The sequence below is a fragment of the Oratosquilla oratoria genome, chromosome 10, assembly GCF_046742065.1.
Source record: "Oratosquilla oratoria isolate Oo_2021 chromosome 10, ASM4674206v1, whole genome shotgun sequence".
Taxonomy (NCBI): Eukaryota; Metazoa; Arthropoda; class Malacostraca; order Stomatopoda; family Squillidae; genus Oratosquilla; species Oratosquilla oratoria.
Window position 1 is genome coordinate 25,624,152 of NC_134786.1, and position 144,179 is coordinate 25,768,330.

Below are 144,179 nucleotides of genomic sequence, written 5' to 3' on the forward strand. Positions count from 1 at the left end.
GTTAAGTCGTCTAGTAACCTACAAAAAATAAACAAAGAGGTATATTGTATTCTGTCAGATAACAATAATAGGTACGATGTCCTTCATCTTGACTTTGGCAAAGCGTTCGACAATGTCCCCCACCAGAGACTACAAAATAAAATCAAAGCCCATGGCATAGGAGGAAAAGTGTTAGAATGGATTAGAGCTTAGATCAGTGACAGACAACAGCGGGTCACCATATATGGTGTAAAATCCAAATGGGGGAGTATTTCTAGTGAAATTCTCCAGGGCTCGAGTTCCTTATTGTTCATATGTCCATAAATGACTTGGACAATGGGATTAATAGTGATGTTAGTAAGTTTGCGAACGACACTAGAATAGGACGCCTACTTAGGTCAGGAGACGACGCCGAGATTCTGCAGGATGATCACATGTTCGGTGAAATGACAAATGGATTTCAATATATCAAAGTGCAGCGTGTTAAACGTAGGGCTACACTGTTACAATCCCGAAAACAGATATGATTTAGATAACAGGTTTTTAGAGAAAACTGAGTGCGAGAGAGACTTGGGAGTTCTAGTAGGTAATTAACTTAAATCCAGGAAACGGTACATTAGCGCCAGGAATAAAGCTAACAGAGTACTAGGTTTCATTGCTAGGACTTACAAATAGAAGTGCAGAGGCAATTATCAAACTCTATCTAGCGTCAGTTAGACCAGATCCCCTACATCGGGTTCTTAACCTTTTTTCTGCAATTCCCCACTTTTTAGTGAGCCAACTCTCCATTTCCCACCACAGTATCGGTCTTTGATAAATTCGATTTTAACCCATGCAGTGTTTGTACGTAAATATACAGTGTGTCACTTTTACCCAAACATGACTTACAATACCTCATATATTGGTTGTTTTTGTTATTAAAACAGTCTGTAAATGGTTGTGGTTTGTAAAGTAAGTCAACATTTGGATGTAATGTGTTAAATTTTGAAGCACTATCGATTATTTGTGGGTGGAAACAAATTCACAAAATGTGACAAGAAGAAGACACCAGAAACAAACAAAAAGAAACAAAAACACATCGATTAAAAAAGAAAGAAAAAAAAAACAGTGGTTCTTCTGTCCAACCGGTCATTCCCCACTTGGCAACTCCGCCATTCCCTCCCAGTGGGGAATTCCCCACAGGTTAAGAACCACTGCCCCACATGCTGTGCAGTCCCGGGGCAATGTTCTCAGTGACGCCCCTCCCCCTCCCCCTTCTCATCTCCACCATTCCTTACTGCCAATTATAGCTATTGGATTGCGAAATAATTAAACAGATTTATATTTTTTGATCCAATGTCCCTATATTGCAGAAAGGATAAGGGAAATAATATTTCATATTCTGTTTATTCTAACACAAAATTAGTATCTTACAGTAACTCGGGGCTCCTTTGACCTTTTTTTTTTATTGTAATAATTTTCTCAGCCTTGTGGGCGCCATGCCCAGACTAGAATTGCCGCCCCCCTAAATGTGCCGCCGCAGGGCAAATGCATCCCCACCCCCCCCATGTGAGGTCCCTGAATTAGACCCATCCTTGACTATGCGGTACAGTTTTGGTCTCTGTCTTATAGAATAGACATCACTTCACTAGAATCAATAGAGGAGAATGGCCAATATGATAAATGGGGTCAGAAATTTACCTTACGAAGAGAGGTTTAGGTACCTTAACTTACACTCTTTGGAAAGACTCAGTGTGGGGTGATGTTAGTAAGTTAGTAAGGCTTTAACAAAGGTGACTCAAACAAGGTCACCATATTAAGACAACTCGCAGTAATGGATTTAAATTGTACAAATTTAGATTTAAAAAGGAAATAGGCAAGAATTGGTTTACTAATAGGGTGGTCAACGAATGGAATAGACTTAATAACTATGTATTGAGCGCCGAAACTATCGATTGTTTTAATTTAAGAAACGGTTATAGACAACTTTATGGATGGGGATGACAGGTGGTAATGGGCATGGAACTGCCCAGTGTAGGCCTTATGGTCTCTTGCTATCTTTTTAATTCATATGTTCTAAATTAGATGATTCATCGTCTGCAAATGGTCTAAGAGTCGAATATCCGCTTCTAAAGTCTACCTGTTCTCTTAATTGGTTCCCATTTAAAATCTTTCTTACTCTATTTGTATCTTGGAGAATACTTCATATAGATTTTATAACAAGTCAAGCTAATGGGCTGGTTAGTTACTAAGGTCTCTCTGGTTTCCTTTTCTGTGAAGTAAAATCATTGTATTGCACCATCATTCAAGAACGCTTTCCCGAGGTGTACAACTGAGCTAATTTATACTGATTTTTTTCTTGTGTCTTTCAGAAGATCTATCGATTCACCATTTTACCCAGGTGCTTTTCCTGGTTTCATACTCTTTAGTGCAAACACTACTTCTTTTTTTGTAATTTCTGGTACACTACTAACGCCTTCAGATAAATTTACTGACTCAAGTATGATAATTAAAGCAGAATATAAACGAAATTAAAGCCGAATTTGACAGGTGGATCACACGAGAGTAAATATTTTTATGTTAGTTGCAATCATGTAAATACAACCACAGGCACGTGTTTGTTCACAGAACACAAACACAAAGAAGTTCAACGTGGCAGAAAGGCACCATGCCAAATGCAGGTGCGCATTTCTGTGACGTCATAAGTGTCTGAAATCGGCCACCCGCATTATGACGTTATATTTGGGGCTGCCACCGATCCGAGTGGCGAGTGAGATCAGACACAAAACCAGTGGCGTGTAGAACCTTGCACATAATCAGAACAGAATTACATATCCATTTAGTGCTTTGGCGCACTTTACAGTGTTTGAGACATCCTTTACCTGTTCACTGTTATCAAGGTCCATGTAGAATGGTCAGCCAGCCGAGCGGGCTGAGCGCGGGCGAGGAGGGGTGATGACGTCATCCACGCCACACCTCCCCCCACTCACAGTACTGACTTGAACTTGACCACCCTTGGAGCCTGTTATCTCTTCCCCTCCCCCCTTTTTTTAACTGCATTACATATTACCTACATACATTACTAATTAAATGAACACTTGGGATATCAAAGGGTCTATTGTAAGCACAAATATATTCATAATTATTATGGCAAACAGTAGTCATAATACAAAGAAAAATTAAGTTCACACTATTCATAATGTTAACATAAACGTTCAATATTCGTTATTGAATATAAACCACTTAATCATAACATAAACAACAAAGGAAAACAGGAAATATGGTCCTAGTGAAAAAGTAAACTACATATCATTCATGTGGTCAGTTTCACTAGCTTTGTTTTGACCTTTGGATGACTTATATTTTTTTCTTATTTGTCTTAATTTGTCATCTAGGAAGTGCTAAGATGGGAGGGAGGGTGGAGGGGTGTGGAGTGTTTTCGGGGATGAAATGGGTGTGAATATTTTTGTGCCTTGTCCTTTTTGGCTACCCCCCTGGTAAGGGGGAAAAAGCCTTGGTATATGGTATGGTATGGTCTTAATTCTATTATTTAGATTCCTAATTCTAAAGTACACAGATATTTTGGCAAAATATTATATGACATCATGAGGTACATCAAGTCCAACATTTTCTAATTCACGAACAAGTGTTTTCAAGGACTTTTCCTTCCTTGAGACTGTCACCGTGTATTACTTTAAATGTTTCTCTCATAGTTGTTAATTTGGAAAAGAAGGTGTCAGCAGGAGTATACAATCCACCTCTGTTTACTTCATCAATCCATGTTTTAGCCATGGCGGTAGGCCTACAGTCACTTGCTTTGTGGCCTAAGTGAGGATATTTTGTGTTAAATTTTTCAATAATATAACCACCAATGTATTTGAGAGATTCTTCTTCTGTTAGTACGTGGATTGCTTTCTGTGGATTAGAAAATGAGATTACACAGTCTCTTAGGTTTTCATCAATGTTATCACTCATAATTTACATCTGGCCCAACATCCAAATCTTTGAAGTAGAGACTAGTAATGTACAGTTCTGAATCATGCCAACTGCCTCTCATCAAAACATGAAACTTCATTTTTTCTTTTCTCAAGTTTAGTTTTATTTGACAAACAGTCAAAATTTGCTGCAGTTGTGTTTGGTTTCTGAGCAAGAAGTGTAACGTCTTTTCCTAGGAGTAAGTGTTTGAGGCGATATTAAGTTACGGCATTTGGATGGTCGTATGTTCCTCGCATTTGCCGTATGCACCCGAATCAATGCTCCAGGCTGTCCTGATTTAGATTTCTAGTTAAAATATATTCAAGGTTGAAATACTTTTGCAGCATTCTGTACAGTCCTATTATTGACTGAGATTTATAGAGGCATTTTGACACGGTTTTTTTTTACTCTCATTGATCATCCTGTTGAAAACACTAACCTGATGATCAAAGTTCATTCCAAGTGCATTAAGTGATTGTTTTTCACCAAACTTGTGTGAGGAATTCAGCACATCAAACCATTCATCAACAAGACCTATGAAGTCAGCAGTTTCCTTCCAACATCTACTCTTCAACAGACCTCTCTCTCCAAGATATTTCAGTGAACTAGAACATGATTTTGACATCAACTGAACTGCATACATAACCTGCTGTCGCTGTAGGCCCTCTACATTTACATGCATTTTATTTAATTTGTAAGCTAAACCATATTCAGTTTTACTTGCTCTCATCATTTCACGAATACAAGAATCATTCACAAAGCTTCCATCCTGTAAGTAAAACCCTGAATCAAGAAAATTGTTCCTTATCAGCTTAATCAAATGTGGAACGTCTGCAAAGACAAAAGTATCCCGAACAGGGGCAGTTGGGTTTTTAAAGGAAAATTTGTTTGCCACAGGATCAATGACAAAATCTTTCCACAGCTTCAGATTACTCGATCCCAAGTCATGAAGAATTGCAACAACAGGGTATCCTGCACACTCAACCTCTTTTATTAAACTTATCAAAATTTCGTGCATGTCAGATATATCATAACCATAATAAATTGGCTGCTTCCATTTTGCTACAAGTCCACTTAGCATCACAACCTGAACCTTGTCATGAGGTTTGTAGAGTATATCCTTACCCTTATCATAACTCCATTCACTTGCGATGCTCATTTCATCTAGCGATATTACACATAATCTTTCTTGTGGACTAACAGAATCTGATTTAGTTTTCATAAGTGACAAAACAGAATGCAGAATGCCAGGTTCACAATCAAAATTCTTGGCTCGTTCATTTAATGTTGACTTACAAGGCAAAGGAATGCTCTTCTTAGTTCTCAGATATTCATAACATTTGGGCTCATGTTTCTCAGAGTTAATGCCGTTGATATGTCTTCATCTGGGCAGTGTCTAAATTCTTTTTTACTTATGATGGCATCAATTTGTGTTTTGCTGAAAATGGGTTTTAAAGTCTTTTCAATGATACAATGCACTTCACTCTCGTTTACTGATGGATCAGATGTATTTTTTCTTTTAAAGCAGCAATCTGTTTTTTTCATATCTTAATTATCATTTTCCAGCTGCTGAATTTTCTGAAGCAACAGTTCACTGACATTGCTGCCACTCACATCACTTGTGCCCTCTTCTTTTTCATATTGATAACTTTCATTTATTACATTGGCAGGATCAGCCAACACATCTTATAAGCTTGTTTCCCTATTACTTGTTGCCTCTGTAGATTTTCAGTTGCGCTAGCTGGCAGTGCATCACTGTTGTTCCCTCTCCCGATTCTTGATTCATATTCAGCTTCAGACAATATTTCGTGCACAGTTCTTTTGCATCCACGTTTTTCTACCCTGCCAGACCTCTCACTGCATCTTCCCGTTACACTTTTACCTGCCATTCATAAAATTAACATCAGCTTAACCCTTCCTATACCACTACTCCAATTTCAGCCCCAACTCGTTTTTACTAGTAAAAGCACGTTTTTCTGATAGAAATACATGGAAGAAAAGTCTTAGAATCAAGGCCAATTTAGATTGGCCTTGCTTAGATTCATTTCTACTTTCAGAAAATTATACCTTCATCAGTGAAAACGAGTTGGGTCTCAAACTGAAGTAGGCTTATACCTAAATAACACTGGTAATGCTTTTGCTTCACAGGTAGGCTATATAGCACTATAAGCAGGACAGAGGCATACAATAATCATTTAGAAAATTCATCAATTTAACTTACCTTGAGGTAAATTAAGGGATGGAACTGCGGTATCTGTCAGTGGCCTGTAACTCTTGGGTGCCTCAGTGCCTAAGAGACGATGCTTTAAATCATCCTTGTTGTCTGAACTTGTAAAATGCATGGAACATATCACTGCATTGTCTACATTGAACACATCACCTCGGGAACAAGCTTGAATCCACTGCTGTCTGCGATTTTTTTCCTTGGGAAACTTGAAATACTTAATGCCTAAACCTGCTGTTTTTCTTTTCGTGTTATTGCATCCAAACACTGAGCAATTGTTCGGCATGTTTAGTTGTTTACAGCACTGTGGAGAGTATGATGAACACTCCAGCTAGTCCAGTGTCCACAAGCGATATGTAAACAACAGGAAACCTCAGGCGTCAGTCCAAAGTGCCCAAACGTCCCGTAAAAAGTCAGCTGTCAGTGAGCACTGAGCTGGGGTGGCGCGGGAAGTGTGGCGTGGATGACGTCATCACCCCTCCTCGCCCGCGCTCGGCCCGCTCGGCTGGCTGACCAATCTACATGGAACTTGACTGTTATGAACCACTTCACAGCATTACTGCTGTTGTGGTGACGTGGTCTCAACTGCTTCCCTGGCCGGTCCAACCCGGGCTGATGACATCACCAACGCGAGCGGAGGCTTAGTATATCCACTCGCCAAGGCCCACAGCCAAAGGGAAGGCGGCCAATCAGAAGGCTAGACGTTCCAATGAGACCCGTCCGTGATCCCAGCACGGGGTTTAAAAGGACGGCCTCATTGCCAACTCACGACATACACCAACACAAACATGGACAAAACTCCACAAGCGGCGATAGAGCAGGAATGGCGCTCACTTACAAAGTTTGTCAAAAACGCTGTAAAAAAGCACATTCCTAGAACAAAGCACCGAAAGATTGCCACGTTCACCGCTTCTATGCGCACTAACAGACTACGCATTGCACTACAGAACAGATCTATTACAAGCACCCCTAGAGGCCCGTGTCGCCATCCTACGAGACATGCACTGGCTACAGAGTAGCCTGAGGAAGTCCCTCTACATCGATTCACATCGAGAGGAGGAGCAACTGATGGCCTCGCTCTCCGGCGCCTGTGAGACGGACCCTTCCAAGTTCTGGAGGACCCTCAAACGTGAGCTGGAGGAGTGCTCTGTGCCTCCACCCAAGGTCATCAACCATCTTAACCACTCTGCACACTCCCCCCAACACCAAGCTGACCTTCTGGCGTCAGCATGGAGTGAGGTCTTTAAACCCCATCCTGTGCAAGGACCACATTGCTTTAGTACCTTGCACAGTGTTAACTCCTTCATGAACAGCTGTAGTGACCTCATTCCCGACGAGACTGTTGATCTCTCTCAGTTAGATGAAGATGATCCCCTTATCTGCCCCATCGTTTTAGAGGAGGTAAAGGGGGTTATCTCGGCATTAAAACTAAAATCCCCTGGCCCCTCAGGCATCGATGCACACATACTGAAACGTATGCCAGACAACATAATCTCACACATGACGACACTATATAATAGCTCACTAGCCTCTGGGTACTTCCCACAACTATTCAAGGCCTCCCATACCATCCTCATTCCTAAACCCCAGAAACCCGCCTCTGCCCCCCTTTCATACCGGCCCATCTCCCTTCTGGAGTACTTTGGAAAGGTGTTTGAGCACGTCTTATGCCGCCGCCTGACCGTGTACCTAGAGACGGAGAATGTGCTGAGGGACTGCCAGTTTGGTTTTCGGCCGGGTTGTGGTGCAGACGACGTAATATCCATAATCACTCAATGGGTTCAAAGACCGCCAGACGGTCGCCCTGGTAAGGCCATTTTGGTTTGTAAGGATGTGGAGAAGGCATTCGATACTGTCTGGCATGAAGGCCTTAAGTACAAATTGTACCACAACTTCGACTTTGCCCTGCCGTTCACAAGGTTGCTCTGCAACTACCTGGACGACAGGTCAATAAGAATAAAGTGGCGGGGCTGTCTGTCCCAACCTTTTGTGCCGAAGGCTGGAGTACCGCAAGGGTCAGTCCTTGCCCCCACTCTGTACAATCTATATACGAATGACCTGCCAGAGCCAGCTTATCCTCGCAACCAGGCTCTAACTCTTTCGTATGCGGACGACACTAACCACATAAGCAGACACAAAACGCTGCAGGGAGCGTTACACGTAATGCAAAACATCCTAGACGGGGCACACGCGTGGGAGCAACAGTGGCGCATTAAGACCAACGCGTCGAAATGCAATGCTGTATACTTCTGCTGCAAACGAACCAACAGAACAATCACAAACACTCCTCTTAAAATAAACAACACAAACATTCCAGCGAAGGACCATACCCGTGTGCTGGGTAGCACACTTCATAGTGGCCTTACCTGGACCCCACACTTCCGCAAACAGGAAGCGAAGGCTAGGGCTGTGCTGGGTAAGCTCAGACGCTTCAAAACTGCAACACTGAGAACCAAACGTCGATTGTACCTAGCCCTCGTCAGACCGATTTTGTGCCAGTCCCCGGGACTAAGCCAGCTGACATGTGCCACTAATAACTACGACCATCAGAAGGTTCAGAATGCCGCTGTCCAGTTCATCACGGGCTCGCGATGGAGCGACTTCAGAACCACTGAGTCTCTACACCAAATTTCCAATATCCGTCCACTCAACCAACACAAACACAAACTTCACTCAAGACACCTAGAAAAACTGCACGCCAAACACAAACATCTGATAGAACATATTACACCTAGACCACACCGTACAGACTATCTGTCAGCTGCGCCCGTCCCACGTGCGGTGTACACGATAAGACGTGTATAACCGCACCTACAAGTAATACACCCCTTCACCAGCTTGACTGGTGATAGCCGCAATAATGTAATAATAATAATAATAACGGTAATAATGTGAATAATAATAATAATAATATCGCATGTAGCCCATTAACTGACAGGCTACTCAAACCCAACCTGGGGTAAAACAGGAATTCTCATGCCTTACCTGGGGCTAATCAGGAACGCCCTCTACACGCGGGAAGTGAAATCTACTCACTAACCGTAAAATTACACACACACACACCTCTCACGAACATAGCCGCATCCCACGCACAAACATATACTCTTCATTTTTCTTCGACTAAAATTCGTTTCCTTTCTCACTTTCTCTTATACTACATCTTCTCATTTCAGTTTACCTCCCACTAAAGATTTTTCCGTTTTTCCCCCTTTCTCTCCTACTACGTCTCCTACCATTTTCCAAACTTTCGTTGGTGATATAATCTGCTCTTCCTCCCGGCATTGACGTCGCCGTCCAAGTTCCTAGCCCAGTTCTCCTAAACCACGACAACAAATAAGCCCCTAATCGCTCGCAATTCGCCCGGTAGCAATAGCCCTCTTTTATACACTACTATCTTTTCATTTTCCTACAGACATTCTTCCCCTCCCACAAAATCCGATCCCGCGCAAGCGAGGTGGTCTTTCCTTGGAATCCAGAATCCAGAATCCAGAGCATAACCTCTGTATACTTCTGCTGCAAGCGAACCAACAGAACAATCACAAACACTCCTCTTAAAATAAACAACACAAACGTCCCAGTGAAAGACCATACTTGTGTGCTGGGTAGCACACTTCATAGTGGCCTTACCTGGACCCCACACTTCCGCAAACAGGGAGCGAAGGCTAGGGCTGTGCTGGGAAGGCTAAGACGCTTCAAAACTGCAACACTGACCACCAAACGTCGATTGTACCTAGCCCTCGTCAGACCGATTCTGTGCCAGTCCCCGGGACTAAGCCAGCTGACATGTCTCACTAATAACTACGACCATCAGAAGGTTCAGAATGCGGCTGTCAAGTTCATCACTAGTTCGCGATGGAGCGACTTCAGAACTGCTGAGTCTCTACACCGAATTTCCAACATCCGTCCACTCAACCAACACAAACACAAACTTCACACAAGACACCTAGAAAAACTGCACGACAGAGACAAACACCTGATACAACACATTACACCTAGACCACACCGCACAGACTATCTGTCAGCTGCGCCCGTCCTACGTGCGGTATACACGATAAGACGTGTATAACCGTACTTATCAATAATGCACCCCTTCACCAGCTTTGACTGGTGATAGCAATAATGATAATGATATTAATGGTAATAATAATAGTAATAATAATATTGCATGTAGCCCATTAATTGACAGGCTATAAGCATACACGTTGGAGGCATCAAGCCTTTATGTGTAGAATACACACAAATCCATACCGCAAATAAAACTAACACAAATATATGCACAATCAACTACATAAACTTTCTCTTCTACTGAAATTATTTTCATTTCCAACTTTCTCTCCTACTACATCTTCTCATTTCAGTTTACCTACCACTAAAATTATTTCCAATTTCTCTATCTTTCCCTAAGACTAAGCCTCCTACTCATTTTCTAACTTTGTTGGATGAGGATAAGAGGAATGAATATTGCATGTAACCTCACGGTTACACATCAATCGCAGTCTCCTGCCCATACCTCCAAAGCCACGACGCCGCGTAATAAATATCCCTAATCGCCCAGTGGCAAAAGCCCTCTTTTATACACTACTATCTTTTCATTTTTTTTTTACAGACATTCTTCCCCTCCCACAAAAACCGATCCCGCGCAAGCGGGTGGTCTTACCTAGCAAATCGCATAACCTCAAATCAACACAGCGCTCCTAGAGGTCGGACGTCTCTCCACTCCATCTCACTCAACAAGCGCCCAGCAATCTTCGCCGGCCGGTGGTGGCGAGGAGATATATCTCCTTTGCTGCTGCCGGTCTGCCACAGGCCGACCTCTTCGTTGACGTCGGCAGGCGGGTTTACACCAGGACAAATACATTTCCCAAGTCACGTAATTCTCTGTTTTCAGAGTAGTGCTTGGAAGAAAAGAGGCACACGCACACTTGCTCGCTGGCTTAGAAGAGGCCCAACCCAACTCTTATCTGATCGCCGGCTGGTCGACAGAGAGGGATTGGGGAGCCTCTTTGTCCAACCGGCCCGCACCCACGCGCTGGCCTCTTCGCAGACGCTGGCGAGCGGGTTTACACTTCTGACATTTACACACAATTCCCAGTCACGTAATTCTCTGCTTTCAGAGTTGTAATTGGAAGGAGAAAGATAATACAACACCCGCCCGCCTGTCCCCCCTCGCACCGCCACTGGATCAACTCTACAGACTCTCAAACCCAACCTGAGGAAAAGCAGGAAAAGCTCAGGCCTTACCTGGGGCTAAACAGGAACGCGCTCTACACGCGGGAAGTGATATCTACTCACTTCCCGTAAGATACATACACCTCTCACGAACATAGCCACGACCCACGCACAAACATCTACACTTACTTTTTCTTTGACTAAAATTTGCTTCTTTTCTTTCTCTTATACTACATCTTCTCATTTCAGTTTACCTCCTACTAAAGATTTTTACGCCTTTCTCTACTACTACGCCTCCTACCATTTTCTGAACTTTTAGTGATTGTAATCCCGGCGTCGGCGCCGCCGTCCGAGTTCCCTGTCCATTTCTCCCGAACCACGACCACCAACAGCCCCTGATCGCTCGCTTAATCGCCCGGTGTCAATAGCCCTCTTTTATACACTATCTTTCAATTTTCTTACAGACATTCTTCCCCTCCCACAAAAACCGATCCCGCGCAAGCGGATGGTCTTACCTTGCAAGTCGCATAACCTCACCAATCGCCGCAGCAACAGCTCGTCTCCAGCTCCAAGACTTTCCTCCTACTATACTTCTTCCATTATCTGATGACCCATAGGACGTGGCCGGCAAAACCAGCAGCGTTCCCACGTCTAAACCATCTCCAAAGAAAACGGGGGAGACACAGTTTTCTTTATATTTGCATGGATGACCGGTATAATTAAAGTGACTCAGCGACCCCACCCTCCCAACCCCACGGGGCAACGTCGCCTGACCTAAGATGCCACATCGTTTAACAAGTCTCTTCTTTTCTTTACATGTATAACGATTACTCATATCACCTCCCATTTAATGAAAAAATCAATATGCATTTAGAATATTCCATGTTGACATACTCGGGGTAGTGGACAGCTTCGGATATATGAATGTTTTGATTCAATACGTGACAACACGGCAGACAACACCTTGTGGGTCACAAGATGATGGAAATAGTATAGCATCGGTCGAGGAGCTCCAGATTTCAGACTCGCCATATTGTCACCTAATTCGGTGATTAAGAGATAAAGATTACTGTGTAGTCAGGAGTTTGATTTCTTCCTTGGGTGTCCATACCAGGACACTACACTGTCCGCAGGCCATTTTATTCAGAAGGAAACCCCCTTGTGCAGCGGCAGTTTACTATTTCACTACTATTCACTGCTGTTCTTGATGCCGTTAGACGGTTTTACATAAGAACATAAGAATGAAGGAGACTGCAAGAGACCATAAGCCCTACACTAGGCAGTTCCATGTCCATTACCCATCTTCTCCATCCATAAAGTTGTCTAACAGTTTTTTTTTTTTTAAATAACCGATAGTTTCAACGATCAATACATGGTTATTAAGTCTATTCCATTCGTTGACCACCCTATTAGAAAACTAATTCTTGCCTATTTCCTTCTTCAATCTAAATTTGTACAATTTAAATCCATTAATGCGAGTTGTCTTAATATGATGACCTTGTTTGAGTTACCCCACACTCTGCGTCTTTCTAGAGAGTGTAAGTTAAGGTGCCTAGACCTCTCTTCGTAAGGTAAATTTTTGCCCCCACTTATAATTTTGGCCATTCTGCTCTATACTGATTCTAGTGAATTGATGTCCATTCTATAAGACGAAGACCAAAACTGTACCGCATAGTCAAGGATGGGTCCAACTAACGCTAGAGTTTGATAATTACCTCTGCACTTCTATTTGTAACCGTCCTAGCAATGAAACATAATGCTCTGCTTGTTTTATTCCTAGCGCTGATGAACTGTTTCCCGGACTTAAGGTCAATACTCACTGGAACTCCCAAGTCCCTCTCGCACTCAGTTTTCTCTAAAAACGTGTTATTTAAAATATATCTGTTTTCGGGGTTGTAACAGTGTAGCCCTACGTTTAACGCGCTGCACTTTGATATATTAAATTACATTTGGCATTTCACCAACCATGAGAACAATTTGTTAAGGCCATCCTGCAAAATCTCGTCGTCTCCTGACTTAATTAGGCGTCTTATTTTAGTGTCATACGCAAATTTACTAACATCACTATTAATCCCATTGTCCAAGTCATTTATGTACATAATGAACAATAAGGGACCCAAAACCGAGCCCTGGAGAACTCCAATAGTAATACTCCATTTGGATTTTACATAATTTATGGTGACCCGCTGTTTTCTGTCACTGATCTAAGCTCTAATCCATTCTAACACTTTTCCTCCTATGCCATGGGCTTTGATTTTATTTAGTAGTCTCTGGTGGGGCACCTTGTCGAACGCTTTACTAAAGTCAAGGTAAATAACATCGTAACTATCATTGTTAACTGACGCCTTAGTGTGAAAAGATGATTAGTCACACATGACTTCCCTTGGAGAAACCATGCTGTGAGTTACGAATCAAATCATATCTCGATGCGATCTCTGATAGACTGCGTCTACACCAAGCGAAACGAATCGATTCAATTCATAAAGAATTAACACGATTCATGAATCGTGTTGATTCGCCACACTAGTTTCAATGTAACCGTTTACACCAGGCGACCAATTGACTCTATTCGCCTGGTGTAAACGGTTACATTGAAACTAGTGTGACGAATCAATACGATTCATGAATAGTGTTGATTCTTCATGAATTGAAGAGATTGGATTCACTTGGTGTAAACGCAGCTGAGTCAATTAACTATTATTGATTCAAGCATTTTGCCTATAACTGATGTTCCCTTTTTGAAAACAGGAACAACATTTGCCTGTCCCCAAGCAATAGACACAAAACAAGTGTCTACCGACTTGTTAATATATATTTGTTAACTGGTCGCACATTTCAAATTTACTCTCGGAAAAAAAAAAAAAAATCGTCTAGACCCGGGGATTTTGTAGCTTTAAGTCTTTCAATCTGTTTGACTACTTTTACCTTACTAATGTTAACATTAGTCTACTTTCTTCATCCCCACTGAAAATCGGATCGCAGTCAGGTACCTTATCTTACCTCTCTTTAGTAAACACAGAGAAAACAATTATTTGTTAAACGCCTCACTCGTTTTTTCCTCCGATTCTATCGTAACATTTTCGTCGTTTTTAATTGGACCTGTCGTTTCCTATTTTTTTTATTCTACATAGATGAAAGAAGCCCTTTGCGTTGGAGCTTGTCTGGCAACCTTAATTTCATAGTTACGTTTCGCTGTGTACACGTTCTTTTTAACCAGTCTTGCCATATTGTTTTATTTGGACCTAAGGTGTATTTCCCGTTTTTTATTCTTATGTAAAGCCCTCTTTTAATTCCGATCTCACATTTCAGCCTATCCATCATCCATTTGGGAGTATTACAGTTCTTCCGTATTGACTTGAGGGTAATAATTTTATCTTGTGCATTTAGCATTTAAGCTACTCAATTACTGTACATTTCATCCAAATCGCTGACCGGGCTGATGACCTCGCACTTGTAGGTAACCTGAACCAAGGTACGCATATTACCATCCGTGACCCGACACCTGACCGCTCTAATGACGTACGGACTGATCGTGTATCTTACATTGTCCAGCACCCTGGGTCGGTCTCGTGACCAAATGTCATACTTTCTCATCTCTTCAAAATTAGCTCTCCTGAAGTCCGGTACTAGAACGCTATTAGTATTACAATTCTTCCCAAATAATATTAAATCTTATTTCTTGATGATCGCTAGAGCCTAGACTATCTTTTACTTTCCATACTATCCTCTTCCTTGAGATGTTGATAATACAATTTATTGTATTTTTAACAAAAAGTGCTACTCCTCCCCCACTCCTGCCAACCCTGTCCTTATGAAAAAACATATATCCTTCTATCTCGATTTCCGGAGGGAAATGTCTATCAGCTATATTGATCCAGAATTCAGTAATATCAAATCTCTCTACGCATGCTTTACCTCGTAGCAAACCAATCTTATTTATTACGCTTCTGCTGTTTGTATAGTAAACTTTATGTTTATCCTCCCTCCACCTGATTAAGTGATTCTTTTCATAGTCCCTCTCTGAGCTGTTTCTATTGCTTAAACTATATTCCGATACCCCCCCCCCCCCCGATTCCCACGTAATCTACCCGAAAAAACTACAGGATACCTACTTTTCGCTCGTGGGATTCAGCAAGGAGCTGAAATCCTTTGGGTAACAAGTGCACCCCATCCCTTTTATACGATTCTTAACGTAAACGTGATCCCAGTTATTGACAAATGCCCATCCATTGGCTTTACAATGTTTTTTCAGCCTCTGTAAAAGGCTGATAAAGGTATACAAAAAGGTAGATAGAAAAGTAGGTGGCGAGAATTTAATTTTTACGAGTTAGATGTTTTGAAAACAATAGCCACGAAGGAGTTGCATAATCTCGCTCATCATCTAAAGTTTATCAACAACAGCTAGGGTATAGATTTTAATGCTGAGGTGACAATATGTTAACTAAGTCACTCCGCTTCGATGTTGGGATTGCTTGTGTAAGCAGTACTGCTTATGATGTAACAGTCTTTCTGATTGGAGAATGGTGGAGAATATTTTTATTGGTACATTGGCGAAAAGTCACGCCCTTAGGAGAAGGAACTTATTTGTAACAATTAAGATTATTGGATGAATTAAGTAATGACGTCGGAACAGAGATGGCTTAGTGAGTGGATTGGGAATCCCAGGTGGTAGTCCTCTGGTGTACCTAAGAAAATAACGTTGTAGAGAATTAGTGAAGAAGAAACGATGAAAATTTCTTTACCAGTTTGATTCACCCATCCAGAAACACTAATACCTTATTACGGAAGATATGGTGGAAAGTTGTAAGTGAAAGAAAGGGAAAACAATATAAGGGAACAGTAAACAGAACTAAACCATTAATTACATAAAGACGAAGGGAACGGAAATGAAAATGAGATGAACCGAGTGAATAACAAGCTCTGAAGTAATTACAAGACTGGTGCAAGCAGAAAACTACAAGACTTGAGTGCAAGAGAAGTCTACAAGTGTATGGGTACACCAATGACCGCAACCACAACCACGCGTATGCTGAATCCAAGGGACGACAAGACGAGGAACGAGGGGTCTACAACACTACGAGCAACTACTACGAGTGACCGAGGTACAGCGAGCTACGAGGAACGAGGGGACGAACCACTACGAGTGAACGAGAGGATGAGCCACTACAAGCAATAGTGAACAAGGACTGACAAGGGACGACGAGGTTGACATAAGTGGAGGCAGTCGATTCAAATCGACTTTAAAAACACTGAAGGTATGACTACTAACACTAATGTATTAAGGCACGAGGTTCATACCTCGTATATCAATATTCCCAAATTCACAGGTGATGAAAACACCTTGGGAATTAATATGATTCTTAGTTTGGTTAAAACATTAATTGTAAGCAAAAATATAACACATGAAAAAAGAAAAATAGAAATTTTAAAAGAGAATGTAGATCCTGATAAGGGTAGAGCTAGGCTTATAATAAATTTCCAGCAAATGGAAAATATCAACCAATATGAAGCTTATAAGAAGGCATTCATTAATCATGTCATGTCAAAGTGTGATCAGGATCCTATCAGGTCTTTGGTTAGAATGATAAAGTAAAAGCAAGTGAATTAGACACAGAATACTTAACAAGATTAGAGATGGCCAAAGGATATGAATTCTATCTTGAAAGATTCAGATTGGATAGAAAGATCTAGTGATAAAATGGAAATTTCTCAGGTAATCAAATTAATCACATTTGGCTTGCTAACAAACAGCTCAGATGAATTAACGGCAGAAAAGCTGTATAAAGATCTCAAGGCAACTATGAATTTAGGGGAGGTAGATTATCTTCTTCAAGGGTATAGTGAATCTAAAGCAATTAGTCCATATGTGATGACAGTGGGACAACAGAAACTAGGAACTCTAAAATTGATTATAGAAAAAGAGAATCTGAACATAGAGTTAGAAGCACTTCAAGGGATGCTAGAGTTATATGTTACAATTGTAATACTTGGGGGCATAAAGCACAAGACTGTTATTATGGAACTATTTGTAGAAATTGCAAATATGAGGGTCATGATGAATATCATTGTAGAAACCCACCTTTCTGTATGTATCATCAAAGGATAGGACATAGAACACATGAATGTAGAAATTTTTGTATGCACCCCAAAACAAGAGGAAAACCCCCAGACACAGAATAAAACAATACTACAGAACTCCCCATAGAAATACACATAGACAGTATTGTGTTAGGGATAAGAGTGATAGAAGGGTGAAAGAAAACTCCATCAAAGATAGTTATAAACTGACAATTACAATTATTACAATTGGAAGGACTTCTGTATGACCTCTCATTGCTGGTAGAGTGTTCAATAAACATATTCAAATACTTATTGATACGGGGTATGTAGATAATGTTATAACTAGTAGAGTTTTAAACCAATTGAAACCAGGAGTGAAAATGTTGGAAACAATCCATTATTCGTTGCAAGGAGTAACTGGAAATCAGTTAAAAACATTAGGTAAGGTTGAACTAGAAGTCATCTTATATACAAATGAACATTTCCACATTCTAGTGATAGTTGTAGAAGAATTTTTCCCCCAGAAGATTTATTGATAGGATTTGCAGTTATGAGAAGAGAGAACATGGCCCTGCTGACTTAGGGATCTTGGTGAAATCACAGTTAATCCCATTTTTAAATCAACCAGACTTAAGGCCAGTGACAGGAATCAAAGAATCCCTAGAAATAAATAGGAAAGATAACATTTATATTTTAGATATCAAGGCCGAGCGGTCCAGACCAACAGAAAGTAAAGTCACCTATAGTGAACCCAACTGAGATGTTCAAGAAATCCCAGAAATTACTAATTCATCAACTACAAATGAAGCATTGCAAGTTGTGGATGGTGTAATAAAGTCGACATTATTACACTCCAGGGCAATTAACAGGGTAGTGGGCAGTTGAAAGGAGTCACTGTAGACTGAAATTTTAACCATCCCAGAATCAATTAGATTAAGATTTGAAATTGGGCTCAGAGATTTATAAGTCAAATAAGAACATGGTAGAGATATTAGTGATTAGTACTTTGAATAAAGACATAGTCTTAAGAAAAGGTACACAAATAGGATGTTTCCAAGTGTTTACAAAACCCATTAAGATTTTAAATGAGAGTACCGAGGTGAAATTACCAATTTCATCAATCTGTTCAGTTCAGGAAGAAACAGAGTTGGGAAAGAAATACAAGAATCAAATAGAACCTACTAGTTGCCCCGAGTTGGATGAAAGCTTAGTTGCTTTGCTCTTGAAGCACAATAAAGCAGTTGCTTTGCCAGGGGACGCCTTAGGCAAAACAACCATTTTAAAACATCAGATCAAATTAAAACCAGGGACTCAACCAATCTATATACCTGCCTACAGAGTACCACATTCTGGACTAGCCATTGTAGATAAACTGATCACTGAAATATCATTGCAGGATATTATTGAACATAGTAAAAGTGAGTGGAACTTCCCTCTGATTCTGGTGCCAAAATGAGATGGTACCATATGTTCAGTTATTGATTAAAGGGAATGGAAAAACCATACCATACATGACCAATTACTATTACCAGTAATAGGGGACATTCTTAGAAGTTTGGGAACTGAGAATAGGTATTTTAGCACTATAGATATCAAATCTGCTTTTTGGCAAGTAGAGTTGCATGAAGACTCACAAGAATTCACAGCATTTTTTACTCCAACGGGATGCTACGAGTTCAGACAAATGCCATTTGGGTTATGTAATAGTCCATTAACTTACATGAGATTGATGAATACAGTTCTAGATGGCTTGTTAGGAAACACTGCCTGTGTATTTCTAGATATCTTAATAGTTCCCAAACAGCGGCTCAGCACTTTTAGAAATTAGATTTGATATTCTCAAGACTAGTTGAAGCAGAATTGAAAGTGAAACTTGAAAAATGTAAGTTTCTGTGGAACAGCATTATTTATTTGGGACATAAGATAGACAGGCATGGACTTAGTACAGTAAATTCCAAGGTTGAAGCAATAAAGAATTTTCCAGTTCCAAACAATGTACAAAAAGTTACAAGTTTCTTGGGATTGACAGGATATTATAGGAAATTTATCCAAAGTTATGCAGATATAGCTAATCTATTAAGTTCTTTGTTGAGGAAAGACTCAAAGTTCATGTGGGGACCTGCACAACAGCAAGCTTTTGACAAGTTGAAAAATAAACTTACGAGTTCTCTAGTTTTAATATTTCCAGACTATGATAAAGAGTTCATTCTTTGTACTGATGCATCTAATACAGGATTAGGAGGCATACTGATGCAAGAGAGAAATGGAACTTTGAAACCAATAGCTTACACATCTAGACTTTGCAATAGTGCAGAGAGAAACTACTCTATAACTGAAAGAGAAACTTTAGCAGATATATTCATTAGAAAGTTTTAGAGATAAGATACTAGAATATCCAATCAGAGTGTGGACTGATCATATAGCTATTCAGAACTTATTTAAGCATAAGAATCTTAGGGGCAGACTAGCAAGATGGTTTGCGGTTCTTCAGTGCTATAAGGTTAGGTTTGAATATATTCCAGGTAGAAAGAATGTTGCAACAGATGCACTTTCTAGAAACATCAGCCAACTAATGACAGGGTTAAATTTTGTTTGTAGTATAGATGAGTTAGTAACTTTAGATGAGGAAATGCTAATAAGAGAACTGAGGGATTATAAGACATGTGACTCATTAGCCCAGTATTTGATGAATTCAAGAGCAAATCCTCCAAAACTACCAAAAGGGTATAATATAGAGGAATTTCATTTGACTAATGGACTTTTGTATAGAAAAACAGTTGTATGTGGGAAAGATATTTCTAGAGGCGCAGTGAATCAGTTGGTAATACCACAAATTCTTTTACAAGAGGTATTGAAGTTACTTCATGATAGTGATTGTAGCTCACATCCAGGAAAGGATAAAACTTATAGACAAGCACAACTTAAATACTTTTGGGCAGGTATGAAGATATATATGATTATATTGAAAACTCTTTGAAATGTGGTAAGGTGAAAGGAAATACACCAAAATCTGTTCCTATGTTACCATATCCCATTCCACAGAAACCTTGGGAAAGAGTTCACATAGATACATTGGAGTTACCTATGTTTGAGAATGGATATAAATATGTATTTGTTGCCATTGATTATTTTTCAAGATTTTGTATTTTACAACCCTTTCCAAATAAGAAAGCTGAAACAATTTCTTCAGTAATCTATGATCAGATAATCTGTAATTTCACTACACCTAAGATCTTAGTTTCAGATAATGGTACTGAATTTAATAACAAAATCTTGGAAAACTTATGAAGATTATTTAAGATACAGAAGATCAATATCTTAGTGAATCATCCTCAGAGTAATGGAGTTGTAGGGAGGTTAAATAAGAAAATTATTAAATGTGTTAGAGGTATGATAAGTCCTCATAATATAACTTGGGATACTTGGATGCCTTGTGTTAAATGTACTCTGAACAACAAAATTAACATAGCAACAAATGAAACCCCTCATTTCATTATTTTGGGGGAGGACAAAATTCTTCCATATGAAATCTTGATTGCAGAGCAGAAACCTGTGTATAATATAGATGATTATATCTCAAATAGGATAAATACATTTCAAACTATACACCACAGAGTGAGGAAGCATATGCAAGAGTACACAAGAGATGAAAAAGCAACATTAACACAAAATAGCACATAGAATAGAATAAAAAAAAAAGGGAGATTTAGTCATGGTCAAACTACATTCACCCTGTAATAAACTTTCACTGAGGTACTCAGGTCCATATAGGGTAATTGATTTTGCAGGTGGAAATAAATACAAGATTTTACACTTAGAAACTAGGGAAGTATCCATTAATCACTTAGATATGAAGAAGGTTAGGATACAATATGATGAGGAGGATACTTGTGACACTCAGTGTATTAATTTTAAAGAAATTCTAAACCCAGAAAAGTATAAGGAGTAAGTTGATAAAATAATTTGTGAATTGATGATTATTCCAAATACATTTTACAGATGAAGATTGCAATAATTTTTTGTAATTTGTAAATGAATGACCTGGACTCGAACCGAATTCGCCCTGGAGCTTTGGTACATCAAGGTAACCTGATAATGGTAGACCATATCATTAAGTTAGTTCTGGATTATAAAAATATATCTGTAATTAAGGATAATGTTGACTCCCTGAGAGTGAATTTGAATTTATCAAAAGAGAACATTTCCAGTAAAAATGTTCAAAAGAAATTTGAAAGTAAGATAAATGAGATAGAACAAACTTGGTGTAATAGATTTAAACTTCAAAAGAAATGGTAGACAAAAGAGAAGTATCTTAGTGGTAGCTCTAGGAGCTCTTGCCGGATTAGGAATATCCAATTTTGCCTTCCTTGCCGACTTAAATATTTCTAGGAATAGATTGAATGAGAAAGTTGCAAAAACTGATCATTTACAAACAAGTGTAAAAAACATTGAGGAATTGATCTATGAAATTACAGATAATTTAGAGAATCTCAGTTTAAAACAATCTGAACAAGAGAATTCAATACTTCATTTCTTATTACTTAACTGAATGCATTTGAAATTAACTGAGATGCAATTTCAGTTGGAATCCTTTGTGCAAGATTTAGTTCTAGCAAATTCTGGTCAAGTCACATCCTCTCTTCTCCCAATACCTCAACTTATAATAATTAACTCACCAAAGGATTGGAATTTTAAATCTTTCTTTGAAGGTAATGTGGCATTTTATTACCCATTATTAACTGCATATTTAAATGTTTCCTCAGTGATAATAGAAATTCCTTCTTCTGAATTTAGATACAATTTATACAAGCTGATACCCTTCCGTATGAAGGTAAATAGTTCATTATATGAAGTGGATATTCCAGTTGTACATCCATTCAATTACATCCTTTCTATAGACAACCTAAAGGAGAGCACAATCTCTAATGACAAATTAAAGGATTATAAAATCATTAATAAGAATCTTTATCTTTGTCATTCTTCCCTTTTTGTATATCATGAAGCTTTGAAAAACTAATGTGAAGTTTTGCTTGTAAGGAATGTGTCTGTGATGAATAATTATCATTACAAGAAGATTGTGGTAGACCAGATTTCTCATAGTAACATAGGTTCCCATTACCTATTTTTCCCTGATAGGACAAGAATTTTGATTATTTGTCCAGGTTTAAGTCCTAAATTGGATTTGGTTGAGGTCTTATCTCAGTTTTTGACATCTATGAATTATATGCTGGCACATTTTCCACCATGGCTAATACCCTTAATACCATGCATTTGACTGGAGTCATATCTCTCAACCTTCAACATAACATTACCTGAAAACTCTCCCCTTTTGAAAATTAAGAGATCAATGTCAAGATCTCCCTCAAATGATTATTCTACCAATTATATCGTTATTCTTAGTCCTCTTTCCTTCAATAGTAATTGCTGCTCTGACTTCAGTTTTTATATTCAGGAGAATGTCAACATTCGATTCTGTTCAGCATATTTCTGCTTTTCTTTTTGGTGTTATTGACATTTATGCATTTTGGAGGTATTACCTATTTCTATGTTTATGTGTGGGATGTATTTTGATACCATCCATTTTGCCACTTTATGCAGAAATAGTTTAAATATTTAGCTTCTTGTATATGATAATTTTCCAAGTATATATATTAGTGAGCCCTGTAAGAGGGTAGTAGAAAATTGATCAGGACAACCAAGGGTAGCTGCCGAGCCCTGTAAGAGGCTGGTAGATAAAAATAGGCAAGTAGGTAGAGAGGTGGCGAGCATTTCATTTTTATGAGTTAGAAATTTTAAAAGCAATAGCCATGAAGGAGCTGCATAATCTCACTCACCATCTAAAGTTTATAAACAACAGCTAGGGTACAGATTTTAATGCCGAGGTGACAATATGATAACTAAGCCATTTTGCTTCGATGTTGAGATTGCTTGTGTAAGCAGTATTGCTTATGACGTACCATTCTTTCTGATTGGAGATCTGTGGAGAAAATTTTTATTTGTACATTGGAGAAAAGTCATGCCCTTAAGGGGAGGCACTTGTTTGTAACAATAAAGATTATTGGAAGAATTAAGTAGTGACGTCGGAACAGAGATAGCTTAGCGAGTGGATTGGGGATACCAGGTGGTAGTCCTCTGTTGTACCTAAGAAAACAACATTGTAGAGAATTAGTGAAGAAATGATGAAAATTTCTTTTAGTTTATCCGCCCTCCACCCGATTGATTCTTTTCATAGTCCCTCTCTGAGCTGTTTCTACTGCTTAAACTATATTCTGATACTCCCCCCCCCCCGACTCCCACGTAATCTACAAAAAAAATACAGGATGCCTACTTTTTGCTTGTGGAATTCAGCAAGGAGCCAAAATCCTTTGGGTAACAAGTGCACCCCCATCCCTTTTATATTATCATTAACATAAACGTGATGCCAGTTATTGACAAATGCCCATCCATTGGCTTTACAATGTATTCTCAGCCTCTGTAAAAGGCTGATTAAGGTATACAAAAAGGTAGATAGAAAGGTAGGTGGCGAGAATTTAATTTTTACGAGTTAGATGTTTTGAAAACAATAGCCACAAAGGAGTTGCATAATCTCGCTCACCATCTAAAGTTTATAAACAACAGCTAGGGTACAGATTTTAATGCTGAGGTGACAATGTGTTATCTAAGTCATTCCGCTTCGATGTTGAGATTGCTTGTGTAAGCAGTATTGCTTATGACATAACAGTCTTTCTGATTGGAGAATGGTGGAGAAAAATTTTATTGGCACATGGGAGAAAAGCCATGCCCTTAAGGGAAGGCACTTATTTGTAACAATCAAGATTACTGGATGAATTAAGAAGTGACATCAGAACAGAGATGGCTTAGTCAGTGGATTGGGAATCCCAGGTGGGAGTCCTCTGTTGTACCTAAGAAAATAACAGAGAATTAGTGAAGAAATTATGAAAATTTCTTTACCAGTTTGATTCACCCATCCAGAAACATTACTATCTTATAATGGAAGATATGGTGGAAACATAATTAAGTGAAGAAAGTTGTATGTGAAAGAAAAAATAGAAAACAATACAAGGGAACAGTAAACAGAATTAAATCATTGACATAAAGACAAAGGGAACTGAAAGTGAAGGGGTCAACAGTCTGCAATTTTATTTTAAAATCTTTTATTTTAAAATCTGCCTGTGGCCCTGATAACATAAGCAACATCCACCTAAAACACATTGGACCACAAGGTATACACGCACTCACAAACATTGCAAACTACAGCTATTCACACAACACTATACCCGACATCTGGAAGCATGGTAAAATAATCACCATTCCAAAACCGAACAAAGACCCAACAATCCCAACATCGCACCGCCCAATCACACTTCTCTGCACCCCCTCTAAAGTCATTGAACGCCTAATACTTAAACTTGTCACACCATATATTCCCCTTGCTGACTCACAACACGGTTTTAGGCCACTACACTCCACAAACACTCTTCTGACAAACCTCACACAAAGAATTTTAGATGGCATCAATTCAGATAGGCCCCACCACAGAACACTTCTTATAACATTGGACATTAGTAAAGCTTTTGATGCTATCCCCCGCCACAACCTAACAAATAAAATATATAACACAGACATGCACAATAACACCAAAAGATGGCTGGCCAATTATCTGGCAGGCAGGAATGCTCATGTGTCATATAATGGCCAATCATCGCACATCAGAAACATTAAGAACGGAGTACCACAGGGCTCAGTTCTATCCCCCACATTATTTAATCTATACATGCATGACTTACCCACGCCAGACACCTCAGAAATACAAATCTCTTCCTACGCAGACGACATAACAATCACATGCACACATCGTAACACAGACAAAGCTGCAGAAATAATCCAGCCTTACCTTGACACACTCAACACATGGTTCATCACAAACAGACTCAAAATAGCTCCAACCAAATCTACAGCAACACTTCTCACCAACTGGACAAAAGAACACAAATATATACCTCATCTCTACATCAACAACACTCTAATACCACACACAAACACACCGAAAATTCTTGGTGTAACATACGATACATCCATGTCTTTCAAACAACACCTCACAAACATAAAAAACAAATGCACACCTAGACTTAACGCACTTAAGTCAATCACTGGAACAACATTTGGACAAAACAAAGAAACTAATATAACAATATACAAACAATGCATACGCTCAGTGATGAATTATGCGAGTCCTGCATGGGCTCCTAATCTCAGTGAGACACACCACAACACCCTTCAAATCATACAAAACAAAGCCCTAAAAACAATTACAGGCTGCACAAATACATCACCTACAGACCATTTACACCATGAAACAAAAGTCCTCAAAGTCAAGGACCACCTCGACATGAGAGGCACACAAACACTTGCTGCAGCCACCACAAACACATCACACCCGCTACACTACATAGCAGAACACCCACACACACCAAGAAACATTAAAACTACACCCATAGACCTTTATTACTCACAGATACTCTCTTCTCTTCCTCCACAACCACCAAAAACCAGCCTCCGGAAACATATTCATAATCATATCACTCACCGCTCCATTAACACACTGAAAGACAACACACTGCTGCATGCCAGACCCCCTGATATCCACCCTTCTGAATCCTCTCTCCCACGTAAGGACAGAGTCCACTTGGCCAGACTGCGATGCGGTCACCACCCAGCACTTCTAAGCTACCAGAAGAGGCTGGACGACCGTGTTGTGAACAGCTGCCCAGGATGTAACACTTCACCCCATACCATACAACACATAATGGAAGACTGCATTATACACAATCATGCACGCAAACAACACAACATACACTCTATAAAGGATTTGTGGGAAAACCCAGTTTCGGCTGTGGCCTTCCTTGGGGAGACGGGACTGCTCGGACAGACAGTCTAGGGAACGACAACAACAACAACAACAGTCTGCAATTCATTGGCATAACCCTGGAATATCACATACCTCCAACTCTATGCCTTGGAAGGATTCCACATACAACAGGAACCACTCCCTTACTTCTAATCTTATCTAGTGCATCCTGGAACCTCACAATTCATCACTCTCTAACTTACCCATGTTATTCCCCCCAGCATTCAAGCAATGGGTTTCACACCTTCCCTGGCTATACACTTTTCAATCCTGTCTCTATCATCACCTATCCCTGCCCCAGGGACACACACTTGGGTCCTATGCTTCCTGTATTTGTCGCAGAAGGCCATATCTAAATATCTCACCTGGCTATCCCCTACAACCAAATTCTTACCTGTGGGCAGGCATCTAGTAACTACCCTACCCTTCTTCTCTTGCATCTTTGTTTATTCTTCTTGTAGACCCACAACAGCTTGAAAAGAGTTTCTGCATTCAAGTGGGCCTGGTGAGGGCTTTTTACCATCTGTGTTTTTTGTTTTTTCACAGTTTTCCTCCCAGGTTCAAAACATGGCTTGTTGTCAGTGTTTTGGGCCTTCGAGCAAAGAACTTGATTCTCCTCTATAAGGCCCTTAACAGTCTTCTCTAAGGCTTACAGATCTATTATGTAGAAATTGTACCTCTTCGGCGGTGATCACTGAGACACAACCACTTGCCATCTTAAGGGTCAAGTAACTAAAACTATAAATGCAGAACTGTAGAAAAATCTTTATAACACCTTTTCCAAACATTGCATTTTTCCCTACCTATTATCTGTTTCATTATAAATACATTGTATTTTTGCTTCCAACATTTCCCCCTAAAAAATGGCCCTACACATGAAGTTTATCAGAAGTGTGTTTGTGGAGTGTAGTGGTCTAAAACTGTGTTGTGACTCACCTATCCCTCAGAATATAGCAAACAAAATACAGGCACTAAACATTGAGATAAACAAAATACATGAACAAAAAACACAAAATTGGCAACCTTTTGTCGACACAATCTATGATAAAGTAGTAACTTCTGTCTGTTCATGAACTCCTGGGGTTTGGGAGATAGACCCCCATAACCATATATATTCTGATACCCGATCACTCCAGGTACTTGGATAACTATATTTCATTTCCAAAAAAATATTATTTTGGCTAGGGTTAAGGGTAAAAGGGATATGGTGGGGTAACACACCACTACTATAGTGTCCCCTTAACATGATTGGCATTTTGTGACAAAAATTACTATTATTAAACAAACCATTGTTGCCACAAACTATGATAGCCTTTGTAAAAAGCATGTAAATCTAAAATGATTGTATAATTTTTGCAAATGTTTAAATATTGGTTATATTTATTTTACTTATTTGTGGGCAGTAATATACACAAGTTCAAAGATAATGAAAAGTTAATTCAATTCTTCTCTTACGGCTGAATATATTTTATTTCCAAAGGGTGTATCCACCCTCAATTTTTTTTTTCCTCAGTTTAACATGTGTTACCATTTCCATTGAGTTATATTGATATGTGTAACTTTTCTCCACAAATTCTAACAAAATTAAAATGATCATCATTTACCCAAAGCAATACGCGGGTAATTTGGCTAGTCACAAAATAAACACCAGAAAACTGTACATGACACCTGACAGCATTCCACTATCCAACAGTAATACAGCACACTCTCATGCAGAAATAATCACAACAGTCAACTTACCCTCAATCTGACAAGCACACTCATAAATAATTTTCCACAGACAAGCCTTCTCTCCCCTCACCTTGATGATCAAGGCATCATTCAACATAAGAAAGACTTCCCAACAGACCCAAACTACACACCCTTCATAGAAAGCCAGATGAAACACATAATCCATAACTTTTTGCACTCATCTATCGGGTCCTGACAACATAAGTAACATCCACCTAAAGCACCTTGGACCATGTGACATACACACACTCACCAACATTACGAACTGCAACACTGCATTACAAACACAACACTATACCCAATATCTATGTCACACACAAATACTCTCTTCTCTTCCTACAAAACCACCAAATACCAGCCTCTGGAAACATATTCATAATCACATCACTCACTGCTCCATTAACACACTAATAGACAACACATTGCTGCATGCCAGACCCCTTGATATCCATCCCTCTGAATCCTCTCTCCCACAAAAGGACCGAGTCCACCTGGCCAGACTGTGATGTGGCCACCACCCAGCATTATGGAAGACTGCATTATACACAATCACGCATGTAAACAACACAACATACACTCCATAAAGGATTTGTGGGAAAACTGTTTGGCTGTGGCATTCCTTGGGGAGATGGGACTGCCTGGACAGACAGTCTAGGGAACAACAACATCTGGAAGCATGGGAAAAGCATCACCATCCCTAACTCAACAGTTCCAGCATTACACTTCTCTGCACCCTCTCCCAATTCATAGAATGCCTCATACTACAACTTGACACACCATATACCCTTGCTGATCATATTGGTTTCCAGCCTTGCAGAAAAAATAAAAAGATAAAAAAAGAAATTGAAAGCACTCACTGGACCTGCCATCATTAAAAGGAAGAGGTGATTTGACAGGAGTTTGCAGGTTTTAAAGGAAGTACTCTAGTTAAAATTGACAGGGAATTTCTCTTGGTTTGTTGAGATCATAGGAACAAATAAAAATTAAGAGGATGTCAAAATAAGTTTTCCATATAAATTAATCAATTCCTGGAACAGTTTATAATGTAGCCCAAGCTGGAAACAAGTTGACAACCTCCCACCCTCCAAACCCAACCAGTGTTGCAGGCTAGTGGACTAGCATTCATTCTTCAGCCTATGCCCAAGATTCCCCTTTTCCAAAAGTACAAATGAATTCATAAATCAACCATTGCCATTTCTCTTTAGGGTATGTGAAACAAATTAGTATAAGTGACCATTTATTGTGAGTTGTATTACAATAACTACAGCAGTAAATACAATTTCTTTATAAAACACAGCCAATGGATACAACATTCAAAATGGCTTTTGCTGAAAATATTATTTGAAAATCTAATCATTCTATCAGTTCACAAGTTTCACAACAATAAACCATCTTTTCTTCTTCACAATGTAAATGCTGAGGGTTTGACTCAACTTTTGCAGATATGTGGACACAGAGCTTTAATGAAGAGCACTAAACTCCTACATATTCAAGACATGACAACAAAACACACCAGTCTGTCAAAAGTAATAATTTACATCACAGCCAATGGAAAGCATACATATACAGATTCATTTGAAGAAATAACTGCCTGATTTTTATTGAGCAATTCTTCTGATGCATCAACTATATTATGCAACTTTTAAAAAGAAAATCACATGGGGAAGAAAACACTGTATCAGTAACATTTTCAATGTTTAATGTTGAAATGAGAAAATGATACTGCCTCTATCTCTTTTTCATTTCTGAATTCGGCCTTTGTAATGCGAGAACTTGGGCTGCCAGTATTACGCAACCAGTCTTTCCTATGGAGAGAGAAATAATATATTACATATATATACAAATATATATGTATGTATATATATATATCACACACACACACACACACAAAATGGAAGAAATAAAGGTAACACAAAAAGAAATAAGAGATCAAATAAAAAACCTAGATGTCAAGAAATCGCACGGACCAGACGGAATTGCAAATTGGATACTAAGAGTGTATAGATGAATTGACAGGCAAACTAAACAAGATAATAGACTCCTCACTCAAAGAAGGAAAGGTACTTCAAGATTGGAAAGATGAAACATAGTACCAATATACAAAGGAGGAAATAGGGAAGACCCTACAAATTTAGACCAGTATCCCTTACAAGCACAATAGCAAAAATATGTGAAAAAGTCATCAGAAATAGATGGACCAAACACTTGGAAGAAAATAAAATAATAAACCCTAAACAATTTTGCTTTAGAAGTGGAAGATCATTTACCACAAACCTAATTTGCTTTTACTCGAGATTGAGATAATACAAGAAAGAGATGGCTGGGTAGATTGCACCTTCTTGGATTTGCAGAAGGCGTTCGATAAGGTAACACATAAAAAATCAATAAGAAATTTTTAAATAATGGGAGGAATACAGGGTAAGCTACTAGAATGGATGAAGGACTTCTTAATTGGAAGAAAAATGAGAGTGGTACTTAAGAGACAAAAATTCGAACTGGGAAGATGTGAAAAGTGGAGTCCTGCAAGGCTCTGTATTGGCTCCTTTAATGTTTGTCATATATATAAATGATATGGATGAGGGAGTAAATCGTTACATGAACTTCTTTGCTGATGATGCCAAATTACTTTAGAGAGTAAAAACGGAAGAAGATTGTAGATCGCTACAAGAAGACCTAGACAAAATATGGGAATGGAGTCAGAAATGTGAGATGAGCTTCAACATTAAGAAATGTAGCATAATAGAATTTGGAAAAAGCAAAAATAGAGTATCAGGTCAATACAAAATTTTAAACAAAAAAGTAAAAAAAGTCAATTCACAAAGGGACCTGGAAGTAATCATCTCAAGTGACTTGACACCTGACAAACATGTCAATAAATTATTTGGAGAGACTTTTAACTTACTAAGATCAATGAAAGTGGCCTTCGACTACATAAACGAGGAGATGGTTAAAAAAATAGTGGTTACACTGATAAGACCTAAACTAGAATATGCCGCAACATTGTGGGCATCCAGCACAAAGAACATAAACATTTTTAGAAAGAATCCAAAGAGCAGCGACAAAAAAGGCACCTACACTGGCAAATCTGACATACGAACAAAGATTGGAGAAATTACATCTGTCAACACTGGAACAGAGAAGAGAAAGAGGTGATTTATTGACCATTTACAGAATTACGAAAGGGATAGAAATCTTCGATAGAAATGACTTATTAAAGTGGGTCATAAGAGAAACAAGAGGACATGAAAAGAAACTAAAGGAGGACACTTCAAGAAGAGCCCTGAAAAAGAATAGCTTCCCATATAGAGTGATTGATGCCTGGAACAAACTGAACAGAGAAACAGCGAATGCCAAAACTATACATGATTTTAAGAATAAACTGGATGCAGAGAGATATGAAAACAAGTCACTATGAGCATAACTCATCCCGTAAAATATATATATATACCATATATTGGTATATATATACATTTTACGGGACAAGAGCTATGCTCGTAGTGACCCATTTTCGTATCTCTCTGCATCCAGTTTATTCTTAAAATCATGTATAGCTTTGGCATTCACTGTTAAAAAAAATATATATATATATACACGATTTTAAGAATAAACTGGATGCAGAGAGATACGAAAACGGGTCACTATGAGCATAGCTCTTGTCCCGTAAAATACTAGGTAAATATACACACATACAAAAGACTAGAGAAAGGAAGAAGCAGAAACAGGACTGGTTTAACAAAAAGTGTGAGGTTGTGGAAAAGGCCAGGGATGTGGCTTGGGGAAAATGGAGCAATAAAACAAAAGAAGTTTACAAACAAGCTATGGATGACTATACAAGAATTTGCAGGGAAGAAAGTAATTTTGAAAGAGGCATGGTAGATAAATGCAAAGATGAACCAAAACTGTTTTACAGGTTCATAAATTGTAAATTAAGACACAGGGAATAAACCACTTAGTTAATAGTGGGTGGTGAGGTATCTGAAGAGGCCTCAGTTCAGGCAGAAATACTGAAAGTTTCCAATCCATCTTCACAAAAAGAATGTAATCTTTTGAGAGAAGTGAAGGGAGCAAAAAAACCAGGTTTAGCATATATAAATATAGAAGTGAGGGAAGTGCTCAATCTCTTGGGATCATAGGATGTGACTAAAGTTTAGGACCTGATGGAATCTCAAACTGGATAATTAATGAATGTAGAGAACAACTTGTGGACAAGATCCACAGTCTAATTACATGTTGATTGAGAGAAGGCATTGTGCCGCTTGATTGGAAAAGGGCAAATGTGGTGCCAATTCACAAAGGTGGAAACAAGGAGACACCACAAAATTATAGCCCAGTATCACCATGTGAAGGAAGATAATTAGGGAAAGGTAATTCCAGTGGGAGGCACTGAAAAAATGACAGTGATGAATGAGGAAACTGGAGGAAAAATAAAAGTTAAGGTGAAATTAGTTATTAAAATAATGAGAGTAGGTAAGGTATTTGGGTCAGATGTCATGTGGAATGTCTAATAAAAGGGAGGTACAGTGATGGTGAACTGACTGGTGAAGTTGTTTAATGTTTGTCTAAAAGAGGGTAGACTGCCAGAGGAATGGAGGAGTGCCTGTATAGTTCCACTTTACAAGGGAAAAGGTGACAGGGGACAAATTAGAGTGTATTAGTTTCAGAGGGATCAGTTTGCTGAGTGTTGTTGGGAAGGCTTATGGGAGGGTTTTGGTTGAGAGGATTAGGAGAGGAACAGAGGGAGTAATTGATGAGGAACAATGTGGGTTTAGGAAAGGTAGAGGTTGCTTGGATCAAATTTTAGTGGTAAGGCAGATATGTAAGAAAGCTTTAGGAAAAGGTAAGGATTTAGAAAAGGCTTATGACAGGGTAGACAGGAAGGCACTGTAAGAAGTAGTGCAGATATATGGGATAGGAAGAAACCTGTTACCCTCTTCAACACGAGTCAAATATTCATGTACCACTGGGTGTTCTAAGGCATGATGAAGAATTTTTCTGGATTTATTTAATATGACAGAAGACTGAGTGGAATTATAGGTATAGAATGAGTACAACAAAACCTATACAGAACTGAGGGAATTACAGAAAATTCAGAAATAAATAATGAGGCAATTTGAAAAACGAATATATCAAAGAAAAAAATGAAAATGAAAGGATGAAAAACAAAAATATCACCAATAACGAGACCTTAAAAAAAAGTGAATGAACAAATTAAATAGGTGACTGAGAAGACTGAATGAAACAGGAAAGGAAGACTTACAAAAAATTAGAAAAGAATAGTTGGAGGACCAATAAAACCAAGAAATAGCTTTCAAAGAAATAATCCAACAACAAATGCAGAATACCAAAGATACATTATTCAAGCATTTAAGAAGAAAGAAAATTGGGTTACAGATACAGTAGACAAAAAGAAGTGCATAGTAGTATAGGGCATAAAGGAAAAACTTGAGAGAAAAAGAAAAGGAATCAACAAGAAACCTTCTAGAAGCAGTACAAGATGAAGAACAAGAATTAGAAAAGGAAAATAGAAGTGCATAGAATGGGGCAATACTCAAAAGAAAAAAAATTTACCTCTAAGATCAAATTAAGGTCACAATTGGTAGCAGAAGTATTAGCAGAAGCAGGAAGGTTGGTAGTGAAAACAATAAGAAAATATATGGATAAAAAGATAGAGAAGGAAAAAAGTTAAAGGTGACATACCAACATAGACGGTCTAATCTCAGGAATAAACAAAATTATTATCTGTCAGAAGAAAATCTAGATATAATGGGAATTGTGGAGATGAAATTAAGGGGTCCACTACTACCAAATAGTATTGGACAAGGATTATATAATCACTGGATAAAAAAACTGGGAGGAAAAACAGGGTGGAGTCATGTTTTTGACTATGAAAAACTTAAATGTGACAAAGGTTACTGAGGGAGAAAATTGTGTTGAAATGATTATGATAAAAGTTGAAAACAGTGACATGAAAAGTAGAAAGTTTGTGGTGACATCTGTGCCCCAAAAATGGGCTTTTGGCAAGAGAGTGATTCTAAAATGTTAGAAGACACAAGGCATCCATTAAATGAGACACAGGACATAAATGTGTACTTATGGGTGATTTTAACTGCAAAGAAATATGTTGGGATAAGATGATAGTGAAAGGCGGAGAGGACCATTGGGGAAATATATTACTTGACTATAGAATATACAATGACACAATGGGTAACAGAAAATACTGGATATAGAAATAATGAAGAACTGTCAAATCTAGATCTAATATACTACGAGCCTGAAATTGCGGATAAAATTTAATACAAAACACCAATTGGGAAAAATGACCACATACTACTCGAGTTTTAACTAAAAGAGGAACTATGGAGAGAAATGAGAAACACAGAAAAAGAAGACTGACGTATAACAAAACAGCCTTTGGAAAAAATTAGAAACTTCAAAAAGCAAATTGAGAAAAAATCTACAATAGAGAGACAAGTGGAAGAGAAATGGATGATTTTGAAAAAAATCTACAATGAAGGAGTGGATAAATATGACCAAGACAAAAACAGGAAAAAGGTGTAGCGAGGTGAAAGATAGAAAAGATAAACGATGGAGAAAAGATAAAAACTTGGAAAGTGGCAAATATATATCAAAGGAATGAATATATAACAGTGAGCAGGGAGGAAAAAAGAAACTATGAGAAAGACATAATAGAAAAATATTGTAAGGACCAACCAAAATTATTCTATATGTAAACAGTAAATTATTCTATATGTAAACAGTAAACTAAAAAACCAACTGGAAATAGTAAAATTAGGATAAGGGGACAAAGAATACACAGAAGATATATAAATGATGCAAAACTGTTGGAATTGAATCACGACACACTAAACAGAAACTTCTTTTTTTAACATGTGAATATTACAGGAGACCTACCTGTCTTCTTAAATAAGTGGGATATATCAAACTGTTTCCGCCTTTTTATGCTATGCTCAGCTTTATTCTGTGACAAAGTCATTGAGGCGTGTGAAATTTGAACTTCAATTTTTTGTAGGGGTGCATGTTTTAGTGCTCCTATTTTGAATTTAGGCATGTTAGGGTGCAGTCGTGAAAATGTGCACCATAAAAGACAAGCCCTGCGACAAGACACTCTAGGAACTCCAGGCCACAGTACGGATAGACCCCACCTATGGCCACCTGCATGTCCTCCGGGTTCCTGTCAAAGCGCTTTGCCCTTCCCAGCTCCATCTTCCCATATTGGAAGCTCTGGGATGCCCTCTCCTCTGACAGGGAACTGGTGCTGTACGGCCAGCGCATCGTCGCCCCCACCGCCCTACGGAAGCTCACACTGGCCCGCCTCCATGACAGCCACCGCAGTGCGGAGGCCACCAAGCAACGAGCTAAGCAAACCATCTTCTGGCCTGGCATAGTGGAGGCCTACAAGCCCTGCCAAGTGCTGCACCATAGCCAGCAGCAAGAGCCCCTCTTGTGTGATGGCTGCCCCAGCTAGCCCTTCGAGTCCGTGTCTGCATACTTCTTTCATGTCGCAGGAAAGTCATTCCTGGTTATAGCAGGTAGGCTCTCAGGCTGGCCTGTCATCATGCCCTGTGGCCAGAACACAACATCTACCAGACATCCGGAAGTTCTACTGCTACTTCCTTGAGGTAAACATCTTCCTCTGCCTTTGCACCGACAGTGGCCCCCCCTTTTACCAGCACCGAATTCAACTGTTTTACGGAACGCTGGAGCATCCATCAAATGGTCACCTCCAGACCTGGGCATGATTATGATTACTAATCAAAAAATCATAATCCATGGCTGTGATTATGTAATCATAATAAAAAATCATAAAATTTGTGTACTTATAATCAAAATTTACTCTGCGGTGATAATCATAATTTTTTTCTTGATAATAATCATTGATTAAAATGTGATTATTGTGATTATTTATTTGTAATTTCCAGCAGTAACAAGATGTTTCACTCCCTTCTGAATATTGATCCAACAAACCTTGACCAGTTAGACTATCCAGTAAAGCTATTCAAACATGAACTTAATCTCATCAAGGAAATAACATATCTTGACACCATTTGAAGTAGCAACTCTAGTGTCAGGGAGAAAATGTAACTTCAAGTAAAGGAATTCCATGCATTCGTGGATTGAAAGCCGAGCTTGAACTGTCACAGATATACAAGTCAAACATAATCACTACTCTCAAAAGCTCTATCGAGAAAATATTGAAGATCTATGAAGACATGGAGATGTTTCATCTGGCTTCACTCCTAGATTCATGTTTAAGATGGACTGGTACCAGAAGTCAATTTCATGAAATCCCAACTGAAAACTAAAGTAAATGAAATCATATCTACTGGCAATAAAGAAAAGGATTCCCTTCAGAAATATAGGGAAGCCCCTAGAAAGAAGTGCAAGCAGTTCAGATTCATGACACCATCATCATTAATGAGCTCTTTCCATGCTTGTTGTGAAAGGATTGTGGTACTTGCCCAGGTGACTGAGGCCCCTCCTGGGTGTAGGTGCCACCTGCATAGCGCTGGTGGCCAGGGATGTTTGCTGCTGTTTGGCCCCCCAACTCTTGGGGTTGGGGGCCAAACAAAATCCCAAAACCCAAGAAAGACCCAACAATCTCAACATCACACTTCTCTGCACTCCTCCAAAGTCATTGAATGCCTCATACTTCAACTCATCACATCATATATTCCACTTGCTGAATCACAACACGGTTTCAGGCCACTACACTCCAGAAACATTTTTCTAATAAACCTCATGCAAATAATATTAAATGGCATCAATTCAAATAGGCCCCATCATAGAACATTTTCTATAACATTAGACATTAGTAAAGCTTTTGATGCTATCCCCTGCCACAATCTAACAAACAAAATATATAACGCAGACATTCACAATAACACTAAAAGATGGCTGGCCAATTGTCTGGCAGGCAGGAATGCTGTGTCATATAATGGCCAATCATTGCACATCAGAAACATTAAGAATGGAGTACCACAGGGCTCCGTTCTATCCCCCACACTCTTTAATCTATACATGCATGATATACCCACATCAGACACCTCAGAAATATTGTCTCTAATTACTACCCTCATTTTTCTTCCAATCAGGAAGTCTTCCATCCATTCAAATAGTTTACCTGTGATGACACCTATTGATTCCAATTTTCTTATTAATTTCTCGTGTGGTACTTTGTCAAATGCCCATCCATCCCTTTCTTCTATTATATCTATTAGTCTCGAGAAGAAGCAGATCAGGTTTGTTGTACATGATCTTCCTTGTCTAAATCCAAATTGGTATGGGTTTAATATAGATTTTTCTTCCAGGTGTTTAACCCATCTACTTTTGATCACTTTCTCACATATTTCAGCTACTGTGCTTGTTAGGGAGACTGGTCTGTAGATAGTTGCATTTTCTTTGTTTCCTCCTTTATGTATTGGTACAATGTTTGCATTTTTCCAGTCTTATGGTACCTTTCCTTCTTTGGGCGAGCATTTAATTATGGTGTGTATTTTATCTGTTAACTCTTCTACGCATTCCTTCAATATCCAATTTGCAATTCCATATGGACCATGCGATTTTCTGACATCAAGGTTTTTTTTTGGTCGCTAATTTCCTTCTTTGTCACAGTCATTTCCTTCATTGGGGGGGATTTCTGTCTCTCTATTCCCTCACAGTTACCGTATTTTTCGGACCATAAGGCGCACCCGTAATTTGCTATTCCCTGTCCTTGCATAAGGCGCACCTGGTCTCGTTATCGGATAATCATGCATATGCGAGTGCATTCAGAACAACATTTTCGTTGTTGAATGAGAAAAATTGGTTGGGATTTAGCAAAATTACAAAAATAAATTATATATATTTTTATTTTGGTCAGTGAAATCAGACCACCTCCATGGACATGCCCTGCCAATACTCCTAAAAAACAACAAACACGTTACGGGAATTGTGGGGAATAAAACCAACATTAGTAGTTTTATTCCCAGAATTCTCTATTCACTTAAAAACACAAGATTACAAATGAAGGTAAATTTTTAGTTTCAACCATGGGCACAATATAGCAATAAAATATTAATTATTAATTTTGTAAATTATAGTGTATCAATGTAATATGCAATTTTGTGAGCGGAAATAAAAAACAAAAAATGTGCTGAAACAGATTTCGTAAGTAACGAAGTCGTGTCGGACGAATGGTATGCCATGTTTGTTATGATAGATGCCGACGTCGAAGTTATGAAAGGATGATAAATTCGTCTAACCTAACCTAAACTGTGTTTAATAAATCATTACCTGCAAATTAAATGTCATCCTGCTCGTCCTCGTGAGAGACGTTGGCATCCCGATCCTATGCTACCGACTTCGTTCATTAGCATAATTACTTGTAGCAAGGTATTTTTTATTTTCATTTCCGTCCACAAAATTGCATATTACCTTAACCCCTTCCATACGGTGCCGCACACGTAGGCGTCATGGACTTAGATCTCGGTGGCAGCAGCCAATGCCAGCCGTACGACGTGTCGTAATAATACTCGCATCATAAAATATAGTCACCGCTTATATCGATCGTTCTCTCTTCACCCGTGAATTTTGATAACCATAGAAAATGCGATTACAAAAGAATTAGAAAGAATGTCATTATGGAGGGGCGACTACAATAAATATAATCAAGACGCCGATATGGCAGCCTCGCGAATACACTCGCTCCCCATGACGCCTACGTGTGCGGCACCGTATGGAAGGGGTTAATACATTTTAATTTACAAAATTAATAATTAATTTTATATTGCTACATTGCGCCCATGATCAAAACTACAAAAATACCCAAATGACTACAGTCTGAGTGGAGCGAGACTATACCAATGCAAAATGGCTGTCTGTGTTGTGGACACTATCATGTCATAGCCATGATAGAGTGAATGAATGCTGAGAGAGGAAATTGTGTACAGGAATGTTCTTGCCATTAAAGAGAGGTAATGTGGTCTCATTCTTGACTACAGTGATAAGACTTTGTGTTGTCATGGTGTTTTGAGTAGCAGATGAATTTTCTGAAGATTTCTTAGCAGAAGGAGGGGACATGTCTGGTGTAATGAAAGGGAGTGTAGAGCAGCTTTGAGTACAGGGTTGATATGTCGTGTTGGAAAGATGTCTGGACATGTTCATGGACTAAATTGATAAAAACACACATGCACACACACACAGAATGTAAAGAACAGATAAAATGTACAACATAACAAGTTGTTCACTCAAAGAAGGAAAAATACCAGAAGACTGGAAAAAGTGCCAACATTATACCAATTTATAAAGGAGAAAATAGGAAAGATCCAACAAATTACAGACTGGTTTCCCTTACAAGCAGAGTAGCTCAAATTTGTGAAATTATAAAAAGTAGATGGATAAAACATCTAGAGAACAATTTCCTAAATCAGAGACAATTTAGATTTATTCAGGGAAGATCATGTGCCACAAATTTGATCTGTTTTTACTCAAGACTACTAGACGTGATAAAAAAAAAGGGGACAGATGGGCTGATTGTGCATTCCCAGATCTACAAAAAGCTTTTGATAAAGTTCCTCACAAAAAATATTAAGAAAACTGGATACCATAGGTAAACTACTGAAATGGATAGAGGACTTTTTGCATGGAAGGAAAATGAGAGCAGTGCTCAGAGATAAGAGTTCTACTTGGGAAGAGGTAATTAGTGGAGTTCCACAAGGATTAGTATGAGCTCCAATAATGTTTGCTATTTATGTAAATGACATGGACGAAGGTGTGGAATGTCACATGAGCTTCTTTGCAGATGATGCAAAATTGTTAAAGAAAGTCAGTACTGAAATGGACTCACTATCGAGAGATCTAAACTGGGTTTGAGAATGTAGTCAGAAGTGGGAAGTGGACTTCAACATTAAGAAATGTAGCATAATGGAATTTGGGGGAGGAGGAGGAGGAGGAGGAGGAGGAGGAGGAGGAGGAGGAGGGAAAAAAAAAAAAAAAGTGGGATCTGAAAAAGACCTGGGGGTGATCACAATAGATATGTCCCCTGACAAACATATAAACAAAATTGTCGGCAAAACCTATAACTTGCTAAGATCAATAAAAGTGGCTTTTACTTACTTGGATGAAGGAATCGTAAATAAAATATTAGTCACACTGATAAGGCCTAAATTGGAGTATGTAGTGACACTATGGTCACCCAGTACAATAAATAATACAAGAAAGATTGAGAGAATCCAGAGAGCAACTACGAAGATGGCTCCAACATGATAAAAAAATGTCATATGAAGAAAGCCGGTCAAAACTAGAACTACTGACTCTAGAACAAAAAGAAAAAGGTGACTTGTTGACCATCTACAGAATTATGAGCGGTGCAGAAGTCCTTCATAGAGATGACTTACTAAATTGGGATAAGATAAACACATGAGGACATTGAAGGAAGCTCAAAAAGGCCAGTATTAGAAAAAGACCTAAAAAAAGAGGTGGATGTATGGAACATATAAGATGAAACAATAGTGTATGCAAAAACAATACAAGAATTTAAGAGCAAATTAGATATGGCAAGAAACAGAGACAGGACACCACAAGCGCAGCTCCCTTTCCGGTAAACTACAACTAGGTAAATACACTTGGACTGTAATGCCTCTTAGATGATATTGAGAATGGAAAAATATCTATTTACCCAGGATGAATTAGGAGTTTGGCTCTATGAATGAGGATGCAGTGGGACGATTCAGTAGGAAGATGCACTGCTGTAAACAGGGGGAGGAGTTAGTACAATGTATTGGGCTGACAAGTTATAGAAATGATATATGCCGTCTGGGGTATTGGCTGCATGTTATCGTGGCAAAGTAGCATGCAGTTGATACTTTAGGATCTATATGGGGCACCACTACAGACCAGAGCCACACATCATTTTGTCTGTGATAGAGGAAACTCTGTTCATAGAGAAACGATGACACTTTTATATTATGACTGTCCCTCCATTAAGCTGTTCCCCAACCCCTTGTTACTGTCCTGTACCATTTATCTGAATATTCATTTCCTTTTTTTGCCTACCCTGTGGTGGGGAAAAGAATTCTACCATCAAGTACTCCCACTTGAGTCGTAAGAGGTGACAAAAAACAGGACAGGGGATGGGATTAGGAGTCTGCTACCTGTAGCCCCAAAGGGTACATTCCTAAAAAAAGTAAAAGCATAAGAGGGTCTGGGAGTTTTCCAACCAATACCTTAAGGTTTGGGTCTTTTAATGTGAATGGATGTGGTACAGATGAGAGTAAGAGGGAAGAGATGGGCAGTATGTTTGTGAGGAGAAAGATGGATGTGGTGGGTTTGAGTGAAACTAAAATGAAAGGGAAGGGCGAGTGTGAGTTTGGTTGTGTATTTGGGAGGTTCTCAGGAGTGAAGAGGGGACGAGGGAGAGAGGGGGTGGCTATACTAGTAAGAGAAGAGATACGCAAGTGTGTAGTGGAGTGGAAGGAGGTTTCTTCAAGGTTGATGTGGATAAAGGTGAAGCTGGGGAGATGTATTTACCTAAATGTACCTAGTTGTATTACACAGGAAGGGAGCTATGCTCATGGTGACCTGTCTTTGTATCTTTCAGCATCAAGTTTATTCTTAAAATCGTGAATAGTATTTGCACACACTGTTTTTTCATCTAAGTTATTCCATTTATCCAGCATTCTGTGTGGGAAGCTATTCTTTTTCCTATCTCTTCTATAGTTGTCCTTTTTGTGTTTCTTTTCATGACCTCTTGTTTTTCCATTGTCATTTTTTAGTAAATCTTCTCTGTCAAGGATTTCCATTCTTTTCATGATTCTATATATAGTCAGTGGATAACCTCTCTCTCTTCTCTGCTCTAGTGTTGGTAGTTCTAGTTTCGATAATCTTTGTCCGTATGTTAATTTGGAAAGAGCTGGTGCCAACTTTGTTGTTGCTCTCTGTATTCTTTCTAGTTTCCTTATATTTTTTTAAGTACTGGGTGTCCATAGTGTTGCTGCATATTCCAGTTTTGGTCAAATCAATGTGACTAATATTTTTTTTTATCATTTCTTCATCCAAGTATTCAAATGCCACTTTCATTGACCTTAGTAGGTTGTATGTTTCACCTACTATTTTGTTTTGTTTTTGTAAGTGCATATGGACCTGGTAGTGAGAAGAGTGTAGAGGAAAGGGAGGCCTTTTGGTTAGATTTAAATGAGTGCATAAAGAGATTAGGGAGAAATGTCAATGTAGCTGTATTGGGAGACCTAAATGCTAGGGTAGGAAAAGAACCAATAGACAGAGTGCTTGGGAAGTATGAAGTTCCAGGTCAAAATCGTAGAGGAGAGTTGATGGTGGAGATCTGTCTTGAAAGAGAGATGATGATAGCAAATACAGTGTTTAGGAAGAAAGTCAAGCATAAGTACACATGTGAGAGGGTGGTGGATGGAAGGGTGGTAGACAGATTGTTAATGGACTATATAGTGGTGACCAGGAGTATGGTAGGAAGAGTTAAGGATGTACTGTTCTAAGGGGAGAGAGTGGGGGAATATCAGATCATTTTCTGGTGGAAGGTAAATTGAGAGTGGAGAATAGGTGGAGAGAGAGGAAAAGAGCAGAAGGTAGGGAGGTGCTTAGAGTAAACTGTTTCAATGAGAAGAAAAGGAGAGGGAGTATAAGAAGAAGCTGAGAGAGGAGAGGGAGTATAAGAAGAAGCTGAGAGAGGAGAGGGAGTATAAGAAGCTGAGAGAGGAGTGGGAGGTAGTGAAGGATTGAGTAGAACTAGGAGTGGAGGAAGAATGGGGATGGTTCAAGGAGAGGAGGTACAATGATGGTGGACTGACTGGTGAAGTTGTTCAATGTTTGTTTAAAAGAGGGTAGAGTGCTGGAGGAGTGCCTGTATAGTTCCACTTTACAAGGGAAAAGGGGACAAATGTGAGTGTAGTAGTTTCAGAGGGATCAGTTTGTTGAGTGTAGTTGGGAAGGCTCATGGGAGGGTTTTGATTGAGAGGATTAGAAGATGAACAGAGGGATTGGTGAGGAACAAGTGTGGGTTTAGGACAGGTAGGGGTTGCATGGATCTGATTTTTGTGGTAAAGCAGATATGTGAGAAAGCTGTAGGAAAAGGTAAGGATGTTTTTTTGGGCCTTTATGGATTTGGAAAAAAAGTTTATGATAGGATGGACAAGAAGGTACTGTGGATGGTATTGCAGATATATGGGATAGAAGGAAAGCTGTTAAGAGCAGTCAAGAGTTTTTACAATAGTAGAACCTGTGTTAGAATGGGAAATGGAGAAAGCAAGTGGTTTGAAGTGAAGGTGGGACTTTGTCAGGGATGTGTTATGTTGCCTTGGCTGTTCAATTTATACATGGATGGGGTGGTGTGTGAGGTAAATGCAAAGGTAATAGGCTAGGGATTGGAGATGGTTAAAGAAAATGGAAGAAAGTGAGAGAAAAGTCAGTTGTTTGCTGACAACATTGTGCTTATAGCAGGATCAGAGGAGGAATCAAGGAAGTTAGTGACAGAGTTTGGGAAGGTGTGTAAAAGAAGGAAGTTGAAGATAAATGTGGGTAAATGTAAGGTGATGAGATGTTCAAGGGGAGAATGTGGCAGTAAATTGGAAGTGAGTATTAAGGAGAGAGACTGAAGGAAGTGGATAGTTTTAGATACTTGGGTTCAAATGTGGTGGGAAACAGAGGAGTGAAGGTGGAATGTAGATTGAGAGAAGCAAGTAATTCCCATGGGGGATTAAAATGTGTAATGAAATATTTGGAATTGGATGTTGAGAGGAGATTGTATGAAGGACCGACTGTGCCAACAGCACTGTATTAGGCAGAAACATGGAACAGACTGAGGAAGAGAGGAGTTTGAATGTGTTTGAGATGAGGTGTCTGAGAAGTATCATAGGAGTTACTAGACTGGTTAGATTGAGAAACGAGGAGGTGAGAAGGAGAGCAGGGGGTGGAAAGGGAGTTGGGAGATAGGGTTCATGAAAAAGTATTGGGATGGTTTGGACACATGGAAAGAATGAGTGAAGAAAGATTTGTAAAAGAGGTGTGGAAGGCAGAGGTAGGAGTGAACATGAGAGGGTGACCAAGGATAGGATGGATGGGGTAAAAGGAGCATTGGGAAAGATGGGAATGTCTGTTGAGGAAAGGAAAAGACAGAAGATAGGGGTGAGTGAAGAATGGTTGTGTATGGATGATGCTGTGATGCATGGAAGGGAATGGGTTGGGGAGGCATGTGTGAATGATATTTTGATCCAAAGGTCCCTGCCTTTTTCTGCATGAGGGGATAGGGAGGGGGGGTCGCCAATTAAATGAAGCAGCCTTGCTGTGGATGTACTGTGTCTTGCTATATTACTTCTGGCCCAGGGCAGTGGGCAAGATGCAGGCATGACCTGTCATCCAGGAGGAGTGAAGATATGAGGGAGGGAGTGGAGGGTGAGTGGTAGTCGAGTATGTGGGGATGGAATGGGTGGGAGTGGATTTTATACCTTTGTTTATTTGGCTACCTCTCTTGTAAGAGGGAAATGGCCATTGATACCATTGATATATGTATGTACATATATATATAATATACATGTATAATATATATATATGACTGATTGCATGATCTTTTGACTTCAAAATTCCATCTCATTAACAAGTATATAAATCATTAGTTTGTCCACATTTGGAATATGCTGTTTTTGTATGGTCACTAAATCTCGTTAAAGACATTGACAAATTGGAAAAAGTACAACAGGAAGCCACAAAACTGATTCCAAATATAAAAAATAAATCATACAAAGGTTGACTAAAATATATGAATATGTTTTCCCTAAAAAAACCATAGACTCAGAGGTGACTTGATACATGTTTTTAAGATTCTAAAGGGAACTGACAACATCATAAGTGACAATTTTCACACTGAGAATCCGACAAGAAATAATGGTCTCAAACAGTCAATAGATTTAATTTGGAAGTGGGTAGAAACAACTTTGCCAACTGTGTAGTTAATGAATGGAATAAACTTTATGGCAGAGGCAGTGCAATGTAGTTCAGCTTGAAACTAAGATTCGTTTAAATAAACATACATACATACATACATATACCAAGGCTTTTTCCCCCTTCCAAGGGAGGTAGCCAAAAAGGGAAAGGCATAAAAACACTCCCACCCATTTCATCCCTAAATACACTCCACACCCCTCCCACCCTTCCTCTCATCTGAGCACCTCCTGGATGACGGGTCATCCCTGCACCCTGCCCACCGCCCTGGGTCAGAAGCAGTGTCGCAAGACACAGTACATCCACAGCAAGGCCGCTTCATTTAATCGGCGACCCCCCCTCTCCGTCCCCCTTTGCATATAAGGCGAGGACGGGGAGAAATCCCTTCGGGCTGCATCAAAATTTACTCACACATACTACCCCCGCCCATTCCTCCTCATGCAGTCACAACGTCATCCATATACAACCATTCTCCACTCACCTCTGTCTTCCGTCCTCTCCCTTCCTTCCTCAACATTCCCCTCTTCCCCAAAGCCCCCTTCACCCCATCCATCCACCTCATCCTAGGACGTCCCCTCATGTTCACTCCCTCCACATCTGCCTTCCATACCTCTTTTACTAGTCTTTCTTCACTCATTCTTTCCATGTGTCCAAACCATCCTAATATTCTTTCATCAACCCTATCTCCCAAATCCTTTTTCACCCCTGTTCTCCTCCTCACCTCCTCATTTCTCACTCTATCCAGCCTAGTAACCCCCATCATACTTCTCAGACACCTCATCTCAAACACATTCAGACTCCTTCTCTCTTCTTCTCTTATGTTCCACGTTTCTGCCCCATACAGTGCTGTTGGCACAATCACTCCTTCATACAGTCTCCTCTTCGCATCCATTCCCAAATGTCTATTCCTCATTACACTCTTTAAACCACCAAGGCATTTACTCGATTCTCTCAATCTACATTCTACCTCCACCTTTTCCTGCTACACTTGCACCCAAGTATCTAAAACTATCCACTTCCTCCAGTCGCTCTCCCTTAATGTTCACTTCCAGTCTACTGCCACTTTCACCCCTTGTACATCTCATCACCTTACTTTTACCCACATTTATCTTTAGCTTTCTTCTATCACATACTCTCCCAAACTCTGCCACCAGCTTCCTCAATCCCTCCTCTGACCCTGCCACAAGCGCAGTGTCGTCCGCAAACAACAGCTGGCTCACCTCCCACTTTTCTCCATTTTCTTCAACCATCTCCAATCCCTGACCCACTACCCTAGCATTCACCTCTCGCACCACCCCATCCATGTATAAGTTGAACAGCCAGGGCGACATAACGCATCCTTGACGAAGTCCCACCTTTACTTCAAACCACTCACTCTCTCCATTTCTAATCCTAACACATGCTCTACTACTCTCATTAAAACTCTTGACATCTCCCAAAAGCTTTCCTCCTATCCCATATATATGCATAACCTCCCACAGTGCCTTTCTGTCTACCCTATCATAAGCCTTTTCCAGATCCATAAAAGCCCAAAAAACATCCTTCCCCTTTCCTATAGCTTTCTCACATATCTGTCTTACCACAAAGATCTGATCTACACAACCTTTACCCGTCCTAAATCCACACTGTTCCTCGCCAATTACTCCTTCTGTTCCTCTCCTAATCCTCTCAATTAAGATCCTCCCATAAGCCTTCCCAACTACACTCAACAGGCTAATCCCTCTGAAATTACTACATTCACACTTGTCCCCTTTTCCCTTGTAAAGAGGAACTATACAGGCACTACTCCAGTCCTCCGGTACTCTACCCTCTCTCCAGCAAACATTAAATAACCTCACCAACCAGTCCACCATCACTGAACCTCCCTTTTTCAGACATTCTGCATGACATCCATCCAGACCAGGTGCCTTACCTGCTTTCATCATCTTTACAACTGCCTTCACCTCAACCTTCCTTATTTCTCCTCCATTTTCCTCACTCATCACTCTCATTTTCTTCGCATTTCCCACTGCAGCTATCTTTCCTTCCCTATCCTCCTTCACATTCAGCAACTCCCTAAAATATTCTGCCCATCTTCCCCTCACTGCCTTCTCTTCCATTATCAACTCTCCATCTGTACCTTTTACCTTTTCTTCCCTACTTGATTCGCCTCCTCTTCCTCTCTTAATTTCTTTCCAAAACATCTTTTTATTACTTTCAAAATTTTCTGTCATACTCCTACCCCATTTCACATCTGCTCTCCTCTTTGCCTCCTTTACCTTTTGCTTTACTTCTCTTTTCTTTTCTTTGTACGTCTCATATGACTCCCCTGTCCTCTTTTGTAACCAATCTGTGAATGCTCGCTTCTTCTCTTCTACAACCTTCTTTGTTTCCTCATCCCACCATTCACTACCCTTTCTTCTATTTCCCCCTGTCCTTCTTGTTCCACACACCATCCTTGCACACTTTAAGACTCCCTCCTTGAACCATCCCCATTCCTCCTCCACACCCATCTCTGCTCTATCCTTTACTCCCTCCCACTCCTCCTTCAGCTTCTTTTCGTACTCCTTCTCCTTTTCCTTTTCATTCAAGGAGTTCACTCTAAGAACCTCCCTACCTTTTGTCCCTTTCCTCCTTCTCCATCTATCCTCCACTCTCAGCTTACCTTCCACCAAAAAATGATCTGATATTCCCCCACCCTCTCCCCTTAGCACATGTACATCCTTAACTCTTCCTATCATAATCCTATTTACCACTACATAATCCATTAGCGCTCTATCTACCACCCTTCCCTCCACCACCCTCTCCCATGTGTACTTATGCTTGACTTTCTTCCGAAACACTGTATTTGCTATCATCAACTCTCTTTCTAGACACATTTCCACCATCAACTCTCCACTACGATTCTTTCCTGGAACTCCACACTTCCCAACCACTCCATCGATTGGACCATTTCCCACCCTAGCATTAAGGTCTCCCAGTACTATTACATTGACATTTCTTCCTAAACCCTCTATGCACTCATTTAAATCTATCCAAAAGGCCTCCCTTTCTTCCATGCTCTTCTCACTGCCCGGCCCATATGCACTTACAAAGACCCACATCTCCTTTCCCAGTTTCACCTTCATCCACATTATCCTTGAGGAAACCTCCTTCCACTCCACTACCCCTTTACCTATCTCCTCACTTACTAGAATAGCCACCCCTTCCCTCCCTCGCCCTCTCTTCACTCCTGATAACCTCCCACTTACACTCCCAAACTTACACTCACCCTTCCCTTTCAACTTAGTTTCACTCAAAGCCAACACATCCAACTTTCTTCTCACAAACATACTACCTATCTCTTCCCTTTTACTCTCATCTGTACCATATCCACGCACATTAAAAGACCCAAACCTTAGGGTGCTGGCCCGAGGCCCTCCAGCACCCCTTATGCCTTTCCTTTGCTTTTTAGGAATCTGCCCCTTGGGGCTACAGGGAGAAGGATGCCTAGTCCCTCTCCCCGTCCCTTTCTTCTCGCCTCTTACGATCCAAGTGGGAAACTTGGTGGCAGTATTCTTTTCCCCCACCACAGGGAATTCCCCCATCACAGAAAGATAATACTCAGAGAAATGGTACAGGACAGCAACAAGGGGTTGGGGGACAGCATAATGGAGGGACAGTCGTAGTATAAAAGTGTCATCATTTCTCTATGAACAGAATTTCTTCTATCATAGACAAAATGATGTGTGGCTCTGGTCCGTAGGGGCGCCCCATATAGACCCTAAACTATCAACTGCATGCTACTTTGCCACAATAACAAGCAGCCAATACCCTAAGCAAAATGCTGTAATGCCTGCCATTTATTTTATATTAATTTGTTTATTATTTGTCCATTTGTCTGGGGTATTGGCTGCATGTTATTGTGGCAAAGTAGCATGCAGTTGATACTTTAAGGTCTATATGAAGTGCCCCTACAGACCAGAGCCACACATCATTTTGTCTGTGATAGAGGAAAACTCTGTTCATTGAGAAATGATGACACTTTTATACTATGACTATCCCTCCATTATGCTGTCCCCCAACCCCTTGTTACTGTCCTGTACCATTTCTCTGAATATTCATTTCCTTTTTTCGCCTACCCTGTGGTGGGGGAAGAGAATGCTACCACCAAGTCTTTCCACTTGAGTTGTAAAAGGCGACAAAAAACGGGACGGGGGATAAGATTAGGAGTCCTACTACCTGTAGCCCCAAAAGGGGACATTCCTAAGAAAAAAAAAGTAAAGGCATAAGAGGGTCTAGGAGTTTTCCAACCAGTACACTAAGGTTTGGGTCTTTTTATGTGTGTGGATGTGGTATAGATGAGAGTAAAAGGAAAGATATAGGCAGTATGTTTGTGAGAAGAAAGATGGATGTGTTGGCTTTGAGTGAAACTAAAATGAAAGGAAAGGGCAACTGTGAGTTTGGGAGTGTAGCTGGGAGGTACTCTGGAGTGAAGAGAGGATGAGGGAGAGAAGGGGTGGCTATACTAGTAAGTGAAGAGATAAGTAAGCAGGTAGTGGAGTGGAAGGAGGTTTTATCAAGGTTAATGTGGATGAAGGTGAAGCTGGGAAGGGAGATGCGAGTTTTTATAAGTGCGTATGGACCTGGTAGTGAGAAGAGTGTAGAGGAAAGGGAGGCTTTTTGGGTAGACATAAATGAGTGCATAGAGGGATTAGGGAGAAATGTCAATGTAGTTGTATTGGGAGACCTTAATGCTAGGGTAGGAAATGAACCAATAGATGGAGTGATTGGGAAGTATGGAGTTCCAGGTAAAAATCACAGTGGAGAAATGATGGTGGAGATGTGTCTTGAAAGAGAGTTGATGATAGCAAATACAGTGTTTAGGAAGAAAGTCAAGCGTAGGTACACATGGGAGAGGGTGGTGGATGGAAGGGTGGCAGATAGAGCGTTAATGGACTATATAGTGGTGACCAGGAGTAAGGTAGGAAGAGTTAAGGATGTACATGTTCTAAGGGGAGAGAGTGGGGGAATATCAGATCATTTTCTGGTGGAAGGTAAATTGAGGGTGGAGAATAGGTGGAGAAAGAGGAAAAGGGCAGAAGGTAGGGAGGTGCTTAGAGTGAACTGCTTAAATGAGAAAAAGAAAAAAAAAGGAAAATGAGTATAACAAGCTGAAAGAGGAGTGGGAGGGAGTAAAGGATAGAGTAGAACTAGGAGTGGAGGAGGAATGGGGATGGTTCAAGGAGGGAGTCATAAGGTGTGCAAAGATGGTGTGTGGAACAAGGAGGGCGGGAGGAAATAGAAGGAAGGGTAGTGAATGGTGGGATGAGGAAGCAAGGGTGTAGAAGAGAAGCAGGCATTCATAGATTGGCTAACAATTAGGACGAGGGAATCGTATGAGAGGTACAAAGTAAAGAGAAGGGAAGTTAAGCATAAGATAAAGGAAGCAAAGAGGAGAGCAGATGTGAAATGGGGTAAGAGTATGACAGAAAATTTTGAAAGCAATAAAAAGATGTTTTGGAAGGAAATTAAAAGAGAAAGAGGAGGCAAATCAAGAAGAGAAGAAAAGGTAAAAGGTGCAGATGGAGAGATGATAATGGAAGAGAAGGCAGTGAGAGGAAGGTGGGCAGAGTATTTTAGGGAGTTGCTAAATGTGAAGGAGGATAGGGAGGAAAAGGTAGTTGCAGTGGGAAGCGCTAAGAAAATGAAAGTGATGAGTGAGGAAAATGGAGGAGAAATAGGGAAGGATGAAGTGAAAGCAGCTGTTAGGATCATGAGAGCAGGTAAGGCACCTGGTCTGGATGGATGCCATGCAGAATGTCTGAAGAAAGGAGGTACAGTGATGGTGGACTGGCTGGTGAGGTTATTTAATGTTTGTTTAAGAGAGGGTAGAGTGCCAGAGGACAGGAGAAGTGCCTGTATAGTTCCAGTTTACAAGGGAAAGGGGGACAACTGTGAGTGTAGTAGTTTCAGAGGCATTAGCTTGTTGAGTGTAGTTGGGAAGGCTTATGGGTCTTGATTGAGAGGATTAGGAGAGGAACAGAGGGAGTAACTGGTGAGGAACAGTGTGGGTTTAGGATGGGTAGGGGTTGTGTAGATCAGATTTTTGTGGCAAGACAGATATGTGAGAAACTATAGGAAAAGGTAAGGATGGTATTGGCTGCTTGTTATTGTGGCAAAGTAGCATGCAGTTGATAGTTTAGGGTCTATATGGGGTGCCCCTACGGACCAGAGCCACACATCATTTTGTCTATGATAGAGGAAAACTCTGTTCATAGAGAAATGATGACACTTTTATACTACGACTGTCCCTCCGTTATGCTGTCCCCCAACCCCTTGTTGCTGTCCTGTACCATTTCTCTGAGTATTCTTTTTCTGTGATGGGGGAATTCCCTGTGGTGGGGGAAAAGAATACTGCCACCAAGTATTCCCACTTGGATCGTAAGAGGCGAGAAGAAAGGGACGGGGAGTGGGACTAGGCATCCTTCTCCTTGTAGCCCTACAGGGGACATTCCTAAACAAAAAAGAGAAGGCATAAGAGGGTCTGGAAGTTCTCGGACCAGCACTTTGGGTCTTTTAACCCCTTCCCTGGCAGAAACGAATAGACTCGTTTTCACCTAATGTTTTTTTTTTAGTCGTCGACGAGAGTACTCGTCTAAAACTAATCTTCAAAAACCAGCTACAGACGTATTTACTCTTCGATTCTGAGCCTAAGCCATTCTACATGTGAAACGAGTAGTCTCGTCATATCGTGCGTTTGGCAGAGGCGATAGGGTAGCACAGGCAGTTCAAGGCCATTCTAGTTAGACTTGCTACGGCAGCCACTGTTGGCAGGTGCAGTCTTCATCCACATTACCACTCGTTTTTTGTGGCTTTTTCAAATAAATTACACTCCAAATGTCTAATTCTGAGGAAGATAGTGAATATGAACCTTCCCTCAGGAGCTTGAATACTTCTGATGACAGTGCCAGTTCATCAGACAATGACTATTTCTCCACAAGTGATGATGGAGCGGAGGAGGAAGGTGATGCAAGAGCTTGGAGAAGCCTAGAGTTATCAGAGGACAGCATGAATGCAGCACCAGCACGTTTCCCATTCACAGGAAATCCTGGAATTACGACTGATGAAGACCCAACAAAAATGAGTCCTTTTGAATTCTTCAGTCTTTTTATCGATAACAGGATTATTGACTGTGTACTGGTAGAGACTAATCGTTTTGCTGAACAAACTGTACAATACGATTCTTTGTGGCGCCCTGTAACAGAGGCAGAAATTTTTGTATTTTTTGCCATGAAAATGCTACAGGGTATTGTGAAAAAGCCAGAAGAAGAAATGAACTGGTCACAAGATGAACTGCTTGAAAGACCAATTTTTCGGAAGTTAATGACTGAAACGGTACAGTAAGATAAAACAGTATCTTCATTTTGTAAATAATGAAACTCATGATGCACAAACCCACCCCAACCCAAAATTGTATAAGATTTATGATGTATTTATGAGATTGTGTGAGAACTTTGCGAAGTGTTACACCCCTAGGCAAGATGTATGTATAGATGAAAGCCTTATGTTGTTCAAGGGAAGGTTAGGATGGGTACAGTATATTTCACTGAAAAGGAGGAGGTTTGGAGTGAAATATTTTTTGTGTGAGTCAAAGACTGGATTTGTGTACAAAATGAACATTTATGTTGGGAAAGGAACACAGTTTGATCCAGAGTATGATGAATATCTTGTGAGTTCACTTGTTGTTTTATCTTTGATGAAGCCCTTATTTGGGAAAGGTTTTTGTGTTACTGTGGATAACTATTACACTAGCCTGCAATTAGCTGATGCTCTAGTTAGGAACCAGATTGATACTTATGGAACTCTATGTTTGAATCAAAAAGAAGTGCCAAAACGGCTGAAAAGCAAAAAACTGAAGAAAGGAGAAGTTGTACCATTTCAGAGAGGCAAGGTAATGACTCTTCGTTGGAAAGACAAAAAGGACGTTGCAATGCTGTCAACCATTCACAACCCAGCTATGCATGACATTGAGACAAGACAAGGGCCTGTGAAGAAACCCAAAGTTGTATATGAATACAATTATACAATGGGAGGAGTTGACAAGGTGGACCAGCAACTTGTAGATTATCCCATTATAGTAAACTCGCGCTTATCCGAATGCGTCTTAACCGAATAATCGCATTAACCAAACATTTTCTCAATACGGTAGCCATCGCTTTAACTGAACGTATTTGGATCTCAACCGAACATTCAAACACCCCGCCGACTCTTCCGCCACCTCCGCGCCACCCGCAAGCTTCACCAAGTGCTCACACGGCAGCACACTCCATGTTTACACCAGATCGGCTGTTTGGCGGTACATACATTCGTGAATCCTGTCGGTGACGATACAGTATCACAAGCTCTCCTTAAACATTTTCTCTCTATACTCTATAGAATATGTTTATGAACTATTATAAGCATTTCCATGTGTATGTTAAGTTTACAGGTACAAATATTGCAGCCGACAGTACTGCATAAAACTCTACGGGAATGAAACATACAAAATAGGATTAACCGAACATTTCGGTTAAACGGACATTTCTAATCCCCCTTGGAGTTCGGATAAGTGGAAGTTTACTGTACAAGGAAACGGGGTAAGAAATATTACAAGACAGTCTTCTTCCATTTGATGGATATTGCAGTATGGAATGCTTTCATCCTGCATCAAGAAGCGTTCAGTATGCAAGGACAAAAACCCCTGACACACCTGAAATTTTGTATGCAAATTATACAAGATATATTTTACATGTATGGGCCAGCTTTACCACCAAAAATATCACCAGGTAGACCCTCGACATCACCAGGAAGTTTGCGGTATATGCCAGGAGGACATTTTCCAATGGAAATTCCACCAACAGAAAAAAAGACAAATCCAACAAGAAAATGTGTTGCATGCAGTCTGAAGCATGACCACAGAGGGAAACCAGTCAGGAAAGAGTCACGATATATGTGTACAGTATGCCAAGTAGCTCTATGTGTTGTGCCATGTTTTGAAAAGTACCATTCAAAATAATTTCATTTATAAATTTGCTGAAGGAATACTATTCTTTTAAATGACTTAACCCATTCAACTCCGATGACAAGATGTCTTGTCATTTGGTCAAATAAAACAAAAAATCATAAAACACCAAAATGTTTGATCAAACACCAGAAAAATATGACGTCAATCCTCGCTTCGCTCGCAGCGAAGCGAGGACTGACGTCATATTTTTCTGGTGTTTGATCAAACATTTTGGTGTTTTATGATTTTTTGTTTTATTTGACCAAATGACAAGACATCTTGTCATCGGAGTTGAATGGGTTAAGGTCATTTGTTTTATTTTTTGCTAACAACTTACAGTATTTCAAATTATTTCATTCATAATCAAATGCCAGAAAAAGTAATTTCATTCATTCATATTTGCATATTATTATAATATGCTGTTTTTGGTAGCAAATGTAATAAAAATTAAAAACAAAATATGTTTTTCATTCCCCTATACTTTGGTAAACTTATACGAGAAAAATTAGGAAAATATGGTGAAAATATATGTTTTATAGGAAGACGAGTTAACTCGTTTTTTGCCTACAAAGGTATTTTCAAAGTAAAAAGTTGACCACAAAAATGGGAAAAAATTTAATGCGAATGGTTTTTTATAATCAGCATGAAAAATACTATATAAAACCAAAATAAAAAAATTCGTCTGAAAATGAAACGTTTTTAACTAAGATACAGTTGGGAAAGGGGTTAATGTGTGTGGATGTGGTACAGATGAGAGTAAATGGGAAGAGATAGGTAGTATGTTTGTGAGAAGAAAGATGGATGTGTTGGCTTTGAGTGAAACTAAGTTGAAAGGGAAGGGTGAGTGTAAGTGGGAGGTTATCAGGAGTGAAGAGAGGGTGAGGGAGGGAAGGGGTGGCTATTCTAGTAAGTGAAGAGATAGGTAAACGGGTAGTGGAGTGGAAGGAGGTTTCCTCAAGGATAATGTGGATGAAGTTGAAACTGGGAAAGGAGATGTGGGTCTTTGTAAGTGCAGATGGGCCGGGCAGTGAGAAGAGTGTAGAAGAAAGGGAGGCTTTTTGGATAGATTTAAATGAGTGCATAGAGGATTTAGGAAGAAATGTCAATGTAATAGTACTGGGAGACCTTAATGCTAGGGTAGGAAATGGTCCAATCGATGGAGTGGTTGGGAAATGTGGAGTTCCAGGAAAGAATCGTAGTGGAGAGTTGATGGTGGAAATGTGTCTAGAAAGAGAGTTGATGATAGCAAATACAGTGCTTCGGAAGAAAGTCAAGCATAAGTACACATGGGAGAGGGTGGAGGGAAGGGTGGTGGATAGAGCGCTAATGAATTATGCAGTGGTAAATAGGATTATGATAGGAAGAGTTAAGTATGTAAATATGCTAAGGGGAGAGGGTGGGGGAATATCAGATCATTTTTTGGTGGAAGGTAAGTTGAGAGTGGAGGATAGATGGAGAAAGAGGAAAGGGACAAAAGGTAGGGAGGTGCTTAGAGTGAACTCTCTGAATGAAAAGGAAAAGGAGAAGGAGTATGGAAAGAAGCTGAAGGAGGAGTGGGAGGGAGTAAAGGATAGAGTAGAGCTGGGTGTGGAGGAGGAATGGGGATGGTTCAAGGGGGGAGTCAAAGTGTGCAAGGATGGTGTGTGGAACAAGAAGGACAGGGGGAAATAGAAAAAAGGGTAGTGAATGGTGGGATGAGGAAACAAAGAAGGTTGTAGAAGAGAAGAAGTGAGCTTTCACAGATTGGTTACAAAATAGGATGAAGGAGTCATATGAGAGATACAAAGAAAAGAAAAGAGAAGTAAAGCAAAAGGTAAATGAGGCAAAGAGGAGACCAGATGTGAAATGGGGTAAGAGTATGACAGAAAATTTTGAAAGTAATAAAAAGATGTTTTGGAAAGAAATTAAGAGAGGAAGAGGAGGCGAATCAAGTCGAGAAGAAAAGGTAAAAGGTGCAGATGGAGAGATGATAATGGAAGAGAAGGCAGTAAGGGGAAGATGGGCAGAATATTTTAGGGAGTTGCTTAATGTGAAGGAGGATAGGGAAGGAAAGATAGCTGCAGTGGGAAATGCGAACAAAATGAGAGTGATGAGTGAGGAGAATGGAGGAGAAATAAGGAAGGATGAGGTGAAGGCAGTTGTTAAGATGATGAAAGCAGGTAAGGCACCTGGTCTGGATGGATGCCATGCAGAATGTCTGAAAAAGGGAGGTACAGTGATGGTGGACTGGTTGGTGAGGTTATTTAATGTTTGCTGGAGAGAGGGTAGAGTGCCAGAGGACTGGAGGAGTGCCTGTATAGTCCCTCTTTACAAGGGAAAAGGGGACAAGTGTGAATGTGGTAGTTTCAGAGGGATTAGCTTGTTAGGTGTAGTTGGGAAGGCTAATGGGAGGATCTTGATTGAGAGGATTAGGAGAGGAACAGGAGTAATTGGTGAGGAACAGTGTGGATTTAGGACAGGTAGAGGTTGTGTAGATCAGATCTTTGTGGTAAGACAGATATGTGAGAAAGCTATAGGAAAGGGGAAGGATGTTTTTTGGGCTTTTATGGATCTGGAAAAGGCTTATGAGAGGGTAGACAAAAAGGCGCTGTGGGAGGTTATGCAGATATACAGGATAGGAGGAAAGCTTCTGGGAGCTGTCAAGAGTTTTTATGAGAGTAGTAGAGCTTGTGTCTGGATTAGAAATGGAGAGAGTGAGTGGTTCGAGGTAAAGGTGGGACTTCGTTAAGGATGCGTTATATCGCCCTGGCTGTTCAACTTATACATGGATGGGGTGGTGCGAGAGGTAAATGCAAGGGTAGTGGGTCAGGGATTGGAGATGGTCAAAGAAAATGGAGAAAAATGGGAGGTGAGCCAGCTGTTGTTTGCGGACGACACTGCGCTTGTGGCAGGATCGGAGGAGGGATTGAGGAAGTTGGTGACAGAGTTTGGGAGAGTATGTGATAGAAGAAAGCTGAAGATAAATGTGGGTAAAAGTAAGGTGATGAGATGTACAAGGGGTGAAAATGGCAGTAGACTGGAAGTGAGCATTAAGGGAGAGTGACTGGAGGAAGTGGATAGTTTTAGATACTTGGGTGCAAATGTGGCAGGAAAAGGTAGAGTGAAGGTGGAGGTAGAATGTAGATTGAGAGAAGCGAGTAAATGCCTTGGTGGATTAAAGAGTGTAATGAGGAATAGACATTTGGGAATGGATGTTAAGAGGAGACTGTATGAAGGAGTGATTGTGCCAACAGCACTGTATGGGGCAGAAACATGGAACATAAGAGAAGAAGAGAGGAGTTTGAATGTGTTTGAGATAAGGTGTCTGAGAAGTATGATGGGGGTTACTAGGCTACAGTGAGAAATGAGGAGGTGAGAAGTAGAACAGGGGTGGAAAAGGAGCTGGGAGATAGAGTTGATGAAAGAATATTAGGATGGTTTGGACACATGGAAAGAATGAGTGAAGAAAGACTAGTAAAGGAGGTATGGAAGGCAGATATGGAAGGCAGATATGGAGGGAGTGAACATGAGGGGACGTCCTAGGATGAGGTGGATGGATGGGGTGAAGGGGGCTTTGGGGAACAGGGGAATGTCTGTTGAAGAAGGACGGGAGAAGACAGAAGATAGGGGTGAATAGAGAATGGTTGTATATGGATGATGTTGTGATTGCATGAGGTGGAATGGGCAGGGGGGTGGGGGGTGAGGTAGTATGTGTGAGCAAATGTTGATGCAGCCCAAAGGGATTTCTCCCCATCCTCTCCTTTTATGCAATGGGGGGACGGAGAGAGGGAGTCGCCGATTTAATGAAGTGGCCTTGCTGTGGATGTGCTGTGTCTTGCGACACTGCTTCTGACCCAGGGCATTGGACAAGGTGCAGGGATGACCCGTCATCCAGGAGGTGCTTAGATAAGAGGGAGGGTGGAGGGGTGTGGAGTGTATTCAGGGATGGAATGGGTGCAAATGATTTTATGCCTTTTCCTTTTTGGCTACCTCCCTTGTAAAGGGAAAAAAGCCTTGGTATATGTATGTATGAAAAGGCTTATGACAGGGTAGACAGGAAGGCACTGTGGGAGGTACTGCAGATATATGGGATAGGAGGAAAGCTGTTAAGAGCAGTCAAGAGTTTTTATGAGAGTTAGGATTAGAAATGAAGAGAGTGAATGGTTTGAGGTAAAGGTGGGACTTCGTCAGGGATGTTGAATGGTCGAAAACAGAGAATTGTTTTAAATGGAAAAACTTCTAGATGGAAAAATGTTACAAGTGGAGTTCCTCAGGGTTCCGTTCTTGGGCCACCTCTATTCATAGTATATATAAATTATATATACCATGGACTAAAATCTACTGTTTCCAAATTTGCTGATGATACAAAACTGTGCGGAGTGGCAAATGATCACTCAAACCAATTAGATATTCAAGAAGATTTAGATCAATTACAGCAATGGTCTGAAAAGTGGCTAATGAAATTTAACATAAGTAAATGCAAGGTAATGCACATAGGTCAAAATAACAGTAAGTACGATTACAAGTTATTTGGAAATTTGTTAACAAAAGTGGATAGTGAAAAAGATCTCGGCGTAATTATCAGTAACGACCTCAAATCATCCAAGCAGTGTATTTCAGCCTCTGAGAAAGCAAATAAGATTCTGGGACTGATTGCGCGATCTTTTGATTTCAAAAGTCCATCACTCATTAACAAGCTATATAAATCGTTAGTTCGTCCACATTTGGAATATGCTGTTTCCGTATGGTCACCGAATCTCATTAAAGACATTGACAGACTGGAAAAAGTACAATGGCGAGCCACAAAACTGATTCCAAATATCAAAAATAAGTCATACGAAAATCGACTAAAACACATGAATCTGTTTTCCCTAAAAAAGTGTAGACTCAGAGGTGACTTGATACAGGTCTTTAAGATTTTAAAGGGAATTGACATCAAAAGTGATAAAATTTTTACATTGAATGAGAATCAGACAAGAAACAATGGTCTCAAACTGTCCGGAAATAGATTCAATTTGGAAGTGGGTAGAAACAACTTTACCAACCGTTAATGAATGGAATACACTTCCTGCACAGGTAGTGCAATGTAGTTCAGTTCGAAGCTTTAAGAATCATTTAGATAAATACCTAAGTAAGATGCTGTAATGATTATAATTTATCTTATATTATTTGTTTTTGTTTTGTTATCATTTGTCTGTCTGATTTTCATTTATCATTAGTTATATGTCAATTCATTATTATTTACTATATACCTGTTTGTTTATTATTTAACTATACCTATACATTTATTCATGTATTTTATTTGTTATTTACATTATTATAGTTTTTATTTATTATTTTATTATTAATGATTTTTTTTCGCATCCGACCTAGATATGGATCAAAATGTCTCCTGTCGGCATGCTCCGCCTTTGTAATCCTTTGTAATATGGATGGGGTGGTGCGAGAGGTGAATGCAAGGGTAGTGGGTCAGGGTTGGAGACGATTAAAGAAAATGGAGAAAAATGGGAGGTGAGCCAGTTGTTGTTTGCTGATGACACTGCACTTGTAGCAGGATTGGAGGAGGGATTGAGGAGGTTATTGACAGAGTTTGAGGTGTGTGAAAGAAGGAAGCTGAAGATAAATGTGGGTAAAAGTAAGGTGATGAGATGTACAAGGAGAGAGACAGTAGGCTGGAAGTGAGCATCAAGGGTGAAAGACTGGAGGAAGTGGATAGTTTTAGATACTTGGGTGCAAATGTGGCAGGAAAGGGAGTGGGGGTAGAATGTAGACCGAGAGAAGCGAGTAAATGCCTTGGTGGATTGCAAAGTGTAACGAGAAATAGACATCTGGGAATGGATGCTAAGAGGAGGTTATATGAAGGAGTGATTGTACCAACAGCATTGTACGGGGCAGAAACATGGAACATGAGAGAGAAAGACAGGAGTTTGAATGTGTTTGAGATGAAATGTCTGAGAAGTATGATAGGGGTTACTAGGCTAGAGTGAGAAATGAGGAGGTGAGGAGGAGAACAGGGGTGGAGAGGGAACTGGGAGATAGGATTGATGAAAGAGTATTAGGATGGTTTGGACACAGGCAAAGAATGAGTGAAGAAAGATTAGTAAAGTGTGGAAGGCAGATGTGGAAGGAGTGAATATGCGGGGGCATCCTAGGATGAGATGGATGGATGGATGGGGTGAAAGGGGCATTACAAAAGTGAGGAATATCTGTGGAGGAAGGACGGAAGAGGACAGAAAATAGGGGTAAATGGAGAGGGGTTGTGTATAAATGATGCTGTGATACATGAGGGGGAGTGGGAGGGGGATGGGGGGTGAGGAAGTATGAGAAAAATTTTGACAAGGATTTCTCCCCGTCTTCTCCTTTTCTGCATGGGGGAACGGAGGGGGGGTCGCCCAAGTTATTAAGCGGCCTTGCTGTGGATGTGCTGTGTCTTGCGACACTGCTTCTGACCCGAGATGGGAGGGAGGGAGGGTGGAGGGGAGTGGAATGTATGGGAAATGGAATGGGTGGGAGTGGTTTCTATGCCTTTTTCTTTTTGGCTACCCCCTGTGTAGGGGGAAAAAGCCTTTGGTATATGTATGTATTATCTATGTCAATTTATTATTATTTACTATTTACCTGTTTATCACTTAATTCTACCTATTTATTTATTTACTTATTTTATTTATATTATTATAATTTTTATTTATCATTAACTTTTTTAGTAATCCTTATAATATATATACATATCATATACAGTGCTCGACAAGGAAGTATGAACGGTTAGCGAGAATGAGTGATGAGGAGAATGAGTCATAAATCAATAAACAAAAGCTCACTTCGTACCTCTAATACTTTGATGGGTGGCCTTTACGTGCAATGATCTCACAAAGGCGGTTTGGAATGGAAGTGGTGTACTTGGCAAGATGTGCAGGGGTTATACTAGCCCACGATTGGTGAATGGCTGCCTCGAGCTTGGGCACAGATTTCGTATCTACCCTGCAGGTCTTGTTTAATGTGGTTCCACAGGTTTTCTATTGGGTTTATGTCAGGACTATTGCCTGGCCAGTCTGCTATGTAAGGTATATGACAGTTTTTAAGCCACTGAGTAACACTACAAGCAGTGTGGCTGGGGGCGTGATCTTGTTGAAAGATGTTAGCACCTGAGCTATTAAAAGAATCCTCCAGGGGGGTAAATGATATGGACAAGGAAGTGCGAACGGACAAGTGGGCGGAGCTAAGGGTAGGGTTTATGACGCATGCTATCAATCATCCCTCAGTTGCCTCTTAGCCTTCGTGGGGAGGCTTTTTGTTCCGTGAGTGTTATGGTGATGCCACCTAGGCGGTTAGTGTTTTTTGCAGAGGTGCTTTCTAGCCTTAATATGGGCAAGAACAAGTATTTATCACAAGAGACAATAACCCAGATCATAGCTTTACATAAATCTGGTGGAGAAGACAGGGAGAAATCCCTTCAGGCTGTGTCAAATTATTTTTTATACATACTCCCTCACACCCCCATCCCCCAGCCACTCTCCCTCATGCATCACAGCATCATCCATTCACAACCATTCTCAATTCACCCAATATTTTCTTCTCTCATCCTTCCTCAACAGACATTCCCATCTTTCCCAATACGCCTTTTATCCCATCCATCCATCTCATCCTTGGTTGCCTCCCTCATGGTCACTCCTTCCACACCTCTTTTACTAACCTTTCTTCACTCATTCTTTCCATGTGTCCAAACTATTCCAATACTCTTTCATCCACCCTATCTCCCAACTCTTCTTCCACCCTTGTTCTCTTCCTCACCTCATTTCTCAATCTATCCAGTCTAGTAACTCCTATCATACTTCTCAGATACCTCATCTCAAATTTATCTTATGCTTTACTTCTCTTTTCTTTTCTCATATGATTCTCTCATCCTATTTTGAGAAACCTCGCTTCTTCTCTTCTACAAACTTCATTACTTCATCATACCACCACTCACTAACCTTCCTTCTATTTCCTCCTTGTTCCACACACCACCTTTGCACGCCTTGCTTCTCCCTCCTTAAACCATCCCCATTCCTCCTCCATTCATAGTTCTACTGTATCCTTCACTCCCTCTCTCAGCTTCTTGTATTCCTTCCCCTTTTCTTTCTCATTTAAGCAGTTCACTTTAATCACCTCCCTACCTTCTTTCCTTTTCCTCTTTCTCCATCTATTCTCCACTCTCAACTTACCTTCCACCAAAAAATCTGATAATCCTCCACTCTCTCCCCTTAAAACATGTGCATCCAAAACTCTTCCTACTATACTCTTGGTTACCACTATAGTCCCTTAACGCTCTATCTACCACCCTTCCATCCACCACCCTCTCCCATGTGTACTTATGCTTGACTTTTTTCCAAAACACTGTATTTGCTATTATCAATTCTTTCTAGACATATCTCCACCATCAACTCTCCAGTATGATTTTTTCCTGGTGCTCCACACTTACCAACCACTCTGTCTATTAGTTCACCTCCCTACCCAAGTATTAAGGTCTCTCAATACCACTACATTGATAGTGGTATTGAGAGACCACTACATTGAGGTCCTGGAGCTGCAACGTCTACGTCGTGGGACCACCCCCCAACCCCAAGAGTTGGGGGCCAATCAGCAGCAACCACCCCTGGCCATCAGCTCTACGCAGATGGCACCGATCCCCAAGGAGGAGCTACGCCTACCTGGGGGAGTACCACAATCCTTTTTTTTCCAACACACAATGTTACGTTTTTTCTGCACTGAGGGGTCATTTTCCGGCGATCACCCCTCTTCTTCTACTTTTAGCCGGAGATGTAGAGAGCAATCCTGGGCCCACCACAAAATACACATGCCCAACATGCTCTAAACCCATTACTTCGAGCAGACAGACAAAGGGCTCAGTTCAGTGCAATATGTGCAAAAACTGGGCCCACCTCACTTGTACAACACTTGCTGACACAAACCAATACACAAACACTTGGACATGTTCTACCTGCCCTCCAGTAACCCCAATCCCACCTCCCCAACCACAGCCAACACCCTTACCCACTCCCAATTTCCCTTTGCCCTTACCCCCGATTAGTACTCCCCTTCCTTTGTCCCCGATCTCTCCTTTCCCCCCTCTGACCCAGATCCTACACCTTCCCCACTACCACCCCAACCTCAACCCCAAACGGCAACATACAACACATACAAAACACACAACATCAACATATTACAACACAACATTGACGGTATTAACACTAAAAAACATGAACTTGAACACTTTCTTAAACAACACAACATACACATTGCAATTTTACAAGAAACAAAATTAAGACACTCACACAAAACACCATCATTTCATAATTACACCACCATCAGACAAGACCGGACTGACGGCAATGGCGGTGGACTCATCACCCTGATCCACCATTCCATCTGTTTTGTGGACACAAGTGCCACAACCAAAATTCTCCTCCCTACCACAGATAACACAACAGAAACCCAATCCATTCGTATCCGCACAGGCAACAATTCAACACTAACAATAGTTAACATGTACATTCCCCCCCAATCATCCCCCACAGTTCCAAACACCTTCAGACCTCAACTCAGCCAACTAACCTCAATCCCCAACCTGATCATGGGTGGTGACTTCAACGCCAAGTCGTCTGCCTGGTTTGTCGACAACCCAGACGCAGACAGAGGGCTTGATATACAGACTCAATTCGACTCATTGACTATCATGAACAACACGCATAATCATACACATATCCCATACCAAGCCCTCTACACTCCCTCCTCTCCTGATATCACCTTTTGCTCCCCCTGCCTAACCCCAACAACATCATGGAGAGTGGTCGGAGCCCTTGGTTCTGACCACCTTCCAATCATCATCACCACCAAAACAAGATGCACCCCAGTTGGCCACAGACACACTTACACCAATTACAAGAGAGCTAACTGGGAAGCCTTTACTGAAGAGACAGAACAACATTTTGAAACACTTAACAGTACACCAATCACAAACATAAACAATGCTGTGCACGCTTTTAATACAATCATACAAAACGCAGACAAGAGATACATCCCTAGAGGCAACAGAAAATCACACAACCCCAACTTCACACCAGAAATCCAAGGCCTCATCAGACAACGTGACACACTTAAACACGATACCCCCACACCTATCCCTCAAAACATAGCAGACCAAATACAAACACTAAACACTGTGATTGCCAATAAAATACATGAACAAAAAACACAAAATTGGCAAAACTTTATCAATACACTTGATCACAAAACAAACACCAGCAAATTGTACAAAACACTCAACAGCATCACACTATCCAACACTAACACTACACGCTCTCACGCAGCAATAATCACAACAGATAATCTACCCTCAAACAGACAACAAGCAAACGCACTCATACGTCATTTTGCACAGACGAGCCATCTTACATCTCACCCTGACGACCGACGCACCATTCGACGTAAGAAAGACTTCCCCACAGACTCAGACTATACACCCTTCATAGACAGTCAGACAAAACTCATAATGCATAATCTCAAGCACTCATCTGCCTGTGGCCCTGATAACATAAGCAACATCCACCTAAAACACATTGGACCACAAGGTATACACGCACTCACAAACATTGCAAACTACAGCTATTCACACAACACTATACCCGACATCTGGAAGAATGGTAAAATAATCACCATTCCAAAACCGAACAAAGACCCAACAATCCCAACATCGCACCGCCCAATCACACTTCTCTGCACCCCCTCTAAAGTCATTGAACGCCTAATACTTAAACTTGTCACACCATATATTCCCCTTGCTGACTCACAACACGGTTTTAGGCCACTACACTCCACAAACACTCTTCTGACAAACCTCACACAAAGAATTTTAGATGGCATCAATTCAGATAGGCCCCACCACAGAACACTTCTTATAACATTGGACATTAGTAAAGCTTTTGATGCTATCCCCCGCCACAACCTAACAAATAAAATATATAACACAGACATGCACAATAACACCAAAAGATGGCTGGCCAATTATCTGGCAGGCAGGAATGCTCATGTGTCATATAATGGCCAATCATCGCACATCAGAAACATTAAGAACGGAGTACCACAGGGCTCAGTTCTATCCCCCACATTATTTAATCTATACATGCATGACTTACCCACGCCAGACACCTCAGAAATACAAATCTCTTCCTACGCAGACGACATAACAATCACATGCACACATCGTAACACAGACAAAGCTGCAGAAATAATCCAGCCTTACCTTGACACACTCAACACATGGTTCATCACAAACAGACTCAAAATAGCTCCAACCAAATCTACAGCAACACTTCTCACCAACTGGACAAAAGAACACAAATACATACCTCATCTCTACATCAACAACACTCTAATACCACACACAAACACACCGAAAATTCTTGGTGTAACATACGATACATCCATGTCTTTCAAACAACACCTCACAAACATAAAAAACAAATGCACACCTAGACTTAACGCACTTAAGTCAATTACTGGAACAACATTTGGACAAAACAAAGAAACTAATATAACAATATACAAACAATGCATACGCTCAGTGATGAATTATGCGAGTCCTGCATGGGCTCCTAATCTCAGTGAGACACACCACAACACCCTTCAAATCATACAAAACAAAGCCCTAAAAACAATTACAGGCTGCACAAATACATCACCTACAGACCATTTACACCATGAAACAAAAGTCCTCAAAGTCAAGGACCACCTCGACATGAGAGGCACACAAACACTTGCTGCAGCCACCACAAACACATCACACCCGCTACACTACATAGCAGAACACCCACACACACCAAGAAACATTAAAACTACACCCAAAGACCTTTATTACACACAGATACTCTCTTCTCCTCCTCCACAACCACCAAATACCAGCCTCCGGAAACATATTCATAATCATATCACTCACCGCTCCATTAACACACTGAAAGACAACACACTGCTGCATGCCAGACCCCCTGATATCCACCCTTCTGAATCCTCTCTCCCACGAAAGGACAGAGTCCACTTGGCCAGACTGCGATGCGGTCACCACCCAGCACTTCTAAGCTACCAGAAGAGGCTGGACGACCGTGTTGTGAACAGCTGCCCAGGATGTAACACTTCACCCCATACCATACAACACATAATGGAAGACTGCATTATACACAATCATGCACGCAAACAACACAACATACACTCTATAAAGGATTTGTGGGAAAACCCAGTTTCGGCTGTGGCCTTCCTTGGGGAGACGGGACTGCTCGGACAGACAGTCTAGGGAACGACAACAACAACAACAACCACTACATTGACATTTCTCCCTAATCCCTCTATGTACTCATTTAAATCTATCCAAAAAGCCTCCCTTTCCTCTACACTCTCCTCACTACCAGACCCATATGCACTTACAAAAAACCTAATCTCCCTTCCCAATTTTATCTTCATCCACAATAACCTTGAAGAAACCTCCTTCCATTCTACTACACACTCACCTAAAATAAAATAATAAACCCCAAACAATTTGGTTTTAGAAGTGGGAGATTGTGCACCACAAATCTAATCTACTTTTATTCGAGACTAATTGAGATAATACAAGAAAGAGATGGATGGGCAGACTGCACCTTCCTGGATTTGCAGAAAGGTTTTGACAAGGTACCACACAAAAAATTAACAAGTGAAATTGAAAAAAATAGGAGGAATTCTAGGTAAACTATTGGAATGGGTGAAGAACTTCTTAACTGGGAGAAAACTGAGTGGTACTTAGAGACAAAAGTTTGAAATGGGATGATGTAAAAAGTGGCATCCCACAAGGCTCTGTTTTGGCTCCTTTAATGTTTGCCATATACATAATTGATATGGACAAAGGAGTAAATTGTTATATAATTTTTTTGGCTGATGATGCCAAATTACTCAAGAGAGTGAAAACAGAAGAAGATTGCAGATTGTTACAAGATGACCTAGATAAAGTTTGGGAATGGAGCCAGAAATACGAGATGAACTTCAACATCAAGAAATGTAGCATAATGGAATTTGGAAGAGGCAAAAAACAGAGTTTTGGGAAAATATACGATTGGAAACAAAGAAGTTAAGAAAGGGACCTAGAAGTAATCATCTCAAGTGATTTGACACCTGACAAACATGTAAATAAATTATTCGGAGAGACTTACAACTTGTTAAGATCAATGAAAGTGGCCTTCGACTACATGGATGAAGAGATGGTTAAGAAAATAATTACTACATTGATAAGACCAAAACTAGAATATGCTATATCAATGTGAGCACCAAGCACAAAGAAAAACACAAAGAAATTAGAAAGAATCCAAAGAGTGGCAACAAAGACAGCACCCACACTATCAAATTTGACATATGAACAAAGATTGGAGAAATTACAGCTGTCAACATTGGAGCAGAGAAGGGAAAGAGGAGACCTGTTGACCATCTTTACAATTATGAAAGTATGGAAGTTCTCGATGGAGATGACCTATTAAAATGGAACAAGAGAGAAACAAGAGAACACGATAAGAAACTAAAGGAGGACAGTTACAGAAGAGACCTGAAAAAGAACAGTTTCCCACACAGAGTGATTGATGTCTGGAACAAACTAAACAGTGAAACAGTGAATGCCAAAACTATACACGAGTTCAAGAATAAACAGGATGTGGAGAGATACGAAAAACGGGTCACAACAAGCATAGCTCCCGTCCCATAAAATACAACTAGGTAAATACTTACTAGTATAGCCACCCCTTCTCTCCCTTGTCCTCTCTTCAATCCTGAGATCCTCCCAACTACATTCCCAAACTCACTCACCCCTCCCTTTCAGCTTAGTTTCACTCAAAGCCAACACATCCATCTTTCTTCTCAGAAACATACTAGCTATCTCTTCCCTTTTACTCTCATCTACACCACATCCATGCATATTAAAAGACCCAGACCGTAGGGTACTGGTTGGAAAACTCCTCCCACACCCTCGCATGCATTTACTTTTTTTAGGAATGTCCTCTTTGGTGCTACAGGGAGAAAGATGCCTAGTCCTATCCCTGTCCTGTTTCTGTTGCCTCATACAACTCAAGTGGAAAGTCTTTGTGGCAGTATTCTTATCCCCCACCAAAGGGTTAGCTAAAATGGAAAATGAATATTCAGAGAAATGGTACAGGACAGTAACAGGAGGGGGGGGCAGCATAACTGAGGGACAGTCGCAGTATAATAAAGTATCATTTCTCTGTGACTAGAGATTTCCTCTACCACATACAAAAATGATGTGTGGCTCTAGTCTGTACGGGTGCCCCATATAGACCCAAAAGTATCAGCTGCATGCTACTTAGCAGCTTTTAACTCTACAATAACATGCAGCCAATACCCCAGACAGGGAGCAGCCAATACCCCAGATGGGGTGCAGCCAATACCCCAGCCAGTAATAATTCTCAGCTTTTTCCACAAACATTTAAAGAACACTGCATTGCTGCATTTACCTATTTTTATTACACAGGATGGGAGCTATGCTTGTGGTGACCTGTCTTTGTATGGAAGGGGTTAAGGATATACATGTGCTAAGGGGAGAGGGTGGGGGAATATCAGATCATTTTTTGGTGGAAGGTAAGTTGAGAGTGGAGGATAGATGGAGAAAGAGGAAAAGGACAAAAAGGTAGGGAGGTGCTTAGAGTGAACTCTTTAAATGAAAAGGAAAAGGAGTACAAGAAGAAGCTGAGAGAGGAGTGGGAGGGAGTGAAGGATAGAGCTAGGAGTGGAGGAGGAATGGGGATGGTTCAAGGAGGGAGTCACAAAGTGTGCAAAGATGGTGTGTGGAACAAGAGAGACAGGAGGAAACAGAAGGAATGGTGGGATGAGGAAACAAAGAAGGTTGTAGAAGAGAAGAAGTGAGCTTTCACAGATTGGTTACAAAATAGGACGGGGGAGTCATATGAGAGGTACAAAGAAAAGAAAAGAGAAGTAAAGCAAAAGGTAAAGGAGGCAAAGAGGAGACCAGATGTGAAATGGGGTAAGAGTATGACAGAAAATTTTGAAAGTGATAGAAAGATGTTTTGGAAAGAAATTAAGAGAGGAAGAGGAGGTGAATCAAGTAGAGAAGAAAAGGTAAAAGGTGCAGATGGAGAGTTGATAATGGAAGAGAAGGCAGTAAGGGGAAGATGGGCAGAATATTTTAGGGAGTTGCTTAATGTGAAGGAGGATAGGTAGGGAAAGATTGTTGCATTGGAAAATGCCAAGAAAATGACCGTGATGAGTGAGGAAAATGGAGGAGAAATAAGGAATGATGAAGTGAAGGCGGTTGTTAAGATGATGAAAGCAGGTAAGGCACCTGGTCTGGATGGATGCCATGCAGAATGTCTAAAAAAAGGAGGTACAGTGATGGTGGACTGGTTGGTGAGGTTATTTAATGTTTGCTGGAGAGAGGGTAGAGTGCCGGAGGACTGCCTGTATAGTTTCACTTTATAAGGGAAAAGGGGACAAGTGTGAATGTAATAGTTAAAGAGGGATTAGCTTGTTAAGTATAGTTGGGAAGGCTTATGGGAGGATCTTGATTGAGAGGATTAGGAGGGGAACAGAGGGAGTAATTGGTGAGGAACAGTGTGGATCTAGGACGGGTAGATGTTGTGTAGATCAGATTTTTGTGATAAGACAGATATGTGAGAAAGCTATAGGAAAGGGGAAGGATGTTTTTTGGGCTTTTATGGATTTGGAAAAGGCTTATGACAGGGTAGACAGGAAGGCACTATGAGAGGTTATGCGGATATACGGGATAGGAGGAAAGCTTCTAGGAGCTGTCAAGAGTTTTTATGAGAGTAGTAGAGCTTGTGTCAGGGTAAGAAATGGAGAGAGTGAGTGGTTCGAGGTAAAGGTGGGACTTTGTCAGGGATGCGTTATATTGCCCTGGCTGCTGAACTTGTACATGAATAAGGTGGTGCGAGAGGTAAATGCAAGGGTAGTCGGTCAGGGATTGGAGATGGTTAAAGAAAATGGAGAAAAGTGGGAGGTGAGCCAGCTGTTGTTTGCGGACGACACTGCGTTTGTGGCAGGATCGGAGGAGGGATTGAGGAAGTTGGTGACAGAGTTTGGGAGAGTGTGTGATAGAAGAAAGCTGAAGATAAATGTGGGTAAAAGTAAGGTGATGAGATGTACAAGGGGTGAAAGTGGCAGCAGACTGGAAGTGAGCATTAAGGGAGAGTGACTGGAGGAAGTGGATAGTTTTAGATACTTGGGTGCAAATGTGGCAGGAAAAGGTGGAGGTAGAATGTAGATTGAGAGAAGCGAGTAAATGCCTTGGTGGATTAAAAAGTGTAATGAGGAATAGACATTTGGGAATGGATGCTAAGAGGAGAATGTATGAAGGAGTGATTGTGCCAACAGCACTGTATGGGGCAGAAAGATGGAACATAAGAGAAGAAGAGAGAAGGAGTTTGAATGTGTTTGAGATGAGGTGTCTAAGAAGTATGATGGGGGTTACTAGGCTAGATAGAGTGAGAAATGAGGAGGTGAGGAGGAGAACAGAGGTGGAAAGGGAGTTGGAGATAGGGTTGATGAAAGAATATTAGGATGGTTTGGACACATGGAAAGAATGAGTGAAGAAAGACTAGTAAAAGAGGTATGGAAGGCAGATGTGGAGGGAGTGAACATGAAGGGATGTCCTAGGATGAGGTGGATGGATGGGGTGAAGGGGGCTTTGAGGAAGAGCGGAATGTCTGTTGAGGAAGGACGGGAGAGGACAGAAGACAGGGGTGAATGGAGAATGGTTGTATATGGATGATGTTGTGATGCATGAGGTGGAATGGGCAGGGGGATGGGGGGTGAGGTAGTATGTGTGAGCAAAATTTGACGCAGCCCGAAGGGATTTCTCCCAGTCTTCTCCTTTTATGCATGGGGGATGGAGAGGGGGGGTCACCGATTTAATTATGCGGCCTTGCTGTGGATGTGCTGTGTCTTGCGACACTGCTTCTGACCCAGGGCAGTGGACAAGGTGTAGGGATGACCCGTCATCCAGGAGGTGCTAAGATAAGAGGGAGGGTGGAGGGGTGTGGTGTGTATTCAGGGATGGAATGGGTGGAAATGATTTTATGCCTTTTCCTTTTTGGCTACCTCCCTTGTAAGGGGGAAAAAGCCTTGGTATATGTATGTAGTAATATAGTCAAGTGCACTTTGACTAATACTCAAGGATGATGGGTGGGAGGGAGGGAGGGAGGGAGGGGAGGGGGAGAGTGAGACACAGAGATAGAGATAGAGAGAGAGAGAGAGAGAGAGAGGGGGGGGGGGGAATCACCCTTTCGGAAGGCTAGGACAGTGCCCCCCACAGAGGACTTTGTAAAAGTAAAAAAAGAAAAAAGAAATACATAAATAAAATCAAATAAATAAATACATACACATACCATGGGCTTTTCCCCCCTTACATGGGAGACAACCAAAGGCAAAGGCATAAATCCACTCCCACCCACTTCATCCCCATATACTCCACTCCCATTCACCATCTCTCCCCTCCTCTTATAAATAAATAATACTGCCTGGGTTTCAACACATAACAACCACAACTACATTTCTAGCATACACATAATGAACAAAATTCTACATGAAAAATACATAGTGTAAATTTTAACAAGCAGTGAGCATGCAGTAGATCCAGAACTTTGAAAAATAAGACAGTAATATCAAACCTACATTACCACCACCGCATCAGCAGGACCCTCTATCTGACCCTGGACTGTATCCCTGTTTGTGTTGCGGCACCACCCAACTAACTTCAACTCCTTGCCTTTGGCCTGTGTGTACTAATAACAATACAGATTTGATTAAACTATATATTCATAAACTAAATAATATCAATATATAATAGCAAAAGGTATAATCTACATGGAATTATAATATTGGTCTCCATCATTTCTATGTCAAGGTGTTTTTATGACTGTTCCTCAATCACTTTTGCATGCTAAGTTTAAACATGCAACTCATCTTTCTTAATCAGGTCAAGTTTTTACAATAAATATTCATGAAAGGTGAGATCTTGTGAGGTGGCATGATTCATTACATGTACAGTAAGTGGCTGATTGAAAAGAGAAGCGGGTAAAGGCAATACATTAGCATGATTAATGGAGGGTATAGAGCATACAACTGTTTGTCTGAAATGCTTTTGCAGTTTTCCATGATTTTGTTTCATAACACTGTCAAATACTTAAGAATTCGCAGGTCTATTCATCAAGCCTGGATTTGAAAAATAATGTCAAGGCACTGAACAAAAAAACTCAAATTTTGCTTTTCTGAAATGGAACTTTTTGTTAACCAAACTGAGAGAAAATAGGGAAATCATTCAATATAAAGAACTACAATATAATGAATACCACTTAAGAACTATTACATTTTTCAGACTAATAAACTCTAGGTTGAATGCGAGACTTTTATTTCCCGATTATCTAATTTGTGGGACTACATAGTATTCATTGATGTCCCTTGCATAATGAGTATTTCCTTAAGGAAATTTTGTTGTAATAAGCATCACATTATTATACTATTTGACTACCTAACATAGCAAAATCTCACTATAGCAAGTGACATTTCAAAGGCAGGCACTATGTGAAAGAAATACGAGTGCACATTGCCCTACAGCTGTTATTTTGCAGCACTTTTGGCAAATTTTGGCACCAATCCTGCTATTCCAGCATCCAGAATACAGGACATTTAGCTTTCTATTATCCTTTTTCATTGCATATCTATTTTAATGGTGTCTTTGTACAAAATGTACTAAACAGTACTTTAGTACTACTATCTATACTTACCTAATTATAATATAAAATAAAGAACCTATACTTATGGTGTCCAGTCTCTTTTCCTCTATTTATTGAACTTTGCTTTAAATTCACTTGTTATTTTTTGACTGGGCTATGCCTTCTTTTATGCTATTTAGGAGTTGACTCATCTATAAAGAAAGTTGTGTTTCTTAATATCTTTCAGGCATGTAGTCATTATCAATTTGTTCCCATGACCTTATACTCTCCTATATCAAACCAAGGCACCTTTGTCAGTTTTATCCACTCCTTTCCTGATCTGAACACTGCAATCATGTTCCCCCTTCTATTTCCTCAATTGGATAAACCTTCTAAGATAGGGGTCAATTTTGTTCCTATTTGTATTTCCCTTAATCTTATTGATTCATGTAGTTTTGTATAGAGATCACACTACTGCAATATATTCTAATGTGGGGCATATTAGGTTCTCGGTTTTTTCATCATCTCTTTCTGTCCATGTAGTGAAAAGCCACTCTTAGGCATGTCAACTATTTGTATGTTTTGCCCACAATCTTGCTGCATGGTGACAAATTATCCATAACTAATATTCCTACATCCTTCCCCTTTTTTCACATATCAACAGTTTTTGATTAAAATCTTAACAGGTCCAATACACTAATCATTGAATTCCAATGAAAAAATTTCCATATTTCCAAGATTTTACCCATCTTTTACAATCCTCTCGCACAACCTAGGTATCATGCTGATCACACTGTTCTATATCAGGGCTCCTTACTTCCTTTATGAATTTCTTCCACATAGTCTTCTTCCAATATTGTGGCACCATCCCTTCTTCAAATTAATACATAACAAAATTTTGAACCTCATCTTCCAGTTGTTCTTTACATTCCTTAAGTATCCAGTTTTAGTTCAAGTCAGACCCTGGAGTTTCCTCATGTCTAATGTTACCATCAATTTATGTACTACCACTTTCATATCTTTTGACCTAACATTCATGTTCTTGTCCTCTTCTACAAAATACTTTTCCTAGAGAAAATTATTTGGAAACTTGCTATTTCAGTTTTAGCAGATACATCTCTGTGGAAGGTTTGATCCACACTTTGGAGGCAATGTGAGTAGCAGAGCAAGTAAAAGGCTGCTTTGTTCAACGTATTTGCTCTAGCAAATCATAGCCAGTTGTCTTGTGCAGAGCCAATCAAGATCTGTGCTAAGAAGCAAGGCAACTGCCCACGAAGACTGTAAAAGTTGCCACTACATTGATTTTTTGTTGTACAGTAATATTTACAGTGTGACAGAAATAGATATTTACATGGTTGAGTGATATACTCAATATTAAATAAAAATATATATAATTATGATACACAGAAGGACATGGTATACTTTAGTAATACATATATCAAAGGCTTTTTCCCCCTTATAAGGGAGGTAGCCAAAAAAAACAAAAACCACTCCCACCCATTCCATCCCTATCACACTCAACTCCCCTCCACCCTCTTCCCTCTCTCTTACCATGGCACCTCCTAGATGACAGGTCATCCCTGCATCCTGCCCACTGCCCTGGGTCAGAAGCAGTGTCACAAGACACAGCACATCCACAGCAAGGCTGCTTCATTAAATCAGTGACCCCCCCTGTCCCCTCATGCAGAAAAGGAGAAGACAGGGAGAAATTCCTTTGGGCTGTGTCAAATTTTTCTCATACATACTCCCCCACCCATTCCACTTCATGCATCACATCATCATCAATATACAACCATTCTCCATTCACCGTCTTCTGTCCTCTCCCGTCCTTCTTCAACAGACATTCCCCTCTTTCCCAAAGCCCCTTTCACCTAATCCATCCATCTCATCCTAGGTTGCCCCCTCACATTCACTCCTTCCACACCTCTTTTACTAGTCTTTCTTCACTCATTATTTCCATATGTCCAAACCATCCTCATACTCTTTCATCAAACCTATCTCCCAACTCCCAACTAGCCTCAATCCCCAACCTGATCATGGGTGGTGACTTCAACGCCAAGTCGTCGGCCTGGTATGTCAACAACCCTGACACAGACGGAGGGCTTGATATACAGACTCAGCTTGACTCATTGACTATCATGAACAACACACATAATCATACACATATCCCACACCAAGCCCTCTACACTCCCTCCTCTCCTGATATCACCTTTTGCTTCCCATGCCTAACCCCAACAACGTCATGGAGAGTGGTCGGAACCCTTGGTTCTGACCACCTTCCAATCATCATCACCACCAAAACAAGATGCACCCCAGTTGGCCACAGACACACATACACCAATTACAAGAGAGCTAACTGGGAAGCTTTTACTGAAGAGACAGAACAACATTTTGAAACACTTAACAGTATACCAATCACAAACATAAACAATGCTATGCACACTTTTAATACAATCATACAAAACGCAGACAAGAGATACATCCCTAGAGGCAACAGAAAATTACACAACCCCAACTTCACACCAGAAATCCAAGGTCTCATCAGACAACGAAACACACTTAAACACAATACCCCCACACCTATCCCTCAAAACATAGCAGACCAAATACAAACACTAAACACTGTGATTGCCAATAAAATACACGAACAAAAAACACAAAATTGGCAAAATTTTATCAATGCACTTGATCACAAAAACACCAGCAAATTGTACAAAACACTCAACAGCATTACACTATCCAACAGTAACACAACACACTCTCACGCAGCAATAATCACAACAATCTACCCTCAAACAGACAGCAAGCAAACACACTCATAAATCATTTTGCACAGACAAGCCATCTCACTTCTCACCCTGACGACCAACGCACTATTCGACGTAAGAAAGACTTTCCCACAGACTCAGACTATACACCTTTCATAGACAGTCAGACAAAACACATAATACATAATCTCAAGCACTCATCTGCCTGTGGCCCTGATAACATAAGTAACATCCACCTAAAACACATTGGACTGCAAGGTATACATGCACTCACAAACATTGCAAACTACAGCTCTTCACACAACACTATACCCGACATCTGGAAGCATGGTAAAATAATCACCACTCCAAAACCAAACAAAGACCCCAACAATCCCAACATCGCACCGCCCAATCACACTTCTCTGCACCCCCTCTAGTCATTGAAAGCCTAATACTTCAACTTGTCACACCACATATTCCCCTTGCTGACTCACTACACTCCACAAACAGTCTTCTGATAAACCTCACACAAAGAATTTTAGATGGCATCAATTCAGATAGGCCCCACCACAGAACACTTCTTATAACATTAGACATTAGTAAAGCTTTTGATGCTATTCCCCGCCACAATCTAACAAATAAAATATATAACACAGACATGCACAATAACACCAAAAGATGGCTGGCCAATTATCTGGCAGGTAGGAATGCTTATGTCATATAATGGCCAATCATCTCACATCAGAAACAAAGAATGGAGTACCACAGGGCTCTGTTCTATCACCCACGCTCTTTAATCTATACATGCATGACATAACCACACCAGACACATCAGAAATATAAATCTCTTCCTACGCAGATGACATAACAATCACATGCACACATCGTAACACAGACAAAGCTGCAGAAATAATCCAGCCATACCTTGGTACACTCAACACATGGTTCATCACAAACAGACTCAAAATAGCTCCAACCAAATCTACAGCAACACTTCTCACCAACTGGACAAAAGAACACAAATACATACCTCATCTCTACATCAACAACACTAATACCACACACAAACACACCGAAAATTTTTGGTGTAACATACGATACATCCATCTTTTTCAAACAACAAATCAGGGCTAGGGAGTTGGAACACAAAACCTCCGACTCCGACTCCTCTATTTTTGGCACCTCCGACTCCGACTCTTCATGTAATTAACTGATTATGGCCTACATATTTTATAAAGCCTATGCAACACACATACGCTCCAATCTTGAGTAGACTTATATCATTGTAACTGGTTTATATCAAAGAATAAATATATATGTTATAGTGTGGCTTTCCTATGTTTGACCTCTTCATTAATACTTTATAACTGAAGTAGAGACAAAATTTTTGAAAGGATATTGAAGAAAATTCAGTAAAAAAAGATTTTATAATGCAAGACATTTGGCATAATATATATCTTTGGAAATAAGTGATAAGTACATTTAAAAAACAAAAATACTGTTTTTTATAACAAAAGTTGAAATATTTCCTTTGTAAATATATAATGTAAGATTTTTTTACATAGTTTTGCAAATGCAAAATAAAAATTAAAATACTTTATAAAAGAAGGTTAGACAAATTTCTTGAAAGGAAACAGTAAATATAGAGAAAATACACCTTATTGATACAAGTACGGTACAAGGTCGAGTGTTATGGCTGAACATGTATGATACTGAAAGGAATATGTACATACATACTTTTTGGGTATCATTAACTTCATATGTTTTCATACATTCTTTTGTCTTAATGTACTGAAATTACTGACACAAGTACCTCTTGGTTTAACTACATACTGGTACTGCTATGCGATTATTGCGATGAACATTACTCTGGTTCTGGAACCAATCTTATCGATACGAGTACAAAACAAGATACAGCTGTACTTGTTTGAAACGTGATTTTTTTTTTTTTTGCAATTTTAAAAATCCTTATTTCAATAATTCAATGTTAAAAAGTATAGAGGGGAAAAAGAAGGGGAAAGGAGTGAAGAGATAGTATTATTGCGTTAGTCTACTGTTGAAATCATAATTGTCTTACTGTTTTGCAACACAGCAGCAGGAGAAACTACCAAACTGATGGAAACGATGCATATGGAACTTGACAGGAATATTACAGCTCCCGTGACTGTGTGTCAACAGAAGGTGAAAAATGGAGGTGTCTAATTTATTCAAGTACCCTGTCTGGGGTATTGGCTGCTTGTTATTGTGGCAAAGTAGCATGCAGGCGATACTTTAGGGTCTATATGGGGCGCCCCTACGGACCAGAGCCACACATCATTTTGTCTATGATAGAAGAAATTCTGTTCATAGAGAAATGATGACACTTTTATACTACGACTGTCCCTCCGTTATGCTGTCCTGTACCATTTCTCTGAGTATTCTCTTTCTGTGATGGGGGAATTCCCTATGGTGGGAGAAAAGAATACTGCCACCAAGTTTCCCACTTGGATCGTAAGAGGCGAGAAGAAAGGGACGGGGAGAGGGACTAGGCATCCTTCTCCCTGTAGCCCCACGGGGCATATTCCTAAAAAGAAAAGTGAAGGCATAAGGGGTGCTGGAGGGCCTCGGGCCAGCACCCTAAGGTTTGGGTCTTTTAATGTGCGTGGATGTGGTACAGATGAGAGTAAAAGGGAAGAGATAGGTAGTATGTTTGTGAAAAGAAAGATGGATGTGTTGGCTTTGAGTGAAATTAACCCCTTCCATACGGTGCCGCACACGTAGGCGTCATGGGGAGCGAGTGTATTCGCGAGGCTGCCATATCGGCGTCTTGATTATATTTATTGTAGTCGCCCCTCCATAATGACATTCTTTCTAATTCTTTTGTAATCGCATTTTCTATGGTTATCGAAATTCACGGGTGAAGAGAGAACGATCGATATAAGCGGTGACTATATTTTATGATGCGAGTATTATTACGACACGTCGTACGGCTGGCATTGGTTGCTGCCACCGAGATCCAAGTCCATGACGCCTACGTGTGCGGCACCGTATGGAAGGGGTTAAGTTGAAAGGGAAGGGTGAGTAAGTTTGGGAGTGTAAGTGGGAGGTTATCAGGAGTGAAGAGAGGGTGAGGGAGGGAAGGGGTGGCTATTCTAGTAAGTGAGGAGTTAGGTAAACAGGTAGTGGAGTGGAAGGAGGTTTCCTCAAGGATAATGTGGATGAAGGTGAAACTGGGAAAGGAGATGTGGGTCTTTGTAAGTGCATATGGGCCTGGCAGTGAGAAGAGCGTGGAAGAAAGGGAGGCCTTTTGGATAGATTTAAATGAGTGCATAGAGGGTTTAGGAAGAAATGTCAATATAGAGGGTTTAGGAAGAAATGTCAATGTAATAGTACTGGGAGACCTTAATGCTAGGGTGGGAAATGGTCCAATCGATGGAGTGGTCGGGAAGTGTGGAGTTCCAGGAAAGAATCGTAGTGGAGAGTTGATGGTGGAAATGTGTCTAGAAAGAGAGTTGATGATAGCAAATACAGTGTTTCGGAAGAAAGTCAAGCATAAGTACACATGGGAGAGGGTGGTGGAGGGAAGGGTGGTAGATAGAGCGCTAATGGATTATGTAGTGGTAAATAGGATTATGATAGGAAGAGTTAAGGATGTACATGTGCTAAGGGGAGAGGGTGGGGTAATATCAGATAATTTTTTGGTGGAAGGTAAGCTGAGAGTGCAGGATAGATGGAGAAAGAGGAAAGGGACAAAAGGTAGGGAGGTTCTTAGAGTGAACTCCTTGAATGAAAAGGAAAAGGAGTACGAAAAGAAGCTGAAGGAGGAGTGGGAGGGAGTAAAGGATAGAGCAGAGATGGGTGTGGAGGAGGAATGGGGATGGTTCAAGGAGGGAGTCTTAAAGTGTGCAAGGATGGTGTGTGGAACAAGAAGGACAGGGGGAAATAGAAAAAAGGGTAGTGAATGGTGGGATGAGGAAACAAAGAAGGTTGTAGAAGAGAAGAAGCGAGCATTCACAGATTGGTTACAAAAGAGGACGGGGGAGTCATATGAGACGTACAAAGAAAAGAAAAGAGAAGTAAAGCAAAAGGTAAAGGAGGCAAAGAGGAGACCAGATGTGAAATGGGGTAGGAGTATGACAGAAAATTTTGAAAGTAATAAAAAGATGTTTTGGAAAGAAATTAAGAGAGGAAGAGGAGGCGAATCAAGTAGGGAAGAAAAGGTAAAAGGTACAGATGGAGAGATGATAATGGAAGAGATGGCAGTAAGGGGAAGATGGGCAGAATATTTTAGGGAGTTGCTAAATGTGAAGGAGGATAGGGAAGGAAAGATAGCTGCAGTGGGAAATGCGAACAAAATGAGAGTGATGAGTGAGGAGAATGGAGGAGTAATAAGAAAGGATGAGGTAAAGGCAGTTGTAAAGATGATGAAAGCAGGTAAGGCACCTGGTCTGGATGGATGCCATGCAGAATGTCTGAAAAAGGGAGGTTCAGTGATGGTGGACTGGTTGGTGAGGTTGTTTAATGTTTGCTGGAGAGAGGGTGGGGTACCGGAGGACTGGAGAAGTGCTTGTATAGTTCCTCTTTACAAGGGAAAAGGGGACAAGTGTGAATGTAGTAGTTTCAGAGGGATTAGCCTGTTAAGTGTAGTAGGGAAGGCTTATGGGAGGATCTTGGTTGAGAGGATTAGGAGAGGAACAGAAGGAGTAATTGGTGAGGAACAGTGTGGATTTAGGACAGGTAGAGGTTGTGTAGATCAGATCTTTGTGGTAAGACAGATATGTGAGAAAGCTATAGGAAAGGGGAAGGATGTTTTTTTGGGCTTTTATGGATCTGGAAAAGGCTTATGATAGGGTAGACAGAAAGGCACTGTGGGAGGTTATGCAGATTTATGGGATAGGAGGAAAGCTTTTGGGAGCTGTCAAGAGTTTTTATGAGAGTAGTAGAGCATGTGTCAGGATTAGAAATGGAGAGAGTGAGTGGTTTGAAGTAAAGGTGGGACTTCGTCAAGGATGCGTTATGTCGCCCTGGCTGTTCAACTTATACATGGATGGGGTGGTGCGAGAGGTGAATGCTAGGGTAGTGGGTCAGGGATTGGAGATGGTTAGAGAAAATGGAGAAAAGTGGGAGGTGAGCCAGCTGTTGTTTGCAGACGACACTGCGCTTGTGGCAGGGTCAGAGGAGGGATTGAGGAAGCTGGTGGCAGAGTTTGGGAGAGTATGTGATAGAAGAAAGCTAAAGATAAATGTGGGTAAAAGTAAGGTGACGAGATGTACAAGGGGTGAAAGTGGCAGTAGACTGGAAGTGAACATTAAGGGAGAGCGACTGGAGGAAGTGGATAGTTTTAGATACTTGGGTGCAAGTGTAGCAGGAAAAGGTGGAGTGAAGGTGAAGGTAGAATGTAGATTGAGAGAAGCGAGTAAATGCCTTGGTGGTTTAAAGAGTGTAATGAGGAATAGACATTTGGGAATGGATGCGAAGAGGAGACTGTATGAAGGAGTGATTGTGCCAACAGCACTGTATGGGGCAGAAACATGGAACATAAGAGAAGAAGAGAGAAGGAGTTTGAATGTGTTTGAGATGAGGTGTCTGAGAAGTATGGTGGGGGTTACTAGGCTGGATAGAGTGAGAAATGAGGAGGTGAGGAGGAGAACAGGGGTGAAAAAGGATTTGGGAGATAGGGTTGATGAAAGAATATTAGGATGGTTTGGACACATGGAAAGAATGAGTGAAGACTAGTAAAAGAGGTATGGAAGGCAGATGTGGAGGGAGTGAACATGAGGGGACGTCCTAGGATGAGGTGGATGGATGGGGTGAAGGAGGCTTTGGGGAAGAGGGTAATGTCTGTTGAGGAAGGAAGGGAGAGGACGGAAGATAGAGGTGAGTGGAGAATGGTTGTATATGGATGATGTTGTGACTGCATGAGGAGGAATGGGCGGGGTAGTATGTGCGAGTGAATTTTGACGCAGCCCGAAGGGATTTCTCCCCGTCCTCGCCTTATATGCAAAGGGGGACAGAGAGGGGGGGGTCGCCGATTAAATGAAGCGGCCTTGCTGTGGATGTACTGTGTCTTGCGACACTGCTTCTGACCCAGGGCGGTGGGCAGGGTGCAGGGATGACCCGTCATCCAGGAGGTGCTCAGATGAGAGGGAGGGTGGGAGGGGTGTGGAGTGTATTTAGGGATGAAATGGGTGGGAGTGTTTTTATGCCTTTCCCTTTCTGGCTACCTCCCTTGGAAGGGGGAAAAAGCCTTGGTATATGTATGTATGTATGTTTATCGGTCTATGTATAAATTTGAAAGCCAGCTTTGCACAAGGACATTTTGGGGGTTTAGTGGAATGACCACGAAGATAAGACGATGAGATTTATTACATTTTACAAAATTATTTTTTATATAATCTACTTATAAGGAGTGTGCACTGCATAACTCTACAGATTCTGGAGTCGGAGTCGGTATATTTTTATTGACTCAGACTCAGACTCCCCAGCCCTGCAACACATCACAAACATAAAAAACAAATGCACACCTAGACTTAACGCATTTAAGTCAATCACTAGAACAACATTTGGACAAAACAAAGAAACTAATACAACAATATACAAACAATGCATACGCTCAGTGATGAATTATGTGAGTCCAGCATGGGCTCCTAATCTCAGTGAGACACACCACAACACCCTTCAAATCATACAAAACAAAGCCCTAAAAACAATTACAGGCTGCACAAATACAACACCTACAGACCATTTACACCATGAAACTAAAGTCCTCAAAGTCAAGGACCACCTCGACATGAGAGGCACACAAACACTTGCCGCAGCCATCACAAACACATCACACCCGCTACACTATATAGCAGAACACCCACACACACCAAGAAACATTAAAACAACACCCCTAGACCTGTATCACACACAGACACTCTCTTCTCTTCCTCCACAACCACCAAATACCAGCCTCCGGAAACATATTCATAATCATATCACTCACCGCTCCATTAACACACTGAAAGACAACACATTGCTGCATGCCAGACCCCCTGATATCCCCTTCTGAATCCTCTCTCCCACGAAAGGACAGAGTCCACCTGGCCAGACTGCGGTGCGGCCACCACCCAGCACTTCTAAGCTACCAGAAGAGGCTGGATGACCGCATTGTGAACAGCTGCCCAGGATGTAACACTTCACCCCATACCATACAACACATAATGGAAGACTGCATTATACACAATCATGCATGCAAACAACACAACATACACTCTATAAAGGATTTGTGGGAAACCCCAGTTTTGGCTGTGGCATTCCTTGGGGAGACGTGACTGCTCTGACAGACAGTCTACGAAACGACAACAACAACAACAACTCCCTTTCCACCTCTATTCTCCTCCTCACATGGTGAAAAAATAAAATATAAGGATGATGCTTTCTGTGGATGTACACTTCTCAACAGTCGCATCTCATGTGGACCAGGTGTCGTAAGAGGTCAAGGTCAGGTCAACCTAATTCCATGTTAAGTAGCCTCTGGTCGGATTCTGGTTAGACCTGATGCTCAACAGACACTTGGTGCTCTTGCTGCAACATCATATGCTTGACATCGATCTTCTCATAGTGTGACAGCCTGTGAAGTGTAGTTGTGATGTCCTGTGACGTGCAATATATCTTCTTCTAACAGCACTTGGGGTAAGTCTGACACATGATCATATGGGAGCTTTTTGTCCAAGCCAAAGAGGACAAAATGTGGTGACTCTGATACTGACCTGTTAATGGCACTGTTAATGCAAGCTTGGATCATTGGTACATATTCATCCCAAGGCAAGATGTTAGAGAACATTTAGGAATTTTGTGGTTTTGTCTCTTGACTAAACCGTTAGAGCTAGGATGATAAGGAGTAGTGTTCCATTTCGTGATGTTAAAGTGTTTGCAAATGTTTGTGAGAATTTCATTGTTGAACTTTGTTACATTGTCTGAAATGAGTGTTTTGGGTGTAGAGTAGGGGCATACAAGTTTGTCAACAATTGTTTGTGCAATTTGTTGTGCTGTCTTGTCTGGTAAGGGTGAAAGAATACAGAATCAGGAAAAATGGTCTACACAAACAAAGAAGTATTGGTTTCCGCTGAGGGTAAGTGGCAACTTAAGGAGGCCAATAGCTACTGTGTCGAAAAGTTTGCAAGGGACAGGATAAGTTAAGATAGGAACATGACCGCTAATATGACCTTGTGAAGTGCATGAATGGCAAGCATCAATAGAGGCATGTATATCTTTACTGATGGTTAACCAGTACTACAATCTGGCTTGTCAAGCATTTGTCCTTTCCTGGGTAAGCAGTCATGGGTGAATCATGTACGAGTTTCAGAACTTCAAGAATGAGTTCCGTAGGAACAACAAGCTGAAGCACTGAGCAGTTGGGTTCATGTTTGTTCTTCAGTGTTGCAGTGTGATACAGTACATCATCTATTTAGGGTGTAATTGTTGATATTTCGAGGAAAATCATCTGTGTCTGTTGTATCACCCGAGGTGAGGAAGTATATAACACATTTCCAGAGGGGATCTGACTTTTGCACTGTGGCAATGCATGGTTGTGTAGGGTTGACAGGAGGGGGATCTTGACTGATTAAAGCGACGTGATGACTGAGAGCATCTGCCACCACATTCGCTTTTCCATAAACAAAATGGATATGTTGGCATGAATTCTTGGGAGATTTTTCCCTTTGATGTGTAAGACTGGTTGGTGGTCTGTGTGGATGTGTATTTTGTAACCAAGTATGATCTCTTTGAAGTGCTTAAGGGTGTATATTACAGCTAGCAGTTCTATTTCTGTTACTGAGTAATTTTGTTCATGTTTGTTGAGTGTGCAGATAGACCAATTGGTCTGAGTTTTGTGTCGTGTTGTTGCACGAGGACTGCGCTGATGCCTGTGTAGCAAGTGTCCATGTATATTGTGAAAGGAAGGTTGTGGTTTGGAAAAGCAAGGACAGGTGCTGTCGTTAAGGCTTGTTTTAAGCCATTAAAGGCTTTCTCTTGGTCAGGTGTCCAGTTAAAGGGAGCGTCTTTCTTAAGTAAGACAGTTAAGGGTGCTGTTATACCAGCATAACCTTTGATATACTGTCTGTAAAAACCAGACAGACCAAGGATTGAATGTATGCAGTCAACAGAGGTAGGGCGTGGAAAACCAATGACTACCTTGACCTTGTCCTGCAAGGTTAGAATTCCTTGAGAGTTTGGGACATGCCCAGGAAGAGTACAGGAGTCCCTCAAATAACGCGGGGGTTAGGTTCCTGAAATTACCGCGTAATGACCAAATCCGCATATGCTGACTTTCCATATTAAATACCGAGAACCGTATGTATGTGTATATGTGCGTGTGTGTGTGTGTGCGTGCGTGTGTGTGCGTGCATGTGTGCACATGTATGTGGTGTATGTATGTGGCGGTTGTGCGTATATACGTGTGTGTATGTGGCGTATATGTGTATGTGGCATATATACATATTTGTGTGTATGTGGCATATACATATGTGTGTGTATGTGGCATATACAAATGTGTGTGTGTATGTGGCATATACAAATGTGTGTGTGTATGTGGCATATACAAATGTGTGTGTGTATGTGGCATATGTATATGTGTGTGTATGTGGCGAATGTATGTATGTGTGTGTGTGTGTGTGTGTGTGTGTGTGTGTGTGTGTGTGTGTGTGTGTGCGTGTATGTGTGTGTTCACGTGTACAAGTAAGCATGTACATGCATGTGTCTGTGTTCGTATTTGTGTGTACACGCACGCGCATTCACAACATACACTGGTTGTCTAACACGTGTCTACGTGTGCGTGTCTACACATGTGTAAGTGTGTATATGTCTGTTTATGACCTTCCAAACCACCACCACCAGTAACAAGAATCTCATAAGAGAAATAAAGACACGACAAGTGCAGTCATTATCAGACTTATTAGTTGTGTTCCAAACGAAAGAAACATTACACTTCAACAGGTTAGGACGGTAAAATTTCACGATAGCACGGTGCAGGTGGTGGAAGCGACAAGCTAAAGCTTGTTGGCTACCCCCATACCACCCCCTACTCCCCCTCTCCTCCCCTCCCTCCCTCCTGCATCAGTACCCGGAGGTTGACACGTAACCGCAGGCAGCCACCCATGGCTATCCCCTCGCCCCACACCCTTGTTTGAGCAGTTCCCAGTGTACATAATGACCGCGTTATATGAGGATCGATTGTATATGGTAAAATAGGAACCAGTCACCACAAATGTTTGTGATGTTGCCGCTTGTGTGCGTATGCGTGCCCGACTCGGCGCGAATTTTAAAACGGTTCTCTACATTTGAGATGGTTTTGAAATAAAATCCGTGTATGATTGAATCCGTGTTATTCAAATCCGCGTTATTTGAGGGACTCCTGTATTTCTTTCTGAAGGAACATTTCTTGAGCTTCAGCTTGAGACCTGCCTTTGCTAGTCATGAGAAGACAGTGTAAGTATGTGTAGGTGTTCACTAACAGATTTGGAAGCAATGATAATGTCATCAAGATACATGAAAACTGAGTGTCCTAGGAGGCCTGCAAGTACTGTGTGCATGAGATGTGCGAAAACAGAGGGGGCTGAAACATGACCCATAGCAAGGCATTTGAATTGGAAGTGTCCATTGTTCATGCTGAATGCTGTGAGAGGACTAGACTCTGTATCAAGGGGAATCTGGAAATATCCAGACATGAGGTCAAGGTTGTGAAAACTATGTTGCTTTCACCAATGGAGTGTAAGATGTCGTGTAATACCAGAATGGGGCATCTTTCTGGGATGGTTAGTTTGTTTAATTTTCTGAAATTCAAAACTGGGTGGAAGGAACCATCGTGTTTGGGAACACCAAAGAGAGGAAAATTCCAATTACAGATTGAAGGTTCAATTATGTCTTACTTGATCATGACTGATGTGGTTATCTACAATTGCGCACTTACTATACGGTAATCTGTGTGAGGGAATGTAACATGGTTTTTGCATTTTCCCGAGGGGGTATATGGTGCTGAATAAGGTTTGTTACTCCAAGGGGTTCACCTGGCAATGCAATGGTAAGTATAAATTTGTTGCAATGAGTAACTAAATCAGTTTGTGCATCAGGGAAGTCTGCAGGTTGAAATGCAATGCATGAATGGGTTTCTGTGCTTTTAGTACATCAGAAGTTGTGGTACACACTTGCAAAGTGAGGAATTTGTCCTCCATGAGTTGTATACATGAGGGATATACCAAGAAATCACAAATATTAGTACCACCTGTGAGATGGAGGGGGGTAATAGTATCATTTGCAATCAATATGCACATGTAACCTTTCTTTGATGTTGAGCTGATGGCAGAAAGTAGGGAGATACCATTTATGCAGCTTGTCTCTGGCATACAGATTAAATTGGTATTTGGGGCTTGGAAAACTCGTAAGTGTAATTTTGTATACTCATGAGGGAACAACATTTTTGAGCTGATGATTACTGCACGAGTGTGTTTGAAAGTAGATAACGCTTGTGAAACTGGGAAGGATTGAAGGTTGAAATCTTCAATGAGGAATAAGACGCCTTTCTCAGTCAATGAATAATCGACGGTATTGAATGAGAGTTTTGTTTGGCGTTTTGTTGACTTGGACATGCAGAAGGAATGCACGTCAACAGGTGTGAGCAAGGAAGGAGAGGTGGAATCCTGAGAGGGTTTTGGAGTGGATGAGCAGGTGTTGGATCTCAGTCAGGTGTATTTTACTAATGGTCTGGTGGGGTTTCTGAATGCAATGTAGGGAAGAAATGATATGCATAAATTATACCATTCTGAGTAGGATACAACACTATATTATGTTGCTTCATCAAGTTCAAGCCTATGAGGATGTCAGCAGGAAAATGTACGTCTTGTACATAGTAAGTGAAATAGGTGGGCATTGATCTTTAAAGTCAATATCCAAGGAAATTTTTCCAAGGATAGAGAATGGTACACCATTGACATTGGTGAGTTGGATATCAAGGGGATCTAGGATGGTGACTTTCTTGTGCTCCGAACAGAGGTTGTTAAAACTGAAAGTGGACATAATGTTAACAAGAGATTCAGTGTCTAGAAATATGGCGAGCTTGGTGTTGTTTGAGGTTGCCATGAATACCAAGGAAAGTGAGGAAGTGTCTGGTGTGTTCAGGGTAAGCACATGTAGGGTTGATAAGGAAAGTTCCAGGTATGGACCTGCGTGTTGTAATTGTGTTTTGTAGTCATACAGAAGGTGTGTTATGCATCTCTCTGGTGGGGGAATGTTGTGGTGAAACAGGTCTTTGTTGTCTTTTTGCCAGGAGCACACAGCAGTAGTCACTTGTGTGGTAACATGTTCCATGGTAATCACAGTAGCAATTTGGCTAAGATGGCTGTCTACTGCAGCATCTGTTTGTGTTGTGTCCTGGTTTTTGGAAGTAGGTGTGATGGAGAATGCTGATGTGAGCAGGAGCAAGTGTGAAGCATCTGTCTTGACCTTGTGTTATGTGACATTGATTGTGTTACTTGGGCTACTGTGTGGGTGGGGGCGATAGTTATAGACTGAGTGTGGACATAACCAATTGTTCTTTCCATATTGGAGAATTTCCCGGTGTGGTGCATAGTGTGAATGGAATTGTGCCAGCTTTTTGGAATGTGTCTGGTTGTAATTGAGAAAGTAGTCAAAATAGGATAGCAGTGAGATTATGTGTTTAAGTGAGATTTTGTTGTCTGTAACCCAGTCCGAGTTTTCGAGTCTTTTCCTGATCTCACTTTTGAAAGTGGATGTAATTTTTACTGCTCTTTCCTTTGTTTTATGTGGGCTGGTATTGTACATTGTGCCCAATGAATAGAGGAGTGAAAGTGACCCACATTGATCAAATGCTGCAAAGTAGTTTTTGAAAAGCTGAACAAATTCTGGGTAGGTGTCTGTTTTCTCAAAAATGTCAGACTGGATTATATCACCTGCGAGTGTGTTGTTAAGATCTATCCTTGATTTGGGGATGGAAATTTTTGTTTTATAATCTGTGACACTTCTACATGTGATTTCAGATTCAACTTCGGAGAGTAGGTTGTATGTGGGAATGTTCCGTCCATTAAATTTTGGTAAACTATTATCTTCCTTAATTATTGTTATGAGATTTTCTCTCTTTGGTGGGGGGTGTGGAGAGTTGTTATCGGAAGTGGTAGACATGTTTGAAGTGAGATTTTGGCAGAACAGGAACGAGTACAATAACTGTGTGTGGGTCGAGATGTTTGGAACCATGTCATAAAATATAAACACAAAGATAACAAAGTGTAGCCCCTAGGAAAAACCTATCACAGAAATTATATCTACTTAGCAAAGATGATATGGTGATGGTCTGGCTCCTGGGTGATGAGGTATTTTGGCTCATGTTGAGGTGAGATGAACACATATGGTAGAGTGCTATATATATATATATATATATATATATATATATATATATATATATATATATATATATATATATATATATATATCTATATCGGGACCTGTTGTGTAGAAAGATACTTCCTTTGAGAAGTGGAGGGCCCGGGGATGGGTTGGAAAAACGAGTCTGAATGTAGGCTCGTGTGTGGCAATGGTGGGTGCACAGTCAACCTGTCAATGTGTGGTAGTGGTCCTGGGACAGGGCTTTTGTCTGTGTTGCTGCGTGATGTGGGTGGGCAGTCAATTTGGCTGCACATGGTAGTGGGCCTGGGATGGAGCTTTTGTCCATAGTGCTGGGTGATGGTCTGTGGTTAGTAGTAATGTTGCTGGCTATGTTGGATAGAATCCCTGGGTAGACTTCTGCTGAAGAGTGGAGCTACATTGTAGATGATCTTCGTTACTGACCACTGCCATGAGAATGTTGGGTTGTGGCAAGGTTTGAATCCCAGTGGCTGCCTACCAGAAAATGTGGAAGGTTTGATCCACACTTATGAGGCAATCTGTGTAGCGGAGCAAGTAAAAGGCTGCTTTGTTCTACAGATTTACTTTAGTAAATCATAGCCAGTTGTCTTGTGCAGAGCCAGTCGAGATCTTACCGTAGTAATAGTTAAGAGGCTAGGGAGCTATGGCTCATAGGTTGCCTCTTCTCATAAAAACTTTCATGTAGTTGTCATAGTTATTTTTGAATGCATTTACACTTGAACTGGCAACTACACTTTCAGGAAGGCTATTCCACTGGTTTATCACTCTGGCGTTGAAAAAGTTGTTCCTTTTCGTTGTTCGGTGCTGTGGTTTTATAAGCTTCATGTGATGTCCTCTTGTTTGAACCTGAGTATTAGTTGTAGTTGCTGCCACCTTGAAAAACTGGTCTGCATCTATGTTTTCATAATGGTTAAGTATTTTGTACACTTTAATCATGTCGCCCCTGCTTCTTCTCTCCTCCATTGTAGTAAGACCCAGCCTCTCTAGTCTCACTTCATAGCTTAGGTCACTCAGTTCGGGGACAAGTTTGGTTGCTCGACGTTGTATTTTTTCAAGCCTCTCAATGTCCCCTCGGCCCTGTGGAGACCAGGCCTGAACTGCATATTCCATCAGTGGTCGTACCAGACCCAGGTATAAGGATTTAAACATTTCAATGTTCATATAGGTAAATGTGCTTCTTATTCTCCCCAGCATCTGGTTGGCCTTAGCAGCAACTTTAGATACACGAGTGCCTGGTTTTAGGTCACTTGTGATGGTTACTCCCAGGTCTTTCTCAGAGGTTGTGGTGTTCAACTGCACTCCTGCCAAGGTGTAACTGTGGCCTGGATTTTCCCTTCCTACATGCATCACACCGCACTTCCTTTCATTAAAACTTAAGACCCACTTGAGACTCCACTCCTCCAGTTTCTCTAAGTCACCTTGCAGAATTATTGCATCATCTGATGTCCTGATTTTCCTATATATCTTTGCATCATCTGCAAAAAGCTTTCCATTACATCTCAAATTATCCAGGATGTCATTCACATAAACTAGGAAAAGAACAGGTCCCACGACACTTCCCTGCAGAACTCCACTCCAGACTTGCCTCCAGCTGCTGAGTTCTCCCTTGACCACCACCCTCTGTCTTTGATCTTGTAAGAAGCCCCTAATCCAGTTACATAATTGTCCTCTGATTCCTAGAGCTTGTAGTTTGGCAATAAGTCTTTTGTGTGGAACAGTATCAAAGGCTTTCCTACTATCTAAATATACAACGTCCACGCTTCCCCGTTCATCGATGGTAGTCTCAAGCTCCTCTAGGTATTCTAATAATTGGGTAAGGCACGATCTTCTTGCCCTAAAACCATGTTGGTGTTGACGGAGGATGTTGTTTGATTCAAGGTGTTCCACTAGGTCTTTCCGAATTAGCTTTTCTAAGACTTTGCAGGGTACAGAGGTAAGGCTCACAGGTCTGTAATTTAGGGGGTCAGTTTTTCTTCCATTTTTGAAGATTGGAGTAATATTTGCTAAACACCAGTCTGTAGGAACACTTCCAGTCCTGAGAGATTCTCTGAAGATACACCACAGGGGAAAAGCAAGACTAGCGCAACATTCCTTTAGGACAGTTGGGTGGACTCCATCAGGGCCTGATGCTGATGGGCTTTTCAGCTTACTCATTTCATCTTTGACATCATTGACTGAGAATGTGGATAGCCTAAGCTCTGTACCATTAAAAATAGCAGTGATCTCAGGTACATTCCCTTCTTCACGTTGAAAAACCTTCTGGAATTCACGGTTCAAGAGTTCTCCAGCTTCTTGGTTCGTGGCGGTGAGTGAGGCATCATCCTTTTCTAGTTGTGTTACCTCCTCCTTTATGGTAGTTTTGCTCCTAGCATAGGCATAAAAAGCTTTAGGGTTTGTTTTAGTTTCCCGAGCAAGGTCTTTTTCAAATAAGAATTTAGCCTCCCTAACTGCCGTGGTGCAAATGTTTCTTGTTCTGCAATAGTGTTGGTATCTGTGCGTTGTCTTCCTCTTTATGTATCTTTCCCATGCTTTCTCCTTAGCCTCAATTTTCCTCTTTAAAGACACTGTCATCCACTTCGGTTTCCTCGAAAATGGTTGCACATGGAACTTCGGTATGTACATTTCAGTAGTTTCTTTATAAATTTGGAGAAATGTATTCCACATAACTTCCACAGGTTGTTAATATTACTTTCTAACCTAAAATTAAACAATATCACAGCATGATCACTTGCCCCTATAGGGGCCTTATAATGTACCTCCTCTATTTCAAGTTCACTCTTGGAAAAGGCAAGGTCAAGGAGGGATGGTGTGTCGTTTCCTCTTACTCGCATAAACTGAGTAATGTGCTGTTGTAAGAATGCATCTTGACAGGCATCATAAAATTTCATTTGCTCACTTTCAGGTCCCCCATTTATAGTGTGGTTAATCCAATCAATTACCTTGAAATTAAAGTCCCCGCACAGTAGTGTCTGGTGTGCATCTGTGTTGCTCATCACTCTAATAGCTTCCCTTACTCTGGCATTATACTCTGCTGAGGATCCTGGAGGTCTGTACAAACATCCAAGGAGGAGTTTCTTTTTCCCGATGTGAACTGTGCTGACACCTGCCTCAATATTGCCCCATATGTTCTCTTCCACTACTAATGATGAGAGTGCCTTATGAATCATAATGACCACACCTCCCCCGTTTGCATCCCGGTCCCTTCTGAATATGTTATACTTACTTGTGTTCAAGTGGATGATATGTTAGATGGTTGCAGCTTGGTTTCTGTTAAAAAAATTACATGAGGTTTAACTTGATCTATAACTAAAGTTAATGAGTCACTTTTTACACAACTATTTACACCATCAACGTTTGTATATACACATCTTAGGATGGTTAGTATCTCTTTGGAGGCTGGTTCTCGTCGATTCTCATCACTCTCCCTCTTTTTATTATCCATTTTTTTCCTGGCTCCTGTTCCTGGTCATTTTTTTTATCTCTTACTTTCACAAGGTCTGCATGTTTCTTTCTCTCGTTCAGGGTTCTGTCTGGCATGATGGTAATGTGTTTTCGGTTCTCGTGCTCTTTTAAGTTCCTGCTGGCCTTCAACATAGTCCATTTAGTATCCTCGTTTTCCAGGACAACTTTGAGGAGCCTGGGACTCTGAGATAATGTGCCTGAACCTTTGCTATTTGACCCAGAGGCTTGGGGTTTCCCTAGTCTTACCATAGACTTGATTTGTACAGGTTCATTCACACCAATGGACTTTGCCATATCCTTTACTTTCTGTTCATCATCAACATATCTCCTTTCACCATCTGTTTCATCAGATTCCTCAAGGCCCCTGATTATTAAGTTAGGTTTTCTACAAGTCTTTTCCTCTTCCTCGACTCTAAATTTATCCAATTCATCCCACACTGCTTCCTTAAACTCGTCACTCTCCTTGTAATCTGTCTTTGTCTCTAGGTTAGCCACTCTATCCTTGGTTTCCTTAATTTCACTTTCAAGGAACTGAACTTTACTTCCTAGATCTTTCAAAAAATCTTTAGCCTTGAAAAGGTCACCAACATCAGTAGAACAATTTATACAAATGTAGATCCTTCCTGGTTTACCAAAGAAGGCTAGTTTCCCTGGACTCGTGTTCTGGCACTTAGCATGAAACCATTTGGAACAACAATCACATTGGATGGAATCACCGTGTTGAAAACCCTTACCACAAGCCTTGTCCGGTCCTCCAGGGCACGTTTGTTGCTCATCTTGCTCACCTATGGGTTTCGGTGCCGGGTCCCCCCTTTCATTACCACCTAGTGATGGTTTCGTACTCCCCACTTGTTGTTGTTGTCCATACGGGCGTGTTCTTCCACCCCGTTGTGGTGATGGCTTCCAGGTGAGTGATGACGATCGCCTTGTATCTTAATTCCTATTTGAAGCCATTTTCACTACAAAAAACCTTACTTCCTTTAAGTGTAGTCACCCACTATTGCAATAATGAATTATTGTTGCCTAATAACCACCTATGTAAGAATAAATGAAGAGCTCTCCGAGACACGTCTGTTTACCACAACAAAGGCAACTGACCACAAACACTGTGAAGGTTGCCACTAAATGAATTTCTTTTTGTATAGTAATATTTACAATGTGACAGAAGTAGATATTTACATGGTTGAGTGTTGAGTGATACACTCAATATTAAATAAAAATATATATAATTATGATACATAAAAGACATGGCATATTTTAGTAATACACGGTGAAAAATAAAATATAAGGATAATGCCTTCTGTGGACGTATGCTTCTCAACGGTCATATTTCATGTGGACCAGGTGTCCTAACAGGTCAAGGTCAGGTCAGCCTAATTCCATGTTAAGTGGCCTTTGGTCAGATTCTGGTTAGACCTGATGCTCAACAGCTGTGTGGTACTGCTGCTGCGACATACACAATGTCATATGCTTGATACCTATCTTCTCGTAGTGTGACATCCTGTGATGTGTAATATATCTTCTAACATCTGTATGTTCATGGTCCTTTCTCTTTACTTTTAACTTAGAAATTTCTTCCATGTCTCAGTTTACAATTGACAAAAACCTGTACAACAGTTTATGTTCATCTTTGTATTTATCAACAATATTCTCTAAAAGTTTCTTTCTTCTTCACTTAGGATACTTGTGTATTCATTTCTAGCTTTTCTGTATTCTTCAGTGGCTGATAATAATGGCCCATCCAATGACCTCTCTGAGAAGTAGCTTAGATGTGTTGGTATGGAAAATATCTATGTCTCAAGCTCATAGTGGTAGGAACAGGGAACCAGTAACTTCAGCAGAGCTAGGCATGTTACCGCTGGACAGGTAGTGTATTACCGAAAAATCTGAGGTGCTTTTCCGTCAATGCATTATCGATTTTAATTTCCTTAAAGCATTCTGTACTACTGTGTATGCAATTATATGTATACACATATGCAGATTTTTGGTAATACACTACCTGTCTGGAGGTAACACACCCAGCTCTGCACTTCAGCACTCCTAAAGTATACTGGTTCCCTAGAATTGGTGGGAGGGCAAATCATGTTGCTGTATAGTATTAGTCCAAGAGTGCCCAGCCTTGTATCTCCAGATGGAAGTGCAAATTATGAAAACATCTTAAGATGGGCAGAGCAGCAATAACTTTCCAATTTCTATTCTGCAGGACCACCACTGGAATGTCTGAACAGTGCAACAATAGCAGTCCCAATTTGCTCTCCCACCTCTCCTGTGTTGAACACAGCAAAATTACCAACAATTTGTATATTCAAAGGTATCTGAACTTTTGGTTAATTTTTAGTTGTACACACCTATGTGATATAGCAATAGAAAATGAATCGTTAATTTTAGAAATTATAATAGATCAATGTAATATGTGATTTTCTTGGCAGAAATCAATAATAAATAAAAAAAAATTGCTAAAACCTGTTTACAGTATCCCCCCACTATTCGCGGGGTTATGTTCCTTCCCCTCCCATGAATCCCGAAAATCCATCAATTATTGATGCAGTTTTAAAATGCCTATGTATGATATTATATACGCTAAAATATGCTTCCCAAACACATTCTAAAGAGTCTTACTCATTAATACAGTAATATTGTAGTAATATGTACATACATACAAACACACACACACACACGCGTCGAAGCAACACCGACCGTCGTCGCTGTCGTCGCGCGACCAAGAAGAAGAGGATTTGCGACGAAAAAGGAAAACCTGGTTTGTACTGTAGGGGTGGGGAGTGAACGTGAGTGCCCGAAATGGTATCTATGCAGTGCTAGTTAATTGTGTTAACTCGAAATTAGCAAAAATGAATGAAAACGACTCGAAAGCCAGTTGCGAATCAGAGCCATCTGGCGGCAATCCACTGAACCGCGATGTAAACAATCAACAAAGCACGTGTTATGACAATGATTTCTTAGGGTTTGGTAAGTACGAAAGAAAGAACTTAAGTAGATTATTAGAGATAGAGAGAGAGATGAGCAAAAATAGGACTCGGTGGGAAAATGAAATCATGGACTTAAGAAAAGAGGTCATTGGTTTAATTGATTGTTTATCTAAGACTAACCATGAAATTTCTGACCTGAGAAAAGCTAACTTGGATCTTACAAACGAAATTAAAGAAATGAAAAGAGACATAAATGAACTGAAGAATGATAATGAAAAGAAGAAAACTAATGATAATAACAATAGCGAAAATCTAAAGCAGGAAGTGAACAACAAATTACAAGAATTGACACAAAAGATCGAAGAAAACTTAGGTGGGGACAGTATCCAGGAAATTAAGAAGTGGAAAGAAAATATTGAAAATAAAGAAATTGCTTTCAAAGAAATAGTCAAGCAGCAAATGCAAGATAATGCAAAAGACACAATCATTCAAGTGATTAACGAAAAAGCAAATTGGGTCAGGGACACAGTAGATAGGAAGAAATGTATTGTGGTTTATGGGCTTAAAGAAAAACAAGGATTGGCGAGGTACATGAGAGAAAAAGAAGAAAAAGAGACAGCAGTAGAAATCCTTAATGAAATTCAGGGGGGAGACAGTGATTCAGGCACAGACTTAGAAGAGACTTACAGAATTGGTCGCTATACTAAGGATAGGAATCGTCCTCTAAAGATAAAACTAAGGTCACAAGTGGTAGTAGAAGACATATTTGAAAAAGTAGGTAACTTGGCAAAGAGTGAAAAATACAATAAGATATGGATAAAAAGAGAAATGAGTACTGAGGAATTAGAAAAAGAAAGGGCACTAAGAGAAGAAGCAAAGGAAAAAAACTTGAAAAGATCGGAGACAGAATGCAAAGAATTCCAGTGGAGAGTAATAGACTTGAGATTAAGACAATGGCGCTTCAAAACGAACAAAACAAGGGAAGAAGAAACCAGGGAGAAGGAAGAAAATTAAAAGTGGCCTATACCAACATTGACGGACTAATTTCGGGACTGAACGAACTCAATGATTATCTGTTAGAAGCAAAACCAGACATAATGGGAATTGTAGAGACCAAACTAAGAGGTGAAATACCATCCACTGTTATCGGACAAGGTTTATACAACTACTGGATAAAAAACAGGGACAAGAAACAGGGAGGGGGAATCATGTTCTTGGCCAAGAAAGACCTAAAGGTGACAAAAATTGCAGAGGGCAAAGGTAATGCTGAATTGATCATGATAAAAGTCGAAGGCAAGAATATGAAAAGTAGAAAGTTTGTGGTGACTTATGTGCCTCCAAAAACAAGCGCTTGGAAAGAAATCGAACATAAAAAAATGCTAGATGACACAAGAAAATCACTCAATGAGATACTAATGGGTAAGGGTAATCTGGTAGTTATGGGGGACTTCAATTGCAAAGAAATTTGTTGGGACAGCATGACAGTGCAAGGAGGAGATGACTCGTGGGGCAATGTACTGCTAGATATGACCATGGAGTACACAATGACCCAATGGGTCCATGAAAACACAAGGTACAGAAATAATGAAGAGCCATCGAAACTAGATCTAATATTTACAACAGAACCTGAAATAGTGCATAAAGTCCAGTATGAGACACCAATTGGAAAGAGTGACCATGTACTCATCGAAACTATACTAAAGGAAGAAATAGACATAGAGAGGAACGAAAAGCATAGGAAAGGAAGACTGAGGTACAACAAAACAGACTTTACAAAACTAAAGACATTCTTCCGGAATGCAAACTGGGAAATATTTTACAGGGAAGAAACAGCAGTGGAAGAGAAATGGAATATATTGATGGAAAACTACAATGAAGGGGTAAACAGGCATGTACCAAGACAAAAGCGAGAGAGAGAGTACATTAAATGTTGGTTCAACAAAAGATGCAGTGAGGCAAAAGACAGAAGGGACAAAGCTTGGAAAAAGTGGAGAAAAGACAAAAAACAAAGCAAATGGCAAATTTATGTTAACTATAGAAATGAGTATGTTAATGTGAGAAGAGAGGAGAAAAGGAACCATGAGAAGGATATTATAGACAAATGCAAAGAGCAACCCAAACTATTCTATCGGTATGTGAATGGTAAACTTAAAAACAAACAGGAATTGGTGAAACTATGCCAAGGAAACATAGAATACACAGAAGATTTAGAGATGGCCGAAGTCATGAACAATCACTTTAAATCTGTTTTCACCAGAGAGAAAATACCGAATTGTGACATAGACAAAAACAAGAAATCTCCCCTCATGAATGAGTTTACAGCATCACTAAAGGAAATATCAGAACATTTATCAAGGCTGGATGTCAGAAAATCACATGGCCCGGACGGTATTGCAAATTGGATTCTAAAGGAGTGCAAAGAAGAACTAACAGACAAAATACACATCTTAATAAACAGCTCACTCAAAGAAGGAAAGATACCCGAGGACTGGAAAAACGCTAACATTGTACCAATACACAAAGGAGGAAACAAAGAAGAACCCACCAACTATAGGCCAGTATCACTAACAAGCACCATAGCCAAAATTTGTGAGAAAATAATCAAGAATAGATGGGTAAAACATCTGGAAGACAATGACATATTAAACCCAAGACAATTCGGATTCAGACAAGGAAGATCATGCTCCACAAACTTAATATGCTTTTACTCAAGACTAATAGACATAGTGCAAGAAAGAAATGGATGGGCTGATTGTGCATTCCTAGACTTGCAAAAAGCCTTTGACAAAGTACCACACAGAAAACTACTAAAAAAACTGGAACACATAGGAGGAATACAGGGAAACCTACTAAAATGGATAGAGGACTTTCTGACCGGTAGAAAGATGAGAGTAGTGCTCAGAGAAAAATATTCAGACTGGAAAGAGGTGATCAGTGGAGTACCGCAAGGATCTGTGCTGGCACCAATAATGTTTGCTATCTATATGAATGACATGGATGAGGACGTGAACTGCTACATGAGCTTCTTTGCCGATGACGCCAAACTACTAAGGAAAATAGAAACTGATGAGGACTGTGAAGCACTGCAAGAAGACCTAAATAGGGTATGGAACTGGAGTCAGAAATGGGAAGTGGACTTTAATACTAAGAAGTGTAGCATAATGGAGTTTGGAAAAAGCAAAAACAGAATATCAGGAAAATATACAATTGGAACCAAAGAAGTAAAGAAAGTAGGATCCGAAAAAGATTTGGGAGTAATTATCACGAACGACTTGTCCTATGATATACAGATTAACAAAATTGTCGGGGAGACTTACAACTTGCTAAGATCAATAAAAGTGGCGTTTACATACTTGGACGAAGACATGATGAAAAAAATATTGGTTACATTGATAAGGCCTAGATTAGAGTATGCAGCGACATTGTGGTCCCCCAGTACCAAAAAGAATATAAAGAAAATAGAAAGAATCCAAAGAGCAGCTACAAAAATGGCACCTGCACTTGCAAACCTATCATACGAAGAGAGATTGGCTAAACTGGAGTTACCGACACTGGAGCAAAGAAGAGAGAGAGGTGACCTATTGACCATCTACAGAATCATGAAAGGCACAGAGGTACTCGATAGTGAGAGCTTACTTAACTGGGACAAAAGAAACACAAGAGGACATGGAAAGAAAATAAAAAAACAGCTATAGAAGAGAACTGAAGAAAAACAGTTTTCCTCATAGAGTTTTGGACACTTGGAACAAACTGGACAATGGAATAGTATGCGCAAAAACCATTCATGAGTTTAAAAACAAACTAGACACTGCAAGATACAAAGGCGGGACATCACGAGCATAGCTCCCCTTCCCGCAAAATACAACTAGGTAAATACAACTAGGTAAATATACCAAGGCTTTTTCCCCCTTACAAGGGAGGTAGCCAAAAAGGGGAAGGCATAAAAACACTCCCACCCATTTCATCCCTAATTACACTCCACACCCCTCCCACCCTTCCTCTCATCTGAGCACCTCCTGGATGACGGGTCATCCCTGCACCTTGCCCACCGCCCTGGGTCAGAAGCAGTGTCGCAAGACACAGTACATCCACAGCAAGGCCGCTTCATTTAATCGGCGACCCCCCCTCTCCATCCCCCTTTGCATATAAGGCGAGGATGGGGAGAAATCCCTTCGGGCTGCGTCAAAATTTACTCACACATACTACCCCACCCCCACCCCCCCGCCCATTCCTCCTCATGCAGTCACAACATCATCCATATACAACCATTCTCCACTCACCTCTATCTTCCGTCCTCTCCCTTCCTTCCTCAACAGACATTCCCCTCTTCCCCAAAGCCCCCTTCACCCCATCCATCCACCTCATCCTAGGACGTCCCCTCATGTTCACTCCCTCCACATCTGCCTTCCATACCTCTTTTACTAGTCTTTCTTCACTCATTCTTTCCATGTGTCCAAACCATCCTAATATGTAGTAACGTAAATTAAAAACATGAAGATGCTTGCGACGTCACGGAAGGAGAAATGAAAGCTCGTAACTGACATTGTTATTTTAGAATTACTTACCAGTTATACTGTTTCATCTCTCTTTTCTATTTTTATTTTATTTTATATTTACGGACATTGTTATTTTAAAGTTATTTACCAGTTATACTGTATCATCTCTTTTCTAATTCTTTATTTTATATATACTGACATTGTTATTTTAAAATTATTTACCAGTTATACTGTATCATCTCTCTTTTCTATTTTTTTTTATATTAACTGATATTGTTATCTTAAAAGTATTTACCAGTTAGGGTAAATGTGAGCACTTTTCTGAAAAAAAAAAAAAAAAAAAAAAAAAAAAAAAAAAAAAAAAAATGGCCCAAGAAATTGCCAAAATTATGAAAAAAAAAACTTTGAGAGCAAAATCCACTAGTATGCAGGGCTGCGAATGGTGAACCGCGAATGAGTGAGGGTAAACTGTACTAGCGAACGAAGTCACGGCGACTGAATGTGCCATCTTTGTTTTAATAGATACCGAGGTCAAAGAAATGAAAGGATGATAAATTAGTCTATTCTAACCTAACCTAACTAACCTATGTAACCTAACCTATATTAAGTAATTTGGTACCTCAAATTTTAAAGGTCATCCTGGTTGTCGTCGTCGTCATGGATGTTGACGGCCTGATAATTATTGTACTTTGAGCAATTAACAGATGAAGGCAGAACCCAATGGTCTCTCAAAGTCCAAGGAAGCCCTGTTGTCTGTAACATTCTTATTAACATCACCTAGAGTTGGAGAACACCCAGTCCACAATGTGAAAGCTATTGTCTGATAATGACTGGACTGGCATGGTATCTGGACCATATCCTAGCAGCTTCATTCATTAGTAAATTTGCTTTTAGCAAGTTTTTGTTTTTTATTTCTGCCAAGAAAAGTGCATATTACGTTCATGTATTATAATTTACAAAATTAAGATTTAATTCTCTAATGCTATATCACATAGGTGTGCACAACTAAAATAAAATTGAATTTTTACTCTTAGTGTCGCTGTCAAAATAATAAAATAGATCGTTGGTATCTCATTTCAGTTTTTAGCTCTCGGAAGGGGAACAGTTTTGGATGGGACCACTGCCAGGACTACTATTTAAACTTTTAGGTTGTATCAGCTGAACAATAAAACTAAATCTATTTTAATAAAATGGGAAAATATGAAGAACCTTTAAATTCTAAATCTTACTCAATGTAAACGGGGCCTTATTCAGTCAATGCACTGCAAAACAATGCTTGTTACGAACCTTCCGGAAAAATACACCTGAAAGAAAGAAATTTCCTTTAACGTCCTCATATGAAATGAACTATCTATGATGTGATGAAGGAAGTTATATATATATAATTAATTTCATTGTATCACCATCCATGCCGGTATCAAGTTATCAACTTAAACTTGCTCAATTTACTTCACATGCTCCTTCACTAAATACATATTAAACCTTAATTATAGCTGCGATAATATACGTCGGTAATTGACATTAAACCTCATTATCGTTATTGCATCATCTGGCACATATGCCTTACCTTGTACACGACCAAAGACTTCAAAATCAACAGCGATTAATTTGGCCATCTTCGCTACGTCTAGTTTGTTTACCTTCTGATACGGTAGGAAGAGCACACACTACGGTCTCCCTTAGTAACGAATGTCCTACGAACACGATGAGGTCTCGAAAGTTCGATGTGGACAAGAAATGAAGGAGTACCGTAGTTTTAGTCACAACGAGTAAATGATCTTAGTAAACACGGTAATTACATAAGATGAAATTATACGCACTTTGGCACTCGATATACTGTTTCAGATTTCACAGATGCCAACCTATCTTTATCAGTCGACGCTTCCGGGAAGTAACGTGACTTTAATAAGAGAGTTTCACAAGAAACACTTGCATTCATTGCATCGCATCTCTGTTTTTTCATAACCCAAGAACTGACCATTGGTCATTCTAAATATTTAGTACTCCGGGTAGCATTACACCTATATATTTTTGACCACCTATACAGATGCGCAATTGTAGTTGGTAGTACAGTAGCTACCTGTAGTTACCTAATTCATTAGCCAAGTTCGTGGATGTCTTAACCCTTTCCCAGAGCCCTTACATGCCTAAGTGCCGCCCCGGGGCAAAGTGCCCCCCCCCCCGGCAAAGTGCCACCCCCCGCCCCCGGCAAAGTACCGCCTCCCAACGAAGTGCTGCCCCCCGGCAAAGTGCTGCTACGGTGCTCAGAATTGGTGGGCACTGCTCAGTGACGCCCTCCCCACTCCCTCATCACCACTTTCCATCTCCACCATCTATTACAGCCTGTTTTAGCTATTGGCTTGCGAAATAATTAAACGGATTTTAACAATTGTATTTAATGTCTCTGTTGCAGAAAGGATAAGGGAAATATATTTCATATTCTTTTAATTCTAACGTAAAATTCGTATATTACGGTAAAATATTCAGGGCTCCTTTGACCCTTTTTTATTATAATTATTTTGTTAGTCTTGTGGGCGGCATGTCCAGACTAGAATTGTCGCCCCCCTAAATGTGCCGCCCCAGGGCATATGCCCCCCCCCCCCCCAAGCCTACAACATAGCAAGATCCGTGGTAGTTCGCTTTGGGGCCTTTGATATAGCAGGATCTTCCTTGCGTACTGTCATGGGTCACGTTGATGCCGATGTTTGGTACCAGCAGTGGCGACTCTAGGGGGGGCCAGTTTTTCAGCTGGCCTCCCCAGTTTTTTATTTTATTTTATTTTTTTATCCTATTTTCATCTTGTCCAAAAACTTTAAGAGTGATTGTGCAAAAAAAAAAAAAAAAAAAAAAAAAAAAAGAGAGAGAGAGAGATTGAAATCACATGGATCGTGTTTGGTTCTGTTCCGTTTTGAATCTAGGATTATTTAGTCTTTTTGATGTGACTTTCTTTTCTTGCACACATTCCATTTTTACCCAGGTGACTTCGTCATTAATTCATTTATCCACACTTTTGTTTGGAAAACTATATGTCTTACAATCTTCCCTATACCCCTATCTTTCTTAAATTTATTAATGTCAGTCGACTATGCGCCTTCTTAACCTGCCTTCATATCTCTATATATGTAATGAGTTTTGTATGAAAACCACAGACTGGAGAGTTTAATGGAAGAACCAGACAACATCAAGTGGGACATCGTAGGACTGAGCGAAGTCCGAAGAGCGGAAGAAAAGCTGATACAATTACAAGATGGTCACCACCTGTTCTACTATAGAGGCAAGGACAAAGAAAGATCTAGTGGAGTAGGATTCTTGATCAACCGAGAGGTTGCTGGTAACGTAGTCAAATTTAGTAGTTTATCGGACAGGGTAGCTTGGATTGTGATTAGGCTGTGTAAAAGGTACACTCTAAAAATAGTTCAGATTATGCACCAACTTCACAGAGTTCAGACGAGGAAATTGAGTCCTTTTATGATGATTTAATTAAAGTAATGGATCAAGAAAAAAGTAAGTACACTTTGGTAGTAGGAGACTTTAATGCTAAGGTAGGGAAGAAGATGAGACGTGCATTGGTAAGTTTGGAGTAGGTGAAAGAAATAACAGAGGCGAGATATTAGTAAATTTTGCAGAGAACTACAATATGAGGATGATGAACATTTTCTTCCAAAAGCGTGTAGGTCGTATATGGACGTGGAGAAGTCCAAATAGAACAACAAAGAACGAAATAGACTTCATATTAGGAGATGAGAGCAAAAGCGTTAGCAATGTTACGGTAATAAATAAAGTCAACATATGTAGTGACCATAGAATGGTAAGTTGCACAGCTAAATTAAATTTCAGAGCCGAGAGAAATAAAATAGTTTTAAAAAAGAAAATAAGCCTTGCAAAGGTTAAGGATAATAATAAGAAATTTCAGTTAGAAATTAGAAATAGATTCGAAGCTCTAAGAACTAACGAGGACAGCGTGGAAGATATTAATTTGAATTTAGTGAATATCATTAAGGAATCAGCAGAGAAAGTAGGAAGTACAAAAAACATTAGAGAAAAGAAATACTCCAAAGCTACAAATGACCTAATTAAAAGAAGAAGGACCATGCAGATTAAAAGCAGGAGAGACGAAATAGAAAAAGTAGAACTAAACAAGCTTATCAACAAAAGACAGAGATTAGAGAAAAGAAAGAGAAACATGGATGAAATAGAGGAAACTATTCGGAAAGGTAAAAGTATTAAAGTGACCGAGCGCAGACATGCTTTAGGAAGACAGCAAATGATATGTTTGAAAGATAGAAATGGAGAAATAATTAAATGTAGAGACAAAATGGTAAAAAGAGTAGAAGAATTTTACCAAGAGCTTTACTCGTCGAAGACCGTAGTTGAGTCAGTAAATTCATGTGTAGACGTTAGTAGTGTACCAGAGGTCACAAATGAAGAAGTAGAATTTGCTCTAAAAACTATGAAACGAGGAAAAGCACCAGGGTAAGATGGTATATCAATAGATATGTTGAAAGATGCAGGTAAAATAGTTCATATTAAATTAGCTGAGTTGTACACCCAGTGCTTACGTCAAGAAAGCGTTCCTGATGCGTGGTGCAATGCTATAGTGATTTTGCTTCATAAAAAGGAGACCAGAAGGACCTTAGTAACTATCGACCGATTAGCTTGCTATCAAATGTATATAATTTTTTCTCCAAGATCCTTACAAATAGACTAAGTCAAGTTTTAGATGGAAACCAACTGAAAGAACAGGCAGACTTTAGAAGCGGATACTCAACTCTAGACCACTTGCAGGCGATAAACCAACTAATCGAGAAAACGACAGAATACAATATTACTCTGTGTTTAGCTTTTGTAGATTACGAGAAGGCCTTTGACTCGGTAGAACAAATAGCAATACTAAACTTGCTACGCAAACAGGGTACAAACGAACAGATCGTAAGAGTTTTAGAAAAGATTTATGCGAAAGGTGCCGCTATATTTCGACTACATAAAGATACAGAAAAGATCAAGATCGAGAAAGGAGTACGGCAAGGCGATGCAATTTTACCCAAACTATTTACAGCTTGTTTAGAAGATATTTTCAGAAGGTTGAGTTGGGAAAAGAAAGGTTTGAAGATTAAAGGCGAATATTTGAACCACCTAAGATTTGCGGATGACATCATTCTTATTTCAGAAAGAGCAGAAGACTTGCAAGATATGCTGAGCGATCTAAACAAGGAAAGTCTCAAAGTAGGTTTGCAAATGAATAAGAGTAAAACCAAAGTAATGTTCAACACGAAAGTTCAAAACAAAGAGATTGTAATTGATGATGAGAGTCTTGAGAAAGTTGAAGAGTATAATTATTTAGGCCAGATGGTGAAAGTGACGAAAGATCATGATAATGAAATAAAAAGACGCATTACAATTGATTGGAAAGTATAATAAAATCCTGAGAGGCTCTCTACCTCTATGTTTGAAACTTAAAGTTTACAATCAATGCATTCTACCAGCAATAGTTTACGGGTGTGGGACTTGGAAGCTGACGAGAGCGATGGAAATAAAGCTAAGGGCTGCACAGAGGAGAATGGAGAGATCAATGATGGGAATAACACTGAGAGACCGAAAGAGAGCAAGTTGGGTGAGAGAGAGCAGACTAGAGTGAAAGCTAATGTGGAGACAGTATAAGAGAAGAAGTGGAATTAGGCAGGTAGTCTAAGTTGGTGCGAACGACTGATGAGCGATGGAGCAAGTATGTTACTGAGTGGACGCCGCGAGATAGGAAGCGTGGAAAAGGGAGACCAGACAGAAGGTGGAGAGACGAGATCGAGAAGTTTGCAGGAGTGACGTGGCAGAGGATGGCACGGTCGTGTGAATCATGGAATGCTATGAAGGAGGCCTTTGTTCAGCAGTGGACTCAGGATGGCTGATTTGATTATATATATATATATATATATATATATATATAAGTATATATATACATACATATATATATATATATTATATAATATATATATATATATATATATATATATATATCAGCGAAAAAAATACACGGGAGCGACGAGCGATTTCGCTCGGGAAAGTTCCAATGTCGCTCCGCAAATCCAATAGCGGGAGCGACCCCCCCCCCGAAAAAAAATCGCTCCCGCGACAAGATTCAGCGTTTTTCATGCATTATCCATCATTTGGCAATCCCTGACTCCCATCACAATTGATGAAAGGATCAGAGCAAACACAACTTACCCGTGATCAATCATTGCATTATCAATCGATATCATAAACGCAACGCACCAATCAACTTTAATTTTTTGATGTACGTACGTATGTGTACGCGGTATAGCTGCTAGAGTTCAATGGCTTACCTAGCCTAGCTTCGTATCAGCTGCATGCGCGCGTATACTAGTACATAATGACTAGACTCTACACGACTATCGTGCTACATAATGTCGCTAGTTGCGAATTGCATGGTACCTGTATGCAGGGAAGTTCATTGGTTGCATGCAGCTAGCTGCCAAATCAACGCGCTGACTACATGTACAATGCACCATACCCAATACCACATCACCGCATGCATACGTACACTGTACATATACAAACTCGCTCGAGGCCTAGGAGGGAAACTGGGAAATCCCATTTATAACCTCGTTCGCGTATTTATGAGAAAACAAAATAGAATCAAATGTTTGGTTAGTAATTGAAAGTAAATAAATTTAAGTATAAATATGAACATTTGATAATTATATATTCAGTTCATAAATATAGATCTTTGGAGGGAGAATAAAAAAAAAAAAATATTCGTTAGCTAGCTTAGGTACGTCACGTCCATGACAAACTTTCGATGATCGTACATCATGGAGCGATTTCTAGTGAAGCGAGTGAAGATGAGTGAAGATTGTTTTCGACATTGCCGCCACCCTGAAGCCACCCTTGTCCACTACCTCAAACATTGCCCCGCAACTGCTTTTCTGAGGAGAGGGCCTCCGACAACATCTGAGGGTCTTGTGCGCCGCCTATGCAGCCACTTAAGCGTATACGAACTGCGTCGGCTGGTGGAGTGTCAGCCCCCCCTTTAAATCCTTTTCTTATATGATTGTGTACTTCGCTCATGCCAGGAAGGGTGAATTCACCGAAATGTACATACATATTTAACATAGGTATGCTCATCCGGTAAATGTATGAGTGGGCGTGGCCAAGCCACACACACTCATATATTGAATCACCCCCACTTTTTCTAAATCTTACACCACTTGCTATATAACCACCATCACTGAACGCAGCTAATGCTAGGAAGGGTGCATTCACCGAGATGTGCATACGTATTTCATATACGTATGCACATCTTGTGAATGTATGAGTGTGTGTGGTTGGGCCCACACACACTCATAAGTCAAATCACCCTCCAAACGGGCTCACACATAAAGCCCGTGGGAATATTTTCCCCAAATTTTACAGAACAGAACAGAAAGATGGTTTTCCCTCAGATTCAGTCTTTTCAGAATCGAAGGAGAGTGTTTTGACGGCAGGAACCGCGTCTGGACCAGCAAAGCCTAATTTAAACTCTACGGGCAAGGGCCAAGGAAAACGAAAACCAGTAAAGCATGAATCTACTATACGCTCGTGGAACCTAGATTGGCTTGAAGTGGATCAGGACAGTGATGTTACTCTAACGGTGTATTGCAAGGCTTGTCGTGCATTTCCATCCCCAACCAATGCCAGTGGAAACAGAGGCGCTGTGTCTGCCGATCAGTTTCAACTGGGAAGCCAACATGTTAAGAAATCAAACCTGCAAAAACATAGCTCTGAAAGTATAAAAAAAATTACTCTGGTAATAAAAAAAAAAATAGCTCTGGTGAAAAAAAAAATGAAAAATGGCTCTGGAAAAAAAAGTATTTCCCCCCTGATATATATATATATATATATATATATATATATATACATATATATATATGTATATATATATATATATGAGTAATTCGCTAGCGAACAGCAACATCAATCAGATAATTTTTATGATCGTTGAGCAGAGGAATCGAACCTACTGCTCTGGCGCCTAAGAGGCTCCCATGTCAGTGCCTTAGACCGCTCAGCTATCGATGGATAAAACTGTTTCAACTCGAAGCGCTACTGGGTTCCGAGATTTAGAAAAGACCACTCTCTGCGGCCCCAAATTCCTATTTTTCACAGAAGAGCCAACCACACTCGTGGCAGGGGGTAAGGACCGGAACAAATCCCTTTCACGCCATCATCATTGTAACCATATGATAGCGTGAAAGGGATTTATTCCGGTCCTTACCCCCTGCTACGAGTGTGATTGGCTCTTCTGTGAAAACAGGAATTTGGGGTCGCAGAGAGTGGTCTTTCCTAAATCTCGGAAGCCAGTAGCACTTCGAGTTGGAAGAGTTTTAACCATCGATAGCTGAGCGGTCTAAGGCACTGACTTGGGAGCCTCTTCGGCGCCAGAGCAGTAGGTTCAAATCCTCTGCGCACCGATCATAAAATTATCTTGTATATATGTCTATATATATATATATATATATATATATATATATATATATGTATATATATATATATGTATATATATTCCTGAAGTCCCCCACCCGTGAAGGTTAATTTTGCTTGCAACTAACCTCCTATGCCCCCTCACATCTATGTTGGCCATGAACTGACCCCCCCCTCCACACTATCTTAGTCATAGAATCGCCACTGGTACCAGTCCTTTCAGAATTTGCTATGTGTATATAATCTGGTCCCTTTCTCTTCTTTGGGGCTTCAGGCATTCCCAGTAGTTTTTACCAGCTAGGGGAGAATTTCTACTTGTAAAGCCTCTCTATACTCTATAGATTCAAGCTTTTCTATCTTTTCAAAAGTTGTTGGGCTCCACATTTGACGACAATACTCAATTATCGACAATACCAAGCTCTTCCATAGAGTCAATAGACATTTCTTCTCTGCTGAAAGTCCTCAGGATACAGTCCATCATACTTCTTGCAAACTATGTGATGGGGTGTACGTGTTGACTGAACTTGCCGTCGTTGCTTACTGTTACTCCCAGATCATGGAGGCTGCTCTTGACTATTATGGGACTTTGGGTGGTGTTGTAAGTGACACTTTCTTTGATGGTGTTGTCGCTGCCATGCCGTAGAAACTCAAAATTTGTTTCGTTAAAAAGCATGTTGTTGTTGGCTGCTAACGAGTAAATTTTGTCCAAGTCTTCTTGCAGCAGGTAGGTATCTTCCTGTAGCCTCACCTCTCGTACCACTCTCGTGGTGAGGTGAGGTTTTCGAGTGTTTTACATCCTTATCTATATCACTGATGAACTCTAGGAACAGGTAGGGGTCTAAAACAGACCCCTGTGGAACACCATTAGTTAATAGGGATTTGTAAGATAGGGTACCGTGTACTGCCACCTACTGGATTCTTCCATGGAGAAAACTGTGGGTCCTCTTCCCCAATAGTCCTCTGAGCCCTATGGAGAAGAGCCTGTGCAGCCAAATACCGTACTCCAACTTATCGAATGCTTAGCCAAGTCGAGGTATACCACATCCACACTTTTTTTCTTTCCTCGAGTTTGTCCAGCAGGAATTCTTGGTGTGCTAGCAGTTGCGATCCTTCGAGAAACCGTGTTGGCCGCTGGTGAATAGACCCCTGTCATCAAAGAAGTCCATTAGCTGGTTCCATATGATTTTATTCAAATGTTTTCATGATGAAGGACATCAACACTATATGTCGATAGCTACTTACCTCACCCCTGCTGCCACCCTTGTGTATAGGATAGACAAACCCATACTTCATGCCCTCGAGAACTTTTCCTCCATCTGATGACTTCATGCAGATTTTGTATAGGGGTACTGCTAGTTACGCTCTGCACTTTTTTCAGCAGCATGGCTGGCATACCTACTGGACCTACCGCTGAGTACATTTTTAGTTCAGATAACGCACACTCGATGTCATGTACAGTGAAGTCTAGATCTTGCAATGTTTCTTTAGGGCCCTCGTTTGTTCCCGTGCCAAAGAACTCTGTTGGATCTTCAATTTCCTTGTCTTGCAGTGGTGTGCTGAAGCTCTTTTCACGTTGTTTCCTCAGTTCCTCCGCAATGCTGAAATTGCTTGTTATGTGGACTCCATTTTTGTCTATCAGTGGCCCAATTTAGGCATTAGTTTTCATCTTCTTTTTTGCATAGTTAAAGAAGAATTTGCTATTTGGATGAATTGCTGAGACTGCCTTTATTTCCTCTCATCTTCATTTTTCCTTATGGGAACCCATTAGCTGTATCCCCGTCTTCCCAGTAGCCTTTTCAGGTCTCTTTGGCATACTGTGTTCCTTGGTGACAAGAGTTGTCTCATTGTGTATTTCCTATTTTTTATGAGGATTCCCCCGTCGCGAGGGATTCTCTTCCCCGAATTTGATGTTTTTGTTGTTGTTGTTTTTTCCCGGAGGGGAACATAATCTCTGGTAATGCTGGAGTGTATGTCCAGGAAGATTGTTATAATTTCTTCTTGATCTCTAGCTTCCAATTTATCTTCCCATTTATAATTGTAGGGTGTGTTGAACATTCACCTAGTTTGTCACTATTTTGGAAATTTAACATATTGAGGTCTTGAGGCAATTTTCCTTGGTTTGTATATTCAGACTGGGATGAGTACAGTTTGTGGTCTGACAAAATGGTGTCCTGGGTGTTGTAGCTGTACAGCAGGTGTGGGTTGTTTGTCAATACCAGGTCACGAGTGTTGTAAAACCGGGCTGGCTCCTGGATATGCTGTGTGAGGTGGCACTCTTCCATCAGATCCAATATGAACAATGCAAAAAACAGATGAATCAAAGAAACATCGTGTAGAAATGAAAGCACACCACCAGAATTGTATTGTACAATTTTTGTAACAAACGAGGTGTAATCAAACTTCTTCGTTAAGTCAACGAACACAACCTCCACTGCTATCCAACTCTGAAGAAAGGGGTCTAGCAGAGATTTGATGAGTTCGCAACAATTATTCTTTGATTTTTGACGAGTTCGCAACAATTATTCTCTGACTTCATCGGAATATTTTTGTTGATGGTGAAACTTGAAACTTGTCTTCCGATGTTTAATTTTGTTTTTGCAATTAGACATGTGATATTGTGGATCTACACATGACGAATGAACTCGTTTGATAGCATTCGAATGACCTTAACTTCACTGTTATCAATTTTGCATGACGAATGAACTCGTTTGACGGCATTCGAATGACTTTAGCATCACTGTTTTCAGTTTCATAACAATGTGTGGTTTGAATGTGTTGTGGGTGTTGTGATATGGTTCGGACAAGCCAGGCAAATGAAACTCACAATAACACCACGCACTTGGGCCTTTAATTAACTCTAAGTTCGTAAAGAGAAAAACCTAAATATCAAATCCATAGCCGAGAGGGCGCTAATACTGCCTATGGAAGCAGTCTTCTGGTATAATATATCCCCTAGGTCAGGCCAAGACGAAGACTAGGTGCCACAAATATTTCTTTGTCGCGGCTCGTGCCGCTTAAATAGCTTTTATCGGCTTAAGAAACCTGCACAGCGAAGCTATAGCGATAATCCCATACCACACTCCTGGTCATATGGCCATTTCCCAAAGGTTGAGTGTGGTTGGAATTTTCCGCCAGAATTATCAGAAATTTAAAATTCCCGGCTCTGTGCAGGCATGCGCATTGTCGACCCCCCTCCCCCTCCCTACCCCTCCCTTCTTAGCCGGCTCGCCTGAGTCGTCACTTCAATGAGAAATGAAGGCTTCGCCTGTGGGAGGAGGGAGGGACCCGAAATCTGTGCAGGTTTCTTAAGCCGATAAAAACAATTTAAGCGGCACGAGCCGCGACAAAGAAATATTATCGGCTGAAAGAAACCTGCACAGCGAAGCTATGCATGAGACGAGGACAGGTGGGAGGAGAGGTGAAGCCTGATTCAAACCGTTATTACGTGTGTCTTTCCTATGGGAGACTTATTCATTTTATCACTCAGTAGAGGGGAGAAAAGAAACGTCAAGTACCCACACCGAAGAATGTGACATGCACAACATTGCACTGTTCACTCAATGCGTAAATTATACGAAAATCGTATCCTGTTCAGCGGTTCCTGGGCCCCTTCCCACTCCTCGGTCGCCCTTTGCCCCCTCCACCCCCCTTTTTTTTCTTTATTTATTTATTTTTATTTAGATGAGAGGGGTGGAGCCGTTTCCATGGCGACACATGGGACAGGGGCGACTGAGTGGTAGAGACACCGTGTCCCCAAGGGAGTCGTCGAAGTCCAGCCCTAGGTCCCGCACCCGCTCCAGAGTGGGTGCGGAGAAACGCCAGCGATGCCACGAAGTCCCTGATGTTGGGGGCGTGCGGGGCATGGCCCGGGTCGGCTCTCTCCAAAATGCGGCAAGGCAGGTGCGCCCGGGACCTCGGGGTTAGGGGAATCCTAAATTTCGAGTTGTAGAAGAGATGATCCTCAGAAATCTCTTCCGTGTGGTCCACGTAGTCTTCGAACGCACGGACCGGGCGCAGCGGTTGTGGGCGTCCTCCCTCCCGGAAGGATTGTATTCTGAGAGGGCCAACCATGTCGTCCGCTCGGCCGTTCCTGGCCAGGAATGTTGGTGATGGAGAGAGGGTTAGGGCCGAGCTGTCCTCCTCCAGTTTGGAGAAGGAAGGGTGGCGGATGATTGCCGCCAGCTGTGAAGCCCTGTAGTCCGTAGTCAAGACGAGCAGAAAGACGACACGTTGAGGGAATTGTTCTTCCTCCATAATGGCCTTTTCGAACGCCAGGTACTGCAGAAGACGATGCAAGGACCAGGCCAGGACCGGTTGATGTTTCGACTCTCTCGAGGCGCTGATCCCCTTCATTAGGAGGGTTCGCGCCCTCTGTGGCACTCGGATGTTCATGCCAAAGCGTAGCGGATCAGTGAGGGCCGTATAGTGAGGCAAGATAGTCGCCGGTGCCCTGTTGGTGGAGTCAGCCAGCCAAGTCAGGAAGTCCAGAACCGTGCTGGCGGAGATGGTCCCCATCGTGTGTCTCCGAAGGTAGTTCCGAAATCTCCGTCCGCAGGACCCACACTGCCGCACTGAGGACGGAAGGTGAGCTCTGAGCATCTTGTCTGCTGCCTCTGTAGAAAATAGTTGGCTGAGAGCTCCCCGTAGAAACTCCAAGTATCAAGTTGGAGTGACGCTTGGAGAGGCGCGGTAAGGCTGTTGGCTAGGCAGGCTGACTCCAGTAGAAGGGGAGAAGGGCCCCATCTCATTAGCTCCTCGAACCACGGCTGGGTTGGCCAGTAGGGAGCTATCAGGAGGGCCTGACCCTTGAAGGACTTGAGGGTCTGCATCACCTTCAGGAGGACCGGTGTCGCTGGAGGAGGAAAATGAATACGTACCTCCAGCTGTTCCAGTCCTCCGTGAAGGCGTCTGGGCCTCCTGTGCGTGTCCTTTGGATGCAGGTGAGGTAGAGGGGGAGCTGGGTCGTGTTTGGGGGAGGCAAACAGGTCCAATTCTGGGGTGCCGTAGCGGAGGGAGAGCGACTCGAACACTTGTGGGCGTAGTTGCCACACCACGGAGGTCTCCTGAAACCTGGATAGAGCGTCCCCTCAGTCATTCTCCCGGCCCGGAACATACTTCGCCGAGAGTGATATGACCCTGCGTGATGCCTCGACGAAGATGTCTTCCGACAGGGCTAGGAGTGAACCTGGTCGGGCCGTACCTTGCCTCTGCACGCAATGTACTGCCGTCACATTGTCTATGTCCAAACGGACGCTCATGCAGGAGGATTCGGGGTGTCGCTCGAGTCATTCTTTCACCACTATCAGCTCCCGAAGGTTGATGTGTAGTGACCTTCTATCTTCCGACCCTCCCCGGCAAGCTTGATGTCCCCAGCTCGACTGGAAGCCCCACCCCATGTCCGAGGCGTCCGCCGCTCCTGCCATTCGAGGTGGGGGTGGGGACTATGAGACCGACCGGCGTAGGGCCCCCGACCGAAGCCTGGGACGCAACAAGCTGTGGAGTGCAGAGGGTACCGGCCCGGGCAGGTCGCGCGGGAGGAGCAGTATGTTCCAGTCGACCTCCCGTACCAGCCGTCGGCGCCCCAAGCGGCTCAGTGGAAGGGCCGGGGTCGCAAAGTTGAGGCAACCCCCCCCCCCACCCGAGTGCTGACCGGACCTGAGCCACCGACACCATATTGAATCGCAGGGATTTCAAGAATTTGTTCAGTGCGCTTAGGTTCATAGCCAGTCTCGTTTTTCCTGGGCTTTTTTTTTTTTGTATGGTAAAGAGAATCAAATTAGTAGGGCAAGGTGGATCTCGATCCCCGGAGGGTGTAGTGAAGTCACAAATATTTCTTTGTCGCGGCTCGTGCCGCTTAAATTCTTCTTATCGGCTTAAGAAACCTGCACAGCGAAGCTATAGCGATAATCCCATACCACACTCCTGGTCATATGGCCATTTCCCGAAGGTTGAGTGTGGTTTGAATTTTCCGCCAAAATCATCGGAAATTTAAAATTCCCGGCTCTGTGCAGGCATGCGCATTGTCGACCCCACCTCCCCCTCCCTATCCCCTCCCTTCTTACCCGGCTAGCTCGAGCCGGGCGTCGCGTCACTTCAATGAGAAATGAAGGCTTCGCCTGTGGGAGGAGGGAGGGACCCTAAATCTGTGCAGGTTTCTTAAGCCGATAAAAACAATTTAAGCGGCACGAGCCGCGACAAAGAAATATTATCGGCTGAAAGAAACCTGCACAGCGAAGCTATGCATGAGACGAGGACAGGTGGGAGGAGAGGTGAAGCCTGAATCAAACCGTTATTACGTGTATCTTTCCTATGGGAGACTTATTCATTTTATCACTCAGTAGAGGGGAGAAAGAAACGTCAAGTACCCACGCCGAAGAATGTGACATGCACAACATTGCACTGTTCACACAATGCGTAAATTATACGAAATTTGTATCCTGTTCAACGGTTCCTGGCCCCTCCCCACTCCTCGGTCGCCCTTTGCCCCCTCCACTTTTTTTTATTTTTTTAGATGAGAGGGGTGGAGCCGTTTCCATGGCGACACATGGGACAGGGGCGACCGAGTGGTAGAGACACCGTGTCCCCAAGGGAGTTGTCGATGTCCAGTCCCTAGGTCCCGCACCCGCTCCACAGAGTGGGTGCGAAGAAACTCCAGCGATGCCACAAAGTCCCTGATGCTGTGGGCGTGCGGGGCATGGCCCGGGTCGGCTCTCTCCCAAAAAGCGGAAGGGCAGGTGCGCCCGGGACCTCGGGGTTAGGGGAATCCTAAATCTCGAGTTGTAGAAGAGATGATCCTCAGAAATCTCTTCCGTGTGGTCCACGTAGTCTTCGAACGCACGGATCGGGCGCAGTGGATGTGGGCGTCCTCCCTCCCGGAAGGATTGTATTCTGAGAGGGCCGATCATGTCGTCCGCTCGGCCGTTCCTGGCCAGGAATGTTGGTGATGGAGAGAGGGTTAGGGCCGAGCTGTCCTCCTCCAGTTTGGAGACGGACGGGTGGCGGATGATTGCCGCCAGCTGTGAAGCCCTGTAGTCCGTAGTCAAGGAGAGCAGAAAGGCGACGCGTCGAGGAAAGTGTTCTTCCTCCATAATGGCCCTTTCGAACGCCAGGTACTGCAGAACACGATGCAAGGACCAGGCCAGGACCGGTTGATGTCTCGGCTCTCTCGAGGCGCTGATCCCCTTCATTAGGAGGGTTCACGCCCTCTGTGGCACTCGGATGTTCATGCCAAAGCGTAGCGGATCAGTGAGGGCTGTATAGTGAGGCAAGATAGTCGCCGGTGCCCTGTTGGTGGAGGTAGCCAGCCAAGTCAGGAAGTCCGGGACCATGCTGGCGGAGATGGTCACCATCGCGCGTCTCCGAAGGCAGTTCCGGAATCTCCGTCAGCAGGACCCACACTGCCGCACTGAGGACGGAAGGTGAGCTCTGAGCATCTTGTCTGCTGCCTCTGTAGAGAAGAGTTGGCTGAGAGCTCCCCGTAGAAACTCCAATTATCAAGTTGGAGTGACGCTTGGAGAGGCGCGGTAAGGCTGTTGGCTAGGCAGGCTGACCCCAGTAGAAGGGGAGAAGGGCCCCATCTCATTAGCTCCCCGAACAACGGCTGGGTTGGCCAGTAGGGAGCTATCAGGAGGACCTGACCCTTGAAGGATCTGAGGGTCTGCAGCACCTTCAGTAGGACTAGTGTCGCTGGAGGAGGAAAATGAATACATACCTCCAGCTGTTCCAGTCCTCCGTGAAGGCGTCTGGGCCTCCTGTGCGTGTCCTTTGGATGCAGGTGAGGTAAAGGGGGAGCTGGGTCGTGTTTGGGGAGGCAAACAGGTCCACCTCTGGGGTGCCGTAGCGGAGGGAGAACGACTCGAACACTTGTGGGCGTAGTTGCTACACTACGTAGATCTCTTGAAACCTGGATAGAGCGACCGGCGTAGGGCCCCCGACCGAAGCCAGGGACGCAACAAGCTGTGGAGTGCTGAGGGTATCGGCCCGGGCAGGTCACGCGGGAGAAGCAGTATGCTCCTGTCGACCTCCCGTACCAGCCGTCGGCGCCCCAAGCGGCTCAGTGGAAGGGCCGGGGTCGCGAAGTTGAGGCAACCCCCCCCCCCCGCCACCGAAGGAGGGAGGACGTGTGAGAGAAGCACGCTCTTTTGGCGCAGGGGAGCACCCGAAGGACGCTGACTGTGTCCCACTCAATCCCGAGCCCATAAAGTCTCTGTGTGGTAGCAAGGGCAGACCCGTCCCAGTCCACCCCGAACTCCACGTCCGCCAACACACTCAGAGCCACTGAGATGTCGGCCGATGCACCCTCCCCGGTGGGCAAATGCATCAACTAGCCGTCTAGGAACATGAGTGTGGAGACGCTTGCTTCCGTTCAACGTACGCCTACCACTCTCACTAGTTTCGTGAAGATCCTCGGGGTAAGCGAGAAACCGAAAGGGAGTATGCGAGGCCAAGTTCGTTTCCGAGCGACCTCGTCCGTGGGCGTTAGTCAAGAGGCTTCGTCCTGGGTGAAGACGTTCCCTGAGCGTCTCCCACGAAGACGGGCCTGGACCCTCGGTATGTATCCAACTCACCTCAAGTCTTCCCGCGGGAAGTCCTCGAAGCCCGTGGCGAGCGTCTTCATCCAATAGTGTGCTATGGCAATTTGTGACGTCTCATCACCCACAAGCGGACTTCTATATGTTTAATACCTAGTGACATCATGTGATTATACTGTGACGTCACCGGATTGATCATGGCGCCATAGGATCGTCTCGTGACGTCACAGGGACACAAATTGACGTCATAGGACTACATGGTGACGTCAATTTATCACATAATGACGTCATCTTATCATACCGTGACATCACTGAGTCACAGTGAGCGTTGAAATAAATTTTGACATGGTAAAATTCTGGACCATCATGACTGTAGATTAAATTAAGTTGAGTAGGAAAAGTCATGTTCATGTTGACCTGAGTCACAGTGGGCGTTGAATTAGTTTAACATGGTAAAATTCTTGACCATCATGACTACAGATTAGCTTAAGTTGAATAGGAAAAGTCATCTTCATTTCGACCTAAGTCACAGTGAGCGTCGAAATTAATTTTAACATGGTAAAATTCTCGACCATCATGACTGTAGATTAAATTAAGTTGAATAGGAAAAGTCATGTTCATGTCGACCTGAGTCACAGTGGGCGTTGAATTAATTTAACATGGTAAAATTCTTGACCATCATGACTACAGATTAGCTAAAGTTGAATAGGAAAAGTCATGGTCATTTCGACCTAAGTCACAGTGAGCGTCGAAATCAATTTTAACATGGTAAAATTCTCGACCATCATGACTGTAGATTAGCTCAAGTTGAATAAGAAAAGTCATGTCCATTTCCACCTGAGTCACGGTGAGCGTCGAAATTAATTTTAACATGGTAAAATTCTCGACCATCATGACTGTAGATTAGCTCAAGTTGAATAGGAAAAGTCATGGTCATTTCGACCTGAGTCACAGTGAGCGTTGAAATTAATTTTAACATGGTAAAGTTCTTGACCATCATGACTATAGATTAGCTTAAGGTGAATAGGAAAAGTCATGTCCATTTCGACCTGTTTTTTTTTTTTCCAAGGTCAAGGCATTTTATTTATGTAATACCTAGCACTTTGCGCCAACTTAAACTACTATTTAAAACTGATTTTCCTCTTCTCATTACACTAAATGATTGCAGTTTCTTCGAACTAATTTATACTCAATTCAATTCAATTCAATAAGTTTATTGTTGATGTACAACAAAGGAGAGAGTTGGGTCTTGCCAACTAACCCCTATACATTTTATGTTTAATTTGTTTGTTACAGTTTTATCAAAAATAAATGTTTATATTATAATATCACAGTTGTATTTAACATTTGAAAGCAAACATTGGATGTTTTTTAACAATTTTAGTTAAGATATCATTATTTATGTAATAGCATATGAGCTCATTGAGGTTCCATTGTCCCTGTGGTCTAAATTCATCGATTTTTGGGCAATACTGTACATAATGTTGTAGTGAATGTCCTCCCGGCCTTGCACATAAAGTGCAGGGCTCAGGTTCAGCTTCCCTGTACACCTCCCAGTAATATTTATATCCAAGTCTGAGTCTCATAGTGACTAAATCCATTTGGGAACTATGTCTACCATATGGATATTCCTCTGTATTATTTAATACTGCCTTATAATGCCTGCTACTTACACTACCCTTCTCGCAACATTTATCTAGGTCTATATCCATGTTAGCAATAACATTTGTTCTTATTATTGACCTTATATGTTTATATGTGTATTCATTACCAGGAATATTGTTTACATCTCTAATTGCATTTCGTGCAAGACTATCTGCTTTTTCATTATAATACAATCCTATATGGGATGGTACCCATACAAAATAAATATGTGTATTGTTTCTCTCCAGGTTATATATAATATTTAAACATTTGTTAACAACATCACAATCAGCTGGAGAGGAAGATACAAGTTCATATAATGCACTCTGACTATCGACAAAAAAGTATACATTTTTACCCATACTCGCAATAATATGTAAGCCTTCTAAGATAGCATATAGTTCAGTTCTGGTTGATGACAAATTATTTGGTAGTCTTTTTGAAATTTCATAATCTTGAAATTCTTCAGAGGAAGAATATTCCCTTATACACCCCCCACATCCTGTCTTGGTACCCTCAACTGACCCATCACAGTACACATGTACCACCTGTTTCCGTGGGTATTGTGACAATTTGTCAAGAAAATGTGCTTTTAATTCGTATTTATACCATTGTTCCTTTGGTTTACTTAGCTTTTCAATGTCAATTTTTACATTGTATGGATTCCAGGTGGTATAGTAGTTATTTTTTTTTAGGGCATTATATTCGTTCATAATATCAAACTTTCTTAGAACCTTACATAATTTGCGAAGATATGGGTTGTTAGTTACATGATTATCATTATATAATGCTAATATATCTCTTTGGAGAGAGTTTGTACCATTACACACTATACGACATACAGTTCGACTCGTTATTTCTTCTATTCTTAAAATAATACTGGGTAATCTTAACTCTTCTTAATACCTCTATCTTAGTTGTTGTAGCACACCCTAAAATAATTCTCATTGCCTTATTTTGTACGACTTCTAAGCATTTAAGTTGTTGTGTATTGTATTGCACCAACACAAGTGAAGCATAATCTATGAGGGAACATATCACATATATATAAAACATGCGAAGTATAGGTACACCAACACCTGACCCTCTATTTGCTAAGACTTTGAGAGGGGCTAGTCTAGATACACACATATTTTTAACATATTCGATACAATAATTAGCATTTCTATAACCTAATTGTACACCCAAATATTTGTAGTTAAGGACACGCTCAATTTTTTCACCATTTACAGTAGGTTTCCTACACTTTTTCTGTTTAGCTTGAAATTTAGTTTTGTTTTCATTTATGACAAGTCCCATGTATGTACATAGTTTTTCAAGTTCATTCACAGCCTTGCTAAGTGTTTTAGGTGTATCACATTGTATTAGTATGTCATCAGCATATATGATGACTTTGGTACCCTGTGTAAATTCATATCTAGCAATTTTATCCATTAGTATATTGTATAGCATAGGACTTAGAACTCCACCTTGGGGGGTACCTAACTCGAATGTTTCTTCTTCTGATAGTGTTCCCTGTAACCAAACCTTACCTTTTCTATTATACAAATAGTCTTGTATCCATCCTAATAACTTTCCTTTGACTCCCTTCAATACAAGTTCCTCTAGTATAACTTCTTTATTAGCTCTATCAAAGGCACCTTTCAAATCTACATATACTTGACAAGAAGCATTGGTATTAGCTAAGCAATGAACAAAGCAGTCGCTAGTAGCACGTCCCTTCATGAAACCATATAAATTTTCAGACATTTTATCACCCACTTTATAGATTAACCTACGTAAGACAATTCTTTCCATCATTTTGCACAAGCAGCTGGTAAGTGAGATTGGTCGAAATTTCCCATCACTCTTAGGTACAGGTATAATTATGGCTGATTTCCATGCTGGGGGTAACGTACTATTTCTGTAAGACACATTAAACATATCTAGTATGGGATTTTTCCCGTCAATATTCAGTAATGCATTTATAATATTATATGTAAGTCCATCCTCACCAGGGGCTGTTGATTTACCACTTTTGACAGCATATAATAGTTCATCTATTGATATAGGTACACAAGTGTCATCATCCAACTTAACATTATGATTTACTAATTGTAACCTTTGTAACCTATTCTCTGCCAGAGCAATATGATGTCCAACAGGCAGACCAGACAAAGCAGAAGCAGAACTCCATTGTTTAATGAGATCTTTGACCTTTTTTGCAGGATTTGAGTCACTGGTTACTGAAGTTTTCTTACCTTTGATCTTATTAACGTGATACCAAACTTCCTGTATTGATTTGGTGTTACGAATTTTATTTAGAAACTCATCCCAATATTTCTTCATGTCTCTCTTTAGCTCAGACAAATGTTTAGCAACTGTTCCCATAGCTCTCTTGACATCATGATCATTTGGCTGTGCTTGCCATCTACTCTGTAAGGCTGCTATTGTATCCTGACAATTTAATATAACAGGGTCATGTGCATATGATCTCTTTTGATTATGAGTGTGCTTCTGCCTAGTCTTGTTGTTGTCTACATATTCATTAATTACTTTAAGTAATCCCTGATAAATATCATTGGCATCTTGTAAATTAATATTGTTATTACTGTACCATTTCTTAACATTGATCAGGAGCCCAGGAAATTTACTTGAGGGGATGCTTAACCTTTTTCTGTGTACTATGTTGGTTGTGGAGAGGGGGATATATGTCTTAAGGGCAAAGTGGTCACTGAGAAGAGATGATACAACATTAGTTTCACACGTACAAAATGGCATATTAAATAAGGCAACATAATCTAGTCTTCCTCCCTGAACATGTGTAGGGACTTTGGCACCAGTAATTTGTACATTATTATTAGCTTTAAGAAAGGTTACCCACCTTACGCCATTAGTATTAGAAGTCTTAAAACTACCTAGGTCTACATGTCTAGCATTAAGATCACCCAAGAGAATTGTACTTTCTTCTAATATGTGCGGAGGTAAATTATCAATGTACAGGGCACCAGAATGAACATACATATTAGTGATATATATATAGTTATTTGATAAATGTAGACACACAGTGATATATTCTATTCCCCCATTGACTCCTTTCTCCACCAAGGTAACTGGAAGTCCAGACTTAACATAAGTAACCATACCTCTACTGCTTCCATCATCACAACTAAGAATATGTTGATAATATCCTCTGAGTTCATACACCTCTGGTCCAGTTTCCTGTACAGCTATGAAGTCAGGGCTCTGTTGAAGAATATATGCATGTATATCAGTTACCCTATCTCTTAGTCCATTAACATTCCATGTCAATAAATGGAAAATTTTGTTATTCATTGTAGGGTTTTGCATCATTTTGGTGGGGGCCACTGTTTATTGTTCTGGCTATCTAAGACTTCTCTTCTGAAGGCTTCAAATTTCTCTAGAATTAGTTCTATATTCCTAGATAGCTGTTCATAATTTTCGTGTCTCTCCTTATCTCTCTTTTTCAAAATTTCAAGTTTTTCCATGATAGATTCCATATTCTTTGCTTGTTGACAGTTAGCCTTCTGTATTTCTTGATGCACAGTTTCCTTTACTTCTTGATGAACTTTCTGAATGCCTTGATACACAGTTTCCTGTAATTCATGATGTACTTTCTGAATGTCTTGTTGCACAAATTCCTGTACTTCCTGTTGGACTTTTTGTATGTTTTGATGCACTAATTCCTGCACTTCTTTAAATTTAGAGTCTGTGTATTCTTTCATCTTTCTCTCAAGCCTTACTCTATCTGCTCTTAATTCTTCTATACTTTCATTTAACAATGTATTAAGTCTGTCCACTGCTATACTTAGTCGTTCCTGCTCTTTAGCCACTATATTTACTTTATTTGACTGAGTAACGGATAGTGACCTCACCTTAGTTGTAGAATTAGTTGTTGCTTTCTCCTGTTGCAAAGGTGGAAATTCTTCCTGCATTGCTGTGACGTTCCAAGCAGTTCTTGTAGGTGGAGGAGCAGTTTGGTATACAGTAGTGGGTATACTTGGTATACTTGGTGGTAGAGTCTTGTAGCGTGGTTTTTTAGGGCATACTGGAGAACTTGCATTGTGTTGACCTCCACAGTTGCAGCATTTCGGTGGTACAGCTACTTTTTGTTGAATCTTTTCCCAGCACAGTATCTGCATCGCACATATGTAGTTCGACATCGCCAACTTTTGTGTCCCCATTTGCTACACTTTTGACACAGGTCTGGCTCTGGAACATAGGGAGCAACTCTCTTCCTTCCAACACCGATGATGTGAGTTTCTGTGTCAATAGGTCCTGATACTGCTCCTAGGAGTTGTGGCCTTGGATTTTTCCCAACCATCCGTCGTTTTAGCCACTGGAATCCTGGTGGACACTGTAATAAATTGACATTTATATAAGTAGGTACGTCAAAAATGACCACAGTACGTTGTAAGCCAGTTATAGGTTTCATTACTTGTCCCTGGAAGCCATCTGTTATCATGGTGTTATATTGCTGACCATTGATTAATGTGATATATGGTGCATTCCTCCCTTCCTTAAAGAGTGGCCTACAGTCAGGGTGTTGTTTTAATAGTGTCATATACCAGGTATATTTGTTTTCCAGAGAGAGGTTACATTTTTCTGGAAATGTTATAAGTCTTTCCTTACCAGTGGACGTGGTGATGTCCCCGACTATATCTTGATTCACATCAGCTGCTTTAGTGTCTGCGGTGTTATTTTCTTCAATTATCAAGTCCTGGTCCATGCCGGCTGCTTCTATTGCAGTCATTAAGGGATCTTTCGTGGTGGCAGATTTAGCTTGGTCTTCAGTCTTTCCACTAACCTTCAATCTCTTGGCACGGGAACCGGCATTGTTGACACTGTCGTTCAAGTTTTCAGCTATCTCGGTCCAGCCCTTCACTTCTACTCCCTGTGTTGACGTCTAATTTATACTCATTTTAACTAACACTAGACTCCCTAAGTCTAAAGTTCTTTTGTGTTTTACTTGGGGGTGGAACATCAGGTAAGTCATCTTTAAACTCAAGCCAAGTGAAGTTGATAAGAGGTTGGCTGTGGCTCATGAGAAGGGCTGGGTGATTTTTTTTTTTTTTTTTTTTTTTTTTAAGAAACCTGGAAGGAGGGTGGTGCCGTGAGGCGTTAGAAGACCATTGAAGCTCGGAGGTATGGGGCTGCCGAGGCCTGATGATCCTCGGGGAGCCACCCTCCGTATCATAAGACACGTCCCCTTGTCCTCCAAGAGGCCCGGGTTCTTACCACGGACGACTTGAGGACGTATGGGGAACGGAGTACGAGTGGAAAAGGTCAAAGTCTACGCCTAGGGCCTGACAAAGAAAGTTATAAGGCGTTAAAGGACCATTATTGGTCGAAGGTATGGGGCTGCCGAGGCCTGATGACCCTCGGGGCGTCACCCTCCGTATCATAGGACACGTCCCCCTGTCCTCCGAGAGGCCCGGATTCTTACCACGGACGACTCGAAGACGTATGGGGAACGGATTACGAGTGGAAAAGGTCAAAGTCTACGCCTAGGGCCTCACAAAGGGAGCCATTAAGGCGTTAGAGGACCATTATTGGTCGGATGTATGGGGCTGCCGAGAGGCCTGATGACCCTGGGGGGCACCCCCTCCGTACCATAGGACACGTCCCCTTGTCTTCCGAGAGGCCCGGGTTCTTACCGCGGACGACCCGAAGACGTATGGGGAACGGATTGCGATCGTATAAGGTCAAAGTCTACGCCTAGGGCCTGACGAAGCAAGCTATGAGGCTGTTAGAGGACCATTGATGACCGGAGGTTTGAGGCTGCCGAGAGGCCTGATGACCCTGGGGGGCGCCACACTCCGTACCATAAGACACGTCCCCCCGTCTTCAAAGAGGCCCGGGTTCTTACCACGGACGGCCTGGAGACGGGGACGTATTGCGATCGTATATGGTCAAAGTCTACGCCTAGGGCCTGATACAAACCGTGAGGCAATAGAGGACTGATGATGGTCGGAGGTATGGCGCTGCCGAGAGGCCTGATGACCCTGGGGGGCGCCACACTCCGTACCATAAGACACGTCCCCCTGTCTTCAATCTTCAAAGAGGCCCGGGTTCTTACCACGGACGGCCTGGAGACGGGGACGTATTACGATCGTATATGGTCAAAGTCTACGCCTAGGGCCTGATACAACCCGTGAGGCAATAGAGGACCGATGATGGTCGGAGGTATGGCGCTGCCGAGAGGCCTGATGACCCTGGGGGGCGCCACACTCCGTACCATAAGACACGTCCCCCTGTCTTCAAAGAGGCCCGGGTTCTTACCACGGACGGCCTGGAGACGGACGTATTGCGATCGTATATGGTCAAAGTCTACGCCTAGGGCCTGATACAAACCGTGAGGCAATAGAGGACCGATGATGGTCAGAGGTATGGGGCTGCCGAGAGGCCTGATGACCCTGGGGGGCGCCACACTCCGTACCATAAGACACGTCCCCTGTCCTCCGAGAGGACCCGGGTTGTTTACCAGGGACGGCTCGAAGACGGGGACGGATTGTGCTCGTATAAAATCAAAGTCGAAGAATGGGACAAACCAGCAGCCAAGCGGAAAGCGATAAAACTAACAGACGATTAACCAGCAGGAAACGGGACCGCCTGCTCCCATGTGGGCAGCGAGTTAACCACTCGGTCCCGTTTCCGCGATCTAAGTGACGCGACGCCCGGCTCGAGCTAGCCGGGTAAGAAGGGAGGGGATAGGGAGGGGGAGGTGGGGTCGACAATGCGCATGCCTGCACAGAGCCGGGAATTTTAAATTTCCGATGATTTTGGCGGAAAATTCAAACCACACTCAACCTTCGGGAAATGGCCATATGACCAGGAGTGTGGTATGGGATTATCGCTATAGCTTCGCTGTGCAGGTTTCTTTCAGCCGATAAATCGATTGTAGAACGTATAACAACATACATGCGAGGCCGAGGTCGTTTCCGAGCGACCTCGTCCGTGGGCGTTAGTCAAGAGGCTTCGTCTTGGGTGAAGACGTTCCCTGAGCGTCTCCCGCTAAGACGGGCCTGGACCCTCGGTATGTATCCAACTCACCCCAAGTCTTCCCGCGGGAAGTCCTAGAAGCCCGTGGCGAGCGTCCTCATCCAATAGTGTGCTATGGCAGTTTGTGACGTCTCATCACCCACAAGCTGACTTCCATATGTTTAATACCTAGTGACATCATGTGATTATACTGTGACGTCACCGGATTTAATCATGGCGTCATAGGATCGCCTCGTGACGTCACAGGGACACAAACTGACGTCCTAGGACTACATCGTGACGTCATTTTATCACATAATGACGTCATCTTATCACACCGTGACATCACTATCGCATATTGACGTTACCTGATCACATCGTGAACTATTATCATATCGTGGCATCATGTAATCATATCGCGACGACACCAACAAAATGACGTCACAGGACCCCCATCGTGACGTCATATGTTTTCATTGTAATTCCACTGGACCATACAGTAATGATACAGAATTAGTGATGTCACATGGTCACATCGTGATGCCCCAGGGTTACATCACTACGTCACAGGGTCACATTGTGATGTTACAGCATCACGTGACGTCACAGGATCACATCACGGCGTCATAGGATCACATCATGACGTCACAGAAACACATCGTGACATCCAAGAATCATATAGTGACTTCAAAGGATCACTGACGTCACAGGATCACATTATGATATAGCGAGGTGTCATTTCCTGGGTGCCTGGACAGCCTAGTAGTGCGGAGTCCAGATCGAGACGTCAAATGATGTCATTCAGGTGATGAGAGGACCCAGTACTGAAGAGCGTTTCCACCAGGCGAGACCCCCTCTTTGCTGAATAAAATCCCTCGCCGCTACACAAGGGGGATGTATGTAAGGTCATACCATGAGAAGGGGCGGATCTCGTAAGAGTCCGTCGTGGTAGGAGGATAAGGTAAAGATGAACGGAGATGGTCCTCCACCCCGTCCCCCAACCCGACGGTCGTCTGATTGGTGGTGGTGGTGGGGGGGGGTCCTCATGAGAGGGGCCTTTCAGTCCTATACCCGCCGCCGGCGCGGAGGGGCGGAGGGAAGGACCAGAAGGGAGTGTGGGAGGTGGGGCCGGAGCCGGAGGCTCGTTAGAAGGCTGCTCTGGAGGGGGGGGGGGGATGATCCGGTCTGCGCGGCCTGAAAGGCCGGATAGCGAGATAGGGCAGAGTCGAAGACGGGGCTATCAGGGACGGAAGGAGGGTGGTGCCGTGACCGGGATGTGGAGGGTGTGGACGAGCTGAGCGTCCTAGGCCTCTTGGGAGAGATAGAACTCTTTCTCGAGCGGGACTTCCTGTTGGGTCTACGTGAGCGGCTCCGGGAGGAAGGTGGGCTCACGGACCCGCCCGAAAAGGCAAGCCATAAGGTGTTAGAGAGCCACGGCCTGAGTCTTGGCTTTGGCCTGGGCCTGGGTCTTGGCCTGGGTCTTGGCCTGGGCCTGGGCCTGGGCCTGGGCCTGGGCCTGGGCCTGAGCCTGGGCTTCGGCCTCGGCCTCGGCCTGGGCTCCGGCTTCGGCCTGGGCTTCGGCCTCGGCCTGGGCTTGGGCTTCGGCCTGGGCCTGAGCCTGGGCTTCGGCCTGGGCCTGAGCCTGGGCTTCGGCCTCGGACTGGGCTCCGGCTTCGGCCTGGGCTTCGGCCTCGGCCTGGGCTCCGGCTTCGGCCTGGGCTTCGGCCTTGGTCTGGGGCCTCGGCTTCGGTCTGTGCCCTGGCCTGGTCCTTGGCCTCGGCCTGGATCTCGGCCTGGGTCTGGAACCTGGGGTTGCCGAGAGGCCTGATGACCCTCGGGGGCGCCACCCTACGTACCATAAGACACGTCCCCCTGTCCCCCGAGAGGACCCGGGTTGTTTACCAGGCACGACTCGGAGACAGGGACGGATTACGAGTGGAAAAGGTCACAGTCCACGCCTAGGGCCTGACGATGCAAGCCGTGAGGCGTTAGAGGACCATTGATGGTCGGAGGTATGGGGCTGCCGAGAGGCCTGATGACCCTCGGGGGCGCCACCCTCCGTACCATAAGACACGTCCCCCTGTCCTCCGAGAGGCCCGGGTTCTTACCACGGACGACCCGAAGACGTATGGGGAACGGGTTACGAGTGGAAAAGGTCAAAGTCTACGCCTAGGGCCTGACGATGCAAGCTGTGAGGCGTTAGAGGACCATTGATGGTCGGAGGTATGGGGCTGCCGAGAGCCCTGATGACCCTCGGGGGCGCCACCCTCCGTACCATAAGACACGTCCCCCTGTCCTCCGAGAGGACCCGGGTTGTTTACCAGGGACGACTCGGAAATAGGGACGGATTGCGAGCGTATAAGGTCAAAGTCTACGCCTAGGGCCTGGCGATGCAAGCCGTGAGGCGTTAGAGGACCATTGATCGTAGGAGGTATGGGGCCGCCGAGAGGCCAGACGACCCCCGGGGGCGCCCCCCTCCGCAGCACCAGACTCGCAGCAATGGGCACAAACCGGACCAAATAGATTTAAGAAGGCAACAACTGGTTCACTAATAGGGTGGTCGAAGAATGGGACAAACCGGCAACCATGCAGAAAGCGCTGAAACTATCAGTTGATTAACAAGCAGGAAACAGACTCACCGGCGAAAAACCAAAGGCCGGCTGCGGGTATACCGCTTAGTCCGTTTCCGCGCTAGAAGTGACGACTCAGGCGAGCCGGCTATGAAGGGAGGGGTAGGGAGGGGGAGGTGGGGTCGACAATGCGCATGCCTGCACAGAGCCGGGAATTTTAAATTTCTGATGATTCTGGCGGAAAATTCCAACCACACTCAACCTTCGGGAAGTGGCCATATGACCAGGAGTGTGGTGTGGGATTTTCGCTATAGCTTCGCTGTGCAGGTTTCTTCCAGCCGATAAAAGCTTTATTTAAATATGAAAGGCGGCATCTAAGGGTAGCGCCGGTGCTACCGACCAATGCTGAAGAAGGCGCTGCTTCAATATAAGCGGGGGAGGAGGTATGGGTGAAGCCAAAGGATGGTAAGTACACATCACAGTGGACGAGGGGTGTCGTGACGTAGGTAAACTCGCGGAACAACATCTCTGTCGAGGGAATGCCGCGACATATACTGGATTTTCGTCATATGGTGGATGACGGAGGAGGAAGCGTTGAAGAGAGTCACGACGCTGTAGTGGATGGGGGAGCGAGACCTCGACGAACGCAGCGTCAGAGACGTCCTTCAAGATGGCTGCAGGACAACGCAGTAGGAGACAAAGACGACGAAGAATATGTTGATCTTGAGATCAAGGGTGTGTGTGGTTTGAATGTGGTGAATGTGGTATGGCTATGGGTGTACAGTTGGCACCCCGGCACGGGATCAAAGGTCACCGTCTAGAAGGAGGGCGAATGGGTGTTGGCTAGCGTACGGGGCCAGTGCATATGTCAGTGTGTAAGAGGGAAGGTGTGAGTGATAGAGGCGCAATATAGAAGAAAGAATGTAGATAGTACTTAGGTAGCGTAGGAATTAGATGGCAATACGAATGAAAGAGACGTGTGTTGTATTAAAGTAATTAAACGAAGAGGAAGAACCAGGAACTAACGCGGACAAAGTAAGTGATAAGTCGCCCTGTTATGACACAATGTTTAATTGATTTTACTATCTACTCCTTCATTAATCGCAAAGCCATATAAATTGAAAATTTGCTATGTAAAAAGAAAAAGACACAATATAAGTAGGAACGCATACAGATTTGAATGATATATAATTGAAAAAAATATACAATATAAAATATACGATATACATGAATATTTTCACGTTTTTTTTTACTTTTGTAGCAGGCTGTTTATATGTGTACGAACACAACGGAAAGGGCTCGAATCTCGAAAGAAAATTTTGAAATTCTTTGCAGTAGATTGATTGAAGAACGAAGCACTCATGTAAGTGACACAATGATCGAAGTCAAAGTAAATTTTTTACCGATACAAAGCAAAAGAAATATTAGTCTGTGTGTTTAATATTGACTGAAAATATGATGTCATAACTATTAGTCATGCTTACTTCGTTTCCTTGGTAACTAATGACCTTGTATACTATAATTTCTTATATAATTTGAGCATTAGCATAAAAATATTAATATGATTATATTATTATATACTTGATAAATTAATTTGTAATATTCAATTTCACTAAAATTTCTATATCTTTAAAGTGAAAGATCAATTGCAAATAAATAGGTGGAAGTCGACTGGAACTGTCAGACGATCGGGAGGAACGTAAGGACGGTGCAAATAGTAAACACGAAAATGGTAAGTTGGATATAAAAAGACCCCTGTAATATTACATGTACAGTTATATTTTACCAGTTAGGTTTTTTGTAACCAAAATAAACGCTGAAACTACGTTGGAGTGGGTGGAATTCCATTTAATTGGTTTAGGCAAATGAACTATTAGCTTTAAAGGTGTACGTAGATTCCTAACCTCAGAGTCAGTGACTCAGTCAATGTAGGACATTATTGGATACTCATATATATTTTCATTTACCATTTGAAATTATTCCAAGAATGGTAATACATGACACACGTCAACTATTTTATGTATCAGTACTGGACGCAATAATAATATTTAAAGAGAATAGTTCTTATGTGCCCTTATAATCTTATTTCCTTTGCCTTTAATTTATTGATAAACTGGGCTTGGCTCATTGGTGCACACAGTTTTGCAGTAGTGAGTAGGTTATATGGGGTTTGGGTGGTGTGTCATGCAAGAGACCTAAGGTTAATCAGTACCACTACCTAATTATTATTATTGTTGTTGTTATTGTTATTATAATTATTGTTATTATTATTAATTTTATTATCATCATCATCAGTGCCAAATTTAGACAGAGGCAGGCCCAATGCTATGAAGTTTGGAGTTATGGCGGTCAGTTTATAGTTTCACCCAACCAATGATTTTGATATGTGGCTTATGTGTTAGTGAGAAATGTTGTGATATTAATGATGGTGTACATCATTTCCATTGCAAATGCGTACTTGTCAAGTAATTAATTATTGAAATTATGCACTTAGGCCTACATCTCCCCAACGATCTGGAGGGACCTGTGGGAAATCTGGGTTTTTGGGTAGGGAGCACTAATAAATCGAGTAATGCACATTGGAAAACAGGTATAAAATGAACAAGAACACATAAAGATATAAGAAAAACATAAATTTCACCCTTGAGGTCCAGAGTGTGGTCGGCTAATGCGAGCGGTAACCATGTTTGTTTACCAAGTTACCAATGATTCGAAATATTTGTTGCTATATCTGCTACATTTAGTGAAGGCCACTCCACCTGCGCAGGAATTGCTAACCGTAAACTAACCTAACCTAACCTAACCTATCCTAACTAGCTAGGTCAAACACCACCAGAGGCGCCACTGTCGATGACAAGCACAATAGCGCGTCATTTTAAGTGCACGCCATTAAAACGGCCAAATTTATATATTGCGGGAAATTTCATTCATAAAAATGTTATACGAGTGTAATTACTACGATTGTAGTAAATTTCAAACAATCACATCATCAGTTACATGTCGGTACATAAAAACATAAGATAAACATGTCGGCCTGCATTCAGCAGTAAATTGAAAATTTGTTTGTCTTAGCATGAAAAATGAGCTAAAAAAAATCTAGTGTGTTGGCAACAGACTAAAATGAATTAAAACTACTAGTCTCGCGAATTATTATAATACCAAAACAAAGGCAGGGTGTTATGGAAGAGCTGAGAAATTGGTGGTACTATTTTTTTTTTTTCTATCGGGTCGGATCATCGGATAACAACGTCAAATGCATTGCGACATTTCAACCACTGATGTAGACGTGTACTGGTACTCTAACCTACAGTAAGGTAGTATAATCCAGTTATATCTTGCTATTGAACATTGTGTGAATAACTGTACTTGCTGATATGTCATTCCTGGGGCTGTATAGTGAGAAGTTAAAGTTTGGCTTAAAGGATGCAAACTTCCTGAAAGATTGCAATCGGCTAAACATCAGCCATGTGAACAATGGTACTATCCATGAGATGTTTAAGTTCTTAAAGAAACAGACTTCCTTGGAAAGCTGTTTACTGTTAACTCAACCATCAAATGCCAAGTCTGAATGAAGTAACTGAGGTTATCAGGCAATCATTCCACAGGGTGTCTGAGCAGAGAAAAAGGAAGCATGGTGAGGTCTGGACAAAATTTTTATCAAAATTGTATTGGCCACCCCAGAAATCTGCATCTGCAGCTCTGGCTACAACTGAGGTTGTGCATAGTGCAAGTAGCTCTGATGCAGATCATATTCCTCAAATAACTGCAGATTTCAATAGTGTAGCACAGAAGGAAGCATTAGGGAAATAAGCTGTAGAGTGTAGGGAACTGAGCAACCTTAAACTGAAGCTAGAGTGTGAGAACATAGACCTGTCTCATAAGCTGAATGAATGCAGGCAAGAGGTAATAGCTCTAAGGCAACTATGCCCTAGTCGAGCAAGACAGGCCTTGAAAAGAAAAGATTCATCAGCAGCATTGCGGAAGGGAAAATATGCTGTGATGAAGAAACTCAAGAAAAATGCTCAAATGTACAATTTTATATAATTTAGCCTATGGTTGCATTATTTGACCTATTTTCTTTAAAGTGTGTAATTTCCATATAATTTGACCAAAGAGAAGTTACGTTTTTATCCTCTGCAAAATTACCGACCATAGCTACGAATACCGTCCAGCCTGCCATCTTATCTATGATCACTGGTGGTATGGATCTAACTGCACTCTATTAAGTTTCTTACTATTGTGTTATTAGTGTAATAGATTGCATGTAGTTGAATTATTTCAACTATTTTCTTTAAAATGTGTGATTTTCATGTAATTTGACGGTATTCATAGCTGTGGTTGGTAATTTTGCAGAGGATAAAAACATAACTTCTCTTTGATCAAATTACATGAAAATCACACACATTGAAGAAAATAGTTTAAAAAAATGCAACCATATGCTAATTTGTTATGGTATTCGTAGCTGTGGTCGGTCATTTTGCAGAGGCTAAAACATAATTTCTCTTTGATCAAATTACATGAAAATCACACATTTAAAAGAAAATACTTCAAATAATTGAACTACGGTAGAAGCCCGATTTAACGAATCTCAATTTAGCGGAAGCTCAAATTAGTGAACTGCAAATAGCAATAACGAAAATGCTCAACTTAGCGGAAAATGGTCTGCTAAGTTGACCATTTTCCGCTAGCTGGCCAGACGCGCGTCTACGGAAATAGCTCAATTTAGCGGGAACGGTAAGCTAAGTTGAGCATTTTCTGTCAACTGGCCACATGCGTGTCTCAGAGTCCAATGTTACCAGATGTTACCAGATTGTGGTGGTGGAGTCAAGGAAAAGTTTATAATTTAGTACTTTGGAGGTATATATATGTGTATATATATATATATATATATATATATATATATATATATATATATATATATATATATATATAATATATATATATGTAAGCGGAATAGGAAACACAGGAGTCTTAGTCTTGAGTTTATTCCATATTCCTTTGAAAAAGCATACCTGCGAAACTAGTCAGGAATAAACTCAAGACTAAGACTCCTGTGTTTCCTATTCCGCTTACATCAACCTGTCAGAATGTCTCAATATATATATATATATATATATATATAATTCAGTATATGTATAATGTATAATTGTAGCAGAAATATATTCAAGTAGGAAAACAAAATAATGAAACAGTAAGTGGATGGGAAAATTCAAAATCAGTACACGAGTAATCACCACGAAAAACACTTCTATAACAGCGAACTACGTTTTCTGCAACAACACAACAATAACGCTCACTATCCAAAAACAAACTGCCCAGTCCTATTAATCGCTAGAAATATGTACATCAAACCAAACACGAAGCTATGACTAATATTCCGCAAAATTCACAGACAGCTCATATCATTGTTACACGACACACACACACACACACATACACACATACACACACACATGTGTGGCATAGTTGGTAGAGCGCTGAACTGGGAAGCAGAAATGCTCCCAGCACCCAGTTCGAATCCTGCCCAGGGCCGAAATTATTTCGGTATCACTGTGCCTTGGGTCGTACTCTGACTCTCGTGGGCGGGGAGTTAGGGGGGTGTGTGTGTGCAAGGTCATAGCATTACCCATAGATCGGACCTACGAGCTCTGAGCTCTCTTCCAGGAGGGAAATAGCTGTCGATCACTAGTCCAACACGTGATCCGAAGACCAAGTGAATACACACACACACACACACACACAGCTATTTGCAGAATCATGAAAGGCATAGAAATTACTGATAGAGAGAATCTGATAAAATGGGATGATAGAAATACAGTACAAGAGGACACGGAAAGAAAATAAAAAAAGACAGCTATAGAAGAGATCTGAAAAAGAACAGGTTTCCTCACAGAGTAATAGACAGTTGGAACAAGTTAGATGAGAAAGTGGTGTGTGCAAAAACAATACATGAATTTAAAAATAGTTTAGATAAAATGAGATATGAAGACGGGACACCACGAGCATAGCTCCCCTTCCCGTAAAATACAACTAGGTAAATACACGGACACACACACACACACACTGATGAGGACTGTGAAGCACTGCAAGAAGACCTAAATAGGGTATGGAACTGGAGTCAGAAATGGGAAGTGGACTTTAATACTAAGAAGTGTAGCATAATGGAGTTTGGAAAAAGCAAAAACAGAATATCAGGAAAATATACAATTGGAACCAAAGAAGTAAAGAAAGTAGGATCCGAAAAAGATTTGGGAGTAATTATCACGAACGACTTGTCCTATGATACACAGATTAACAAAATTGTCGGGGAGACTTACAACTTGCTAAGATCAATAAAAGTGGTGTTTACATACTTGGACGAAGACATGATAAAAAAAATATTGGTTACATTGATAAGGCCTAGACTAGAGTATGCGGCGACATTGTGGTCCCCCAGTACCAAAAAGAATATAAAGAAAATAGAAAGAATCCAAAGAGCAGCTACAAAAATGGCACCTGCACTTGCAAACCTATCATACGAGGAGAGATTGGCTAAACTGGAGTTACCGACACTGGAGCAAAGAAGAGAGAGAGGTGACCTATTGACCATCTACAGAATCATGAAAGGCACAGAGGTACTCGATAGTGAGAACTTACTTAACTGGGACAAAAGAAACACAAGAGGACATGGAAAGAAAATAAAAAAACATAGCTATAGAAGAGAACTGAAGAAAAACAGTTTTCCTCATAGAGTTTTGGACACTTGGAACAAACTGGACAATGGAATAGTATGCGCAAAAAGCATTCATGAGTTTAAAAACAAACTAGACACTGCAAGATACAAAGGCGGGACATCACGAGCATAGCTCCCCTTCCCGCAAAATACAACTAGGTAAATACAACTAGGTAAATACACACACACACACACACACACACACACACACTTCAACGAACAGACGGCTTAGAAGACGTTCTGAAGAAAATTGAAGTTTCGTGGATCCCAACGCAAAGAGAAGTGCCTATTGTATTTACAGGGTGGGGGGAAATTGCTCGTGGGGTAGTGGGAAAGTAGGGAAAGAGGAGAAGGGGAGGGATTGCTGAGGGAAATGGAAGGAAATGAGGAAGGAGAGGACTTGGCCCAGGCAGACAGGCGAAAGGTAAACAAACGGCCCCCCCGACCAGCTGAGCGATGATGAAATGTCTAATAAAAATGTAAAGATTAGAAGTAAAGATAAGAGCAATACAGTAGAAAGTGATGAGAATATTTTCCAGGGATTTAAAGAGGGTGGGGGGGGACAAGACTAGAAGAGAAGGTCGATAAGATGATCGAGGACTTGGAGCGTAGGTTCGGTCATGTTAACAACATTATACGGAGGGTTGAAAAATTGGAAGAACTAGAGAAGGCGAACAAAAACTTAACTAAGGAAATTGAAGAATTAAAAAAACAGTTAAAAGAAGTAAAAGAAGAGAATGAAGTCTTAAAGGAGAATAATAAGGAGAACAAGGAGGGTTGGAAAAAAATCCAAGAAAATAGCAAAGTTGCATTCACTGACATAATCAAACAGCAAATGAATGAACAAACTGAAAACTCAGTTATTAAAGTGATGAGACAGAAGGAGAATATAGTAAGAGACTTAGCAGACAGAAAGAAATGTATAATTATATTAGGAATGGAAGAGAAACATAACCCAGATAGAACCACAAGAATCAAAGAGGAAAATGAAAAAGTAAGAAATTTACTAGAATTAGTTCAGGAAGATGAACCAGAAATAATGAAACAAATCGAAGAGAAATTCAGGCTCAGGAAATATAGTACAGACAAGACCAGACCAATTAAGATTAAATTCAGGTCACAAACTACGGCTGAGAATATCTTATCCAAAACAGGGAAACTAGCAACAAGTGAACAATATAAAAAGGTATGGATAAAAAGGGAAATGAATAAAGAGGAAAGAGAGGAAGAAAAACAGAAAAGACTTGAAGCTAAGGAAAAAAACGAGATAAGAACGGAGTCAGAAAAAGAGAGATTCTATTGGAGAGTAGTGAATATGAAACTAAAGAAAGTCGACATACAAGAGAAAAACAAAAGGGAAACGGAGAACACAATGGAAGTGGCAGAAAACTAAGAGTGTCTTACACAAATATAGATGGATTAATAACAGGATTGAATGAGCTGAATGATTATTTGAAAGAAAAAGAACCAGACATAATGGGAATTGTAGAAACAAAATTAAAAGGTCCACTACCACCCAACAGTGTAGGACATGATGCATATAATTATTGGATTAGAAACAGAGTGAAAAAGGAAGGGGGTGGAGTTATGTTCCTGACTAAGAAGGATATAAATGTGAAGTGTGTCACATATGGAAAGAATACAGTAGAGATGATAATGATGGAAGTAGAAGACAGAGATAAGAAGAGCAGAAAGTTTGTGATAAATTATGTGCCCCCGAAAACAGCCTCATGGGAAGAGAGTGAACATAAAAGTATGTTAGAGGACACAAAGATAACATTAAACAAGATAATGGAAGAGGAAGGAAGAATAGTTATGATGGGCGACTTTAATTGCAAAGAAATCTGCTGGGAAGAAATGACAGTAAAGGGTGGAGATGGCTCATGGGGAAACGCTCTACTTGAGATGGTTACTGACCATACAATGACACAATGGATACAGGAGAACACTAGGTATAGAAATGAAGAAGAGCCATCGAGACTAGACCTAATAATTACATCCGAACCTAGAATAGTGGACAAAATTGAATATAAAACACCAATAAGTAAAAGTGACCACATATTGATTGAACTGGAACTTAATGAAGAAAAATATATGAAAAGAAATGAACAATATAGAAAAGGAAGAATGATGTATGAAAAAACAAACTTTGATAAAATAAGAGAATTCTTTCAAACGGAAAACTGGGAAGAAATATACAAAGAAGAAACAACAGTGGAAGAGAAATGGAATATTTTGACACTGGAGGAAAGAAGAGAGAGAGGAGACCTACTGACCATCTACAGAATCATGAAAGGCACAGAGATAATTGATAGAGAAGAATTACTAAACTGGGACAAGAGGACATGGAAGGAAATTAAGAAAACATAGCTATAGAAGAGAACTGAAGAAAAACAGTTTTCCACATAGAGTTTTAGACATTTGGAACAAACTGGATAATGAAATAGTAAGCGCAAAAACCATTCACGAGTTTAAAAGCAAACTAGACACTGAGAGATACAATGGCGGGACAACACGAGCATAGCTCCCCTTCCCGCAAAATACAACTAGGTAAATACACACACACACACATACACACACACACACACACACACACACACATGTTGCAACAAATTACTGCAGGTTGCTGTTTGTTTGCAATTCACGATTGTGCTGCCTATAATTCACCTACAATAATATATATACTGTAATTGTGTGTGTGTGTACACTAGGGAATTTTTAGGGACGTATAATTTCTATAATCCGCTCTGGCATCACTGTTACACCAACGCTCACTTGCTCAATTTGATGGAAAATTCAATTTAGCGGACTGGACCTTGGCTGAATTAGTTAATTAAATCGGGCTTCTACTGTATATGCAATCTATTTCACTAATAACACAATAGTAAGAAACTTAATAGAGTGAAGTTTGATCCATACCACCAGTGATCATAGATGGCGGGCTGGATAAATCGTAGCTGTGGTCCGTAATTTTGCAGAGGATAAAAACGTAACTTCTTTGATCAAATTACATGAAAATCACACATTTTAAAGAAAATAGGTCATAATGCAACCATATGCTAATTTTTTATATAAAATTGTGCACTTCAGCAAAAACTGTCCTTGTTCGGGTTTGGTTGGTGTTGGTCGGCTATTAGCGAGTTGGACGGTATTTGTAGCTGTGGTCGGTAATTTTGCAGAGGATAAAAACGTAACCTCTTTGATCAAATTACATGGAAATCACAAATTTTAAAGAAAATAGGTCAAATAATGCAACCATGTGCTAATTTTTTATATAAAATCATGCATTTCAGCAAAAACCATTCCTGTTTGGGTTTGGTCGGCTATTAGCGAGTCAGACGGTATTCGTAGCTGTGGTCAGTAATTTTGCAGAGGATAAAAACGTAACTTCTCTGATCAAATTACATGGAAGTCACACATTTTAAAGAAAATAGGTTAAATAATGCAACCATATGCTAAATTTGTTCCGAAGAATACAAACTCTTTGGTACTCCTTACCATAGGATACTTTCGTGTAGCGCAAGTTTTCTACTGCTAAACACTGTGTGTTGTTTTAAAACACCTCACTCCGTGGGTCTGGGCAACGGTTATCCTCGGTAAGGGGCCCCACTGGGGCACAGGGGCCCCCCCCTCCCCCACAAGTCTAGCACATACTCCATTCTCTTCGCGGTAGCCAACGAGTCAACATCTCTCACAATACTTGCTTCAATTTACCCAAGTTCAGTTTCGGGAATGGTAGAATTCCCTTCTTTGCACGATAGTGAAGTTTCTCTTATTTACATAACCGCCACCGAGCTATAGTGCACCCTTCTTATTCCGCGGTGCAATATTTGCATTTGTGTAGAGACAAAAATAGGGCAACCTGCTTCATCCATTTTCACAAGCCTTCCAGCGGCGTCCTTTTTTTGGACCGTCTTGCATCAAAAACATCCGGTCGCCTGGAATTTCTTGAGTGCTCTCTTCCTATCCCGCTTCATTTCCTTAACTGCCCCGAGTATTCTACCCTTCTCTGTAAGTATGGAATCTGGTTCTAGTGTTGTTCGAGATAGGTTGCGTGCCTTCGCCGAAGGGAAATATCTCTGCCTTTCCCCGCTCCCGCCAACACACGCGGACCCACACATTTGGTGCATCAAGTGTAGGAATATGGAGTGTTCCCCTTCATCCCCGTGTGAAACGTGCGCTCAATGGGATGATAAGCAGTGGTCCGCGTATTTTCATGCTCACAAGAAAGTGCATGCAAGGACCAAGGTACGCAAGCCTCCGTCACCTTCCGAAACAAAGAGAAGGCATACTACGCCTGCGGAGGAGACGAGCAGTTCTCTCCCTCCTCCAAAGCGTAGTAGATGGAAAGGTTGTACAACATCCACCTTGAGTCAATCTCAGGCCCAGTTGTCTCCTATTCCTTCACCCAGGGCGGTTAGTATAGACAGACATGCGCCTCCGACCACCTCTAACTACCGCTCCTGTACGAGCTTTTTCCCGGATGCGGCTGCTTGCGGCTTGCCCTCGGCCCTTCCCGGATGCTCAACCCCCAAACGGACAAAGAACCCGAGTTCGAAGACAAAGAGCGCCTCAGCCTCTTCTTCTAATCGGGAGTCCCGCAGTCCACCTTCAACCCATCGTAAGACGAGCCGGGTGATCAATGGAGCCCTTTCCATGCCCGTTGGGCAGGAGGCCCAAGGTGTACCCATGCGCGTGTTACTCGCAGGTAACTCCTCCTCGTCCAGAGGAGGGAGCCTCCCCTTTGAGTCCCCCGGACCATCCGCACCCAATATGGACTCTCCAAGCGGGCATTCCCAGGACCTCCTCCCCACTATCTATTCACTCTTTAACCCCTTCCATACAGTGCTGCATACATAGGCGTCATGAGGAGCAAGTGGATACGCGAGGCTGCCATATCGGCGTCTTGATTATATTTATTGTAGTTGCCCCTCCATAATGACATACTCTCTTAACTGTCTATAATCACATTTTCTATGGTTATCAAAATTCACGGGTGAAAGAGAGAACGATCGATATAAGCAGTGACTATATTTTATGATGCGAGTATTATTACAACACGTCGTACGGCTGGCATCGGCTGCTGCCCACGAGATTTAAGGCCCGTACTGAAGAGGTTAATACAATGAGAGAACAGATGGAGGAACAACGGGAATTTATCCGGGCAATCCAAGCACGGTTCATGTTACACCTGGAAGCTCGTCGGGAGTCACCACCTCCAAGGGCCCCCCTAGACCATATTCCACTTGATCGGAACCCCCATGACCAGCGCGGTGTTTCTCGCTGACCGTGCAGACCCCTCCTACAACGACGACGATGTCCACAGTGCCGTAGGGGAGGGGACAAGCTCCCTATCCCCTCACGATTCCCAGTCGGAACCCCGATGGTGGTTAAACCTTCCTTCTCAGACATCCTCGCGAGAGTTCGGAGGGCGAAACGACTGGGCCCCCCAAAAGAAGAGGAAGCCGCATTCGAGTCTGAAATCTTCAAGACGGGCAATTCTCAGAAAGCGAAGCCTCCTCCAATCCACCTTCCATGGAGTATGCAGATGGTAAGAGCCATGACCCAGGCCTCCGACGCTCTCGCAAAAAGGACAACTGAGAAAGCATGTTGGCTTTCGGTTTCAGTTGAACACCAAAAACGCTTCTACACCCCATCGGGGACAAACCTCAGGGAAGCCTCAATCCCGGTGAGTTTACCAGAGCTGGTCAAAGTAGACGCGGAATCACTACGCAGAAGAAACGTCCTCCTTTCCGGCAGAGAAGTCAGAGACCACATTCAATCCCTGGCTCTGTCCCTTGCGGTGAACTCCTGGCTGGAATGCCTCCTTGCCTCAGTAAGGGAGTTCTTACCCGAACTGCAACTCCAGAAGAGCATTCTCGCCAGCTGTGCATTGTTCATTTTGCATGTTGACTTCTCTTGCCTCCAACTGCTTGTCTGCTTCATCCACTCACTGTTGAACTTCTTACTAATCTTGCTCTGGTTGAGCAGAATGGGCTTCTTGGATATCCTGCAGTGTTAAGTCTTGTAAACCAGGCATGGCTTGAGTTGTCTGGAGAGTGGCTGCTTCTGCTTCACTGAGAGGCTAAATGGCGGTGTTACCTGCAGGAACACAGAGGTGAGGCATTAGGGTTCGCCATGCATGGTTGATTGTAGTGAAGTTTATTTTATTCCAGGATTTTAAAAGAAAGTCAACACCATCCTTGATAGTAAAACATTTCCAAAATTGAGTCACTGTCATTTCTGGAGCAGACCATTGTGGTGCAGGTGTAGGTGTTGAAGCTGAAGCTGATGGTGAAGCAGGTGGAGAGTCTGGGTTAGGTGAATCAGGGTTAGGCGAGGCTGAACCTGTAGCTGGTAAGGGCATTGGTGGCAAATCTGGTTCATCCATATTCTCATCAGTGGTCAGGTCTTCTATAGCATAATGCTCCTCGTTGGTGTCAGTTTTTTATCTTGGGTAGTTGGGGACATTTTGGTGGTAAATTTGCTTTACTGTGCTGATCAGTTCCTGATCAAGGGTCTGAATAAGGGAAGTTGTACGAGGTGGCATGAATACAATATTGCATTGTCTAGGTGCTAGGTCTTGTTCCCATGTTGGGTGAGCTGGGACATTGTCCATAAGAAGTAACATCTTGAAATGTTGCTCAAGTTGCCTGGATTTCATCCTTGCATCAGGAATACAGTGATTTTTGAGCCAGTTAGAGAAAATACTGCCAGTCATCCATAATTTGGCTTTCTTGTACCAATACACCCCACTTGTTCATGTTACATAAGTTCTTGTAGCAGCAGGGATGTGCATCTTGTGAAAACCCGACATAACACAAAACATGACTGTTACGTGTGACTTGTCTAGCTTGCATCCTCTTGCCTGCTTCTGTTCCTTCGCGATGAAAGTCTACTTTGGCATAGCTTTGTAATACAAGGCAGTTCCATCAAGATTGTATATCTGATCCTTCGTGTACCCTCCTTCTTCGATAATATTCTTCAGAATAGCAGGAAACTGTTCATCTGCCATTTCGTTGGCAGAAGCCATTTCTCCCATAAAGGCAAGATTCCTCAATTCCTTGCATCTCAGAATTGAAACAGCCCAGCCAACTGATGCCTTAAAATCTTGAGTAGACCTCACCTTCCTCTTAGCCATGGAAAAGAATTTGGCGGGATTCTCCCGTATGTATCTTGTTAGTAAGCTCTACTTCCTCCTTGGCTTTGCACTGACAAAAGGTGGCTTAATATCTTTCCATCAAGATGACAGCAGGATTATTATTATGGTTACGGCCATCCAATGCTGAGGCACCATAAGTTTTCACAGCTTTCTTGATGGCTTCCTGGTTTTTCCACACAGTACGCTCTGTAGACTCAGACAAACCCATTTCTCCCTGTTGCTGTGTTACCCATGCCTTGCTCCTTTTTCTTGATGTCCAACATGATGGAATGGGTCAGAAGCTTATTTTTACCACTGCCAATTTTAATTGGAGTCACATGGTGCAATCCACAATAATAAAGGTACAGGTAGCAGCAGATTGTATCAACACAATGTTGTGACAATAGGCCTGCATGAGAGATGCTGGTGTGTGGGTGGAGGGAAGGAAAGAGAAAGGGACAACTCACTTTCACTCTCACTTGATTGTGCAGATTTTATGCAAACAATCTACTTGTTTTTCACCCATCTTCACTTGCTTGGTCATGCAGAAAAAACACAAATGCATACTGCATTAATTTATACATATACTTTTTTCATTGCTCTTGCACAAAGTGAATCGTGGAGTAAAAACAAGCTCACTATTTGTATGGACTGTATGTCTGGGGTATTGGCTGCATGTTATTGTGGCAAAGTGGCATGCAGTTGATAATTTAGGGTCTATATGGGGCGCCCCTACGGACCAGAGCCACACATCATTTTGGGTGTGATAGAGGAAAACTCTGTTCATAGAGAAATGATGACACTTTTATACTATGACTGTCCCTCCGTTATGCTGTCCCCCAACCCTTTGTTACTGTCCTGTACAATTTCTCTGAATATTCATATCCTTTTTCGCCTACCTTCCCTGTGGTGGGGGAAAAGAATACTGCCACCAAGTATTTCCACTTGTATCGTAAGAGGCGAGAAGAAAGGGATGGGGATTGGGACTAGGCATCCTTCTCCTTGTAGCCCCACAGGGGACATTCCTAAAAGAAAAAGCAAAGGCATAAGAGGGTCTAAGAGTTTTCTGACCAGCACCCTAAGGTTTGGGTCTTTTAATGTGCGTGGACGTGGTACAGATGAGAGTAAAAGGGAAGAGATAGGTAGTATGTTTGTGAGAAGAAAGATGGATGTGTTGGCCTTGAGTGAAACTAAGCTGAAAGGGAAGGGCGAGTGTAAGTTTGGGAGTGTAAGTGGGAGGTTATCAGGAGTGAAGAGAGGGCGAGGGAGGGAAGGGGTGGCTATACTAGTAAGTGAAGAGATAGGTAAACGTGTAGTGGAGTGGAAGGTTTCCTCAAGGATAATGTGGATGAAGGTGAAACTGGGAAAGGAGATGTGGGTTTTTGTAAGTGCATATGGGCCTGGCAGTGCAAAGAGCGTAGAAGAAAGGGAGGCTTTTTGGATAGATTTAAATGAGTGCATAGAGGAATTAGGGAGAAATATCACTGTAATAGTACTGGGAGACCTTAATGCTAGGGTAGGAAATGATCCAATTGATGGAGTGGTTGGGAAATGTGGAGTTCCAGGAAAGAATCGTAGTGGAGAGTTGATGGTGGAAATGTGTCTAGAGAGTTGATGATAGCAAATACAGTGCTTCGAAAGAAAGTCAAGCATAAGTACACATGGGAGAGGGTGGTGGATGGAAGGGTGGTAGATAGAGCGTTAATGGACTATGTAGTGGTAAATAGGATTATGATAGGAAGAGTTGAGTGTGTACATGTGCTAAGGGGAGAGGGTGGGGGAATATCAGATCACTTTTTGGTGGAAGGTAAGTTGAGAGTGGAGGATAGATGGAGAAAGAGGAAAAGGACAAAAGGTAGGGAGGTGCTTAGAGTGAACTCTTTAAATGAAAAGGAAAAGGAGTACAAGAAGAAGCTGAAGGAGGAGTGGGAGGGAGTGAAGGATAGAGTAGAGCTAGGTGTGGAGGAGGAATGGGGATGGTTCAAGGAGGGAGTCACAAAGTGTGCAAAGATGGTGTGTGGAACAAGGACAAGTGGAAATAGAAGGAAGGTTAGTGAATGGTGGGATGAGGAAAACAAAGAAGGTTGTAGAAGAGAAGAAGCGAGCTTTCACAGATTGGTTACAAAATAGGATGAGGGAGTCATATGAGAGGTACAAAGAAAAGAAAAGAGAAGTAAGGCAAAAGGTAAAGGAGGCAAAGAGGAGAGCAGATGTGAAATGGGGTAAGAGTATGACAGAAAATTTTGAAAGTAATAAAAAGATGTTTTGGAAAGAAGTTAAGATAGGAAGAGGAGGCGAATCGAGTAGAGAAGAAAAGGCAAAAGGTGCAGATGGAAAGATGATAATAGAAGAGAAGCCAGTAAGGGGAAGATAGGC

At 41.5% G+C, this 144,179-nt stretch overlaps 2 protein-coding genes across 38 annotated transcripts in view; one reads left to right on the forward strand and one right to left on the reverse strand.

Moving 5' to 3' along the window:
• Nucleotides 1-29,249: 29,249 nt before the first annotated feature.
• LOC143029166 (acylphosphatase-1-like) lies at nucleotides 29,250-101,585 on the reverse strand. Of its 33 annotated transcripts, XR_012966775.1 has the most exons (7): nucleotides 101,320-101,566; nucleotides 101,040-101,056; nucleotides 92,091-92,134; nucleotides 88,772-88,861; nucleotides 71,679-71,792; nucleotides 40,702-40,771; nucleotides 29,777-29,830 (listed from the first exon to the last, which is right to left on the reverse strand). XR_012966775.1 is itself a non-coding variant. In XM_076191653.1 (5 exons), the coding sequence occupies exons 3-5, from the start codon at nucleotides 88,848-88,850 to the stop codon at nucleotides 29,716-29,718; spliced, it is 264 nt and encodes an 87-aa protein (XP_076047768.1). In that variant the 5' UTR covers nucleotides 88,851-88,861; nucleotides 100,982-101,056; nucleotides 101,320-101,585; the 3' UTR covers nucleotides 29,250-29,715. The 33 variants fall into 33 exon arrangements, 7 of the variants coding, with proteins under 7 accessions (XP_076047768.1, XP_076047770.1, XP_076047766.1 ...); XR_012966778.1 differs by lacking the exon at nucleotides 71,679-71,792 and having other exon boundaries at nucleotides 29,250-29,830; nucleotides 40,702-40,768; XR_012966777.1 differs by lacking the exon at nucleotides 71,679-71,792 and having other exon boundaries at nucleotides 29,250-29,830.
• A 27,240-nt stretch (nucleotides 101,586-128,825) lies between these two features.
• Nucleotides 128,826-144,179, forward strand: part of LOC143029170 (dynein light chain roadblock-type 2-like) — a 68,247-nt gene continuing 52,893 nt past the window's right edge. The window contains exons 1-3 of one of the 5 annotated variants that reach the window (XM_076191665.1): nucleotides 128,826-128,985; nucleotides 129,212-129,313; nucleotides 129,611-129,682. In XM_076191665.1, coding sequence (XP_076047780.1) covers nucleotides 129,224-129,313; nucleotides 129,611-129,682 — 162 coding nt within the window. In that variant the 5' untranslated portion in view covers nucleotides 128,826-128,985; nucleotides 129,212-129,223. Of the gene's footprint in view, nucleotides 128,986-129,211; nucleotides 129,314-129,585; nucleotides 129,683-144,179 lie in introns of those variants that run through there. The other 4 variants (XM_076191666.1, XM_076191668.1, XM_076191667.1 and 1 more) reach the window with 4 other exon arrangements.

Bases quoted from the DNA above. Each gene is read 5' to 3' on its own strand.
- LOC143029166 (XM_076191651.1), bottom strand. From the start codon at position 101,368: ATGGCCAAATTAATCGCTGTTGATTTTGAAGTCTTTGGTCGTGTACAA. The intron at 88,862-92,090 runs GTAAGTATAACA...ATATATATATAG, and splicing joins TATCATCCACTTGAACACAA to CACTCTACCATATGTGTTCA. The intron at 29,831-88,771 runs GTAGATATAATT...CTCTCTCCATAG, and splicing joins CACCATATCATCTTTGCTAA to GAAAGACTGGTTGCGTAATA.